The 144,179-nt window shown below is 40.1% G+C and overlaps 1 long non-coding RNA gene and 3 pseudogenes across 2 annotated transcripts; 2 read left to right on the forward strand and 2 right to left on the reverse strand.

The window, feature by feature from the left end:
- Nucleotides 1-9,095: 9,095 nt before the first annotated feature.
- On the reverse strand, nucleotides 9,096-48,756 carry LOC134481233 (N-alpha-acetyltransferase 11-like; annotated as a pseudogene).
- Nucleotides 33,211-54,863, forward strand: LOC134481239 (uncharacterized). Of its 2 annotated transcripts, XR_010056646.1 has the most exons (5): nucleotides 33,211-33,357; nucleotides 43,839-44,079; nucleotides 46,966-47,112; nucleotides 50,806-50,887; nucleotides 54,810-54,863. It is a non-coding gene; the product is annotated as an uncharacterized LOC134481239 (long non-coding RNA). The 2 variants fall into 2 exon arrangements; XR_010056647.1 differs by lacking the exon at nucleotides 54,810-54,863 and having other exon boundaries at nucleotides 46,876-47,112; nucleotides 50,806-52,100.
- Nucleotides 48,867-49,058, reverse strand: LOC134481236 (thioredoxin-like protein 4A; annotated as a pseudogene).
- A 30-nt stretch (nucleotides 54,864-54,893) lies between the features above and the next one.
- On the forward strand, nucleotides 54,894-96,921 carry LOC134481220 (ralA-binding protein 1-like; annotated as a pseudogene).
- Nucleotides 96,922-144,179: the final 47,258 nt, after the last annotated feature.

Genomic DNA, 144,179 nt, shown 5'->3' on the forward strand with positions numbered 1-144,179 from the left:
TTTTGCTTTCCAAAGTTATGGCTGTGCTCTTGTGTTACAAGGGAAACTTAAAAATTGTGGTTAATGATTACCAGTGTTACACTGACTACAGTTTACAGTTTGGTCACAAAGAGACGCGGGATTCTAACTCACACACATTTGCAATTAAGGAAAAATCAAACAGGTGGAGATTGTTACGAAGGGTTGATGAGGCTATGGAACTTATAAAAGCATTACAGCCTGGTTGCTTACTCCAACTGATATTTAAAGAAATACGTATAGAATTATTATAGGTTTAAGAGATTGTTTTTATGCTGTTTTTTTGCACTCTGGGGTTGTTATGAAATATTGCGTTATTGCGTTTTCTTGGGTGTTGTTTGCCTTGACCATACATTTGTATGCCTTTTTGAAAGAAAAAATGTATTTATTTTGATGCATTTTTCTTTGACTGACTTTTGTCTGTGGTTCCCCTGCATGCAGTTCCCTCAGTGGCCAGCTGAGGGCTCTAGATACTCTGTTACATATGATGGTTAAGCACACTATAGGTCCTCTGAGTGAGCAGCAGATTTTGCATTGGGTTCTGGTGTTTATGACCTGGAGTTTGCCTCTCCCCTATGTTTATCTCTGGTGTTAACTGTCATTCATGTCTCTGACTGGATTCAGCCTCACTGGAGGAATGTAGAGCTCTGTGAGCTGGGTGACAGCTGGTCTCCTGGGAGTTAGGTAGTACTGTCTCTGTTTAGGGTGGGCCTCCTGTGTCTCTGGTTAGAGCCGGCCTCCAGGGTCCCTGGAGTACAAACCCACAGGCCTCAGAGAATTTTGAGAGAGTCTGTACTATTATTTTCTATCTTCCCTTCACATTTCCTACATCTTTAATAGAGTACAGAGTTGGTAACTATGAATTATATTTCCTAGGTTTCTCTCAAACCAAGAGTTTGCATGTGAATAACTTCTAGCCAGAAACATATGAACAGAGTCCATAGGCAAAATGTCTGCCATTTTCTTCTTTATGTTTACCCTCCCTAGTACTAGGATCAAATTCCTATATTCTTTTTTTTTTTCCTTTTTTCTATTTTTCAGAGCTGGGGACCGAACCCAGGGCCTTGCGCTTGCTAGGCAAGCGCTCTACCACTGAACTAAATCCCCAACACCAAATTCCTATATTCTTAAAGATAGTTGATTTATTCAATATCAAGAATGTATGTGTAAGTAAAAGCCATATACAGCAAACCAGTTGCTAACATTAAACTAAATGGAGAGAAACTTGAAGCAGTCCCACTAAAGTCAGGGACTAAACAAGGCTTCCCACTCTCTCCCTACTTATTCAATATAGTTCTTGAAGTTCTAGCCAAAACAGTCAGACAACAAAAGGAAATCAGGGGGATTCAGATTGGTAAAGAAGAAGTCAAAATATCACAATTTGCAGATGATATGATAGTATATTTAAGTGATCCCAAAAGTTCCACCAGAGAACTACTAAAGCTGATAAACAATTTCAGCAAAGTGGCTGGGTATAAAATTAACTCAAATAAAGCAGTAGCCTTCCTCTACACAAAAGAGAAACTAGCCAAGAAAGAAATTAGGGAAACGACACACTTCATAATAGACTATAAATGACAATATAAATAATAGACAATATAAAGTACTTCAGTGTTACTTTAACCAAGCAAGTGAAAGATCTGTACAATAAGAACTTCAAGACTCTGAAGAAAGAAATTGAAGAAGACCTCAGAAGATGGAAAGATCTCCCATGCTCATGGATTGGCAGGATTAATATAGTAAAAATGGCCATTTTACCAAAAGCGATCTACAGATTCAATGCAATCTCCATCAAAATACCAATCCAATTCTTCAGAGAGTTAGACAGAAAAATTTGCAAATTCACTTGGAAGAACAAGAAACCCAGGATAGCTAAAACTATTCTCAACAATAAAAGGAGTTCAGGGGGAATCACTATCCCTGAACTCAAGCAATATTACAGAGCAATAGTGAAAAAAACTTCATGGTATTGGTATACAGACAGACAGATAGACCAATGGAACATAATTGAAGACTCAGAAATGAACCCACACACCTATGGGCACCTGATTTTTGACAAAGGACCCAAAACCATCCAATGGAAAAAAGATAGCATTTTCAGCAAATGGTGCTGGTTCAACTGGAGGTCAACATGTAGAAGAATGCAGATCGATCCATGCTCATCACCCTGTACAAAACTTAAGTCCAAGTGGATCAAGGACCTCCACTTCAAACCAGATACACTCAAACTAATAGAAGAAAAAACGGGCAGCATCTCGAACACATGGGCACTGGAAAAAATTTCCTGAACAAAACACCAATGGCTTACACTCTAAGATCAAGAATCGACAAATGGGATCTCATAAAACTGCAAAGCTTCTGTAAGGCAAAAGACACAGTGGTTAGGACAAAACAGGAACCAACAGATTGGGAAAAGATCTTTACCAATCCTACAACAGATAGAGGACATATATCCAAAATATACAAAGAACTCAAGAAGTTAGACCACAGGGAGACAAATAACCCTATTAAAAAATGGGGTTCAGAACTAAACAAAGAATTCACAGCTGAGGAATTCCGAATTGCTGAGAAACACCTAAAGAAATGTTCAATATCTTTGTTCATAAGGGATATGCAAATCAAAACAACCCTGAGATTTCACCTCACACCAGTGAGAATGGCTAAGATCAAAAACTCAGGTGACAACAGATGCTGGTGAGGATGTGGAGAAAGAGGAACACTCCTCCATTGTTGGTGGAATTGCAGACTGGTCAAACCATTCTGGAAATCAGTCTGGAGGTTCCTCAGAAAATTAGACATTGAACTACCTGAGGATCCAACTATACCTCTCTTGGGCATATACCCACAAGATGCCCCAAGATATAAAAAAGACACGTGCTCAACTATGTTCATAGTAGCTTTATTTATAATAGCCAAGAGCTTGAAGGGGCTCGAGACCCCTTATGAACAACAATGCCAAGCAACTAGAGCTTACAGGGATTAAGCCACTACCTAAAGACTATACATGGACCGACCCTGAACTCTGACCTCATAGGTAGCAATGAATATCCTAGTAAGATCAAAAGTGGAAGGGGAAGCCCTTGGTCCTGCTAAGACTGAACCCCCAATGAACGTGATTGTTGTGGGGAGGGTGCCAAAGGGGGGAGGGTGGGGAGGGGAACACCTACAAAGAAGAGGACAGGGAGGGATTAGGGGGATGTTTGCCTGGAAACCGGGAAAGGGAATAACATTCGTAATGTAAATACGAAATACTCAAGTTAATAATAATAATAATAAAAAGATTGTATGTTCAATGTGTCAATATCTGGTGTTGGGGATTGTCTCATTTTGTCCCCCCAAAGCCTCACTTCTAGACCTGAGTGCCCCTGAGGGCTTCAACTGATAATAAAGAGTTGCCATAGCCAATGGCTGAGCAGAAAGACAGAAAGACAGGTCAAGGGATTGGGAGAGAGGAGAGGATGAACAGAGTCACCATGATCCAGAGTTAGAAGGATCAGATAAAAGAGCTACATGAGAGAAAGCAGCCTATGATGTAGGTAGAAGGGAATAGGACCCTATTGGGGGAGTGGGGTGTTTCCCATAAGGTAACAGGGCAGCAAAGATAAAACATACATTTCAAGGTGTGAAACCTGGGATGCTGGGTGGAAGGGAGATGTATGGTAGCTGTCAGGAGAATTAGAAATGTGTCTTTCATTCTCGGAACCAGAGAACTCTTGAGCAGGTGCCATGACTGTACTAAGGAGTCAAAGTTGTTTAATTAATTCACTGCTACAGTCTGGTACATTTAGGTCCCAAGTGAGGGTCGCATTACCCTGGACACGGGTTACACAGCCCAGTTAACCAATAAACAGTTTATTCAGTTTCAATTTCTTTTAAATGCAAAGCATGATAAAAGTTTTCCACCATTTCTAGTTTTCACCAGCTGCTATTTCTCTAGCAATAGCACATCTTGGATCAAAGTGACCCAAACCTCCTTGCAGACTGAGAAATCTGTCAGCAGCCCAACTCTTAGACGTGTTAGAGGTGCTGCTGTCTAATTAAGCTATAAACAGAGTTACTTTCTCACGAGAAAATGACCATGAAGTCCATGTCCTCAGTTTCGCAGCTTATTTGGCAGACAGATCACCAGGATCCTCTGCTTGAGGAAGTTGCCTCCTGTGTATCTCAGTGTGCTGAGAGTGACCGAACCATCCGAGGGTGCCCTGCAGCAGGAAAGCTAGGAGAAGTCGCCTCATGACATTTCTCTAAATTAACGAAAAATAGTGTCAACCCTAATCCCTAGAGAATGGCCAAGCAGACAGAGGGACCTGTGGTCCTGAATAGCCCTCTGCGGATTGGCTGCCTACTTTTGAACTATCACAGGCAAGGGAAAACTCTCAATATTTGCACCAGATCCAGTCTTTTCCAATAGTTTGGCCTGTGCCCTAATTAATTTAAAAACACTTAATAATTTTAGTATTAATAATTTATTCCACATTTCAGCTACATAATTCAGTCTGTGCCTAAAATGGGAAAAATGAAAGGAAGTAAATTCTTAGTAATCTCAGATGTAAGAGTCAGGGACTTTAGAGAATTAGCCAGCCTTTGTTGGATAACTTAACCTTCAAGAAGTTCCTCTTAAACCTTGAGTGTAACCAAGCAAGACTGAGCCAGAAAACAACATTCTGGTTCACTTTTATACTAGACTCAAGGACAATCATATACATACACACATCAATCACATACACATAATACATACACACATCAATCACAGACATTTTTTGTCCTCTCCTGCTTACATGGAAAGCCATGGAGCCAGAAACTCAGATGATAAACTTCAGTCCAAACACAAGAAGCCAATTAAAATAACAACAACAATAACGAAACCTGGTTTGATGGCACACACTTTTGCTGGGGGACAGAGACTCCATATCCTCCCTAGCCAGCCAGACGGGCTGACCTGTCCTATTCCTAATCAAATGAAAATTCCCATTTTAAAAAACTGGTGGATGGCACCTGAATAATAAACCCCAAGGTTGTTCTCTGGCCTGCACACATGCAAGCTCACATATGCAGAGCCACAGGACCAAACTAGCCTGTAAAAGGTTTTTCATGAGCCAGGAAGATAGCTCAATGGGTAAAGGTTCTTGTGTGGCCAAGCCTGACATAATCAGTTCACTACCTGGGACCTGACTCTTACCAGATGGCCCTGACCTCCATGCTTTGAGGTTTGGTCTGTTGATATGTATTGTAATGCTAACTGCATGCCTCCACGGCCTGATTGTCCCAGAGACAAGAGAGTCCACATATAGACCCAAGTGATACTATGTAAACTTGTGTCCCCAAATTATTTCTGATAGATGAATAAGGATTCCAACAGTCAACAGCTGCGCACAGGCAGGGTTTAGCATCCCAGGACTTCAGGCATCCAAGAAGAACCATGAGTAATAAAGAAGGTGAAGGGGGGAGGAAGCCGCCATGGATCAGGTGGGTTGGCTAATTGGAGTTAAGAGCAGTTCAGATGAAACACAGCAAATTATATAGTGGAATTATTAGCATTGAAACAGACATAACAGCCAGAGGATCAATGGCTTCCCAGCTCCTGTGCTGATTAAGGCTTAATGTAAATATGAAGCTTGTGGGTGTCTTTTATCTGGGAACTAAGTGTTCAGAGGCAGGGGAGAAAACCTGGGTTGGGATTAAATAATTTCTACCACATCTACACTCACAATTCCTACCCCTCTACACACACACACACACACACACACACACACACACACACACACACACACACACAAAAGTAACTGTAATTTTAAAAAAGGGGGATAAGGAACTTGTCATCAACCATGGGGTTCCAAGTTCTATTACTAACACCCATGTGGTAGGAGGATGACCTCCTCACTCATTGTCCTCTGACTTCCATATATGCACACTAACACATATAGGCATATGCACACAGAATACGATAATGTACCAACTAATGGATTAATAAATTAATTAAAGGTTTTTCAAATCATCTGTTCTTGGCCCCCGCTCACTTCTGTCTTTGGTTTACACAGCTCTCTTCCCCAAATCTGCCTCTCCTTCTCGCATGCCTTTCATGCTTGCATGTGTGTTTCTCCTCTCTTAGTGTCCATGTTTAAATCTATATTCACTTGTTTATAAACTACAGATCTGGTGGCTAGACACATGGTTTTCTGGTTAAAAGAACTTGCTGTGTGATCATAAGGCTTGGAGTTCAAATCCCATCATCCTGCAAACACTGGCCACTACATCTGCCAGGAATCAGACAACATCCTCTTGGGCAGAAATAATGAAATACTGCCAGTAATTTGGAGGATCACACACTTACAAATATATGGCAAAAATGCAAAATTTCTCCTTTTAAAATGTAGCTCACAAAAGTGTTAGGACCTGGGCTATGAATCAAAGGAAAGTAAAAACCGTGGTTCCTTTCATACCATGTGAGCCAACCAAGTATTGTCATCTCTTCAAACTTGTTCATTTGTTTGTACCCCAAATTTAAATAGTGCTTTGGAATATTAAATGGGAAACCCCTTAGCAAAGAGTCCTGGAGCATAGTCCATACTATGGAATTCACCAATTATTATTAAGTTTTGGAACAAATGTTAAAAAACAAGTAGGGTTTCATGTTCATTTTTAAATGTCAGGCACAAGGCTTACAATCCTATGACATAAGGGTGAGACAAAAAGGAATTACAAAACATTATTTGTCAAGGAGAAATGCTAAGTAAAAATACGCTCCAACTTGAGAACCAAAATACAACATGAAGGAAAACTCCTTGTACAAAATGATAGAAAACATCACACTAAAGATAATAAGACACCTCTCTTTCCTGAACACTACAAGAAACAGAATTCCCTGAGATCTTCTAGGGTTTTCCTGTCTGGATAAGGGAAGCCCCAGTAAGTTCTATCGTCACCACAATCTATTTCCAGTAGAACATCAAAGCAAAACCTAGGAAACGCATCTGTAGCTTTCCTATTCTCAGCAATTCATTTTTATTTCATTCTAGACTTATGGATAAACTACTTAGAAAGGCAATAAAATTTTGGTAGGCGTCAAAATTTCCCTCAAAAAATAAATAAAAATGAATTCTATTTTATCTTTTGACAACAATGAAAAGTGTTAGAGAACAAGAAACAGTAACACACCTTTAATCCCAATACTCTGGAGACAGAGGTAGGTAGGCACATCATTTGTCTTTGAACCAGGCTGATCTATAGGCTACTCAGAAAAAGTTTGTGCATCACTGAAAAATACAGCCTCCAACAAAAGAAGAGAGAGAGAGAGAGAGAGAGAGAGAGAGAGAGAGAGAGAGAGAGAGAGAGGGAGGGAGGAAGGGGGGAAGAACTGATTTTATTAAAAAGATTGAATTATCTGTTTATGTTTCTTTGCTTGGGGACTGGAGTGCAGAGGGTTTTCTAGCAAAATAAAGCAAGCAGAATTTACTTATGAAGCCTGCAGGCTCATTTCCCACGGGAGTACTATCCACCCCACTGCTAAACTCGGCAGAGCATTGACAGAGTGGGTATGAAACTCCTCTAGTTTTCTTTCAAGCTGTAAACTGCAGGCCAGTCGCATCCTCAACGCTGCCTCCCAAAGTGGCATCTCCATCTTATACCATCTCATCCCATGTGGTTGGGGGAATGAGAAGGATATGCAGGCTCTGATGCTGTTTCCACTGTGTTTACTTTCCAAATGCTTTTACATCCTTTCTGTTTTCATGTTCCCCTTATAACAAAATCCTCTGTGGCACTATTTCTATGTAATTATCTCTAGCTTGTCACTACATGAGTACATGGTGTCCAGACTCTGCTGACTTTAATAGATACTAGAGAAAATTCGAGTTCCACACCCCAGACCCCTTTGCCTTTTTCTTGCTAGTTTCCACCCCAAGTCAGTAGTGCATCGTGAGAGGATTCTCAGAGAGGTGTGTGCACAGTCTAGTTTCTGATGAACAAGCTCTGTCTACATCAATTCCTCAATGACAACCCCTCAAACCCTAGGATATGCATCCTAGTAATGTGAGGCAGCCAGTATGAAGCCCCTGACATTTGCTTAGGGCAAACATTTAAGCAGGGCATACCCTGATCTCAGGTGCACGGAAGTTTGTCTGCATGACAGGTGGCTTTGGGTCTTCGTTGAGTAATCCCTACTTAAAGGTGGACTTGTCACAAGAAAGATACCAGAGCTGAGTCTTACATTCTTAGAACTTCATATCTTATCAATTACACTTCTGGGCTGCGTGCTTTCAGTCGCCACGTATTCAAGACACCAGTTTTGTCTGTTTATTTGTCTGTTTGTTTTTAGTATTGGACAGAGAGAGGTAGCAGTTCTACTGTGTTCTGTGTTTCAGACATATGACTGGATGGTTGCCTTTCTGTCTCTACTTCTGCAGTTAGACCATCAGGCTGGCTTAGTAAATTGGAATCCTCATTTTGTAGTTTAAAAGTGATTTTTTTCCCACTTCTAATTGTAGCATCAGCATCTCAGTACAAGTTTAGTTTATACATAGTCTAAGATTTCTTAACAGAAAACATATTGATACCCTCAGCTTTAGAACTGAGACATAAAGCTTTGCTAATTTTCAGTTCCTGTTCTTGAGGCCATTTTATTTGGGGAACATCATGTGATTAGTAATTGGACATCAACTTGGTCAGGCATAGGATGCCCAGGAGCTGACTAAATATTATGTCTTACCATATATGGAAGAGTGTTCTAAAGAGCTTAGCATCCACACTGGTGGACTAAAGGACATAACTGCTCCTCTGTGTGTGTGTGTGTGTGTGTGTGTGTGTGTGTGTGTGTGTGTGTTTGTGTGTATGTGTGTATATGTGTGTGTATGTATGTGTGTATGTGTGTATGTATGTGTGACATCTGGCCAGTTGCTGGCTGAATAGAAAGAGGAATATAGGTGAAGGTTGATTCCTAGCTTGATTTGGGGGACTGATCTGTCAGTGACATTTTTAATTCTCAGGCTGTCAGACTGACTAGATCTCAACTGTGAGCTCTACTGTTTTGAGATTTCTTTCAAACATAAAACTGGCTTTACAAGTAGACACACATAGAGAGCCCCATGTAAGTCAAGGGCTGGAATACAGACTGAGAAAACTGTTCCTAGGCAGTTTTGTAGCTTCAGTGTGAAATACACTATTGAAAAAAAATTGTGCATCATATGACTGTGTATACAGAACACACATACAGAGAGAGACATATACAATTGGTTCTGTTTCTTTCATTTCTTTGAAGAACTCTGACTAATACTTATTACTTGAAATCTAAAATTCATAGTTTTCTTTATGAATCTGTAAGTCAGAGGCTTTGGAAGGCAAGTTACTTGCTGTAGGTCATTCTTCAAAGGAAGGCAAAGATAAACATGAAGGAAAGGAGAATGTCATGGAGGACGTTAATGTTATGGAGGGCTTGCATAGTTCCAGTGGCAAGACTCATGTCTTTCAAAACACTCAGTCTTTACTTCCTGATTTCTACACATGTCTAAATGTTTTCAAAAGGAGTTCTAAGAACTCTATCTGTTCCTGGTAGTAAACTAGACAAGGCTCACACCATTCACTGTAGCAAACAGAAGTCACTGAAACCTGGAGACTAGATTTAAAGGGTGTGCACTGTCATTCACACAGTCCACAGAGTCCTGTGAAGTTTCTATGTTGCTGGCTATTGGATGTTTGCTATCCTGCAGCACCATCAGTCACTATCCTTGGTTCTTATTTTGAGCTAGAACCTCGTTGAGGACCTGCTAGAACGGCAGTCTGAGTAGATCTCTGGTCATAGAGGATGAGAGAAAGATGAGAACCATGAAGGTAACCTAGAACTCACGAAGGACTGAAGCCTTTGAGGATACACTGGATGTGCACATGTCTTAACGTCTCCAGCCTTAGTAGCACCAGTATCCTGCAGAGTAGTTCAATGATCTGAAAATGTACATGACTTGAGAGTTGAAGAACCATTGGTGGAGACCGAGGAGTTCCAAGTGCAGATGATGTCCTATGCAGCAGGATGAGCCAGCAGGTCAGGGGGAGTGTGGGATGCCACCAGCATGCCCAGAGACTTGCATTTTGTTTTTAGAGTGGGGACACAATGATGATGCTTCTCTGCTGCCTTTCAGATGACAGGCAACATGACACTTGCTCAATCGCAAGCGAGTGCTTGTCACAAGGATTCTGGATGGTGTTTTCTTCTCCTCTGGAAGATACAAAGAAACTCTACCATTCAGCTCCTCCAAGGCTTCAGGCATCTGCATGGAAGGCACAGCAAGAGGAGAGATAGTGTCAGTGCATCCATCCACTGCTCCACCACAGTCTGCTTTCTCATTAGGAAAACAAAAGGCCTCCCAGGAATTCTGAGACCTACAAAGAAGGAGGTAGAAACAGCTTTCAATGACTCAAAAGCGTTTTTTAAAAAAATCTATTGAGTGAGTTCTCATTTGAAGTTCATAGAACACTCACTTCCTAGTTTGAAAATTGGTATTTGAGGAGCAAATTAAACATCCAAATTTGGTAAAATCTTCCTAAAAATGTATCTTAAGGAAACCAAATAGGTCCAAATGATGACTGTTTTACTGTATAGAAGACTGTTAATTAAGAATATGGAAAGCAATACAGAATCAGAGGAGCCCACATTCTGTAATTCCTATTAAATTTAGCAATTTAGTTACTATGTTGAATTTTAATTAAAATGTTGCTGTTGGGACCTAAGAAAGTCACGTTGGACCAAAAGTAACCCTGCGGAGATTGCTTTCTTGTTGCTGATGGGGAACGAGGGGCTAAGGGTTAAGTGAAAGCTCAGACTGGACCAACAAGCTCATCAGGTAAAGGAACTTGCTACCAAGCTTCTCGACTTGAGTGTGCTCTCTGGAATCAGGTCCAAAGGACAGAACTCCTCCCAAAAGTTATCCACTGATGCCACACAGTGCACAGTGGAATTCATGTGCACAAGTGCACACACACACACACACACACACACACACACACACAGAGGGGGGCGTGAATAAACATAATATATTTTGCAAAGGCTCAAATGTCACAGCCTAAGAATGAATCTTAGCATCCAGTCAGTGTTGCAGAACAGAAGGCAGAAGCAGGCCAAGTCTACAGCAAGCTAGAAAGTTTCTAAGAATGTGGGTCCTGAGGCAAAACAAGGTTTGGAACCAGGGTGTGTACAAACAGATGGACCATAAAAGGATTTTTTGAGAACTTAATGCAGACATTTGCACTTGCACCAGAATTATTGTTAATGTTGGCATTCATTCTACACTCCACTGAGCCAAGCTCCCTGGGCAAGCCATCCCCAAATAGGACTTGGAAGTGCCATTTCCATATCTAGCTACTAGGATAATGAGTCCCACCTCTAAATCCCCTGCCTGTGAGTTCAGGGCACTCCAGGGGTATCTGAAAAGATCTTCCCAGTACAGGCCCAATACCTCTGAGACCGTCTCATGCTCTTCCTACCCCAGCTTTAGTCTCCTTGATGGTGACCTGGGCCCTTGAAAACAAAAGAAGTAAAAAGTTCTTAAGAAGCCGTGGCTTTTTGGTAAGCTTCTGGTTCTTAGTGGCTTTGATGAAAAGCTGGATTATAGGAAAAAGATTTTGCACATTAATTTGGGATCATAGAATTCACATCCAACAAACTGGCGAGACCAGGCTCAGAGCTGGAGAGGGGAGACTCAGATGGAGCTTGAGAACTGTCCAAAGCTACATCCCATTTCCCTTTGCAACTGCAAGAGCGGGAGAGACCCATTTCTGAGTTGTGCTGATCTGTGCTATAGTAGGCTTGGTAATGAGAAAGCACAGTGCCTCCCTTTGTAGCCTCAAACTCCAGGCTCTCCTGTCTCAGTTCCCCAAGCATCAGGAGGGCAGGTGTGCACTGCCACAGCGCTAGCAGGAACAGGAAGATTTCTGTGTTCTGTCATCTTCTTCATGGGATGAGGCTGAGCCTGGAGTCTCCCTGTCAGTAGCATCTTCCAAGGCTGTTCCTCTGCAGCTCTGCCACCTTTCTTTTTTTAATATCAACCAAGTTTATTTTGCCTTTTAAGTAGTGTTCATATAGCACTACAGGTAGGTAAACAATGTGAATTAGTATACATCATCTCAAAAGCCAGAGTTTTGTTATCGTTGTTGTCATTTTTTAATGAGTTGTGAAAAAGATGCAGCCTATTCTAACAGGATAAATATTTTTAACCATTTCACTTTGAGTTGATGAAGGCTCACAAATGAACGACACTCCTCATTGAAGAAAACAGAAAACTGTTCTCGACAAGGGACAGCTCACACACACAAGCAAAAAAAAAAAACTGTGTAAAAATAACTAACTGTTCCCATATTAAACCTTGACCACTGGGGAGATGCCTGGAGAGGTTCACTGACAGATTATTCAAGCACTTAGGCACCCTCTAGAGGAACAACTTGAAAACCTTCAAAACTTCTCTTGGAGAGGTTCACTGTCAGAATATTCAAGAACTTGGGCACCCTCTAGAGGAACAACTTGAAAACCTTCAAAACTTCATTTGGAAATAAGAAAAATCTGATTTTACCTAAGCTATCAAATTTTAAGCTCAGAGGTACCACTTGGACATTTTTATGTGGAAACCTCTTCAGAAGGTGTCTTGCTCTAAAGCACCCATGAAATGGGTGCAGCCACTGTCTTTGCTACTGTTCCAGTCCTTTTTGTACAGCAACACAGGGACAATCATCTCCAGTTTCTGAACTGCAGTAAACTGTAAGCACTGCTACAGTGTGGGACAGCTAGCTTTCCTCCTGTTCTTAGGGATAGCATTCTTAACATTTGAAGGCCTGTAGCATCGCTCATCTTTGACCCTTCTTCCTCCCTCCTTCCTGTCTTTCTATTTGTCTGTGCTAGACAAGGTTCTGCCATTGGACTGTCACCGCATATCTGAGTTTCTTTTCATAGGATTAAATCACCAAATCATGTAAAGTGACATCCTCTGAGATGACATCTTGTTTCCATGTCACTTCCTTATGGCTGTTCTTTTGAGAAAGGCTCTCAATGCACAGCCCAGACTTAACCCAACCTCGAGATCCTCTTGCCTGTGATTCCCAGTCCACATCGCTTTCATCTGAAATGCGATTAATAGCTCAAGTTTCAACTTTTGTCCCCAGTACTGGGAGCTTTCTCTCTTGAAGATGCTCTGATAATTTAGTGGGCCAGCGTTGATTTGAATCAGTTTGACTTTGGGTTGATAAAAATTTTCACGGAGTTCATGGACTTCATTTCTACTGTTTGAGAGTCTCTAAGAACCTGGTTCCTATTTTGTTCTTCAGGGCCCAAGAATCCAGAGATTAGAAATATACCAAAGGTGAAGATTCTATTAAGAAACCTTGTCCCACAAACTCAGGCCTTAAATAGAAGGCTAAAGATGACTTAGACGTAAAGGCAATGTATTTTTACACTCTGTTCATGGGGAGAATAAAAATCAGTAAGATAGATGGAAAGAGGACAGTAAAGAAAACAGAGACCTGCCCATGAGACCTTACAGGTATCTGTTGGTTTGGTTTCTCTGTGAGCTTGTGGCCACAACATCATCTCACCTGGATGTTCTACTAACATCATGCCTGGTTGAGTTTACAGTTGTTTAATATCAGACATAATACCAGGGTCGTAGTCAATGTTGAATTGTTATGAAGAGACACCATGACCATGACAACACTTACAGAGGAAAATTTTTAATTGGGACTGGCTTAACATTTTCAGGGTTCTAGTCCATTATTGTCATGGGGGGTGGGAACACAGGAAGCCATGGTACTAGAGAGACAGTTGAGACTTCTACATTTCAATCAGCAAGTAGCAGGAAAGGAGCAAAGACATTGGGCCTAGCTTGACCATTGTTAGATTCTCTTTTTGATCACCAAGAAACAAATAGATTTAGGTCTGTGGAGATTTCCAGGCAAATGTGGTGTTTAAGCCCTGTAATTCTAACAACCTGGAGACAGAGAATAAGTCATGGTGAAGACCAACTTCAGCCCAGAGTGAGGCCCTGTCTCAAAAAAAAAAAACAACAAAAAACAAAAAAAACAAAACAAAACAACAACAACAACAACAAAAAAAAAACAAGAGCCTAAAGAAATGTACCAATCCTTGATTACAAAGCCTTCTGGATACCCTGAGACACTACTGGGGTCAGGCTAGTTGGACAATAAATCTTAACAGTGAACAGCACTGATCAATCAATTGGCCTTGACTGTATATAAAGAGAAAGTGGGTGGAGTATAAGTATTCATTGCTCTCTGCATTCTCAGAGAGGATAAAATATAGACAGCTGCTCAACCTGCCATGGTGGACTGTGGCCTCCAATTGTTGACCAATGTACACCCCTTCATTAAGTTGATTCTTGGGCATGTGATTTAGTAATGGGGAAGGAACTCATGTGGTAGGACATCTACAATCCGTGTGAACAGGCAGGAATTTTAAAAATAGGGAAAAGGTCCAGAGGAAGCTTCATAAACAAGAAAATCTCCAAATTGCAGGCTTTAAGTATACTGTATGTAGAACACCAATATTAACATGTAAAACATATCCAGATTTCAAGGAGAGACATTCTAGTCATGGTGGCACATGTTTGTAATCCTGGCACTGGGAAGATGAAGCAGGAGGATCTCTGTGAGTTTGGGTCAGCCAGGACTACATAGTCAGTTCAAAGCCCCCTCATAGTTTGTCTAAAATGAATTTTTTTCAGTGAGATAACAAGTCCAGAATAGATTAAGAGCAAAGCCCATAGAAGTGTTACTGAGGACGCAGACTGAGAGGGGGCACCCAAAATCCTGGGATGTGGTGTAAGTTGGAAAACATTTTTATGCCAATAAAACTAGGTGTGCACAAACCCTGTGATCATGAAGGCATTTGCCTGTGTACACTGCATTAGAGGATCTGCCTTCTCAGATCCAAATCCTCCATTTCAAGATGCAAGAAGCAGAGCCACACTGAAAGCTGGGTGAGTCTGCAGGGTGAGTCCGAAGCCATAAGTTCTGTGGACCCCCCTCATTCTGGCAAATCTTGAGGGAACCAGTTACTAATGGTCCAGATTTGGCTCCTCAACATTTCCGTCAATTGTTAGTGAGAGCAATGTATGTTGTCTCTGGGGCCTGAAAAACATTTGACTGTCATTCTTGGAGTTAATCTACTGTGCATGACTAAAGGAATCTGAACCCAGGAACTACTAGCTGGTAGCTTGGTGACATTAAACATGTACCCTTTCCCTGGAGATGCCCCGGAGTGACCTTAGATTGGTCCCATTTCTAGCTGATAGAATTGGAGGTAGCACTTAGATTGGCTGTGAGCTCCCTGCTTCTGATCTTTTGGATTATCAGAGTTTCCTACAGAAAAAGACAACATAAGAAAAGTACAATTTATTGAGGTTGGAAGCCCACTGTGTTTGGCATCATTACCATGACATCATTCTGTGAACAGCATATGAAACTGGGCTCTAGCATTCATGTGGTAATTTGTGCCAAAACAAGGTTGCTGAGTGATCATGACAAAAGAGATGAAGTAATAGAAAATATTTGGTAACTTAAGAACATACGATTTTAAAGTTTTAAGCTTGGAAAGTTGTTATAATCATACAAATATTATTTTAAAATGTTTTATGTGTTCAAACATGTATGGCTTAATTAAACGATTAATGAAACATATAAATCTAAAGAAAATGAGAAAACTATCATTATGAGAACTGTGTCTGTTTTATCTTTAATGGGTGATGACCTATATTCTATAGCCCCGTTTAGCAGGGTGTGGTGAGACTGGGTGCTGAGGACCGCAATATATAGGTTTTCACCATTGGTTCCAAGCTCTGTGTCAGGATCCTCTTTGTCCAAATAAGGTTTCCAGTCTGGAACTTTTGGTCAAGCTCAGACATGAGCAAGGGCTCAGCATTGTGAATAGTCTTTTGGGTCTGTTGCAGGGTCTTTAAGAATGTGCCAGGGGAATGGCTAGTAACTTTTACCTAGTGAACATCTCAATATGGGTGGCATCTGACCCTTAGGGCTAAAAATAGGAGGTTAGTCCAATTTTCATAGCTTTCATCGACACATTTATTTTATCCTTCCTGATTTTTGCAGCCTCTATGCACAATGTAATTTTAGATGAACATTTAGGGCTTTTGCCAGATTTAGGGGAAAGTTTGATCATGAAGGTGAGTGCATTGTCAAATCTCAGAGGTAGAGGCAAACCATATACAGAATTTTTTGTCTTCTGATAACAGCAGAGAGTATGGGTCTCTTGTTCAACAAGAACTGCCATCCATTTGCGTCCTGTTTCTTTTGGTCACTTGGTTTCCTCCTGTGTTCTTTCTGTCAAGGTGAGGAGTCCCCACTCTCTAAAGAGGGCCTATGGACACTGGCATTGGCAAATGCATGTCAACTGTTTGCAGTATTCATGTCTTTGCCCTTCTCCCAGCAAAATGAATGGGATAAAGCCAGAAGGTCAGCCCTTTTTGTTGAAGTCCATTGGCTGAGGGACTGGGCCGATACCATCCTGGATAGGTGACCACTGCAACCTAGTATACCTGATTTCATGTTGAACAAAGCTGCTCCATATAAAACCTCTTCATTTCTGTAGGAAGTGCAGAGTGCAGCTTCAGTGGAGCCCAGAGTGGAAGCCAGAGGCTTCCAGCCAGCCCCAGAGCAGAGCAGGATGCAGCAGCCACAACTGCAGAGGTAGCAGCAATCAGGCCTGGGTTCCTGCTTAAGACAGGAGATGAAGCTGATCACATCCACCTTCTACCCCAGCTACGGTTGTTTCTGTATTGTCAGACCCTGCCGGCAGGATCTGAGCTTTGAGCTCCTGTTGATCAGAACTGGAGGAGCCAGAGCCTGGGCAGTTCCTGGAGTACATCTCCCCTTATGTGGGTTGTTGTGGGGTCTCTCCACGTCCATGGCTATGTCCCTCCTCTGTTCGGTGGAGTCTGATGACCTGAACTTGGCTGCTGTCCTGGAGTGGCTACTTTGGGTTATCATCTGGTAGTGGGCTGGGTGGGCTGACGGCTATTGTTTTATTAAGTCAGATATGGGTCTGGCCCAGAAGACATGCCTCATAATGGGTTATTTCAATGTTATGCATCCACTTACTGCAGTTCCCCTCAGGAGGTTCATTACAATGATGGAGATGTAAGTTAATAACAGTTCCTGGCACAAAGTCAATATATTTATTAGTATGGTTGTAGCAGCAACTGATCACAAAAAAGCAGGCCAAACAAGATCAAGTCTTTTGGATAGATAGGCCACTAGTCTCCTCCAGGGTCATAGTGCCTGAGACATCCATCATAGCCATCCTACTCCACACAACTCCTCCTGGGCCTGTGTCCACCACCCACAATGCTGCTCAGGAGCCCCTACTGCTAGCATTACCTTAGCATCAGTAGCACCGACTTGCAGCCACAGTTGCTGCCAGAAGAGGGGTGCAGCATGGATGGGCCAGCATGACCTATGAGCCTATGGGAAGTTGTGTATCATCCCAGGGGCAGCAGTAGCTGTTTTCCCAGGAGGGCTCACTTCCCTTCTCTTTTAGATCTTTGACTCCAATCAATAGAAGTGACAGAAATATACGGAGAGATAAATACATAGAGAAAATTATCAGGGTCCCAACCATACATTCATGCACCTGAAGAGACCATATGGACCCCAGTCATAGATCCTCACCATCTGCATCTCATTGGCATCCTAAACAGAAGGTGCCTTAACCAAACTTAACTCTAGAGGTGACAAACCAGGCAACTTTCAATTTTGATCCATTTTTGGGCTGGAGGTGTCAGATTCTTTTAAAGCATTGGCCATCAAAGAGATTTCATGAGGAACATCTCAGGTTGTACAACTCTCAGAGTTCTTGACCATTACATTCTTTCCATCTCCAGGAAACTCCAAGACCACCAGTGTTTCAAGGTCTGGACCCGAGATGGAGCTATGTTACTGGGAGTGGATTTTGAGGTTGCAAAGGCCCCCACCATTCCCAGTTAGAATTTGTTTTCTTCTACTTCCTCATCAACATCAGAGTTCTCAGCTGTTCATGCCTCATGTTCTTGCTCTAAAACTCTGAAATTGCAAGTCCCCAATTAAATATGTTGTTCTATATGTCGCCTGGGTCACCTGTTTAGTCCTTCTTAGTTCTAGCATTCTGTTAATAGAAATAACAACAAAAATCAATGTTTCTGGTTTTGTAGATTCTTTGCCAGGGCATGGTAAGATCTAGCTACCTTCATTGTGATGATTTTCAAGACTATACTGATTTCTAAATCTTGCTTTTCTCAAAGATTGGAATGGTCCCCTTGTCAATAACAGATGGGGCCTGCTGATTCTTTTTACTAAGTCAGGTAATAGTGAAGGGCAGGAAAAGGAAGCTCCAAACACCCAACTGCAATTTGCTGTGAACTTAGCTTTGCTGCACATGGAGAAAGCCATCCATTCCAGGCAGTCCAATGAGAGGAAGTGATTGGCTTCATCCAGAGAATAGGTTGAGTAGAGTTAAATTTTGCATTTCTGATAATTTCCAGGTAGTGAAGCTACTGGTGCTTGTCCAGGTCACAGTTTCAGAAGTGTTGGTCTAGCATGCCTGACAGGTAAGTGAGGAGGTTGTTCAGGTTTTGATATTTATGGAATTTCTACTTTCCAGGACTTCTAGGAATTCATGGCAAGTAGGCTTCAGTCTAAATGAATAACTTGTCTTCATAGTTTGCATGGTTGGTAATGTTTGTTGATCATCACCTTGACAACACCTGGAATCTCCCTGGAGACACACCTCTAGGGACCCAAGTGGAAGATCATTTGATTATTAGCTCTACTATATAAGGCATTGCTAGATTTAGGTTAGCCTCTGGACATGCCTGTGCAGAACACTTTTGATTAGACTAATTGAAATGGGGAGACCCACCCTCTATGGTTGACTGGGATAGTGGACTGGATATGGTCGATGAAGTGATTTGAATACCAGCATCTCCCTCTGCTCTCTGCTTGCAGTCAGTACAACAGCTCTCAAGCTCCTGCTGTCTTGACTTTCCACTATGGTGCATCTTGCAACTATAAAACAAAGTAAACTTCTCTCCCTTAACTGTTGCTTTTGTACACATATTTAGTCAGAGCAACAGAGAAGTGACAAAGCCAATCAACTTTCACTTAAGCTCCTGAAAATCCACAGGAATCTCAGCCAGGAGTCATATCCTATTCTCCAGGAAAACTGGAAATTTAGGAGGAAGAGACACTCTTTCACAGAGCTTCTCCATTCACAAGCATTTTATGGGAACACAGACACTCAAGAGACAGAAAGTGGTCAACTGCAATGGAACTGAAAGGACACAGACCCCAATCACATGGTGGATCCCATGAGTCAGACAGTAGATCCCACTAGCTCTGCTTCCTAAGCCACCGTGTACTTATCTCCTTTTTCCCTGCTACCTGACTCCAGCTCCATCTTGCCTGCATCTTTCTGCCATGTGTCATGGTATTACCACTTTGATTTCCCATGATTCTGTGCTTTTCCCTTTGTATTCTGATGGCCATGGTGCCTGTTCAAAAAACACCATGCTGTGATGGATTTACTCCTGGTGATACCCTATAGCCACAAAGTTGAACTCAATCATTAACCTTAGTGGTTTGAATTCTGCTGTGCCTAACACAAGTTTTTGTTCACATTTAGAGGACAGAAGCTTTGACTCCTTTTTATCTTTGAGGGGAGTCTTTCGACTAGGCTTCTCTGCCCCTGCACATAGAGTCTCTATGTCCCCTTTCAAGTACATAAATCATAAAATAACCCTCCCTCTGATTCGGTTGGTTTCATAGCATGAAAAACCAGGGCCAGGCTCTTTACAGATTCATTGCTTCCTTACCTTGTCCAGTACAAAGACTGCAGCACTGTATCAGGTGTGACACATACTCTCATGCTCCCTGATGCCCCTGCTCTCCCCGGTCAGAGTCCACATCCCTGGGTGAGCCCCCAACTCCATCTTATCCCTAGCCTGAGCCTGAGTCCTAGCCTGAGACCGAGCCCATGTCCTAGCCCGAGCCTGAGACCAAGCCCATGCCTTAGCCCGAGCCTGAGACCGAGCCCATGTCCTAGTCTGAGCCTGAGCCTGAGACCCAGCCCAAGACCTAGCCCGAGACCTGGCCCTAGAACTAACCCTTGTCTGAGCACCAGCCCGAGCTCCGGACCTGGTCAGAGTCAGAGACTAAGCCCTATCCTGAGCCAGAGCACAAACCCTAGTCCTATCCCTGGCCCAAGACCTTGCCCAAGCCTGAGCCTGAGCCTGAGCCTGAGCCTGAGTCTGAGCCAGAGCCAGAGCCCGAGTCGGAGCCCGAACCCGTTCCCTAGCCGTAGGGTCAACTAAAATACAATTTTATTAGTCTGGTCTCTTAGTCTGCAGCACATCTATCTAGGCTCTTATGACTCTTAGAGTCTCTAGGGAGAAGTAGTGTGTAATTCTTATAGGAGGACTGCATTTATATGTTACTAGTCCTTTTCCCCTTGCAGCTTTTATTACATTTTATTTGTTCTCCATGCTTACTGGCTTAGGTAATATATGCCCAGGGGGATTCTTTTTCAACTCCAGGCCATTTCATACTCTGTTTGCTCCTTTCACTTTGATAAGTCTCTTATTTAAGTTAAGGACATTTTCTTCTGTATTTTTGTTGACAATGTTTTTTTCTTTGTTTTGTTTTGTGGGTTTTTTGCTTTTGACCCGAGTTTCTTTTCGTCCTTCTTATATACTTTATTGTCTTTATCATTTTATTATTATATTTGTTATTTTGTCCAAAACCCCTATCTATTTCTTCGATATTTTCTCACAGGATTGACTTTCTTTCTTTCTTTTTCCTTCCTTCGTTCCTTCCTTTCTTCCTTCTTTCTTTTTATTTTCTTTTTTTCAGAGCGGGGGACTAAACCCAGGGCCTTGCATTTGCTAGGCAAAGGCTCTACCACTGAGCAAAATCCCCAACCCCCTCTCCCCTCTTTCTCTCTTTCTTTCTTTCTTTCTTTCTTTCTTTCTTTCTCTCTCTCTCTCTCTCTCTCTCTCTCTCTGTCTCTTTCTTTCTTTCTTTCCATTTCCTTTCTTCTTATTCCCCCTCCACTCTTTTCCTCCTTTTGGATTTAACATATTCCTCTATCTATACATCCATTCCTCCTATCATCTCTTCAATGCCTGAGATTCTCTATTCCATCTGTTGTAGTCTCTTATTAAAATCTGCCTCTGAGAGACTATTTGAGTTCCTACCTTTTACTCATCCACATCTCCCTGTTTAGGTTTTCTTTATTCGTTTCCTTCCACAGTTAGGGTTTTCACAGATTTCTTTATTTTTCTCTTTAAAGACCTCTATCATATGTGCAAATGCTGTTTTACACTCTTTTTTATTCTCGGTCTTCCGTCATGTTGACATATTCAGGGCCTTCTGTGATAGTGTTGATGGTCTCTAATAGACATTTGAATGCCCTGGCTGTGACTGGTTGTGTTTTTATACTAGTCTGTAGGTATCTGGGATTGGGAAGATTGTAATTCTAGGTGCTGGAGTCTGGTTTTGTGTGATAGAAAGTATTTGATCTCAACCATGAATTTCTACCCATCCTTTGTTCATTTTGTTTCTGGATAAAAGATGCATACAAGCTTTATATTTATGATAATCCTTAATTAGCACATGAACTGGGCAGATAGCTATCCTGTACACAATTATGCATATTTCTCAGCCAATAATTCCATTACATAATTTGCCTTGGTTTTGTCTGGACTGCTTTTAACCCCAATTAGCCAAATCACGTGGCCATTATCTTTCCTCATGGTGGCTCCTCCTCTGCTCTGTTTACCTTTTTCTATCTACCCCTGTCATGGTCTCCTCCCATCCCCAAGCTGGGAACACCAGGGATCACCGATCTCAATTCTGCACAGCTTTTGAGTGTAGGCATTTTTATTTACAGTTCAGAAATAACTTGGTGGCAAGGTCACTTAAGAGTATGGATTAGTGTTTTCTTTCTTTTATTTTATTGTTGTTTTTCATTTGGCTTTGTCTGTCTGTTTGTTTGTTTGTTTGGTTTTTGAGGCAGTGTTTCTCTATTAGTATTTTCAAAAGCCAATTGTTTGATTAAGATATCTGGGGTCGGAGAAAGGACCACCCATTTCCTTAAATCTTGTGTATGGTAATCAAGAAATTCTACTAAAACTTCTGAAGGGCCCTATTACCCTTCAGCCCCAGGGCTTATTTAGGTACCTCTGGATATTCTCTAATTTACTTTATTGATCAGAATGGTCTTAAACTCAGAGATCTGCCTGCCTCTGTTTCCCGAATGGTGGAGTTAGAGGCATGTGCCAGCATGCCAGGCTAGTGCCCTGAATAATTGCAAAAACTGAGTAGTCTCTCCTTTCTAAGAAAGATTTTGATATGCATGCTGTGCAGACATTTTCAGGGAGTCATGAAATCAGTATGATCTTGCTGACTCATGCCTGCTGAGGCCTGCCTGGCTCTGCAAGGTAGTGCCAAAGCTGCTGATTCATGTTTACTGTCCAGAGTCTACCGAACTGGATCGCTGATGTATCTGTGAAGGGTTTGTGAGTAGATCAAGCTGCTGCTGCTGACCTGTGAACTGAACTGCCGATTTTCCATCTGAAAAAACAGATGGGAGTTGCTCTAAAGAACCATTTCTAAACAAGTCCACTCCCCCATATCCTTTCTTTCCCACTACCTCTGGTAAAAATGGCTGACAGGAAAGTTAAAATACTTAAGAACCATCATTAAAAATAGGTTTTAAAAAGTTGCAGTTATACTCCTGCTTTTTAGTTCCTGAGAAACATCCCTGGCTCTTCTGCAACTTGGTGTGTAGACCAGGGTGGCTTAAAACTTACAGAGATATGTCTGTCTTTGCCTCCTGAGTGTTGGGATTAAAGGCATGTACCACCACCCCATCCAGTCAACAGCTCTTGAAATGCTTCACTCACACATGTCATGGTGCTGTTTCTACCACATGAGTCACTAAGAGAAAACGACACTCTTACCTTCCCACATAACATGTATGTTTTTCTGTGATTGGGTTACCTCACTCAGGATGATATTTTCCAATTCCATCCATTTGCCTATGAATTTCATAAAGTCATTGTTTTTGATAGCTGAGTAGTATTCCATTGTGTAGATGTACCACATTTCCTGTATCCACTCCTCTGTTGAAGGGCATCTGGGTTCTTTCCAGCTTCTGGCTATTATAAACAAGTCTGTTAGGAACATAGTGGAGCACGTGTTTTTGTTATATGTTGGGGCATCTTTTGGGTTTATGCCCAAGAGAGGTATAGCTGGGTCCTCAGGTAGTTCAATGTCCAATTATCTGAGGAATCTCCAGACTGATTTCCAGAATGGTTGTACCAGTCTGCAAACCCACCAACAATGGAGGAGTGTTCCTCTTTCTCCACATCCTCGCCAGCATCTGTTGTCCCCTGAGTTTTTGATCTTAGCCATTCTCACTGGAGTGAGGTGAAATCTCAGGGTTGTTTTGATTTGCATTTCCCTTATGACTAAAGATGTTGAACATTTCTTTAGGTGTTTCTCAGCCATTCAGCATTCATCAGCTGTGAATTCTTTGTTTACCTCTGAACCCCATTTTTTAATAGGGTTATTTGTCTCCCTGTGGTCTAACTTCTTGAGTTCTTTGTATATTTTGGATATAAGCCGTCTATCAGTTGTAGTGTTGGTAAACATCTTTTTCCAATCTGTTGCTTATCGCTTTGTCCTAACAACAGTGTCCTTTGCCTTACAGAAATTTTGCAGTTTTCTGAGATCCCATCTTTCCATTCTTGATCTTAGAGCATAAGCCATTGGTGTTTTGTTCAGGAAATTTTCTCCAGTGCCCACGTGTTTGAGATGCTTACCCTCTTTTTCTTCTATTAGTTTGAGTGTATCTTGTTTGATGTGGAGGTCCTTGATCCACTTGGACTTAAGCTTTGTACAGGGTGATAAGCATGGATCGATCTGCATTCTTCTACATGTTGACCTCCAGTTGAACCAACACTATTTGCTGAAAATGCTATCTTTATTCCATTGGATGGTTTTGGCTCCTTTGTCAAAAATCAAGTGACCATGGCTGTGTGGGCTCATTTCTGGGTCTTCAGTTCTATTCCACTGGTCTATGTGTCTGTCTCTGTACCAATACCATGCAGTTTTTATCACTATTGCTCTGGAATACTGCTTGAGTTCAGCGATAGTGATTCCCCCAGAAGTTGCTTTATTGTTGTGGATATTTTTAGCTCTCCTGGGTTTTTTGTTATTCCAGATAAATTTTCAAAATTTTCTGTCTAACTCTCTGAAGAATTGGATTATTATTTTGATGGGAATTGCATTGAATCTGTAGATTGCTTTTGGTAAAATGGCCATTTTTACTATATTAATCCTGTCAATCCATGAGTATGGGGGATCTTTCCATCTTCTGAGGTCCTCTTCAATTTCTTTCTTCAGAGGCTTGAAGCTCTTATCATATAGATCTTTCACTTGCTTTTTAAAGTGACACGGAGGTATTTTATATTATTTGGGACTATTATGAAGGGTGTCATTTCCCTAATTTCTTCCTCGGGTTGTTTCTCTTTTGTGTAGAGGAAGGCTACTGATTTATTTGAGTTAATTTTATACCCAGCCACTTTGCTGAAGGTGTTTATCAGGTTTAGTAGTTCTCTGGTGAAACTTTTGGGATCACTTAAATATACTATCATATTAATTGGCTATCCTCCCAAGTTTGGCACCACATTGCCCTGGTACATCTTTCAGGGAGGACAAATTGTGGTTCAAAGGATTTTTGGCTACGTTGGTGCTCTCGTGTTAGTTTTGGTACCCTGCAGAATACCTGTAGGAAACAGTCTAGAATGTAGGAATTTAGAATGAAAGAAAATATGCACGACTTGTCCTTTATGAACTTTGTAGATGCTGTCCTTGGCAGTGAGGTCATGCTGTCAGTTTGGGGAGGGCACCCCTTTGTTTTATCATGATCATGGGTTGTTTGCAGATCCCTGTGGCCAAGTTTAGCCACTTTAAGCCTTCTTTGTCTATAAGAGATGGCCAAGTCAGAGTTCCTACTCTACGAATAGAATCACCTTCAATGAAGTTTCCTCTGAATGAGATTTCCACAGCACAACTGTATATGCATCCAATTCCATTTATCTTAATCCTAACTCTCACTTCATCTCTCCCCATGAACCTGACCCCACCTATTCCCATCCCTACACTCCCTTAATTCACACACACACACAAAAAAAACTGTCCTTTTTCCCCTGCCCAAGGAGATCCATGATTCCTATAGCCTATTTCTTTATCTAACCTTTCTAGGTCTATGAATTGTAACTTATTATTTACTTAGCAGTTAATATGCATGTATGGTTGAATATATACTATATTGTTCTTCTAGGTCTAGATTACCTTCCTCAAGATATTTTTTTCTGGTTACATACATTTTTCTGCAAAATTCAAAATGCCATTGTTTATATCAGTTGAGTCATACTCCATTATACAAATCTACCACACTTTATTAATTTTTGGTTGAAGAATATCCACATGGTTTCAAGTTTATGGATATTATGAGTAAAGCCATGATGAATATAATTTAACAGGTGTCCTTGTGGTAGAATGGAGCATCCTATGGGTATATTCCCAAGAATAGTATGCTTGGGTCTTTTAGAAGATTGATTCCTATCTTTCTGAGAAACTGTTATATTCATTTCTATTGGAGCTGTAGAAGTTTGCACTCCAACCAACAAAAGTTTCCCCTTGAACCACATTCTCAATAGCATGAACTGTCACATTCACTATTACTCTTAGTCATTCTGATAGTTATAAAATAGTATTTCATGGTAGTTTTCACTTCATTTCTTTGTTGGCTAAGGAGGTTGAACGTTTCTCTATGTGTTTCTCAGCTACTCAGGACTGCTTTGTTGTGAAGTCTCTTTAGATGTGCACCCCATTTTGTAATTGGAATATTTTGCTGACATCTAGTTTCTTAAGTTCTTTATATATAATGGATATTAGCCCTCTGTCAGATGGGGAGTTTGTGAGAATCTTTTCCAATTCTGTAAACTTCCATTTCCTCCTACTGACAGTGTTCTTTGCCTTATGGAAGATTTTTAGTTTCTTGAGGCAACTTTTTTTTTCAATTATTGATCATATTGCTGGTCTTATTAGTATTCTCTTCAGGAAATTCTCTCCTGTGCTAATGCATTCAAAATTATTTCCCACTTTTTCTTCTATAAAGTTCAGTATGTCGGGTTTTACATTGAGCTCTTTCATCAACTGGGACTTGAGTTTTGCACAGGGTGATAGATACAGTTCTATTTCTTTTTCTACATGTAAAAATCCAGTTAGAACATAAATATTGTTGAAGATGCTTTCTTTTTCCACTGTGTATTTCTAGCTTCTTCATCAAAAATAATGTGTTCATAAGTATGTAGATTTATGTCTGAGTCTTATTCTGCATTTCACTGATCAAACTGTATGCTTTAATGCCCATACCTGTGTCTTTTTAAAATTTATATTTATTTGTACACTCCAGATTTTATTCCTCTTCTGGTCCACCCTCTGACTGTACCACATCCCATACCTCCTCCCTGCCCTCCCTGCCTCCAGGAAGATGTCCCCACCCCACCCATTCCACCAGATCTCTAAAGTTCCTGGGTCCTCCAGTCTCCTGAGGGTTAGGTGCATCTTCTCTGATTTAACCCAGACCTGGGATTTCTTGCTGTAGATGTGTTGGGGGTCTCATATCAGCTGGTGTATGCTGCCTACTTGGTCATCCAGTGTGGAAGAGATCTCAGGGATCCAGCTTAATTGGGACTGCTGGTCTTCCTACAGGGTCACCTTCTTCCTCAACTTCTAGCTTTTCCTTAATTCAACCAGCGGGGTCAGAAGCTTCTGTTCATTGGTTGGGGACACATATCTGCGTCTGACTCTTATTATTACAGCTCTGTTATAGATCTTGAAATCAGGGATTGTAATAGGGTTGGATTTTCTTTTATTGTACTGAATCATTTTAGCTATCCTGGACATAATGCTTTTCCATATGAAATTACATATTGTTCTCGTAAGGTCTGTAAAGGACTATGTGGCAATTTTTATGGAGATTTCATTAAATCTGTAGATTCTTTTAAGTAGGATGGCTATTTTTGCTATATTAATCTTACTGGTAGTATAAGCCTAGGGTATCTTTCCATATTCTAATATTTTCTTCAGTTTCTTTCTTCAAAGATTTGAAGTTTCATTATTTTATATTATTTGTCTTAGTTAGGGTTCTATTGCTGTGAAGAGATACAGGGTCCATAACAACTCTTTTAATGGGAAACATTTATTTAGGGCTGGCTTACAGTTCAGAAGTTTAATCCATTATCATCGAGGCTAAAAACTTGGTAGTGAGCTGGCTGGAGAGATAGCTTAGAATTCTATATCCAGATCCCAAGGCAGCAAAACATAAAAGTGACATTTGGCATGGCTTGTGCTTCTTAAACTTCAAAGCTCCTCACCCCTCTCTGCCAGAATAAAACACTTCTTGCAAAAGAGAGAGCCACACTTGCTCTAGCAAAACCAGACTTCCTCATATTGACACTCCAGAGTAGCCTACAAGGACCATTTTCATTCACACTCACAAATTTTATTCTGTGGGCCCCATAGTCCAACTTCAAGGGTCTGCACTGTTCGAAAGTTCCAGGTCTCTTCTGAGACTCATGCAATCTCCTTACTGTAATCCTCTGTAAAATCAACATGAAAATGCAGATCACTTACTTTCAACACACAGTGACACAAAATATACATTACCATTCCAAAAGGGAGAAAAGGGGACATAATATGGAAATATAGATGAAAGTAAGACTAAAACCCAGCTAGACAAACTCTAAATTCTGAATCTCCTATTTAATTTCAAAGCATTCTTTGGATCTCCACCTCTTTTCAAATATATTGACTACAAAACTCATCTTTCTTTTGAGCTGTGTTTATTCCCCGTTAGCAGCATGCTTTGGCCAGTATACAAGACTACTTTGACATTATCAACATCTTAGAGTCTCCAAGGCAATCTAGGCTTCATCCTCGAAGCTTAATACAATGACCTCTATGGATCTTTGTTCAGGGTTACCTCTGCCATAACCTAGGGGTTATTTACTTGTTTAAGTCACAGAGGGAGATTCCATAACCCTACTCTTGCATATTTATCTCTAAAGTTATAAGCACATACACAATGTTGTCAAGATGTGTTGGTTTCCAGTATTGGGACATGGATTATTGTTCAAGTACAGTTTGACCAGCCTTTTGCTTTTGATGGTTTCATTCAATATTTAATCTTGGCTATACTTGAGTTGGCTCTGTATGTAGACCAGGCTGGCTTTAAAATCACTCTGCTACCGCCTCCCCTCAAGGGCTGGTATAAAATGCATGTAGCAATACAGCTATTTTATTTTATTTTATGTTTTCAGAGCTGGGTACTGAACCCAGGGCCTTGTGCTTGCTAGGCAAGTGCTCTACCGCTGAGCTAAATCCCCAACCCCAATACAGCTATTTTCATGTTTTTAAAAATTCTTTTTCAAAAGTTGGAAGATGAATTGGGTGGGGTTATCACTCCCTTTCCATGAATATTTTCTATTTTTCTCCTCCTTCTACTCTTCTTCCTCTTCTTCCTCTGCCAATTCTTCCTCCTCCTCCTCCTCATTATTATTTTTATTATTATTGCTTTTGTTGATTTTGGCTTGTTTTATATACAGTCCAGTCATTATCCTCCTCCCAGTCCACTCTCCAATGGTTCCTCATCCAATTCTTCCGACTCTGTCTCCAAAAGAATGCTTACATACCCCTGTTCACCAGGGCTTTTCTAAGGAACCTCCAGACTGATTTCCAGAGTGGATGTACCATTTTACAATCCCACAAACAACGAAAGAGTATTCTACTATCTCTACATCCTCGCCAGCATCTGCCTTTAACTGAAATTTTTATCTTAGCCATTCTAACTGGTGTTAGGTGGAATCTCAGGATTGTTTTGATTTGCATTTCCCTGATAACTCAGGATGTTGACCACTTCTTTAGGTAATTCTTTGCTATTCAATATTCCTCAGCTGAGAATTCTTTGTTTAGATCTGTATCCCATTTTTAATAAGGTTATTTGATTTTCTGGAGTCTAACTTCTTGAGTTATTTGTATGTATTGGACATTAGTCTTCTATCAGATGTAGGATTGGTAAATATCTTCTCCCAATCTGTTGGTGGACATTTTGTCTTAAGGACAGTGTCCATTGCCTTACAGAAGCTTTGCAATTTTACGAGGTCCCATTTGTCGACTCTTGCTCTTAGAACAGTCTTAAGAAATTATCTTGAAATTAGTCTGTCATTTCCTTAGAAAATTAGATACAGTTTTATCTGAGGACCCAGCTATACAACTCCTTGGCATATACCCAAAAGATGCTCCAACACATAACAAGGAAACATGCTCCACTATGTTCATATCAGTCTTCTTTATAATATCCAGAAGCTGGGAAAAATCCTACATGTCATTCAACAGAGGAATGGATACAGAAACTGTGGTATATTTGGACAATGGATAATTACTCAGCTATTAAAAACAATGACTTCATGAAAGTTTTAGGAAAATGAATGGAAGTAAAAAATATCATCCTGAATGAGGTAACCCAATCAGAAAAGAACACACACGATATGTACTCACTGAGAAGTGGATATTAATGTTAAAACTTGGCATACCCAAGATACAATTTACAGACCACATGAAGCTCAAGAAGAAAGACAAAAGTGTGGATGTTTCAGTTCTTCTTAGAAGGGGGAAAAATAATCACAGAAGAAAATACGGACACAAAGTGTGGAGCAGAGACTGTAGGGAAGGCCATCCAGAGCCTGCCACACATGGTGATCCATCCTACATGCAGTCATCAAACCTAATCACTATTGGCAATGCCAAGAGTTGCATGCTGACAGAAGCTGTCTCCAGATAGGCTCTGTCAGAGCCTGAGAAATTCAGAGGCAAGTCCTTGCAGCCAAACACTGGACTGAGAATGGGGTCCATTGGAGGAGTTAGAGAAAGTACTGAGGTATGTGAGGGGATTTGCAACCTCATAAGAAGAATAGGATCAACCTACTAGACACCCCAAAACTCCCAGGGACTAAACCACCAACCAAAGAATACACATGGGGTGACCCATGTCTCCAGTCGCATATGTAACAGAGGACAGCCTTGTTGGGCAGTAATAGGAGGAGAGGTCCTTGCTCCAATGAAGGCTTGATGCTTCATTATAGTAGAATGCCAGTTTGGGGAGGTTGGAGGGAGTGGGTAGGTAGGTTGCGGGAGCACCCTCATGGAGGCAGGGGTGTGGGGATGGAATAGGTTTTTTTTGGGGGGAGGAGAAACCAGGAAAGGGGATTATATTTGAAATGTAGATAAAGAGAGTGTCCAAGAAAAAAAAAAGAAATGGTCATTCTACCAAAAGTATTTATTAGATCCAGTGTGATCAACATCAAAATTCCAGTACAGTTGACAGATCTTGAATGGATTAATCTCAACTTCAAATGGAAGTAAACACACACACACACACACACACACACACACACAGAGAGAGAGAGAGAGACAGAGACAGAGACAGAGAGACAGAGAGAGACAGAGAGAGACAGAGAGAGACAGAGAACTGGATATCTAAAACACTGTGATATACTAAAAGTTTGCTATTGTCACAAAACAGACACAGTGATAAAAAGAATTGGCCTGATAAGCCAGACACAAATTTACATACCTATGGTAGATTTCATCAAATGTCTGCATGCAGGAGAATTAAAATAGGTTTATACTTATCACCCTGTACAAAACTCAACTACAAATGCAACAAAACTACAATAAGCCAGATATACTCAATATGTTAGGAGAGTATGTAATGAATAACCTTGAACTCACTGACAGAAGAGAAAGCTTTCTGAACAAGACCCTATTAGTGAAAGTGCTAACACCAAAATTTAATAAAAATGGGACCTCCTTAAACCAAGAAGCTATACATGACAAAAGACACTGTCATTAGGCAAATCAAGAACCTACAGAATGGGAAAAGATATTTAACCAACAATTCATTCTATAGAGGACAAATGTACAAAGTACATAAAAATAAAAAAATGGTTTTTAATAAAAATATGCAAACTTTTTCACCCTCTATGAAAATCAGTATGGAGGTTTCTCAGAAAGTTGGAAATCAATTTATCTCAAGATCTAGCTATACCACTCTTCACCATAAACCCAAAGCATATTTCATCATATCAGAGAAAGACTTTCTCTACTATATTTAATGCTGCTCTATTCCTAATAACCAGAAAGTGGAAGCGAGCTAGATGCCTCTCTAAAGAAGAATGGATGAATAAAATTTGATAGTTTACATATTCCAATATTACACAGTTGTTAAAGAAAATGGCATCATGTAATTTGCAGGCAAAGGATGGAACTGGAAAATTAACATCCCAAGTGAGGTATCCTCGACCCAGAAAGACAAGTATGTCCTATATCACCTACACATGGATATTAGCTGTTAAGCAAATGATAACCAAGCTTCACTGAATGTATAGAATAGAAACAATTAGACTTTTAAAACATGGAGATAATTTCTATATGGGAAAATATGATTTATCTTTTGCAAGGCAGAGATTTTCCTACTTACTGAAAAATTAGGTTAAATCTGGACTTTAAATAATGTTGTTTTGAAAGGGATTGATCTCTAATACGTAATCCGAAGCTTGATAGAAAAGAAAATATAGAATTAAACATAGGTTCTTACATTTAGCCAGAAGCAGCATATCATGGAAGACATATTCCATTGAACTTCTCATACAAAATCAGATTAATATAAGCTGACTATATCATCACTTAACTGTTTTTTCTCTTGATATAATCATCATCAACACCATACTCCAGAATGTCCTTCTACAGGCCTGATGTGCCGGTTATGGCAGGATTACTGAATTTATGAAACTTTATAGTATTTTATTAAGTGGAGCTTCAGTTAATTACAAAAGTACAAAATTATAATTCATTTAAATTACTTTTAAAATGTGTTACCATATTCTATGACTAAGGGAGTGCTAATATTTTATAAATTATTTTAATTTTTATATAAAAGTATGGCACACATGGAGCTCTCTATGAAGTCCAAAAGAGGATGCAGGGTGAGTTGAAGATAGGGTTATAAGATGTGTGAGCCACGAAAAGTCAACAATAGGAACCAAATCTAAGTCCTTTGGACAGGCAGGAAATGGCTAGACAAGATGTTAATCTTTGGACACAAACTAGGAAAATCAAGTTTCCTGAGAATTTCTAAAGTGAATGCTGGTCTTGTATTTCTTCTCTTTTTTTTTTTTTTACTGTGTTTTGTTTTAAAAAAACTTGACTGACTAAGACCAAACAAATTGTGTATAAGTTCAAATACTTTGAGTTATTTAGTAATTATTATTTAGTAATAATTTAATTAATTTATTTGGTAAATAATTTTAATTTACCAATTAATTAGATTAATCTAGGCTTTCCTCTATAAAATTTACTATATATTGATAGCTGTGTGTCCTCCTCTGTATCCTTCAAACTGTCTGACTTCACAGAAGTGTGTGAAGGTTTCTGATTTTATGTCAGGAAAGCACATTATAATTTAAAGTTCCTTGTGATTTTGTATCTATTCAGTTCTAAGGTTCTCAGTGTTAAAGAAGTCTCAATGCTACCTTTTTCATAAGGAACCTTATGTTGAAAAAATAAGAATTGACAATTTTTGAAGATTCATATGCATTTCACAATATTTTAAATCAATATCTTCTTATACACGCCTGTCTAACCATCTATCTCCTGTCCGTCTGTCCATCCATCTGTCCACCCATCAATCCCTCTCTATCTCTCTATCTCTCTATCTCTCTATCTCTCTATCTCTCTATCTCTCTATCTCTCTATCTCTCTATCTATCTATCTATCTATCTATCTATCTATCTATCTATCTGTCTATCTGTCTATCTATCTATCCATGTATGTGTCTTCTATCTCATCTATATCATATAGGTATATCTACATCTATATGTATATTTATAGGTGTGAAAATGTTATTCATTATAACACTTGTGGTTCCACCTGTGTACAAAAAATATGTTTTAAAGCCACAGGGAGAGTAAATGAAATGCACGTGTCACTTTGCCAGATGACATGTGCCTTAGAATATTGACATCACAGTGGTCCTTCAGCCTGACAACTACAGAATCCTGAGACTTCAGTAGTTTTCTAGCCACTGTAGTCACCAGTTTGGTGTCTAGAGGCAGGAAGGCAAATGAAAATTTCACATTGTTTGATAAGTTCTTCATTGCAGGCTCTACTAAAAAGGTATATATTTATATAATTTGATTCTCATGATAGACTTATGATATCATGAAGTGTTCTGTCTTGATTATTTAAGATCATATGAAATAACAACTTAGCAGTGGTTTCTTGATAGGGTAATCATTATAGCAATATTCAGTACCAATCTTCTACAGAAACACAGTTATCACATCGAGAGGGGTATATTTTGTACTACACAGGAGAATAATTTTTGTAAAGTTTTAAAAACTGTATAAGTTAGAAGTGAGGATTATTTTATGGTCAATCCAATTACTTTACCTCCCATGACTGTAGATTTTTATTTTAAGAAACTGGTAAATCTAACCCACAATTTAAGAATTCTCTGGTTTTTAAGAAATTGTTATTGTTTCCAACACACATTGTGCCCTTTGGAATCTAATACTCAGAATTTAACACTGACTCAGATGAGACATGCACAACTTTCATGACATGGTCATTAACTTAAAATTTTGTTCATGAAGCTGAGGTACTACTATTTTTTTAAACATATCTTTACAATATTGCTTGATGTGTGTGATGGCAACTATTGTCTGTTCTCCTTTTGATTCATGTGAGTCTTAAGGTCTTAAGTCCTTTCTAAGTGAAAGCTATGACATTTCTGTACATATTCTTTGAAAGATGTTATATATATATATATATATATATATATATATATATATATATATATATATATATATAGTGGGATGAATTATAGTCACTTGAGTAAGTAAATATTTTAAATATCCAAACTGAAAGAGCAGGGCACAATAAAGAAACCACGAAAACAGGAGCCACTCCCTTATTACTTTTTCTTTTATTTGTTATATATTTATTTATTTATTTATTTATTTATTTATTTATTTATTTTTTTTTTGGAGCTGGGGATCGAACCCAGGGCCTTGTCCTTCCTAGGCAAGCGCTCTACCACTGAGCTAAATCCCCAACCCTTATTTATTTATTTTTATTAACTTGAGTATTTCTTATTTACATTTCTTTTTTTTTTTTTTGTTCAGCTCTGAACACCATTTTTTTTTTATTTTTTTTTATTATCTTGAGTATTTCTTATATACATTTCAAGTGTTATTCCCTTTCCCGGTTTCCGGACAAACATCACCCTCCCCCCTCCCCTTCCTTGTGGGTGTTCCCCTCCCAAACCTCCCCCCATTGCCACCCTCCCCGCATAGTCTAGTTCACTGGGGGTTCAGTCTTAGCAGGACCCAGGGCTTCCCCTTCCACTGGTGCTCTTACTAGGATATTCATTGCTACCTATGGGGACAGAGTCCAGGGTAAGTCCATGTATAGTCTTTAGGTAGTGGCTTAGTCCCTGGAAGCTCTGGTTGCTTGACATTGTTGTACTTTTGGGGTCTCGAGCACCTTCAAGCTCTTCCAGTTCTTTCTCTGATTCCTTCAACGGGGGACCTATTCTCAGTTCAGTGGTTTGCTGCTGGCATTCGCCTCTGTATTTGCTGTATTCTGGCTGTGTCTCTCAGGAGCGATCTACATCCGGCTCCTGTCGGTCTGCACTTCTTTGCTTCATCCATCTTGTCTAATTGGGTGGCTGTATATGTATGGGCCACCTGTGGGGCAGGCTCTGAATGGGTGTTCCTTCAGTCTCTGTTTTAATCTTTGCCTCTCCCTTCCCTGCCAAGGGTATTCTTTTTCCTCATTTAAAGAAGGAGTGAAGCATTCACATTTTGATCATCCGTCTTGAGTTTCCTTTGTTCTAGGGATCTAGGGTAATTCAAGCATTTGGGCTAATAGCCACTTATCAATGAGTGCATACCATGTATGTCTTTCTGTGAGTGGGTTAGCTCACTCAGGATGATATTTTCCAGTTCCAACCATTTGCCTACGAATTTCATAAACTCGTTGTTTTTGATAGCTGAGTAATATTCCATTGTGTAGATGTACCACATTTTCTGTATCCATTCCTCTGTTGAAGGGCATCTGGGTTCTTTCCAGTTTCTGGCTATTATAAATAAGGCTGCGATGAACATAGTGGAGCACGTGTCTCTTTTATATGTTGAGGCATCTTTTGGGTATATGCCCAAGAGAGGTATGGCTGGATCCTCAGGCAGTTCAATGTCCAATTTTCTGAGGAACCTCCAGACTGATTTCCAGAATGGTTTTACCAGTCTGCAATCCCACCAACAATGGAGGAGTGTTCCTCTTTCTCCACATCCTCGCCAGCATCTGCTGTCACCTGAGTTTTTGATCTTAGCCATTCTCACTGGTGTGAGGTGAAATCTCAGGGTTGTTTTGATTTGCATTTCCCTTATGACTAAAGATGTTGAACATTTCTTTAGGTGTTTCTCAGCCATTCGGCATTCCTCAGCTGTGAATTCTTTGTTCAGCTCTGAACCCCATTTTTTAATAGGGTTATTTGTTTCCCTGCGGTCTAACTTCTTGAGTTCTTTGTATATTTTGGATATAAGGCCTCTATCTGTTATAGGATTGGTAAAGATCTTTTCCCAATCTGTTGGTTGTCGTTTTGTCCTAACCACAGTGTCCTTTGCCTTACAGAAGCTTTGCAGTTTTATGAGATCCCATTTGTCGATTCTTGATCTTAGAGCATAAGCCATTGGTGTTTTGTTCAGGAAATTTTTTCCAGTGCCCATGTGTTCGAGATGCTTCCCTAGTTTTTCTTCTATTAGTTTGAGTGTGTCTGGTTTGATGTGGAGGTCCTTGATCCACTTGGACTTAAGCTTTGTACAGGGTGATAAGCATGGATCGATCTGCATTCTTCTACATGTTGCCCTCCAGTTGAACCAGAACCATTTGCTGAAAATGCTATCTTTTTTCCATTGGATGGTTTTGGCTCCTTTGTCAAAAATCAAGTGCCCATAGGTGTGTGGGTTCATTTCTGGGTCTTCAATTCTATTCCATTGGTCTATCTGTCTGTCTCTGTACCAATACCATGCAGTTTTTATCACTATTGCTCTGTAATACTGCTTGAGTTCAGGGATAGTGATTCCCCCTGAAGTCCTCTTATTGTTGAGGATAGCTTTAGCTATCCTGGGTTTTTTGTTATTCCAGATGAATTTGCAAATTGTTCTGTCTAACTCTTTGAAGAATTGGATTGGTATTTTGATGGGGATTGCATTGAATCTGTAGATTGCTTTTGGTAAAATGGCCATTTTTACTATATTAATCCTGCCAATCCATGAGCATGGGAGATCTTTCCATCTTCTGAGGTCTTCTTCAATTTCTTTCCTCAGTGTCTTGAAGTTCTTATTGTACAGATCTTTTACTTGCTTGGTTAAAGTCACACCGAGGTACTTTATATTATTTGGGTCTATTATGAAGGGTGTCGTTTCCCTAATTTCTTTCTCGGCTTGTTTCTCTTTTGTATAGAGGAAGGCAACTGATTTATTTGAGTTAATTTTATACCCAGCCACTTTGCTGAAGTTGTTTATCAGCTTTAGTAGTTCTCTGGTGGAACTTTTGGGATCACTTAAATATATTATCATGTCGTCTGCAAATAGTGATATTTTGACCTCTTCTTTTCCGATCTGTATCCCCTTGATCTCCTTTTGTTGTCTGATTGCTCTGGCTAGAACTTCAAGAACTATATTGAATAAGTAGGGAGAGAGTGGGCAGCCTTGTCTAGTCCCTGATTTTAGTGGGATTGCTTCAATTTCTCTCCATTTAGTTTAATGTTAGCAACAGGTTTGCTGTATATGGCTTTTACTATGTTTAGGTATGGGCCTTGAATACCTATTCTTTCCAGGACTTTTATCATGAAGTGGTGTTGAATTTTGTCAAATGCTTTCTCAGCATCTAATGAAATGATCATGTGGTTCTGTTCTTTCAGTTTGTTTATATGATGGATCACGTTGATGGTTTTCCTTATATTAAACCATCCCTGCATGCCTGGGATGAAGCCTACTTGATCATGGTGGATGATTGTTTTGATGTGCTCTTGAATTCGGTTTGCCAGAATTTTATTGAGTATTTTTGCGTCGATATTCATAAGGGAAATTGGTCTGAAGTTCTCTTTCTTTGTTGGGTCTTTGTGTGGTTTAGGTATAAGAGTAATTGTGGCTTCATAGAAGGAATTCGGTAGGGCTCCATCTGTTTCAATTTTGTGGAATAGTTTGGATAATATTGGTATAAGGTCTTCTATGAAGGTTTGATAGAATTCTGCACTAAACCCATCTGGACCTGGGCTCTTTTTGGTTGGGACACCTTTAATGACTGCTTCTATTTCCTTAGGAGTTATGGGGTTGTTTAACTGGTTTATCTGTTCCTGATTTAACTTCGATACCTGGTATCTGTCTAGGAAATTGTCCATTTCCTGAAGATTTTCAAGTTTTGTTGAATATAGGTTTTTATAGTAAGATCTGATGATTTTTTGAATTTCCTCTGAATCTGTAGTTATGTCTCCCTTTTCATTTCTGATTTTGTTAATTTGGATGCACTCTCTGTGTCCTCTCGTTAGTCTGGCTAAGGGTTTATCTATCTTGTTGATTTTCTCAAAGAACCAACTTTTGGTTCTGTTGATTCTTTCTATGGTCCTTTTTGTTTCTACTTGGTTGATTTCAGCTTTGAGTTTGATTATTTCCTGCCTTCTACTCCTCCTGGGTGTATTTGCTTCTTTTTGTTCTAGAGCTTTTAGGTGTGCTGTTAAGCTGCTGACATATGCTCTTTCCTGTTTCTTTCTGCAGGCATTCAGCGCTATGAGTTTTCCTCTTAGCACAGCTTTCATTGTGTCCCATAAGTTTGGGTATGTTGTACCTTCATTTTCATTAAATTCTAAAAAGTTTTTAATTTCTTTCTTTATTTCTTCCTTGACCAGGTTATCATTGAGTAGAGCATTGTTCAATTTCCACGTATATGTGGGCATTCTTCCCTTATTGTTATTGAAGACCAGTTTTAGGCCGTGGTGGTCCGATAGCACGCATGGGATTATTTCTATCTTTCTGTACCTGTTGAAGCCCGTTTTTTGACCAATTATATGGTCAATTTTGGAGAAAGTACCATGAGGAGCTGAGAAGAAGGTATATCCTTTTGCTTTAGGATAGAATGTTCTATAAATATCCGTTAAGTCCATTTGGCTCATGACTTCTCTTAGTCTGTCTACATCTCTGTTTAATTTCTGTTTCCATGATCTGTCCATTGATGAGAGTGGGGTGTTGAAATCTCCCACTATTATTTTGTGAGGTGCAATGTGTGTTTTGAGCTTTAGTAAGGTTTCTTTTACATATGTAGGTGCCCTTGTATTTGGGGCATAGATATTTAGGATTGAGAGTTCATCTTGGTGGATTTTTCCTTTGATGAATATGAAGTGTCCTTCCTTATCTTTTTTGATGACTTTTAGTTGAAAATTGATTTTATTTGATATTAGAATGGCTACTCCAGCTTGCTTCTTCTGACCATTTGCTTGGAAAATTGTTTTCCAGCCTTTCACTCTGAGGTAATGTCTGTCTTTGTCTCTGAGGTGTGTTTCCTGTAGGCAGCAGAATGCAGGGTCCTCGTTGCGTATCCAGTTTGTTAATCTATGTCTTTTTATTGGGGAGTTGAGGCCATTGATATTGAGAGATATTAAGGAATAGTGATTATTGCTTCCCGTTATATTCATATTTGGAAGTGAGGTTATGTTTGTGTGCTTTCATTCTCTTTGTTTTGTTGCCAAGATGATTAGTTTCTTGCTTCTAGGGTATAGCTTGCCTCCTTATGTTGGGCTTTACCCTTTATTATCCTTTATAGTGCTGGACTTGTAGAAAGATATTGTGTAAATTTGGTTTTGTCATGGAATATCTTGGTTTCTCCATCTATGTTAATTGAGAGTTTTGCAGGATACAGTAACCTGGGCTGGCATTTGTGTTCTCTTAGGGTCTGTATGACATCTGTCCAGGATCTTCTGGCCTTCATAGTTTCTGGCGAAAAGTCTGGTGTGATTCTGATAGGTCTGCCTTTATATGTTACTTGACCTTTTTCCCTTACTGCTTTTAATATTCTTTCTTTATTTTGTGCGTTTGGTGTTTTGACAATTATGTGACGGGAGGTGTTTCTTTTCTGGTCCAATCTATTTGGAGTTCTGTAGGCTTCTTGTATGCCTATGGGTATCTCTTTTTTTAGGTTAGGGAAGTTTTCTTCTATGATTTTGTTGAAGATATTTACTGGTCCTTTGAGCTGGGAGTCTTCACTCTCTTCTATACCTATTATCCTTAGGTTTGATCTTCTCATTGAGTCCTGGATTTCCTGTATGTTTTGGACCAGTAGCTTTTTCCGCTTTACATTATCTTTGACAGTTGAGTCAATGATTTCTATGGAATCTTCTGCTCCCGAGATTCTCTCTTCCATCTCTTGAATTCTGTTGGTGAAGCTTGTATCTACAGCTCCTTGTCTTTTCTTTTGATTTTCTATGTCCAGGGTTGTTTCCATGTGTTCTTTCTTGATTGCTTCTATTTCCATTTTTAATTCCTTCAACTGTTTGATTGTGTTTTCCTGGAATTCTTTCAGGGATTTTTGCGATTCCTCTCTGTAGGCTTCTACTTGTTCTCTAAGGGAGTTCTTTATGTCTTTCTTGAAGTCCTCCAGCATCATGATCAAATATGATTTTGAAACTAGGTCTTGCTTTTCTGGTGTGTTTGGATATTCCGTGTTTGCTTTGGTGGGAGAATTGGGCTCCGATGATGCCATGTAGTCTTGGTTTCTGTTGCTTGGGTTCCTGCGCTTGCCTCTCGCCATCAGATTATCTCTAGTGTTACTTTGTTCTGCTATTTCTGACAGTGGCTAGACTGTCCTATAACCTGTGTGTCAGGAGTGCTGTAGACCTGTTTTCCTGTTTTCTTTCAGCCAGTTATGGGGACAGAGTGTTCTGCTTTCGGGCGTGTAGTTTTTCCTCTCTACAGGTCTTCAGCTGTTCCTGTGGGCCTGTGTCTTGAGTTCACCAGGCAGGTTTCTTGCAGGGGAAAAGTTGGTCCTACCTGTGGTTCCAAGGCTCAAGTTTGCTCGTGGGGTACTGCCCAAGTCCTCTCCGCTGTGGCAGCAACCGGGAAAATCTGCGCCGCTCTTTCCGGGAGCCTCCGTGCACCAGGGTTCCAGATGGCGTTCGGTGTTTTCCTCTGGCGCCTGGATGTGCACAGAGTGCAGTCTCTTCTGGTTTCCCAGGCGTGTCCGCCTCTCTGAAGGTTCAGCTCTCCCTCCCACGGGATTTGGGTGCAGAGAACTGTTTATCCGGTCTGTTTCCTTCAGGTTCCGGCAGTGTCTCAGGCGCAGGGGTCCTGCCGCTCCCGGGCCCTCCCCTACGGGAACCCAGAGGCCTTATACAGTTGCCTCTTGGGCCAGGGATGTGGGCAGGGGTGGGCAGTGTTGGTGGTCTCCTCCGCTCTGCAGCCTCAGGAGTGCCCCCCTGATCAGGCGGTGAGGTCTCTCTCCCACGGGGTTTGGGAGCAGAGAGCTGCTGCGGTCCGGGATCCGCCGGTGTGGGCTCTTATTTACATTTCGAGTGTTATTACCTTTCCCGGTTTCCGGGCAAACATCCCCCTAATCCCTCCCCCTCCCCTTCTTTATGGGTGTTCCCCTCCCGATCCTCCCTCCATTGCCGCCCTCCCCCCAACAATCTAGTTCACTGGGGGTTAAGTCTTAGCAGGACCCAGGGCTTCCCCTTCCTCTGGTGCTCTTACTAGGATATTCATTGCTACCTATGAGGTCAGAGTCCAGGGTCAGTCCATGTACAGTCTTTAGGTAGTGGCTTAGTCCCTGGAAGCTCTGGTTGCTTGGCATTGTTGTACATATGGGGTCTCGAGCCCCTTCAAGCTCTTCCAGTTCTTTCTCTGATTCCTTCAACGGGGGTCCTATTCTCAGTTCAGTGGTTTGCTGCTGCCATTCGCCTCTGTATTTGCTGTATTCTGGTTGTTTCTCTCAGGAGCGATCTACATCCAGCTCCTGTCGGCCTGCACTCCTTTGCTTCATCCATCTTGTCTAATTGGATTGCTGTGTATGTGTGGGCCACATGTGGGGCAGGCTCTGAATGGGTGTTCCTTCTGTGTATGTTATAATCTTTGCCTCTATATTCCCTGCCATGGGTATTCTTGCTCCCCTTTTAAAGAAGGAGTGAAGCATTCCCATTTTGATCATCCATCTTGGGTTTCATTTGTTCTAGGCATCTAGGGTAATTCAAGCATTTGGGCTAGTAGCCATTTATCAATGAGTGCATACCATGTGTGTTTTTCTGTGATTAGGTTACCTCACTCAGGATGATATTTTCCAGTTCCCTTCATTTGCCTATGAATTTCATAAAGTCATTGTTTTTGATAGCTGAGTAATATTCCATTGTGTAGATGTACCACATTTTCTGTATCCATTCCTCTGCTGAAGGGCATCTGGGTTCTTTCCAGCTTCTGGCTATTATAAATAAGGCTGCTATGAACATAGTGGAGCACGTGGCTTTTTTATATGTTGGGGCATCTTTTGGGTATATGCCCAAGAGAGGTATAGCTGGATCCTCAGGCAGTTCAATGTCCAATTTTCTGAGGAACCTCCAGACTGATTTCCAGATTGGTTGTACCAGTCTGCAATCCACCAACAATGGAGGAGTGTTCCTCTTTCTCCACATCCTCGCCAGCATTTGCTGTCACCTCTGTTTTTGATCTTAGCCATTCTCACTGGAGTGAGGTGAAATCTCAGGGTTGTTTTGATTTGCATTTCCCTTATGACTAAAGATGTTGAACATTTCTTTAGGTGTTTCTCAGCCATTCGGCATTCCTCAGCTGTGAATTCTTTGTTTAGCTCTGAACCCCATTTTTAAAAGGGTTATTTGTCTCCCTGTGGTCTAACTTCTTGAGTTCTTTGTATATTTTGGATATAAGCCCTCTATCTGTTATAGGATTCATAAAGATCTCTTCCCAATCTGTTGGTTGCCGTTTTGTCCTAACCACAGTGTCCTTTGCCTTACACAAGCTTTGCAGTTTTATGAGATCCCATTTGTCGATTCTTGATCTTAGAGCATAAGCCATTGGTGTTTTGTTCAGGAAATTTTTTTCCATTTCCCATGTGTTCCAGACGCTTCCCTAGTTTTTCTTCTATTAGTTTGAGTGTGTCTGGTTTGATGAGGAGGTCCCTGATCCACTTGGATTTAAGCTTTGTACAGGGTGATAAGCATGGATCGATCTGCATTCTTCTACATGATGACCTCCAGTTGAACCAGCACCATTTGCTGAAAATGCTATCTTTTTTCCATTTGATGATTTTGGCTCCTTTGTCAAAAATCAAGTGCCCATAGGTGTGTGGGTTCATTTCTGGGTCTTCAATTCTGTTCCATTGGTTTATGTGTCTGTCTCTGTACCAATACCATGCAGTTTTTATCACTATTGCTCTGTAATACTGCTTGAGTTCAGGGATAGTGATTCCCCCTGAAGTCCTTTTATTGTTGAGGATAGTTTTAGCTATCCTGTTTTTTTTTAAAATAGAGAATAATTTTATTATGGATAAGAAAGAAAAATGTTCAGAGGCACATGGAAAATTTCAGAATATAGAAAACAGAAACAGGCTTGACCAAGTCTGGGAAAAGACAAGGAAGACTATCAGAAGAGAGAATGGAGATAGCTTGGTCACGGAAAAGGACTCACAAAGAGAAGAAGGGGGTTCTAGCACATGTTAGGAGTTAGTATAATGAAGAAGGGGATGAGGATGTTGGAAAAGGTCTGTAACCTAGATGTGGGTTTTTAAATTTATACCAAGTATGATTACCCCCTTCAAGAATAAAGAAGGTCAGAATGGAAATTGATATCCTTATATGAACAAGTCAATGGAGAGCCTTATGTCCCTTTTGCCACAGTAAGGGGAAATGTCTACCTTTGCTAGACAAGACCAATTTCACAATTTTTTTTAATGAATTCTTGTATTTTTTCATTTTTCCTTTTGTTGTTCTTGTTGTTGTTTTGTTTGTAACTATCAGGAATCTTTCTTTCTTGTATCTTGAGCTGGACCAAGCCTGACAATTCTGAGACTCTCCCAGAGACCTAACTGGTTTAAATCAAGTAACCTGATTATTTTCAGCACATCTACAATGTTAGCTCACAAAGGTTTAGTTATAGCATTTTCTCAGAGTATCATATCTGATATGTGACATAATGTATATGTACATTAGGATTTATCAAAGTTTCAAAAAAATCAGTTATAAAGTAGCAATGCAATAATTTTATTGGAGGGTATTACTACAAGTTTAGTAACTGCATTCAAGTGCTGTAGCATTTAGAGTTTGAGAACCATTGCTCTATATCCTACCAACTACACTTCTTCAAACTATTCCCATGATACTTCTGAAAAGGGTCCCACTTCTGAAAAGATCCTACTTCTTCAATACATTCCCAGTAGTTCCCTTCATCCATGACATAGTTTCTGTTACATTTTAAAGCTGTCTATAGCTCAACAGAATCATGCTTGGAAAACTGAGTCTGCATTTTAACACCGTTCACCCTTTGAAATCCAGTATGAACATTGTTTTTTAACTTATCCACTGAACACTTGTTCTCTAGGTGGAGCTCTGCATCAGGAGAATTGGTTTTTTTTGAATATGGACACGACTAAGGAGGAAGATGTAGGACAAGAAAATCGAACCGTGGTTTACCAAGGTGCTGTGGTTATCCAAAGAGGGTGGAAAAGAAAGAAACGTTATCTGACCTTGTTCGATGACATTTTGGTGGTATCCAGTAAACTATAAGTATACGCATCATGCTTTCCTTACTATAAGAGGCTACTCAGTGGAAAGCCCTTAAGGTACAAAACTGTTTATAAATTCCTTTATTTTTGAGATTATAATTACTTTACATTCTCCTTCTTTTTCCTCGTCCATGTCCTTCCACATCCTTCCATATACCCCTCCTTGTTCTCTTTTAAAATCATGGCTTTCTGGTTTTATTTTTTGTTACTCATTCTTACACATTATTTTATATGTAAGCTAACATAAGATACACATATATAATAGATATGCATGGATACATATATATGTACAGCTTCTAAGTACTTAAATATAACCTACTCAGTCAGTATAATATTGCTTGTATTTGTTTTTTCAGGAATGTGTATTTGGTATTAGATAGGCAATCTAATTGACAATCCTAGGGGAGATTTCTCTTACTCTCAAGTTTCCTTAGTGGCATATACTTCTTTGAGTAGGGTTGACGCTTACTGGACTACTCCTATATATTTCTCAATTTGTTTTGACACATTCTTTGGGCACATTTAAAAAATTAATTAAAGTACTACTCTGCTGTTTGAGTCTGGTGAAAGATTAGTGACATGCTACCAAGGAGACAGTTATGCAGGCATGTGCCCACATTTCTAGCATTTTTTAAAAACTAACTTAGGAGTATTACAACTGGTAATGAGAGCCCTGTGAACTATATAGTGACACATTTCTCTAAATAAAATATTAAACTCCTGATAAGCAGGAGCCTTCTTGCTTGGTGTTTACAAATAGATTACAGAAGCAAGATTTTTGGTCGTAAGGGGCTACACATGTAAGCCTCCTGACCTCATAGCTTCCAGATTAGCATGAAGAGACAGGAAGCAGCTTCTATCTCTCCACTATCAAGGGAAACTGCTGGCACTAAGTCTTGCTTGGTGATTCTGCAGACACTACAGAAAACTGTTGTGATTGAATGAAACGGTTTACTTGGTTATATTAGAATTTATGGCCATAGAGATGTTTTCTGGGAGCACATCATATATAATCTCCACTACTTATGATCACAGCCTTCTAGAATATGTGATGCTGGTATTGATACTATCAAGTAAATATCTTAAGTGGTGTTCTCATAAGTACATAAATTTATCAGACAAACATCAGTAAAATAGTCTATTCCGTTTTGGGGGTGGCAGGGGTTAAATTTTCTGATCATCAGTGAATTATTTTCCAGAAGATCCATTTCACAGATTGTGAGAAAAATAAAATATTCAGGTGAGAGTTCTTCTATACATTATAAATATACCAACTGGGTACGTTTTTCTGGCAACCCTGATCAGTCATGTAAGCTCCTTCACAGAAAATGGTAATTATTGTCTGAGGCAGGCTGAATATAAAAGAATGGACTGGGTGTCTGTCAATCTGTCCATCTTTCTTGTTTTTTTTTTTTTTGGTACAGAGCTCCCTTTCTTTCCACAGTGGGAAATCTTCACATTTTATTTTAAAAGATAGTAATCAACTCATCAGAAATGTAAAAAGAAATAAACTGATCATTTGCCATATAAGTGTAGTTGATGGAAGGAAGTAAACTTAACTTTGTGTTGAGAATAAAGGAAACAGAAATGGTTGGTTTCTTAAAGGCAGTACATATGGTCCCTTCTGTCATGTTGCAATTGTAATTAAAACTATTTTTAGATTCTCATCCACATTATGGAAAGAAGTTTATCAAGTTTATAAGAAGTGATTATTGTTATTTCCATTTTCAAGGAAGATTATCTCTTATCAGACATTGGAATTAGAGGTTTCAGGTTCAAACATTTCTTGGGAATTTTGAGAGATATGTGTGTGTGTTTGTGTGTGTGTGTGTGTGTATGTTTAAATGGTGAATATAAAATGTAAATATAAACATCTCATTATTGAGACGTGTGTATGTATATCTTGAAGTACATGTTGCATGATGGCTTGTATTTTAACTATAGTATGTTACATTAGATTATCTGAGGAATCTTTCTTTGTAGTTCAATTAGTCTTCCCATGTTTTGAATATTAAAGGTTTATATAAAGGATTTTTGAACCACGATTTATTCTTGTGATATTCTGTCCCCTGAATTTGAGAGGGAGTCATTATCCTCAGTTATCTAGCCACATATTAGTTCACGAGTATCTGAAGGAAAGTTCAATACCTAAGTTTACACAGCAAATGCACCATCCATCACTAAAAAAATACAAAAAAAATCATGAGTGTGGGGAGATCTGTCAGGAGATAGAATGGAAGGAGGAAGTGACAAAAATAATCATCAAATGCATTGTATTTTAATGTAGAATTCTCGAAGAGCAAATTACTCAGAAAAAGAATGACAAAAGGAGAAAATTTATGCTTCAAAGATTATTGTTTCTTAAAAACACTTCTAATAATACCAGAATGCTTGATAGGAAGACATTATTCTAATTATTTGGCTAAATTAAAGGAAAAAAGGATCGCCTTTTTGGTTACTTGTGTGATATATAATTTGCGGGTTTTCTACAGGAGCTACTGGAATGAGGTTATTGAATATTTTAGTACAGGGAGGTAGACAACAGAAAATTTTACTAAGTCAAACAATATTTTTGTTTATATTCTGGAAAGATTTTTCCATGTAATGAATTAAAATAAAAAATCTTGAAATAATTTCCTTTGTGTATTATGGGAAAAAAACAAAGCAAAATAGTTACTCCTTAACTAAATCCAGGTAAGAAATATTGATACAGGTGGCTTTCTGTAAGTGCCGCTGTGCTTAGTTTTAGCAATGGATGTGTCTTTTTTTGCTCTGGGGCAGGAAGAACTTGGTTTTACCACAACACCAACTACAATGCAAATTAAACTAACAGATATTTGATTATCTTTATAGAAATAAGAAATTTAAGATAAAACATGTCATTTTACCACAACACAAACTACAATGCAAATTAAACTAACAGATATTTGATTCTCTTTATAGAAATAAGAAATTTAAGATAAAACATGTCATTCCATTGGCTTACCTGTGGATTGGTGATGAAGTGGATGCATTCAGGTCAGACAACATTGTTGCTTCCAAGTCCATTTACCTATACTGGCCGATGGGACATATTGTTGCCACCTTTTGGTAAGACCTAGAGTTCAGACCTGTGATCACAAGATGATAACTTCAGAAATTGTGGGTCAAATTAATAGAGTGTAATTCACTTCCCAGTGAATGAGTATATTCATTCTAATATTCTCCAATTAGAAAACAATAATCAGGCTCTGGCTATTGGTGATCATTGAAGAGTGTGTATCTATCTAGTAACTCCTTTCACCAAATACTTTCATTACCCAACATGTTTGCAAAAATAGAGTCAATTTTAGTCTGATTGTATACAGGATGCCAACTCAACTTTCCCCCTTATACGATGATCCTAGATTTTCTATACTTTTCATTATATCCATTTCCACATGTAGGTAGGTGCTTTATGGTTTTTTGTTTTGTTTTTGTTTTTTGTTTTGTTGTTTGTTTGGGTTTTTCTGTTCTCCTTATATCTTTATTTGTTCAGGTTAGAGATTGCAGTTTAATTTCTGCTTGTCATTTCCTTAAGATCTACAAATTCTGCTCCCATATTTGTCCAGAATCTATCACCGTCTCCCACCAGGAAAGAGAGCATTCTTCTTCAAAAGAAGGGAGGGCAAGGACAGGCAGTTCCCCAGAAAGCAAGAGCTGGTAACTCCCCACAAGGGAGAGGGCATGAGGACTAGCTTGACGGTTCTACTCCAAGTAAAACCCAGATAAACAATGGCAAAGGCAGGATGCTGGGGTATTCTCAAGTTGTCCCCACTTCCTCTTTAGCATTCTAGGGTTTGGAAACCTGCAGGATATACAGAACCAGTACAGCACTGAACAGAATCTGATGGCAGCATGAAGAAGCCAAGAAAGGCGCTGCATGGCAGTCCTCAGGCCTCCTTGACTCCGACACAACAGGTTCTGTGTCCAGGTGTGCCTCCATGATCACACAGGTTATGCAGAAGGTTGCTAAGCATCGAAAGGAGAGTCATTTAGGTCACTGGACTGCAGAACAAGGTTCCCAAGAACAATATGACTAAAATACAAGGACCTGTAGTGCTCAAGCAGGTCCTAAGGGGCGGACCCCAAGGTCTGCAAGCTGTCTTGGACATCAGTGCTATCTTTGCCATCACTGCCACTGTCATCTCCAACCAGGTTCTCCTGCTGATAGGCCTCTTCGGAACCAGGAAGTGTGCTACCCTGATTCTCCTTGGAACCGAAAACCACATACCTGCCTTTCTCCAGCACCAGCTGCCATCCGTGAGAGATCTCGCTTCAGAGCATACGCATCTTCGCCATCTGCATAGTACTTGGGCTCCACCTCACTAACCTGCAAGTTCAGGGTGTTGGAACAGAGGTGCAAGGCTGCTCGGTTGCTCTTCCTGGCATGCAGGGAGACATACTTTGCACTGAAATTCTCTATCATGGCCTGGGAGGCCTGGTCCATTAGCTTCTTGGCCAGGCCTAAGCTTAGGTGGCAGCGCTTCACAGCCAGTGGGGTGATGTGTCCATGAGGGACGTTATCAGGATCCTCTTCCATTTTGGCCAGAACATAACCCACAATCTTCCCAACCTCATCCTCAGCAATGTAGGAGAGCTGGGCCACGAGAGGCCATGATAATAGTATTTCATGTGATTGTTCTCGGGCAGGCAGAGGAGGTTGCACTGTTGTATGTTTATCAGGTCATAAGGCCGAGCCCAGCAGATGCTCATATTGGCGGCAGAAAAGCCTATCAGACTCGGGAAAATCAGAGAGGATGCCACAGAGCACAAGCGACACCAGCACCATTTGCTTTAAGACACCTGGGTTATCCAAACGGAACTCATACAAGATGAGGAAGATTTCTCACTATCTTCCATTTCGTTTCGGCGATGCTGTACAGAACTTTGTATATCTTCATGCAAGTGGGGTCCTAGTCGTGTCCGAAGTAAATGACGACCACGCAGTCCTCGTCTGAAAGGATTGGCTGGTCTAACTGCCAGCCATTGTGTAGATGCAGAAGCATGTACAACATCTTGAACGCGCTTGCGAAGCATGACCTCGCGAGCTATCTCTAACCTCGTGTGAGCCCACAGGGCCGGACCAACGGACCCTCCACCCAGCATCAGCGTGCTTTATGTTTTGATCTGTGATGTTCAAGACTCCACAAGATCCATGGGGCAGGACAGAGGTGCATTTTCCTAGAAGAATGTGGACAGGACAAGATCTTATTTATCCTAGACATTCTTCTTCCCAAAATGATCTGATTTTTATCTGTGTCTTAAAAGTACAAAGATCTATCTCTTCCCAATAATATTGTGTAGCATAATTAAATTTGAAAAATACTTTATATACTCGCACATTTTCTTAAAAATTAGTATTTAGTTGAATGATGAAAAGTTACTCATGCAATACCCAATTATTTGAATGTCTCTGTAGCAGAATATCACTGATTTTTATAATCAATTAAAAAGGACCGGTGTCATTACACCATCAGAGTCAGGTATAATTTTCAGAGTTCAGGAAAATTTCAAATTTGCATTCTAATCGTTCATAAGAAGATGTGCTCATGGCATATAGATATTATATTGAGTTTAGTTGATGGAATCACAGGGATTGTGTGGCATGTGCCTTCTTCTCTAATCAAACATACACCAAAATTCAAATTTTTTTCCACATGAAAAGTTCATGCATACCCCAAATTTGAGCTCTTTTCATTCTTCTATCCAAATTCTTAGTGTCATCACACAGTTGACTCAAATAACACAAACACAAGTTTTATGAGCATTCTAGGCTCTGTGACTTTGCTCTTTACAAGGAAAAGCATTTGTCATAGACTCTGACAAAAGAGAAAATCACCTTTTGTTCTCTTAATGTTTTCTATTCCTCTGGTCAAATCTCAAAAGATTGTTATTTAATGCTTATGGTTTCTCTCTTATCAAATATGAGAAATATTATATTTAGGGATGGTAAAGTGTCACATGACAGCATGGCAGTACAAAAATTAGGTCATTTAGAGGTAGAATCATGTAGAGGCTGCCAAATATACCTATACCATAATTGATGGCCACAGACGTAAGATATTTTTATGCATAATAACCTTAAAAATCTTACCATTTATCATGACTCTAATAGTTTTCAATTTCACAGTTCCATGGAACAGACCATTTGGTGGTATTCCTTTCTACAAAGGTATTTTACTTTTGTTAATATTTTAATTCCTTGGTGATATAGGAATGGTAGTATGTGCTTCAATATATATATACATATATACATATATATATATGTATATATATATTTGATATTCTGTCTCGAAATCAGTTGTTAATTAGATGGTCAATGGAAAATTCTTTGCATTCTCCTGTCCATTCCTTATTTTATTTAATTTGGTGGAAGTTCTGCATTTATTATTTCCTCTTTGTATTAGAGTAAACAGTACTCTCAAGTCTTATTTTAAGTTCCACTAAGTAGATGTCACTCTATCATACACTCCAACCATCTGCTGCTTCCTCCTTTGAGGTCAAGCAAATTTCTATCCTTCTGTCTGTTTCAGGCACATCATTTTGAGGACTGGCTATACTACTTAGGTCAATGTGTTATTACCTGACTATATCTGTTTCTGAAACATTTTTGAGTATTCACCAGTCAAATAATGAATATTGCTGAACTTATTTTCTTATATTGAAAGCTAAGATGATCCTGAAAAAATATTAACAGCGATTAGCTTGAAATAAGTTCCTAATTAATCTTGCTGTATTGTATATTTTTGTTGCATTTCACAGATCCATTCGTGAAGCCAAGAAACACAACAAAATGGAACTTCCCATGCAGATATTCACTGAGGACATTGCAGGCTGTGACACTGTATGTGAATACAAAACCAAAATAATATTCCATGTTCATGACTAGGAGAGAGACAGTTAGTAAAGTAATGGAAGATGGAGACATAAGAAGAGCATGGATGGGGAGAGCGGGACAGAGGGAGAGAGGGACAGAGGGACAGAGAGACCGAGGGAGAGAATTTAGACAGTATTGTGTGGAACTAATTAAATTATTTTACATTAAATTATATTACATTATATCTGTAGTCAATGCAGACATAGGACTCTCATATGTGATGTGTAGAGAGCAACATGAAACAAGACTGATTCACGTACTAGAGATCCAAAAAGAGGAAATATTTTTGTTATATCACTGAAAATTGAGCCAAATATTTCCAACAGCATATATTTCCAAGTGAAGTATTATTAGTAGAATTAAACTGCCCCTTCCTGAGTCCTTATTGCTTATATATAGATTTGTGTGTTGTTTCCACTATTCTTATTCATTTTAAAATATTTATGTCTAATAAACAATTTTTATTATATAATATTATCATAAAGCATTACATTTTCTCTCCATACCTAAGTTTTCAATGATATATTAGCTCTTTATCTCCATTCTGTGCTCTTTCTCTAAGTCTCTTACTATGCATCCTTATACCTTCCTCTGAGTACCAGCTACAAAGTTATGGCTTTCATCCTCATGTTTATTTGAATAATCTAGTCATGAGGGTATCTTTGTATGTGTCTTCTGTTCAGAAATTACCTTTATAAATTTAAAAGTGGTATGTGTGTGTGTGTGTGTGTGTTTGTGTGTGTGTGTGTGTATGTGTGCATGTTCATCTTTGTGTATGGTGTTTAGGATAAAACTCACAACCTCACAATACTGTACAGTAGTTCTATCATTGAGGTAAACATAAATATCTATTGAATAATTGTCTATTTTTCTCAGGCTTATATTATTGTCCACTTTCCAGTATTGGGTTTAGTGCAGATCAAAAATGTAACTACTATGTAACATGTAGAGCATTGAAGACATTTCCTGCTGTAAAGCAGAATAGACTGTGACTCAGGGATCACCACCTCTCTGCCTTTCATAAATACTAATGGGTACAAAATGGACCTAGAGTCAGTGTTCTAACATGTCACTGTGGACACTGCACTAGACTTACAAAGGGGAATATAATGAAGATATTTTAGATCACCAAGCAATTTCTTACTCATACCAGGTCCACATTACACAAAACAGTAACTAAAAATAGTACAAAATAGATTTTATACTATTATATATCTATATAATTGATATGTAAAAAATATATAAATTTTTATTAGTTTTCTTTGATTTTTTTGCTTATACTTTAGCCTTTTATCATTTGAAAATTCTTTGAATCATCAATGTATTTCATTACAATTAAGATAAACCTGTAAAGTTTTTCTATGGATATATTAGGAAAATGTTTTAATCCTATTTTTATATTAGGATTTTTCCGCCTAAATTTTTTTCCTTTACTCTTAAGATTGAATGTAGATCTCTCAGACACTGCTTATATTTTAAAATAGATAGATGCAGATGATTTTAGAATTATCTTTATTTGATAATTTCATGTAAGTATAGAAATGCCAAATCACCTGAACAATCACAAGATATCCCCAAACCTTTCCCTGTATTCATGTTCTTTCCTTTTCTTGACTTTAATAATTAACAATGTATAAAATATTGACTTTTGGTCTTAGCATTGTATAGAAAACAACTGCACTGTCCTCATGAGTCAATGCTTATGCCATGGCTGGGGGACAGCATTTTACTACATGCCTCCATGATTTTAGTAATCTGTTTTAAAATTCATACCTTGGTAGTAATAGTATCACCTCACTGTTGCACATTTAGTCTATTAATATGTAATTTCAATATTTACAGTTATTATTTCTATCTGAAGATATAGGCAAATATATTTACATTAAAAGGTTTTTGTCTTTGAACAATTAAAACATTTTATTCCTCATAGAAGGAGCATGTGAACTATTCTAAGGTTGATCTTCTCTCTTAAGAATTGTTTACATTTCTGTGGTTCATCTTGAGTCAAGAAATATTTTAGCATATATAATAAAACTACTAGTTCTATTTTAGTTTTCATGCATTAAAAATGTTATTTGTAGAAATATTTTATTTAAAAAGTCTCTTTGTCTTGAAATCTGTATTACAAACAAAATCACCATCAGAAAGAGATGTACACATCTCTGCAGATATTAATTAGACATTAATATGTTTCTATTGCTCTGAAAACAAAATATTTTAAAATAATGTGAATTAAAGTCCCATGTGAATTATTACTCTATCTCATGTGCGGAATTCTTTATAATAAAACTTTGTTGTCTTAAAATTATGCCAATGTTTTCAGACATTCATCAAAATATCATAAGCTTTACTTTTCTTTAAATGTTCTATGCTTACCGTGTGTGTGTGTGTGTGTGTGTGTGTGTGTTCCTATGAGTATGTGGTTTATGAATATATGTACATATTTCAATGTGCCATATTGGTGTAAGAAGGAAACTTGCAGGTGATTATTTCCTTCTGGGACGTATGGTTTCTGATCCCTGATCTATATTTTCACCCATAGGTGATTAATTTTACATTCTGAACAAAACCTTAAATTTGTTCCTTTCTTGTTACATTCCAACCACAAGATCACAGCTGGTTTTTTTCATATTCTAAGATGCTTTTGCATAATTGTTAGCCTCTGCATAAAAAGATACAAAGTCAGTTAGTGTAAGTTGTCCTTTTTATAAAATTCTACTAAGCTGACATGTAACATTGGGGTCTTGGATAAATCATCAGAAGCACTCAAACATATGCACAAACACACACACACACATACACACACATAGGCACACACACATGCAAACGCACCACAGACACAGACACACTCACTCATATTACTTTCAAAGTAATAGATTATGCATAGCAGTTGATTAATAAAAAGTAAAAATTAAAAAATAATGAATGAACTCTTTGTAAAAGAGATGGCTTGTGAAGTGGTTTTCTTAGGTTTGGGTTCAAGGTTGTTATGGATAGGGAGAGAGCACATGTGCTGTGTTTCTTGTTTCTCATTTAAGGGACTGTTTCTTAGATACTTACAATCCTCATCAAAGATAACTGATAATATAGATACTAACTTCATGAAAATATACTTATCTGCTCACTGTCTGGTTATTTATTAGATTTCTAGTACATCAGTGGTTTCTTGTCCGATTACTATGCTTTGATTTCATGCTATATTCTTGCTGCTGTCTTCCTAGGTCTCTGGAGCAGATTCTAAATGTGAGAGGCAGTAGAGAGCTAATACTACAAGTACCTTGTTTTTTCCTGGGAGTGTTAAGAAATGGCGTCTTGTTTCTAAAATATTCATTTTGGATCCCTAGATCTATCACCATAAAAGAATTCAACACTCTAGATCTGTATGCCATCTAAGTATTTACAAACCCTGATATGATAAGAGTGCTCACTAATTTTAATTTTTATAAAAATAATTGTGCTGCTTCCCAACCTCATTTTCCTAGAACTGTGCATATGAAGCACATGGGAGTAAGGCTGTAATGATGGAAGTCCAGATGGAGAGGAAGCAAACGTCTCTGCTCTCTTTTTAAGTGTCCTCCCTGACTACGTTCTGCCATAATGAAAGAGAAATCAGGATGCTGAGCTCTAGCACCCATGGCTTCTCAGTCACCCTTTATCATACACAACCTGTTACAGTTATGTTTGATTTTTCAGTACCCAAGAACTAAATTCTAAGATAAATATGTTAGACTTAGTGACTTCCAGACTTAGCCTATGGGAAGAAAATGAGTTATACATTAGAGGAGTTGTTATAGATTATAAATTGTAAATAATGAGTAGATCATATTAATTTTGTATTCATCAGCTTTCAGGTTATTTTATAGCATTTTTCTCTCTGTGCATTCTATAGCCTCTGTATGTAACAGCAAAAAACTTTGATGTGGTGAATGACATAATCAGCAAGTTACTACCAATGATAAGAAAGCATGTAAGTTACTTTCAATCTATTTTGAGTTAAAATTAAATTTTGCTTTTGAGATTCACATATGTGGAAATGTGTAAATACAGATGAAATTTGATCATGATACATTTACAAATCATATTTTACAAATGCCTCCTTTTTAATCAGAAGTTATTGAAGACATAGTAATAGTCCTTTGAGTGACATTTTTTCTTGAATTCATGTCTAGTTTTATATGAAATGAAAGTCAGAGCCCAATGGTTTGAGCTGTATGTGTAGTTTCACTATATAATACATATCCACTGTAATAAATTGTGATTAATTTGTCATATGCTCACACCTAATTTAAAGGGTGCCAATGTTAGAGGGAATATTTTCTTTCTTTCTTTCTTTTTTTAATTAGACTATACTGCCTATTTGGTATGTAATTCTGTAGTCTTCCCCATTTCTTCTTGTATTTATTTCTCTTGTGTGAATGTGTAAGTGTACATGTTCCAGTGTATTTATTTTTAACTTTTAATAAATCTTTAATAAATGAGTCTACATTTCTATGTCTTTTCTGCATACATATCTGTGTATATATTGTCTTTCTATTTTTAAATATGCATGTGTATGTCTTTGTAACTGTGTGTGTGTTTCTCTATGTTTATGCATCCCTGTCTATTGCTTTCTGTGAGTTTGTACAATGATAATCCACATGTCAGTCTGTCTCTCTGACTTTATGCCCCTCTACCTCTGTCTGCCTCTCTCTCTCACTCTCTTTCTGTTTCATTATCACCCTCTCCATGTATGTTGGGGTGTAAATGGGTATTTGGTGGTGTGTCTGCTTGAGTGCTTCTTGTCTGCTAGTTTAACACTTAAAAACTCTATGGGACAATATCATTGGTTTTAAATAGGAGTCTACAAGAAAATAAAATCAATAATAATTCCAGTTAGAGCCATTCCTGGAGGGTGCTCAATATTTCAACAGAATGTTCTATTTAGATGATTATTTCAAATGGATCCAAAACACTGTGTGCAGTAATTATGTTCTAGAACTTCTTTTTAGCATGAGGCCTATTTTCCCGGATAGACACATGTCCTTTATCTCCACAGACTGGACATCTCTCAATGAAAGCCAAAGGCTGTTTTCACTTCTAGGTACCCTCAAAGAGTCTCTGTTTTTGAATCTTGTGTTCACTGTTGTCAAAGTTATCATATCTTTTGAATGTTAACTTTGCTAAACTCATCATAGCCACCATGAGTATATGCCTCTGTGGACACTAGGTTCTGTGCTCATGTTAAGTCGAAATTCAAAATACCACACACAGTCTGCACAGATGTAAGAAATTTCATAATACTATTTGTCTCGGTTAGTGGTAATGGCTGAATGCAACTTCTTATTTTATTGTGCATCAGTAGATCAAGGTTCCCTCCAAGAGGAAAGGCAAGTACCCAAAGATTTTCTCCTGAAATCAGTCCTGTTTTCTCAAATCTGTGGTCAGAAGAAGTATCATTAGTACTGGTTTAAATAATTTCCCTGCTAAAGAGCTAGAAATTGTAAGTAAAGGAAATTGCTAGACTCTTCAAGACTCTGATGTCAGTTTATTTGTGGTGGTTGGTTCTTTTTGCCTCCCAGAACATTGAAGATTACCAACTGTGGTTCTGTCCTGGCCCTGGGAAAGCTCCAAGAGTACTCCAAGGTAATAACAGGAAAATCTAAGGAGGGAATAGCTGAGTTTGGTGAATCCTCACTATTTTCATTATTTAGTATTAAACTTGAATAAACACTAAAGCAAAATGACTTAAGTATAATTTCATTCATTTAAATCATAATTAATTACTAATATAACATTCAGAAACAATTTAATACCTCATAAGCAACAGCCTTAGAATGATAGGAATTTTTCTGTGCTTTCTGTTTCAGAAACAGAATTTTCCTGATAAGGCAAACAAAACAAAACTCTAGACATATTGTTTTTGGAGAAAACAACTTAAGAAAGTCATTTGGTGATCATTACAGAAACTCTTCCTAGCTATCTATCTCAAGGGTTTCCATCACTCACATAGTAGCTCACAACCGTCTATAACTCCGGTTTCAGGGGATCTAATTCCCACATCTGACCTGCACAGACACCAAGTTTAACATGGTGATCAGGTATATATGTGAGCGAAAGACTTACACAGAGAAACAAGTTTAAATCTAAAATGTAAAATCTTCACTTTTTTATTTATTCCAAATTATGTAGATTGTTTTGTAATGAATAGTAGAAATATAGCCCTTTCTCCAAATCCATGTAAAATATTCAGTTCACATCTCCTATGACCAATAATTTTGCAACTGAATATGAAATCATATTCTGATTTCTGGAGACAACCTGACTTAATTACAGCTATTCTGTTGTTGCCTTCTTTTATTTCTCACCGGATTATTACCAAATAAATAATACTAATAAAATTAACAGAAAAGTTTGAATAAGAACTAAAAATTTGAGATCACAAAGTATCTGGCAAAGCTGATCTTTTAAAAGCTACTGAAAATTTGAAGCTCTAACCCATAAAGTTGACCTTCATACCAGTGACATAACTCTCTGCAGATTTAAGGGCACACTCTCCCACTAATGCCAGATAAGAAAACATTCTCATACATATGTGCCTGTGGCCTCTGAACAGCCCATGTATGCTCTTTAGTTGGTGGCTCAGTCTCTGATAGCTCCAAGGGGTCCAGGTTGATATTGCTGGTTTTTTCTATGATGTTTCCAATCCTTCCAGTTCTTTCAATTCTCCCAACTTTTCCACAGGGCTTGTTGACCTCAGTCTAATGGTTAGATGTAATATGTATATCTGTTTTAGTCAGCTGCTTGCAGGACCTCTCAGAGGACAGCCATGCTAGGCTACTGGCTGCAAGCACAACATTGCATCAGTAATAATAGTTGGGATTGGTACCTAATAATGGGAAGGATCCCAAGTTGAGCCTGTCACTGACTGGTCACTGGTTCAGACTCTAATTCCATTTTTGTCCTGCATTTCTTTTAGACAGGAGCAATTTGAGGTTGAAAGTTTTGTAGGTGTGTTAGTGTCCCTATCCATCCACAGGTGTCCTGTCTGATTTAAAAAGGTGGTCTCTTCAAATTTTACATCTGTGTGATTTTGCGTTTGGGGAAAATTTCCTACCTTGACTCTTGGGAGCACCCCTATCCAATGTCTCTGGGATATTCTAGAGGTTCCCACCAACCCCGAGTGCTGTATATTTCCATTTGTTCTCTTGGGTCCCTTGTCCTCTCTCATGTCTCTCCCATACCGGATCCTGACCTGTTCTCTTCTCATTCCACTCTCACACATATCTCTCCTTCCCTCTGCCTCCCATAGTTATTTATTTCCCTTTGCTAAGTGGGATTGAAGCATCCTTACTTAGGCTTTCCTTATGGTTTAAATTTTAGTGTCATGGATATTCTATATATTTTGTGTAGTGTCACTGATTAATGAATATATACCATTCATGTCCTTTGGAGTCTGGGTTAGCTCACTCAGAATATTTTCTAGATCCATGCAATTGCCTGCAAATTTAACGATGTCCTTTATTTTTAGTAGCTGAATAGTATTCCATTGTATAAATAAACCATATTTTCTGAATCCATTCTTTGGTTGAAGAACATCAGGGTTGCTTATTACAAATAAGGCTATTAACATAGTGGAGCTTGCATCTTTGTGGTACTGTAGAGCATCTTTTGGCTATATGCTGAGGACCTGTATATCAGCATCTTCAGGTACAACTATTTCCTGTTTGCTGAGGAACAGCCAGAGTGGTTTCCAGAGTGGTGGTAGTTTGCCACCCCACCAGCAATGGAGGAGCATTCTCGTTTCTCTACAATCTCACCAGCAAATTCTGTAGTTCTGTTTCTATTTTGAGAATAGTTTAAGGAGTTTTGGTATTAGCTCTTATTTGAAAGTCTGGTAGAAATATGGACTGAATTATGCATCGTGCCCTAGTCTTTTTGTTACTGTTATTGTTGTTGGTTGTTTTTAATGAATTCTTCTACTTCCTTAGGGGTTATGGGACTGTTTAGTTTATCTGATCTTGATTTAACTTTGGTATGTGGTATCTGTGTAGAAAATCATCCATTTCATATAGATTTTCAAGCTTTGTCAAGCATAGTCTTTTGTAGTAAAACCTGATGATTTTTTTTAATTTCTTCAATTTCCATTATGTCTCCCTTTTCATTTCTGATTTTGTTAATTTGCATACTATTTCTGAGACTTTTAGTTAGTTTAGGTTTATGCATCTTGTTGATTTTCTCAAAGAACAGGATCTTGGTTTTATGGATTCTGTTTCTAATTGATTTCAGACTTAATATTATTTCCTGTTGTCTGCTTCTCTTTAGTGTGTGTTCTAATTTTTTATCTAGATTTTCATTGTGCTTTTAAGTTGCTAGTATAGGATATGACAATTATCTTTGTGAAGACAATTAGTGCTCATATTTTATTTTATGTATGCAGTGTGAAATATTTAAATTTCTTAATATGAAGCTAGAGGAGTGAAGTAGGATTCTTTTTTTTTCTTTTCTTTTCTTTTCTTTTCTTTTCTTTTTTTTTTTTTTTTTTTTTTTTTTGGAGCTGGGGACTGAACCCAGGGCCTTCTACTTGCTAGGCAAGCACTCTAACACCGAGCTAAATCCCCAACCCCGGTGAAGTAGGATTCTTATGATGTAAAAATATTATTGGTATTAATTCTCCAACAGGCCTGTCTTAAAAGGGTTAGAGAAGAATACAGCAAAAGTCCCCCTACACAGTGCATTCTTAGGTCCATATTCTCTAAACAAAGTGATACACTGAAAATTTTCTCCTCATTATTTTTAGAGTTCTCAGCTTAATTTATTATAGTATTCCTGTAAGGGTTCTAATGTTCTAGTATGTACAGTCTATATTATCCTGAAGAAGGAGAAGGGGGAGGAGAAGGAGGGGGAGGGGGAGGACAAGGAGAAGAAATACAGCAAAACATTCTAAATTGTATCAGAAGGGTTGCCTATACTCAGTTACAGTATTTACAATTCATGTTTTTTTTTCTCTCCGCATGACATTAGAATGATAAATATTCAAAAGAACTTCAGTTTACGGGACTTAAGAAATTTTACAGCTTTCCTTCCCTACCTGGGGTAATCATGAAATATCTAAACGCTCATGTACATGGGAAATTCATCTTGAAGCCCAGAAACTCAGCAAGAAGCCAGCAGCAAAAAAGTGAGTCTGTCATCTTCCTTCAGGTAGCTTGTCTTAGTTCCCATTTTAATTTGTCATAAAATATCGCAGCATACTATCATTTTCTTGCTTAGGAAAGGGACACTGTAATAAAAAACACACTAAAGCAGTATGTTTCAGGTCCATATTAAGAGAACTCTAAATTCCGATGTAAAGACTAATCTTGGTTATAGGGAGAACATTTCATTTTTCCCAGGCAGATATTTGCCATAAACTGGTATGTCAAAACACTGTGTACACACATTTTTGTCCCATAAGAATAAGCAGGTCTAAGACATGGATCGTGATATGTTCCCATTAAGTGGTTTCGTGATTAGAGCACAAAATTACTCATGAACTATATTTTGACAATCTATTGCAATGTAATCTACATAGAAAAACAAGATGTATGGTATTGATGATAATCTGTTGCAGGCTTGACTAGAAATCACCTTAGGCTTGTAGCCCAGTCTCTAATCTCATTTCAAATCATATAACTAATAACTTTTAGACCTATATCTAGATTCAAAATGGCCCTAACATTGATAGACTGGGGCTTTTTAAATATTTTTTCAAATGATGGAATACTATAATTATTTCTCCTTATTCTCCTTTCTTGAAAACCTCCCACTTATACCCCTGATTTCTTTTAAACTTTGCTTTTTTATTTTTATTAATTTTATTTACATTTGAAATGTTGTCCCATTCCTGGTCCCCCTACCAAGAATACCCCACCACATCCCTCTTCCCCTTTGCCTCTAAGAGGGTGCACCCCCACCAACCTACGTACTCCTACCTTACCCCTCTAGCATCCCGCTTCTTTGGGGCATCAAGCCTCCACAGGAACAAGAACATCCCTTCCCACTGAGGCTAGACAAGACAGCCATCTCTTACATATGTAGCAGGGACTGCAGACTGGCAATGTATGCTCTTGGGTTGTTGGCTAAGACCCTGGGAGCTCTGAGGGGTCAAGTTAATTAATATTTTTGTTCTTCCTATGGGGTTGCTATCCCTCTCTCCTCCTTCATTTCTTCCCCTAACTTTTTCATTGGGGTCCCAGGACTCAGTCACGTGGTTGGCAGAGAGTATCTGCATCTTTCTCTGTCAGAAGCTGGTAGACCCTCTCAGAGGACAACCCTGTCAGGTTCCTGTCTGCAAGCATATCATTTCATCATCAACACTGTCATGGTTTGGTGTCTATGGATGGGATAGATCAGATATTGAGGCAATCTCTGGATGGTCTCTCCTTCAGTCTCTGCTCCAGTTTTTGTCCATGCATTTTCCTTAGACAGAAACAATTCGGAGTCAAAAATTTTGATATGTGTTTTGGTATACATATATATAAACACACACACACACACATGCACACACACACACACACACACACACACACACACTCAGACATCTTTGTCCATCTATCTAATATTACTTGTGATTTCAGCCCTCATAATTTTGCATTAGACAGCCAGGCAGACACTATGTTTTTCAGTGAAGAAGACTATTTTATATTGTGTTATATGACTCATTTGTTTACTTTTAATTTATTTGTTTAAGTAACATATTTAAAATTGTATTATAGTCCAATATTCTAAAAGAAAACTCAGAAGCAAAAACTTTATTTCAGCTCTGAACTAACACTATAGTGTATAGTCATGTATATTTTCTCATGAGGGGGACATGCTGCTGCTGAAATACACTTAACAATGGTTCTTCAAAATGCTGAATAAGAAAAGTAAGGATGAAAAGAGCTTCACTATGACATTTGAAAAAATAGAAATTTTTTAAATGAGAATAAAATTAAGGGTGGCTATGAAAATGGATATAATTATTGAAGCAACAGCCTATACATAGTTCAGGGAGCTTGTTCAAATCAATGTATCTAGTATTTCATGATACAGTATTGAGTTAGACAGCATCATCTTGTGAGAATTCCCACTACAGAACACAAGACCATGTCTTAGAGACATCACTAAGATTAATAACATTGTAGGGCATATGAGAAGAAGGTTACATAAGCACAGCAGGATGATTAACCCATTATAATAGGGACATTTTGCAATTGAAATTTGGTTTTGTAAAAGATCTTTATAAATTACACTATCCCGTGTAATGATCTCAACTCCTGCTCAGATATGAAGGAAAAAACTTTTAAGAAACAAAGAACTTCTATAACATAGCAGTTGGACAGTGGCTCTGTGCCCCACCATGACCAAGTATGCACCACCCCACCAGTTAAAAAGGGAAGAAAACTGTTTGGAAGAGAACTCAGTTCCATTTGTCAGGATGGCATCCTGCCCGCTCCAATTCTGGTATGTCTCAAATGGTGTTTCTCTGGCTATCCTAAGACAAAATCCTGCTTCTTAAATACCTGACCCCTTCACTTCTATCACCATGTGGAGTAAAAATTGTGTCTCAAATCATTGGCTTTCCAGTAGGAAAATGAGAGAGGGCTATTCAGAAACCATCTATTGGAAAAGTTGGATTTAATCCCTTAACTATTTTGGAAAATCTAATATGAAGAAATGTTGCCTGATCTTTAAGGGATAATATTAGGGTGGGATGTGTACAACAAAAGATTGAGGCACAAAACCAGCTTGAGGTCCTCAGTGTCCATGCCAGCACGTGCACTGCACCCGTGCACACCATTGGTCTGGTTCTCAAGGAGCAAATAGTAGTCTGTGGTGTGTGAAGCCTGACAGGTATTTCTCTATCTTCTTCTCATGACATGCTGTACCTACTAAAAAAGAAAGGGCCCACAACCACGGGTGTCTTTTTAGAACCTCCGAGTATAACTTTGTGCCAAACAGTAAAGGACAAATTGGATTCGGAAGAGGAGGTGGATATAAACAAGCAATCAGTTAATGTAGTGGCGTGGATCTTTAAGGTAGGGAATGTCCTTCCATCATCCACCTCAGGATTCCTCTCAGTCTATGGGAGTAGTTGTCTTCATTTTGCATTCCCTTGAGTGACAGTAGATATGTATGAGAGAAATCGTATATGCTCAAAGTCTCCTCTGTTAGTGTTAATAACATGGATGATGTTCAGAAGTTGTTTAAGCAATGTGATTGTTGAACTATCAAAAGTGAAACCTCTCCTCATTTCTAGGAGACCAAATCTCAAAGCAAATGTCCCTATCCTCTGGTTTACAATTTTTCTGACCGTCTCAACCTATGCTCAGAGCGAACAGTTCAGGAGTTATTATGTATATATATATAAACTGGGGCTCAGAGTCTTTGTACCTTGACTAGCTGTGGTTTTCAGTAATAGTCTCCATCCATTTCAAAGAGAACCTTTTTTGATGGGTAAGGGTATATTATCTGTGAACATTAAGTTAAATATTTATAATAGAGTTAGGAGTTACACTTGTTTAGTGAAATAGGGGCAGGGCATTATCTAAGAACCATGACTACGTGTGCCTCTACGCTTCCAGTACCAGACATGGCTTTCTGCTCCTGAGAAATCCGATAATAACTTCCTATGGTTGTCTTTATTGTGGGTATCATAATTGTATGTTTCTATCATTTAAAAACAGTATTTGAACTGGAGTATTAATCGCTTATATGTGCTAGTTTGCTCAGCTGTCCACTAGAGGCATGCTGAGCTAAGGAAAGATTTTTCTATAGTCCAAGTAAATCTGAAAATGTACTCTTTGGTCTCTAGCTTAAATAGATGAAACTTACTGGGCCCACATATCATGGAACGTTCTAACTAGGGGAAATTTGGGGAACTGTGAAGAAAGTTCGAACTAAACTGAAATTTACAGGCGAATGTACTTTGAATAATTTCCATGTTTAATTTTTTCCACAAAAATATTTTTCCTCTCTTCATAAGGACTTCCTCCAAAACCTCAAGGGAAGTCTAATGGCTTCAAAACTGTATGATGAGTGGATTGCTGTACCCGAAAAGGTCAATGATGAAGAGAAATTAGCTGCAGTGCAGAGGTAATTGTTGGAAACTGTGAACAACCTCAACAAAATAGAAGTAACATTTGCTTACACACATTAGAGATTATATATCACAGAAACATTTACCAAGAACACTGACAGACAGCAAAAGCTTTCAATTGTTCACAGACATGGAAGACAGTTTCAAAAGAGTGTGAGTTACAGTGGGAATCACAGTAGCCCAGGCTTATAATCTTACTTTCATATTCCAATTAGATTTGTCTCTTTTCTGAATTGGGTAAATATTTCAAGCAATAATTTGAGTACAAACTCTTTCATTTTATTTACAGTGCATCCTGCATACGATATGATTACTCTGTTCCCTTCCTTCATATTTACAAATTGAGTATACTTGTTTTAAAATAACTGTCTCTGTGTTCAGTCTTTTAGATAAAATGCCACCTGAAAATGCGGCTCTTCTGAGGCAACTTTTTTGTATATTATATGAAATTAAAAGTAACTGTTCTGTTAATGAAATGTCTTCTTACCACCTATCTTTTGGGTTATCCCCATGTCTCTTATTTGTGCCCAGCTCCTGCAATAATGGAGTGACAAATGATATTGGCAAAAGGATAATTAGGTAAGAACTTTATGCCTAGCATTGATAAGCCTTTTCAATGAGACAGGAAAACAGGATTACCCTGAGAATCTTGGTTATTTTGTTGTTGTTGTTATTGTTGTTGTTGATTGTTTTGGTTTTTGTTTTGTTTCATTTTGTAAAGTAAGTACAGCTTTGAAAGGTGTTCTTCTGGAGGGAAGGAATCATTGGTGAATTTTAAGTAAAATATAAATGGGTATTTGAGCTCAGAGACTCAGTCTTTTGTCTTTGTCATTGAGAATATCCTAACACTAACCCAGTGAGAACAAATGCTGTGAAATGATACAAAATCCTAGGTACTGGATTCAGCAGTCAAGACTTAATTCTGACATATTCCGTGTAGAATGTGTGAAATTCTACTTGTTTTCAAGGTGGTTTCCCCAACCAAAAAAGGCAATGCAATTTGGATTTTTTTATATCAGATATGATCCTTAAGAATTCCTGATTAATGTGAGTAAATTACCATTGGCCTCAGGATGCTGGTTTTGATTGGTTTAGAGAAATTATTGTGTATAATTTTCTATGTTAGCCATCTTTCAAGTACTATAATAAGCTACCTAACTTTATGCAGTATAGTGATCAAATGGTTATTTTGACTCTAAGTATTTGAGTTTCTGATCCATTATTAATTGACCAACTGTCCTTGGACCTGTAGGGAACATACTGTAAAACAACTCAACTGAGAAACAATAATATTCCTCATATTGTGTAGAAGAATCAAAGATCAGGAGAAGACAGGGTTCCAAATTACCTGCCATTGAAGATACATAATTATCCCATTTCCTCCCAGTAGATCTTATTTCAAAGACCTCCCAATATAATGAATCATAAAATCAAGATGTTACCATTGCGTCTGCACTGAGTCATCACTGTATTAAGATTAAATAATTAACTAAAGATATGTGAAGAAATGGTACCTACAGTGATATATTGATGCAGCTGTTACCATTGCACTGCACTGAGACACATGAATTTCACTTCTCAGATGGGTTTGCCTGTCTCTTACTTTTTACACAGCCCATGGGAACTTTCAATGGGATGGTACCCACATTCAGAGGCCATCTTCCCTCCTTAGCTTTGCCTTTCTATAAGCAGCCTTATAATCATGCTCACACATATATGTGTAAAATGTAACCAAAGCTATTTCAGTGTACAGTATGTATCACATACTGGCCATCACAATGTAAAAACTGGAAATCATTCTCTTATGTAACATTGCACTGTGATGATCACACTTGAACATCTGATCTCACAATCTTTTAAATTTCTGACAAAAGCCTGCCCCTATTTCTAACAGCTAAATTTTTCTCAGAATTTTGGACGGCATATTTTTAGCGTCCAAGACTAAGAAGTAAAATGTGATTTTGCAACCATGCAAAATGACAGAGACCCTCTGTGTTTGCCCTGTTTTTTCATAGATTTCTCTAGTATAATTTATGATCGAAAATTCTCCAAAAGTTTTTGGAGAAAACTTGGCTGCAGTGTAGCATGGAACATCACTATGTCATCCTCCTGGAGGAAAGTCCTCATGTTCCCAGAATAATGCAACAAATATTGGAAACATTAAGGAAACTGAACATGGACTCAGCAGCTGCCCCATTGGGAGGACATGCACTCCTGGCTATAATACACTGCCGAAAAGTCCAGCTGCTCCTCTTTCCTATGAGGGCCTTATAGGATGTTCTACTCCCAGAACTTAAGTTAAATCATTGAGCACTGAAAATATGATTTATAACAAACAGCCATGAAGGATTTACCATGTGAGGGAAAATTTCACCTGTGCATTATAGATATTATCCTATTGTTAGAATTTGCATCCAAATTTTAGTACCTCTTTCCACTGGTCCTGAGTTTATGCTAGAGGTTAAACACAGAAATGAGGTTAAGAAATTAAGAATATGTAAAGAAATGATACTTACAGTGATATATAGATTTTTAACATTTTTCCATCCTTATTAACTTGAATATTTCTTATTTACATTTCTTTTTTAATTTATTAACTTGAGTGTTTCTTATTTACATTTCAGAAGTTATTCCCTTTCCCAGTTTCCAGACCAACATCTCCCAACCCCTCCCACTCCCCTTCTATATGGGTGTTCCCCTCCACATACTCCCCCACATTACCGCGCTCCCCCCAACAATCACGTTCACTGGGGGTTCAGTCTTGGCAGGACCCAGGGCTTCCCCTTCCACTGGTGCTCTTACTAGGCTATTCATTGCTACCTATGAGGTCAGAGTCCAAGGTCAGTCCATGTATAGTCTTTGGGAAGTGGCTTAGTCCCTGGAAGCTCTGGTTGGTTAGCATTGTTGTTCATATGGGGTCTCGAGCCCCTTCAAGCTCTTCCAGTCCTTTCTCTGATTCCTTCAACGGGGGTCCCGTTCTCAGTTCAGTGGTTTGCTGCTGGCATTCGCCTCTGTATTTGCTGTATTCTGGCTGTGTCTCTCAGGAGAGATCTACATCTGGTTCCTGTTGGCCTGCACTTCTTTGCTTCATCCATTTTGTCTAATTGGGTGGCTGTATATGTATGGGCCACATGTGGGGCCGGCTCTGTGTATATGAGTCCACTGTAGCTGTCCTCAGACGCACCAGAAGTGGGCATTAGATCCCATTACAGATGGTTGTGAGCCACCATGTGGATGCTGGGAATTGAACTCAGGACCTGTGGAAGAGCAGTCAGTGCTCTTAACCACTGAGCCATCTCTCCAGCCCCGTGGAGCAGTCTCTGAATGGGTGTTCATTCTGCCTCTGTTTTAATCGTTGCCTCCCTATTCCTTCCCAAGAGTATTCTTGTTCCCCTTTAAAAAAGGAGTGAACCATTCGCATTTTGGTCATCTGTCTTGAGTTTCATGTGCGGTGTATCTAGGGTAATTCAAGCATTTGGGCTAATAGCCACTTATCAATGAGTTCATACCATGTGTGCTTTTCTGTGATTGGGTTACCTCACTCAAGATGATATTTTCCAGTTCCCTTCATTTGCCTATGAATTTCATAAAGTCATTGTTTTTGATAGCTGAGTAATATTCCATTGTGTAGATGCACCATATTTTCTGGATCCATTCCTCTGTTGAAGGGCATCTGGGTTTTTTCCAGCTTCTGGCTACTATAAATAAGGCTGGTATGAACATAGTGGAGCACGTGTCTTTGTTGTATGTTGGAGCATCTTTTTGATATATGCCTAAGAGATGTATAGCTGGGTCCTTAGGTAGTTCAATGTCCAATTTTCTGAGGAACCTCGAGACTGATTTCCAGACTGGTTGTACCAGTCTGTAATCCCACCAACAATGGAGGAGTGTTCCTCTTTCTCCACATCCTCGCCAGCATTTGCTGTCACCATAGTTTTTGTTCTTAGCCATTCTGACTAGTGTGAGGTGGAATCTCATAAATTTATATAAGAAAATAGCAACTCAATAGCAAATTGGATTTTTCTCTATGTAACAGCTCTGGCTGTCATGATCAGTGAACCAAACTGAATTCAAATTTACAGAGATCCTCTTGGCTCTGCTTTCTGAGATCTAGAAATAAAGGCATGTGCCACCATCCTAGTTTCTTATGAAAATCTGAAAATATAGCATAATAAACCCATATGGTTGACATAGACACTACGATCTCAGATTTGAGCTCACAGATCAGTGGAGAAAGCCAAAGAATATAACAGAAGTGCAGTTAGACAAATTGTGTTGTGAAGTACAGATACTGCTGGTAATTTACTGTTGTCCATGGCAGTCAGAAAGTCACACAAGGGGATGAAAAGATTGGTACTATATGACTGTTTGATTCTAATTCCTATAAGCATAGCTTTCAAGGCAAACACAATAACTTACTCTTTATACATGAAGAATGGACCATATAGAACTATATATCAAGTGCCTTATGAAGCAAGTTCATTATAAATGTTATAATATTAATTAGTTATTTTCTGCGTGTTTGTGATATTGCATAAGGCATGCAGGTGATAAAAGGAAAAGGGTACGCTAGGGCTAAATGAAGACTAAATGAGTTCAGTTACAGCAATGATTTCCCTTCTTTCTTAGATTCACAAAAATACAAAGGCAATGTATATACTAACCCAAGAGTAACATCTATTAATCCACCACAAGCAAAACAGAAATGTTTGTTTAGCAAATCTCTTTCGGGTCTTTTAGAAGACAAAAAGTTGCCTACTCCAAAACTTGTGAGTATCATTTTGGGTTTCTACAGCACCTTCGTTTAATTAAACAGATTAATGTTTAGATAACCTATACATGAAGGTAAGATCCTTGTAAAATAGGAATAATTTGCACTGAAGTATGAGTCATGTAATTGAAAGAAATCAAAAATACAAAATAAAAAGAAATAGTATTCCCACGTTTTACAGTGATTGCATCAAAGATCCTAACCCACCAGCTTCTTGGAGGAAATGGGTCTAGGGAAGTACACTGTTGATAACCCTACTGTAAAGTCTTCCAGCTTCTTTATGACTCCATATATTCTGGAGTCGATCCCTTAATAGCATGGCCTCTGAGATTACTCAATCTTTTATAATTAATATCTGTAGACTTTTACTTTACTTTATCAATGAATTAGATGTATACATTATTTTTTTTTGCTATATACTAACATCTTTTATTATAGTGGACTAGATTTGAATGCTGCCTAATATGGCTTAATCTATTTTAAACTACTTACTAAACTTCTTTGGAAATATATATTTACTGTCCACCTCTATTTTAGCACTATAGCTGAGCTAGGAATTTATTCTTTGTGGGAACCAATTTATCTTGTCAGACACATGAGCATTACTGCCCATTTCTTAGGTATTTTAGAGCAGAATTTTCTGGTAACCACGTTTTTAATCATGTAATCAATTGAAAATGGAGAAAATATGGAATAAATCTGTGTATGGTAGTCATTTTTACAGAATAAAATTATGGAAGAATAATTGACAAATACTTGGGTTCTTAAATGTGACTGCATCTTTAGACATAGTTAAAAATAAGAAGTCACAGAAAGGGTTGGGGATTTAGCTCAGTGGTAGAGGACTTGCCTAGCAAGTGCAAGGCCCTGGGTTCGGGTCCCAGCTCCGGAAAAAAGAAAAAAAAAAGAAGTCAGAGAAAATGAAATTAAAGTCTTAGAAGTAGGGAAATAATATTTATAAAAATAAAAAACTTAGGATACATAATAGAGGCCAGGACAGACAGGAAGTAAAATACTGACTTGATCTCTAGAAGGGAAATATCCCAATATTTACTTAGAATGCCATACTTGAGAAAGATATTCATAGAAGGAAACAGAAAGTAATAAAGGACCATTGACCAAAATGCTTTGGGGAACAGGAGTCCAAACAAAACTGTGATGTTACAAATTGGGGAAAAATGGATTAGGGAAGAAAATGTATTTGGAAGCTAAAACAGAAAAAAGTTCAATGACTTCTTTATTCCTCTCAGTTATTGCTGTGCACCCAAAACTGTCCTTGCTCAGGATCACAATAAAAGACATATTTGTGCTTCAGATATGGATCTCTATTAATACAAGCTTATCCTTATCCCACACAGGGTATGTTATCCATAATTGCAGAGAAAGGACAAGAATCAGATTACATATTAGAAATTCTACCTAAAGAATCACACTGGTCCCTGAGGTGTAGGCTTGACAGTGAACAACACATTGACTGGAGTGAAGAATACATGCTTATAACAGCATCTGTCTTAAAGGTAAGGAAGGTTTTTACATCACCAACATTAACATCCCTGTAGAGATGCATATGTCATTTCTGTCCTTGAGATTACATGACAATGTCTGCTTCCTGGAGCTATGGACACAGGACGTCTTGATAAGAGGCATAACATTTAAAAGTCTGACAACCTCAAAGATTCATCACAAAGACACAGGTGAAGAGCTTCTGTTGGAAGCTAACATCCTCATATATCAGATGGACTTTAGTTTGGCGTTCCAAAAGTTCCTACTGATTTCACCTCTGACCATACCATGTGAAGTAATAGTGGGACAAGTTACAATAGTGGTAAAAGTGTGTTTCACAAAACACATGTTTCAGTAACACTTACCGAAAAATGTCCTTCAGAAATAACAGCTCAAAATGGCTAGTCCACCACTGATCAGGAATTGGTGTAAACAGGCAAAGGCTGGGCGGGGTGGGAATGGGGTTCCTGCATCCGGCCAGGGGGACAGCACAGGAGGCAGCGGCTTCAGCAGAGCAGATTGTCACTCTGCTGCAGGCACTGATGGAATGGATAGGTAACAGAAGACCACTTCTCTTCCTCCTCAGGGCTTCAGCATGAACGAGTCCTTCCTGCACCCCAACAGCAGCCCTAGTGAACACCGCCGGGCTGAGCAAGGCAGCGGGTTGACCCGGACTCCCAGCTCCGAGGAGAATAGCCCTTCAAAATTTCCTGGATTGTACTGGACCGGTGAGCCTTTGCCTCCCCATGACATCCTCCATGAGCCTCCTGATATCGTGTCAGATGATGAGAAAGACCATGGAAAGAAAAAAGGAAAATTTAAGGAAAAGGAGAAAAGGACTGAATGCTGAGCTGCCTTCTAGGAAGACAGCTCTGGAGATGAAGCTGAAAGTCCTTCCAAGATGAAGAGGTCCATGGGAATCCATGTGTTCAAAAAGCCCAGCTTCACTAAAAAGAAGGAAAAGGATTTTAAAATCAAAGAAAAGTTCAAAGAAGAAAAGCATAAAGAGGAAAAGCATAAAGAAAAATGTAAAGACTTGACAGAAGCCAATGTTGTTAAACAGTGGAAGGAGAAGAAGAAAAAGAAGAAGCCAACTCAGGAGTCAACGGACGTCCCAAGTCTCAGACCCATTTTCGGCGTTCCCTTGGCTGACGCAGTAGAGAGGACCATGATGTACGACGGCATCCGGCTGCCAGCTGTCTTCCGAGAGTGCGTGGACTACATGGAGCAGCACGGCATGAAGTGTGAAGGCATCTACCGAGTGTCAGGAGTCAAATCAAAGGTAGATGAGCAGCCTGTGACCGAGAGGAGTCTCCAAACTTGGAAGAATATGACCCTAACACTGTAGCCAGCTTGCTGAAGCAGTATTTGCGAGACCTTCCCGAGAATTTGCTTACCAGAGAGCTTATGCCCCGATTTGAAGAGGCTTCTCAGAGGATCACAGAGACGGAGAAAGTGCAGGAGTTCCCTAACTGCCGGAGTATAACCATCTTCTGCTTTCCTGGGTCATTGTGCACATGGACCACATCATTGCGAAGGAGATAGAAACCAAGATGAACATCCAGAACATCTCTCTAGTGCTGAGCCCAACTGTCCAGATCAGCAATCGGGTCCTGTATGTGCTTTTCACACACGTGCAAGAGCTCTTTGGCACCGTGGTCCTGAAACAAGTAACAAGACCTCTGCGTTGGTCCAACATGGCCACAATGCCAACACTGCCAGAGACCCAAGCAGGCATCAAGGAAGAGATCAGAGACAGGAGTTCCTTTTGAACTGTTTACATCGAGATCTGCAGCACGGGATATAGGACTTATCTAAAGAAGAAAGATTATGGGAAGTACAGAGAATTCTGACTGCCCTCAAGAGAAAGCTGAGGGAAGCTGAAAGACAAGAGTGTGAGACCAAGATTTCCCAGGACATAGCCAGCCTTTCGAACGAGGATGTTGCCAAAGAAGAAATGGACGAAAATGAGGTCATAAATATCCTCCCTGCCCAGGAGAATGAGATCCTGACTGAGCAGGAGGAGCTCCTGGCCATGGAGCAGTTTCTGCGTAATCAGATCGCCTCGGAGAAAGAAAAGGTCCACCGCCTCCGAGCTGAGATTGCAGAGATCTAGTCACCAGCATGGCTGCAGCGAGACAGAGGAGCACTCTTCTGACAGCGAGAGCGAAAGCAAGGATGAGGAGGAGCTACAGATCATTCTGGAAGACTTACAGAGGCAGAATGAAGAGTTAGAAATAAAGAACAATCAATCACTTAAACCAAGCAGTCGGTGAAGAACGCGAGGCCATCGTTGAGCTCCGAGTGCAGCTCCAGTTGCTCCAGATGCAGCGAGCCAAGTCTGAGCAACAGCTCCAGGAGGAGGAGCCCGAGAGGCAAGGGGACACAGGCCCACTGCCCTGTGAAGGTGTCCCTGAGGTGATAGCAGCCAAGGAGCAGGTGAAACCCTCGCCTAGCAAAGACCCGAAGGAGACACATCTGAACTGCCCCGGCCCTGTGCATCATAGTGTAAGCGAGAGTCCACTGCCTGTCCTGCCCGGCAGCGTTCTGTAAAGGCTCTCAGAGACGCTCACTCTTGCACACGTCTGACTCCGTGTCAGGCTCAGGTCCTGGGAGGGTAAGCGGTGGACACTCGGGGGTGGGGGGCTTGCAGGGAACACAGGCATTTCCAGATAGTGTCAGCTTATTTGAAAATTAATTGTTTTTTATAAAAATAACTATTTTCACCCTTGAGTGGCTTCTTTTTAAACCAAAAAACTTTTTGCTTTTGTTGTTGTTGTTGTTGTTGTTGTTGTTGTTGTTGTTGTTGTTGTTGTTGTTGTTTAAATCACAGTAGAATCATGATCTCTTTCTTATCAAAGGGTGGGAACCAAACCAGGTCATTTCTGCGCCTGCCTTGTGGACGCTCGTGGTGTCACCAGCCCTGCAGGGTCCCTGGCCACTCTTGCTTGTTCCTTCCACACCTTTTGGTGCAGATTGTTCAGTGGGGAGCTGCCTCATATTCTCTGACTGGACAAAAAGGCTCTCGCTGGGGTTCCCTGTACCTGCCCTGTGTGTACCACTTTGCTTTTCCAGCTCCGGGTCTGTCAGTGTGAGTCAGGATGACCCAGTTTGGTTGCAGACAGAGGTTATCATGCTGCCTGCCACCAGCCTGGGCGCGCAGGCCACCCACTCACTGCCAGGGAGCAGCAAGGGCCTCTTCTCAGAGGTGACCCTGAGGTTGCACAGGACACTTCTCACACCAGAGTCCTTTTCCACACTGACCTTCCAGGAAAGTCACCTTCCACAGTGACTTCAGTTGCTAGCTTGGGCTGGGATACCCACACCTCTGCCAGGATACCCACACCTCTGCCAGGATAAGCCATGTAGATGCTCTCATGCACAACTTTCACCTGTCCATGTCATCTCAAGGGGCTGCTTAAGGACTGTGACAGAACTGAGCGGAAGGAAGGAAAGAATAACTGTAATTGATCCCACCTGGTGTTTGCCTCTAACCCAGACAACTGCTCCCAGCGGTCTGGGAGGCCTGACTCTTGGGCAACCGGATTTCACTGTCAGATGAGTGGCCCCCAGGGAGGTCCCCTGTGGCTCTGAAGACAGATCCCACACTCTAAAGTGAGCAACAAACCCACAGGAGGGCTCCAGTCTATGCCTAGTTAGTATTTATTTCAGCACCTGTTTTGTGCGATTTTTCATTAGCCTCTACCTATTGCACTGTGGTGACTTGTTGGCCATTATTTGATTTTTGTATATAAAAAAAGCTTTGTTATAGAAATCAGCATACTATTTTTTTAAGTCTGGAGAGAAGATGTTATGGAGACTGGAAACGTGGTCAGGTGTCAAATGAAAATGTATAAATGCCTTGCTGCACCTGTCAGATGTACGACACTCATTCTATATTTGCTGGCAATATCGAAGAATTCTTTTTGTTTGTGTAAACTAATTTCTATCAAGGTATCATGGGTTTTTAAAATTTCATTACAAATGTCTCAGTGTTGGTTAACTAATTTTTGCCAGGACCATTATTGATTAAGGAAATAAATTCAACAGCCATTTGAGAAAAAAAAAAAAAAAGAATTGGTGTTCGATATTGGATATTGCCCTCCCTACATGGAATTGTTTTCATTCCCAATCAAAAAACTAAACAGCAATTCACTTTATCTGAATATTCACACTGGTCCCTGAGTGATAAGATAGACACCGAATGATATATTAATTGGAATGAAGAATGGGTGCTTGTTGTACGATCTCTGTTTCCTGGAACCATGGACTCATGATCTCTTGATAAGATGCCTGGCAGGTAAAAGTCTGATAAAGATTAGAATGTCACAAGATTCATCCCAAAGACACAGGTGAACAGCTTCTGTTGGAAGGTAAAATAATCATATAACAGATCGGCTTTAGTTTGGCGTTACATATATTCCCACTGATTCACCTCGGGCTGTATATTGTAAAGTAATAGCGGGACAAGTAGTAACAGTGATAAAAGTTTGTTTTACAAAATTCATGTCTTAAATAATACTTACCAAAAATTATCCCTCACAAATAACAGTTCAAAATGGCTAGTCCACCACTGACCCACAATAGGCTGTCAATGTTTGATATTGCCCTCTGCCCAGTAGATAAACAAAATTGTTTTCCTTGTCAATCAAAAAACAATCCAGCACTTTCACTTTTGCCGGATATTGACATTCTAATTCCATGTCAAGTAGTCAAGAATTAACCTAAGCTACATTTAACCTGTCTACCACTCTTAATTTGTCAGGGAGCTGCAGTGACTCTAGAGCATATATCCTTGTTTTATTTCTGTTTGGGCCTTGATCTGAATTCACCTCTCAGAAGACTATGGACCTATGGCCCAGACATCAAGAGAAAACATAATGTTCTGCGATTAACTATGTTTAGTAACATTGGGCAAAGATACCCAAAGATTCCTCCTTGGCTCTTGAGCTTGCCAAGTGTGTCTGATTCAAATTGCCAGAAACTTAGGACCACATCATGGGGAGAAAGTTAAGATCAGTGACTGAAGGTAGCCATGTGCATTCAAAGCAATTTACAGGTACAAGAGCACCTGGGATTCTTCCAATTTTATGACTTGCTACTGAGAGATAGAGTTTTAAATTAGCCCAAAACTCAGCAACAGGACCTGTCTCTGGAAGACAGATTGTTAAAAATGCAAGAGAACTACTTTGCTTATCACTCGGTGTGAGTTAACTGTTCTTTGTTCTGCCCCTGTGATGTTTATTTAAGCCCCTACTTGTGCTTTCTAGCCATTGTGTCCTACAGAGAGCACCCCAGGAAACCAGCGGCCCAAGCCTAACCAGAGGTGTTTCAAATACAGATGCTCCTTCAATTCTGACAAACTTTTAAAAATAATGAGGACCTGAAGACCAGACCCTTCTCCTGATTTAGTAGCTCTGTTCCAGGAACCAGGGGGCCATAAAACCTTTCGGCGTCCCCTTATCTCCTGGAGGCATAAAACAATCCTATAACTTGCCTGCATTCCCCTTTGACATCCCCCCCATCCCCTGGGGCTCACAGCCTCTGCCTTTAAATACTCTTTCTCCCAGCCTCTTGGGTTGACACCTCTGTCCCCTGCATGGGATACGTGTTGGCCCGGAGATCTCTGTAATAGGTCTCCGTAATAAACCTCGCCTTTGCTTATTACATCCAAAATGGTGTCTCTGTGTCTAGGGTCCGAGATTTCCCAAGACTTGAGTAAGGGTCTCTCTGCGTGGGATCTTTCACTACCCTTAGTACAACACGAAAGTTATTTGCGGTATTTTACGAACAAAGACAGTTTCTGTTCTTTAAACAAACTGATGCTTACAACTTAATTTATATTGTTGAATATTTACCAATTTTAAGAAAAAGATATGAAACTGAGATGTTCTCACTTGGAAAACATATAAGAAACTTCATCACTATTCCAGGTGGTCTGTAAGTACAGGTCTACATGTATATTACAGGTTTACTCTGTGTGTACTCTACACATTCACCAAATTATACAATTAGGATCAGGTAATTTCTGGTGCTGCCATTTTTTGACAGTTGCCTGTTTCCAAGAAGAAGACTATGGTCTTTGTTTCTTTGTTTTGTTCATTTATTTTATTAGTTACTATCATCATTATTATAATCATTATTATTATTACTTTACATGTATTTATTTGTTACTTTTATGTCTCCTATGCTGACAACCCACCCCCATTCTCTCCTCACAAAGTCTTTTTCCTTCTCTGAGCCAGTTACGGGCCCCTGGTTTATCCTACTACCTTAGCACCTCAACTCTGTTCAGGGTTAGACCATCTTCTCCCCTAAGGCCAGTTGAGGAGGGGTTTCAAGTCAAGAGCTTGCAGATAGCCCTACTCCACATTATGGGGGACACACATGGAGAGTAAGCTTTACGTTTGCTATAAATGTGCAGTAGGTCATGGTACAGCTTCTGTAGGCTTTTTAGACGGTAATTCAGCCTTTGGTAGCTCCTAGTGGTCCTGAATAGTTGATTCTGTAGCTCTTCCTATGGAGTTCCTATCTCCTTTAGGGTGTGGAATCCTTCCCCCATTTCTTCCTTACAAGTCCCTGATTGATCCATAAAATCCAATGATTGGCTATGGCTCCTCATATCCTATTCCAGTCAGCTGCTGGATGGAGCCTCTCAGAGGGCACTTATGATAGGCTCCTGTCTGGATATTCCATGTAGGAGCTGGTTTCTTTTAGGCAGAGAGAGCTTTGGGCTGGGAAGTGGAGTGGAGATCTATGATTGCAAGGAGTGGTGTAGTCTAGAAGCCAGGAGAGGCAATTTGAACAGACGGTAGGTTTACTTCATTGCTATAGCAACTAGGACTCTGCTTCATTGATTCTAGTCTTAGGAAAGAAAAAAAATAAGATGCTGCATATATAGGTTCCACTTTTGAGCCAAGATTCTGGAGCCAGGGCAGTTGGGGAATCCTTTAGGGAAGTGCACTCTCAACCAATGATTCTCAGCCTCCCTAATCCTGTAACACTAATATATTGTCTCATGGCTTTGTGACTCTCAACCATTACTTCATTTTGCTTCTCTTCATAATTCACATTTTGCTCCTGATGTGATTATAAAGAAAAATGGATGGACTATCTGATATAGAAAATATATGTGACCCCGTAATGATTATGACCCACAAGTTGAGAATCACTGGTCTAAACTGCTAATTTTAAACAAAAATGTTTTTCAAGTACTTTCTACAATGTACATTGACCATTATTATTTTTGTTTTATTTTCAATAAAAAAAGGATTGTATTATTACTATTGATGGAAGCTTACTAACCTTGGATTTTTATGAAAATTGGCCTAGCATCCCAGATGAAGGAACTCTGGCTGGAAAAATTAATGCCATTCAAAGGTAATGATACAGTAAACACTTGGAGAACTGCACCAATATAGAAGCAATGCTTTTGTAATGTATATAGGCTTGTGTTTACAGGATTGTAAGCTAGAATGATGTTCTATGCCAAGAGGTTTCCTTAGGTCAGACATGTATTGTCACTTTTTAAACGTTTCCATTTCTCAAGCTAGCATTTTGAACCAGGTCTGTAATCTTACCTGGGAGCCTTTTCCTTTATAAATGTCATGATTTAGAAGACAGTCTATGTAACACCACGTGTTCAGGTCAGTTTAGAGTATTGGTTTAGTTCCTGTGTGAGACAAATTAAAAGAAGTAAGTGTGTATAATACCTGTGGGTTACTTGCATCCTAGAATTGTTACCATGGCATTGTGAATATTTCACATGGTCAATATATGTCATTGATTAGAACAGGAACCTCTTACTTAATTCTTCTTTCTCAACTATAACTACCTAGAGAAGTCTAGATCAGGTATAGCTTTGACTTTTTTGAATCATTTTTCTGTGTGATACATAGAATGATTTCATACTTAACCAGAGCTTTGAGCTCCCATTGCAACCCAGGAGCCCTGCATCTCTGTCTTGCTGTAGCAAAGCTTTTATAATTGCATTTTGTAGGGTCATTAGTCTGATTTCTGCTCCTTATGTTCTAGAGTGTCACAAGAGTGTTACATGGATTCATACTACATTAGATATTACATGTGTCTCCACTCCATGATGGATGGAAAGATGGTTTGCTGCTTAATAACACTGGATGATTTCATACACAGAACACACATGGTCTTCAAAGATCTTCATTCATTCTAATACCAGGGCATTGAGTAGAGTCATGAGTGTGATTTTGCTCCTTATGTTCTAGATTGTTATAAGGGTGTGTCATTGATTCATAATACATTAGATATTAAATGTGTCCCCATGGTGGCAAGAAAGATGGTTTGCTGTTTGATAACACTGGATGTTTTCACACACAGAGCACACATGGTTGGCAACAATATTCATTCATTCTGTTACCAGGGATCCTGACATGTTCCTCTGGCTTCTGTAGGTAGCACTCACACATCTAGTACACTGAAATTCCTAAATAATTTGAAAAAATGTTTTTTCCATGATTCTGTACAGAAAAGTGATTTGCAGAAAATATTTTATGTAATACTCTAGCTATATATTCTTACTTCTTTTGAATTATGATTATACTATGAGTTGGTCTACAAAACATTTACGCTATTTGTTCTTTGTAGTTAGATTTCTAACTTACATTATTTTCAAGATGGTCTAAACTAAAATTCTCCTTTTTATTTGTTTAGCCTTTTGCAACAGATCCAAGAACCAAACTTTATACTACTAAAACATCTCATATGTGTATTAGTAATAATAAAAGATTCTTCCATGAATAATTTAAACAGTTACAGGTTATCTGTGGGCATAGCTCCACATGTAATGTGGGGTCAGATTTCGAGAAATTCATTATTTGGGAGTGATGTCTTAAGAAAGTAAGGGAATCTGAAATTTGCCTTTGGGAACAAAAGTCTAATTATTATTCAGTAATTGGGAATACTTTACAAAGACGATTTCTCTAACAAGAAACCTTAGGATTGCATTCCTATGGAGTAGAGTAGAATATGTATTGATCTATTTCAGGAAGATTTTGGAAGGGAGATTTTTAATGTAGTTTAAAGTAAGTTAATCATTTCTTTCTACTGTTCTTTCATTGTTTCTTCTTAGATATTGATGTTTTAGCCAACAATAATCTGTACATATAATGGTAATCCAAGAGGACTAGAGTGAAATTTTAGAAGATCCGGATTACCTAGGTTTTGTTTGTTTTTTCCATTGTAGCCCTATTTTTGGAGTATAGTATAGTTGTGTTTCACAGTGGTGAGACCATGATATTAATAAAAATATTCACATCATGTGAATTCCTGGTCCTATTAAAGCACATTGCATATATAGATATAGATAGATATAGATATATGTATGTGTGTATACATATATATGTGTGTGTGAGTCTGTGTATGAGTGTGAGTTTGTGTGTGTACATATACGTGTAAGTGTACTTGTACATGTGCATGTATTTGTATATGTATATGTATATACATATGTAATGATGAATAATTGGTGTATATTATTTTGTATGCTTTCCATTATTTTAGCACTAACCTATTTCAGGTACAGTTTTATGATCCTCAGGTATACTGTAGCTGCTAATTTTATTATAAACACATATACATCAATATTCTTCACTAATTTATTTACTTTATATCCTTATTGCAGTCCCTTCCTCCAAGTCCTATCTTTGCAACCTGTTTTTCCCTCCATTCTTCTTTACCTCAGTAGTGTAGACCTTCCATTGACACTAACCCACTCTCATACATCAATTCACAACAGGAATAAGTGAATCACCTTCCACTGAAGCCATACAAAGCAGCCCAGATAAAAGAAAGCAATCCAGTTGTAGACTACAGAGTCAAAGCCAGTCTGCATACGAACTGGTAGGGGACCTACCTGAAGATCAAGCTGCATATCTGCTACATATATATAGGGGCCCTAGATCCTGCTGCTGGAACATATGATGGGGGAGATCCTGCAGATTCAAAGCTGAAGTATCACAATGACTAAAGGCTACAGCAAGCTACTAGGATATAGAAGGAGAGGCATCTCCAGGAGGTTCCAGTATTGAGAGTATAGTAAAATACAGAGAGCTTAAACCAGACTTATTTCATTATACATTTGCAAGAAAATCTGTTTGGACAAGAGGGTATAATGTGTGACCACTTATGGCACAACACATCTCACACACTGTATTTTTTATTTTTTTTAATTTTAGTTTGATTTTTTTTAATTAAATTTAAATTTTTATTTAATTTTAATTTTTGAAATTTAGTGAGGGGGGATTGTTTCCAAGGGATATATGGAAGGATTGAAAAATGAAATGAGAGTTACTTGGTAACATGATTAGAAATTTCAGAGAATTAATAAAGGACACATATTTTGAAAAGGATAGAAGATAAAGAAAATGTAAATATGACAGAAAGCAAGGTAAATGTTAAATAGTAGCTCCCAGGTATTAGGTTCACAGGAAAGAAGATATCATGGTGTTACTCACAATGGAGGATGTAGCCCAAGGGAAAGCTTGAATAAGATTCTTGCTCAGGACTATACTTGGCTTGAACTAGAAACGTAGCTTTTTTAGTTAATTTCTAATTACCAAGGTACAGGAAACCTAAAATCCAAGACTATATCAAACTGCATGTTTAGTCCAAATGAAACAATAAAATGTATTTTTCAATCTCAATACCTATTAAAGATTCTTCCTTTATGGACAGTTCTTTTCAAATATATTCTTTTGTATGGTCAGGTATGAAAACAAAGAAACAAAACTATTCTGTACAATCTGCATATAAAATAAGACTATCCTGTGCAGGACTGCTCAAAAATAAACTTAGGTGCATGCTGAGAAGAAACATATGTGATGAATAGAGTTTGCTTAACCTAAGTCATCATCTCAGAAGAAAAGTAACTTACCAGTGTTGTTCAATTTAGGAAGTGTCATAATTTTCTACAATTGCTGTGACAAAACACTGATGAAAAGGAACTAATGGAAGACAGGTTACACTCCACAATATACTTGCAGTTACCAGTTAAATACTGAGAAATGTCAGAGCCAAAAATAAAACAGGGAGGCAAGAACTGAAGCAGAAGCCTAGTAGGAGCACTGCCTCCTGCCTTGTATCTCATATCTTTCTTTTTCTGACTAAGAACTCAAGCGTGGCACCATCCTGGAAATCTGGGCCCTACAAATTCCAAGGTTAATCAGGACAATATCCCTTAGGCTTCACTATACAATAGGTCCATCTGATCGAGGCATTTTCTCAATTAAGACACCCTCTTCTCACCAACTTCTCTCAGTCACATTTCTATTGCCTTAATAAAACATCAGGATTTAAAAGACCAACCAAAGAGTGCACATGGGGGAACCATGGCTCCAGCTGAATATGTAGCAGAGGATTGTCTTATTTGGCATCACTAGGAGGGGAGCTGCTTAGTCCTGAGGGGCTTGATGATCTAGGGTAGGAGAATGCTAGGTTGTTGAGGCAGGAGTGTGTGGTCAAGTGAGAGAAAACTGCAATACAGGCAGGGGAGGAGATATAGGATTTGTGGAAGGGATCTGTGAAGGGGGATAACGTTTGAAATGTAAATGAATGAAATAAACAATAAAAAATAAAACAACATGACCAGGGAAACTTATTGAAGTAGGTGGTTATTTGGGACCTACAAATGTTGAGCGAGTATAGCACTTTGGTGTCATGACAGAGGTGCACGACTGCAGAAAAGAAGAAAAAACAAACAGGAAGCTGAGACCTGATGGTTCTTATCTTGGGAAGCAAAAATGTAGCAGAGAAAGTACATTGAAAATGGGCACCTACCTTTTGTAACTATAAATTCTAAGCAATGGCACTCTTCACCAGGCAGATCAAGGCACCAGAAAATTGTCAGCGAGAGGGTATTGCGATGCCTGAAACTAGAGAGGCATCCCATTCAAAACATCACAATAAACAGCTAGACCCACCCACACACTAAAAATTAACACACAACAGTCATTAATTTGGTACACTCACAGTTTTTTGCAGCATATCAGTTCTGAAATGTTTCTTTGGTTAAGTAGTTCTTCTGCTCTTTGCAATATGCATGAAATTTTAACAAGTTGTGTAAAGATGCAAAAGACTTAGAGTCTCCATTTCAGATACTTCATTTCATGGGATCTTATCTGTAATTATTCTCCTAGTATTTCTTTTCATTTTTAAATTAATTTTGTAAACTATGTGAAATGACAATCTTGTTTTTGCCTTGTGGTGTTACAGAAGTCTCTTATACAAATCATGATTGACAACTATGATCAAATATTTGGAAATGATGATACATTTAGTAAACACATTGACAAAAGGTCTGAAGACTTAAACACATACAAAGAATCACTAAATTATTCTGGAAAATCTCCTATCATGACAAAAGCCATAGCTGGACACAACTGGAAAACCAATGATATTGATGAAAAATTTAATATTTCATATGCTGCACTGCAGGAAGAAGGTCCTACAGGTAAGACAAGATTTATTTATTCATCAAATGAATGGAATAATTTGATCAAATCATTTCATGATGTCATAAATTTGTGTATATCAGAGAAGCTTTGGGACACAAAATGATTATTAGAGTATGGGAAAAGTTTTTAAACATCATATATACATATATATGTATATATGTATGTATATATATGTATGTATATATATATATACACTCATATACTGAAATACATCTGGATACATTCAGGTATATGACACATTCTTTATTTAGAGAATCCACCAATATTGTCTGCTATATTTTCCCCCTTTCTTCCCATGGTCCTTAAGTTAGAGAATTTCTTGCATATGAAATTATTTTTTTTGGTAAGATCATTTAGAAACAATGATTTGATTTAAAAATTGATTAAACATTCTGCAATATTAAGCCCTGCACCACTGTCAACATGCTTTGGTTTCGTAGCACAAAAATACTAATGTTTGTTTAATTTACTATGAGAAACAATATTTGTCAAAATCTTATCATTGATAAAAAAATTTGCACAGGATCCACTACAAAACCAATGAGAGGTATGATAAAGAGGTTAAACTCACCTGATTATCAGTTGGTAGCACACAAATTCAAATACATTTTTAACTGAAGTAATTCTTTCTATAGAGTTAAGAAAATATACCCAAATATTACCCTTATTTTAAATGATGTGAATCTATCATCTGAGAATATTTGTCTGATAATCACATTTTATATCTCATTTAGCAGGACAAAACAGAGCAACTACCACATATAAGTGGTAGTGGATGATTTAAGAAGGTCTAAGGTCATTGTATTTTAATGTTCCCTTCTACCTCCGGTTTAGTCATATTAGAAGAATTATTCCAAGATCCTGTGTTAGTTTTATAATTCACCGTATTAGTTACAAATAATTTTCACTCACTGTACTTATTTTATGCTGCATATTTCATATTGTTTGCTATTATAACAAATGTTATTAAATTGGGTTATTGCTTACACTCCAATGTGCCTTGTTCATGGTCCTACACAGTCTTTGGAAAAATTTTCAGTCTCTGCCTCTACAGCCCAGTTATAGTAATAGTTTTCCCACCTCAGTTACCAATGTGTGGCCAGAAGCTAATGACACTGAATAATCCCTCAGAATTCTGCATAGAATCACGTGCCATAGAAAGTTATAAATATAATTCCATTAACAATCAAAATTAATCATCACACATGATGAACTTAGAGTTGGATCATGGTTTTAAAATATACAAAATGACCTGAAAAGATAATCCAGTGTCTAAAACAATTGAGATTTAGACTTTGTAACATGAATTTGGATCATCAAAACATACATTAAAAAACAAACAAAACTAGGTATTGTAGCACAATCATCTCTAAATGAGAAGTTTCTACCTGAATAGAGATGGCAGTCACAGACAGTAACAGAAGTTTATTGGACAGATATTTCTGACATATTGTTCAGTAATGATCAAAAGAGACCCCCCCCCGAAAAAAAGAGACAGAGAGAAAGACCAATACTGGAGGCTTCTCATATGTTAATAAGCTCAAACCTCTAATTAAGCTCAAAATATTTATCACGAGTGATATGATCTGCACGTGTTTTACACACACACACACACACACACACACACACGCACGCATGCATTACATACACTGAGAAATGCACAGAAGCATAAAGCATATTTGTTCTATCACTCTTCATCACCTGAGGCCTCAACATGAAATATTCTTTATTCATGGTTTGTTTATCTCAAAAGTGTCTGTAATACAAATTTGAGAAACAGAAATTTTAGAGAAAACCTCCAGTAAAGAAATTGATAATTTCCATATTTACTGTTCTTGGTCTTTCCTGAACTCCCATTACTATAAGTTTACAATGTTTTCATTTATTAATAGTATTATTTTAAACTTTTATCAAAAATTGAATTATAGCATTGTAGCCTGACTTTTCTCCCTTAAGTCCATCACAGTCACTGCACTTTCATACTCATTTCAATATTGTTTTTTACATGTTTTTATATATATTTATCTTTACAAATATGAATATTACTTGAGTTCGTTTTGTTCTGTTTGTGAATATGGTTTCCATGATATACAGTGTTATTAGACAATCCATATGCAGGTCATTTCTGGAAAAATTAATATTCTGTTAGTCATAATTAGCTGCCTATAACTTTTGACAAGTGAAATTTTGACCATTGCCTTAGCACTGCATTGACGTTGCTATTATTGTGATTTTGCACCTAATTTTATGAGAGGCAATTTCAGAACAGACTTTCAAGTATGCTGGGTCTTACAGTGTTTGTAAGCCCTCTTCTACAATGGTCCCTGAGCTACAGAGCAGTTAGCTCTAATGTACATGTATTCACTGGTGCTGGATTTTTCATAATGCAATTATCTCTTCATGTGTCCAAGTTTTTGTTTTCTGTAATGGTCTCCATTTTCTATACAAAGAGGCTTCTTTGATGTAGGATGATGGCCCCACTTGTTGGTACATAAAAGACAAATATTTAAAAGCTGGAAGGAACGTCACTAATTTAAATTAAATTAATGTCATCAATTTTAAAGTTTATGACCAAACTAGCTACATAAATCAGACTAGATATCTAGCTCCAGCCATGATTCCAATCCTGGTGAGAGAAATTCTACCAATTGTTAAAGTATTTCCTGTGGCTTTCCCCCAAAATATGGATTTGTCAGGTAGCACTTGGATTTCTCTCAAGGTTGGCTTGAGTGCCAGCTGCCCAATAAATCTTACAAGGAATCTCAGCAATCTACTTGGATATGTCTTAGAAGCCTGTAGGTTTAGTCAAAGTTCTAAGGTAGATAAAACAGTAGGCAAGTTGACACATTAGGGAAGCAATTGATCGTTGTACCCACCTGTAATACCTATAAAGTACGATGATAACCAGTATGGCAAGATAGCAGAATAGGTTCAATAAGTGACACTAATAGCTCAGTTCAAAACAACTGTTCTTTGATTAGACTTAAATGTGTTTTCTTTACCATAGAATTGAACATGGTTCTGGGTCTTTCATTTGGTTTCTCAGAAAAAAATGTTATTCTTAAGTATGCTTTTAAAGTTCAACATTTGGTATCTTGTTATTTCTCTTTAGGATCATCTGTGCAGGTCCTTTGACTTGTCCAAGTCACACATTTTCACTCCTCTCTGACAAGATAAATTCATTTTCCTAGAGTAATATGGTATAAATATATAAATATACAACTCCTTCTTTTTGGTTACTTTAGTTTTCTTCTTTCCACATCTACAATTAGCCTTAATTGACAATAGTCTAAAACATCAAAAGTTTAAATTTCTAGCAATAAGAATGCTTACCATATTGAGTTAATTGAAGAATATTTAACAGTGAGTGCCTTACGTCTGCAAGGATGATAATGATTCTATCACCTAGAATTTCCTTATAGTGTGTGCTGCCCCTCATCAAGTTATTTATGAAATATTATGGCACCAATGGCTTCCTTTGCTGATCTTTGGTCACACTCAATTTACTCTTGTTTCATACAGCATGTGTAAACAATTAAGATAATATTAAAACTGCATGTGACAAAGGGGACATATTAGAAATGAAGAATTCAAAGTATGTCTTTTTGAAAATCATATAATAGTAAACATAAGTGAGCCTAAATATAACATAAGAATAATCAGATATCTTGTAAATTCTTTCAAAAGTAGCAACATACAAAATTAACACACAAAGTGAGTACTCCTTCTTTGTAAAATCACAAACTTACTGAAAAGTAAATCAATGAAAACCTGTCTTTAACAGTAACTTTTAAAAGTATTAAGTTTCTTGGGAAAATTCTAACCAAGAAATAAAAGGCTTTTATGATTAAAAAAAACAAAAAAAAATGAAAAAAATTAACCCAAAACAAAACAAAATGTCTTATAAATTGAACAGGTATCAGATAATGGAAAGATTCCCACATGTTCATGAATCGGTGAGATTTAAACAATAAAAATTCTAGACCATCCTATAGTAACATTTTGATTCTATCCTTTGAAAGCTTGATAAAATTTATAACACTCTTGATGTTATAAGGAGAAACAATATTGTAGAAGTGATTGTTTAAACTTCTTTCCTCCCAGTCTTCTGCCATGTTCCCTTGACCTCACCCATAAAGCCTCACCAACATCACTGCCTAAACATTAACTTAACAAGGCAACACCAAGGAACATGGAAAACTAAATGGGATCTGGTACAAAATGGTAGAAAACATAACACTAAATGGTGAAAGCATTGGGCAGGTCTGTGTGCATGACTGTGGGGCAATCCTGACGTCAAACGCACACTGGGGTTTGGCCTCCGCTGCTGGTGATATTATACGCACCCCCCCACACACACTTCTTGATTATGTGCGGTCCCAGCCCTGCCTGAGTGATGGCTACAGGTGTCACCATTCCCCTCCACACACCCAGAGACTCTGCCCATGGGAACTGTCCATCAAGTGTATCACAGCCCCCACTGTCAGTCATTGAAGTTTAGTGCCAGCCATGGCTCCCCTGTCAATCACTCGCTGCCCAGGCCAGCCGCAGTCATCATAGTTACTGTGCCTAGTGAACTCATTACTCCCACCTCAAGCCTTGCCCTCATCACAGCCCTGTTTCTCCCCTCATTAGTTTGTCATGAATACTCATGAGGCTCATTTGCATGGTCCCATTCATGTGAGCTATTGTCAACTGTAGCTATGCCTCACCATTGTCAGTCATTAAAGGGTGACCCTGTCAGATGTCAAAAAACAAACAAACAAACAAACAAACAAACACAGTGATTGGTTGTCGAGAAGAGGTTGTTTTCCTATATAGTTTATTAGTTGTCAATTGGGGTTAAGGGAATGGAGATATATATTTAAATACATTATCTTTGAAAATTAGTATTTTTCTACCTGAGACAACATAGCAATTAAGTCAAAGTGAATCCCAACTTTTAAAAGATGAACAGCTACTCATCATAAAAAGAAGTAAAGATTCACATAGTGAAACACAAAGTTGTACATAGTGACACAAACAAGAAAACAGAGTAATTCAGGAAAAATGGCCAATAACTGGGCCAATTAGTAAGCTGAGTGCACTCAGGTAAACTGAATTTCTGGATGGAGAGCTTCAGGTAAGTTTCCGAGTGTCCGAACTGCAGCACTGGAAGGGCACAAAGGGTATTGTAGCAGGATTTCCCAGGGCAAAGCTCAGTCGGTGTGAGAAAGCAGACTCATAGAATGGTAATTCTAGGTTACAACTTGCCCAAGAAAAACAGCAAAGTCCTAGACCTGCATCAACTGTACAGTTTGGTAAACAATTAAGGAACTTCCTACAGGATGGTCGGCTTTCCAAACCAGACACACAGAAGAATGTGCTTCCAGACAGCTACAACGTCTGCTCTCAGTCTGCCCAGACTGACTGCTATTTTAACAGCACACACAGGTGTGAATGGAGCATCTGTAGCATCACAGGGGACAGGTGACCTGCATAGGAAACAGGACAGATAAGTAAGAAGGAAAAGGGAGTTTGTTAAACATTGTCTCCAGAAACTAACTCCAGGATGATTAAGAGCAAGATGGAGGGAGAAGCGGGTACATGGGGGATGAGCAGAGCGAGGAAGCTGGAGAACCTTCGAGTGGGCCATGGGTGCCCCTGCCATGATCTGCAAAAGGTGGAAGAGTGGATGCACCAATCAGCTCAGCTTAGCACCATTCCCCACCCTTCAGCCTACCTGTGACCTGGCAAACTGGATGAATATTACAAACTATTACAGTAGTCATTGTTGTCAAAATACTCAAACATGAAGCCAAACAACTCCTCTCCTGAAGTTCAACACTTTCGTTCCCCCACCTTACACATTTGAAAAGAGTTTGCAAACACAAGAAACAATCAGTACTCTTTTTAAAACTGACTTTGCAAACCTGTGCTTTTCCCCCAGAGAGAGAGATATTCAAATAAAAAACGTCCCCCCTCTCCCTCTTTCTCACTCTCCTTTATGAATTCAACTTCAGCATTCCATTCCTACCCCTAGAAAGTTGCATGTTTCTCTGGACACACATCTGAAAAGCTTTATTTCAGGAGCTACAGACAGAGCTCCTCGCTAGCCGCATCCCCAGCAGGCCCTGTCCTGAAATGCAACAGTGGGGGGAAAAGAAGGAACTGAAGTTTGGGGGAATGTTTTATTTTTTTTAAATCTATTTGCACACCAGTTATTTTCACTAAGATAAATGACAAAACATTATTTGTGAGGCGGAAAAATACACACGTTACAACGCAGTTCCCAAAATCATTGTAACCCAATAGTTAGTCATAGAAGGCATTCTGTTCACCACTCACTATACCACATCTTTTGTGCCAATGGACAAATACATTGATTTCCTGTCCTCAACCATTTAAACTTTTAAGTGGAGTATATAAATATTGAAGCAGATTTCAGTTTGTCTTCCCCACCCACCGCTGATTTTGGTTTTTGCTTGGAATCATTTCTGTATTCAATTTTTTAATTCTTTCATAACCCTATTCCATGTTTCTTTAAGAAACTAAATTCATATGGCTTGAATGAAACGCCTTGCTCCTGTAGAAGTCACATACAAGAACATGAGATTTCTTATTCTGCACAATACAACCAATGTGACCTTAAACAACTGTATAGAGGAAGTTAACAGTTATGGCGTTACCCTAATAGGAAGAGTATGTGAAGCAACCTACAACACTGCTCTTGTGGAGAAAGAAGGCGTTCTGGAGAAGTTCTGTCCTAAAAATGTGGCTCCCCTTTAAGGATTCCAACAGTCATAGAAACAATGGTTGTAATCAATAAATCTGGGGTGCCTGGTGCCATTGCCAAGGAAGTGGAACTTCAAATGGGAGCTGATTTGTCATATGTATTTACCCAATGTGTCGGCTCACTGAGTAAGTCTACTGAAGCTTCACGAGAGTATTGAGTTTTACCAGGCCATAAGCTCGACAGAATTCCAACCTCTATATTTGGGCTATGATCAACATGTTTGGATACTTAGCAAAAGATTTTTGCTGGACAGTATTTAAAATGTGCTCATTATTTGTAGCAATTGAGTAATCTCATTAAATGTACTCCTGTGCCAGAATATTATTAGTCTGTAAGGAATTTAGAAGGATTAGGTGCCAAAATACCCAGCACAATACTTGTATATTTTTTAGTATCATACAGAACGAATTCTCCAAGAACTAAGAACTCTGTAGACCTTCCGTGGTGTATTCCTTCAGTCATCTCAAACACCATGGGCTTCTCTTGCTCTCTGACTGCTCACTCTATGTTTACATCTCCCACATTACAACAGAACCCATCAGGTTTGCGTTGCAATCATTCTATTTTTTAAACTAAATATTGCAGTGATTATTTAATGTCTCTGTCTTATGTTGTGCTGTTTGGGAAACCCCCGTTTGAAAATCAACTTTTTACAGAGGCACAAATTTTCAATAACGTCTCCAGACGATATGCCTTATAGCTAATTTAATGTTTGCACTCAGAGGTGCAAACTAACAAGAAGGGCCTGAGAAAGAGAGGAGAGGAGGGTATTAAATATTTTTTAGTCATATGTTGCCTTTGTCTTGTGCAGAACATGTAGAGTTGAAGCAACACCAGTATAAAATCCATCTGAGTATTCAGAGGGCCTTGAGACTTGATGCTCACACATGTCCTGCCTAAGTGGTTTCCACCAGGATTGTGTCTCTGGCAAGTATGACATGTTTTAGAAGCATCCTCAACAAACCCTGCTAAAATCCCCCTGCCTGTTAATCTCATACTATTGCCAATTGATTTCTGCTATTATACATAATATTAACAAAAGCATTTTCACTAAATTCCATATCCAACATTTAGGCATCACCTATTAATTATTTGTAAATGTGCCAAATATTTGTCTCCAATAAACATTTCCATTAGCTTCTTATTTTATTCCAGATCAAGAGTTAAGAATGAGTTAAGAATGCCTTCTTTGAATTATTTTTTCTGTATTGTTGTAGGGACACTTACTTGTCTTGGTTAATATGACTCTTTTTGACCTGTGTCACCTCTTCGGAAGTCTGTCCAAAGTGAGCGATGGGGTGAACAATGGCGGGGAAGCAATGGGAAAGCACATGGCCTCACACCTATACCTGAACCCCTCACACTGTGGCCCCTCCCTCCTTTTTCCCTCCCAGGCTGCTGCAGAGCTGCCAGCACTCAAGTGTATTTTCCCTATGTTCAATTTTGTCCTTTAACGCCAAACTCTGGTAAAATTAAGGAAATTTTCATTATGAAGTTTTGGATCCACTTTACATTTAAACCTATCAGTTTTTCTAGGGTGTTTTTACAGTAGCTAAGCAGGTCCTGAGTAACTTCCAAAAGAATGGTACATTGTATTCTTTTAGAAAAGGCCTTGCCCTTTCCCAGGCCACAGGAGCAGCCTTCCTGCCAAGAATAAACAAGTTCTAACTCTGCAGACTCCTACAGCATTAGGTAGGAATCTATTACTGAACTGCACTTTCAGCTTCGCTAAAAAAATTTGAAAGAATAGGAAATAGTGTAGAGTGAATGGAGGGGAAAGACGTGTGCCCTCAGAAGCCAGGATCCCTAGCAAGCTTCCTCAGGCAAGGGTGGGGAAGATGGAGCAGGCTGCAGTCTATGGGCACTAGCTAATCATTCATGTGCATAGCCAGTCAGCAGTTCCTTACACTTAAGCACAGACCCCTCCACACACAAGATGAAAGAAATTCATCTTCACAAGGAATAAGCACTAGTTTCCACTATGTGCAGAAGAGCAGCTACAATTGAAGTGGGACAACCCAGCGATGACACAGGCTGAGGGTAAATCTGAGGAGAGAGAGAGAGAGACCTTAAGAGTTTAGTCCAAAAGCTTGGATTACCAAGAATTGAATCCACAGAACACATGAAGCTCGAGAAGAAGAACGACTAAAGTGTGGATGCTTCAGTCCTTCTTAGAAGGAGGAACAAAAATACTCACCGGAGGAAATACAGAGGCAAAGTTTAGAGCAAAGACTGAAGGAAAGACCATCCAGAGACTGCCCCACCTGGGGATTCAGCCCATATACACCTACCAAAGCCAGACAATATTGCTGATGCCAAGAAGGGCAAGCTGATAGGAACCTGATATAGCTGTCTCCTGAAAGGTTCTTCCACAGCATGACAAATAACAGAGGCTGGCAACGTGAACAGAGAATGGGGTCCCCATTGGCGGATTTAGAGAAAGGATTCAAGGAGCTCAAGGGGTTTGCAGCCCCATAAGAAAGACAATACCAACCAACCAGATCTCCCAGGGACTAAACCACCATCCCAAAAGTATACATGGACAGACCCATGGCTTCAGCTGCATATGTAGGAGAGGATCTCCTTTTTGAGCACCAATGGGAGGAGAAGCCCTTGGTCCTGCCAAGGATGGGCCCCTGCAGTGCAGGGGAATATCAGGGCAGGGAGGGAGAAAGTGGTGAGTGGATGGTTGGGAGACACCCTCAAAGAAGCAGGGGGAGGGGAGATGGGATAGGGGGTGTATGTGAAGAGTTAAATTTCAAAAAGAGCCACCCCCTCCCCTTCCTTCACTCCCTGAGGATGGGTCATTAACCTGCTGAATGAGATGAGTCACCCTACCCACATTGCTGAGCGGCTAGATAGCACGTACTCTTTGCTGATGTAATCCCACGCCAAAAGTAACTGTGAGTTCTTTGAATTAGCCAATCCTGTGTAACCGCTCGAAATTCCCTGGCTTCCCCTATATAAACCCCTGCCTGAAGGGGCTCATGGTCGGCTCCTCTATCTCCTGCGTGAAATGCTTGTCGGCCCAAGACCTCGGTGTCGGCCCGAGATCTCGTTAATAAAGCTGCCTCTTGTTATTACATCAAGATCGGCTTCTCAAGTTTCCTGGGGCATGCCGCCATGCCGAGACTGGCGCGAGAGTCTCCCCAAATTTTGGGGTTCTTTCACATGGAGGGGAAACCAGGAAAGAAGATAGCATTTGAAATGTAAAGTTAAAAAAAAAAAAAGAAATTTAAGAAAAAAAAGAGCTACCTGGCTAGGTCACTTGGACATTGGCAACCCCACTGACAAGCTGAAAAGGGGAAGGGCACAAAGACTGGGTAGGACAGGTCCTTGCAGGCCTCTGCATGTGCACCAGGCTTCCCTTCCTACCCTTACTGTATGAGGTAGGAAAGTTCCCTGGTTGTTCTCTTTTAGTTTCCCGTTACTTTTGGATTGAGGCCAAAGATCCTGGACCCTGTTATCAGCACCCAAGGAAAGATGCCACAGGGTGATCTTTCAGGACTTGAGATAGCTGTTCTCAAGCACCTGTCCACTTGGTTTCGCAGTCATTATCATGTGAGTCAGGGGACGAGCTAAGGCTCTAGGGTGGTGGTAACCTCCAAGAGCCACTCTAATCCTAGAATAGAGAACTCTCTAAATTAGCTCCAATCGCCATCCTTGGTTTCCCTGGATTCAGAGAGCATTCAGACCAAAAGCCCAAGAAGAAGGAAGACCAAAATGTGGATGTGTCATTTCTTCTTAGAAGGGAGAACAAATACTTATGGGAGGAAATACAGGGACAAAGAATAGAGCATAGAGTGAAGAAACAGTCATCCAGAGACTGGCCCACCTCGGGATCTTTCCCATAAACAGCAACCAAACCAGTCACTATTGCTGATGCCAAGAAGTGCTTGCTGACAGGAGCCAGATAAAGGGTGTCTCCTGAGAGGCTCTGCCAGAGGCCTACTATACAGATTAGGATGGTTGTAGGTAACCATTGGACTGAACAAGGGGACCCCAATGGAGAGGATAGAGAAAAGACTGGAAGAGCAGAAAAGGTTTGCAACAACAATATAAACCAATCGAACCCCACTAGACCTCCCAGCCACTAAACCCCCAACCAATGAGTACACAAGGAGGGACCCATGACTCTAGTCACATATGTGGCAGAGGATGGCACTGTCCAGCATCAATAGGAGGAAAAGCCTTTGGACCTGTGAAGAACTTAGATTATTAGCAATGACCTCCGCCCTATCAAAATATTGGGAATAAAAGTTGTTAGTGAAGCTAGGCTGAGATGTTTTCTACTATTGGCTATGATGTAGAAAATCTTAGGAAATAATTTGAAGTTCAGAAAGGCACACTCGTATGGGTTAAGCTAGGATCTTTATGATCAGAAAATAAGTACAATGGCACTAATGGCTGACATGACTCTCACTCAGGCTGGACTGGTGATAACTAATTTCTTACACCCATTTTCCCCTCAGCTTCCTGATAAGACTTACTATGAATTTCTGATAAGTCAATATGCATTCTGAGGACATAAGAAATATATGACTGATTTTTATATAAAAGTTTAGTGTGATCCTTTTAAGATTCTTACAAGATTACTTTTAAGAAAAATAAGAAAATAATTACTCATTTCTTTCTAATTGCTAATTGCTGCCTGCCAGTAAGAGAAACTGGCTGAGAAAACTATCTTGCTTGCTTACACTTTGTTAATCTATGATAAGTTGCTTTGTTATGAATGTTCATGGGTTTGTAGTACTAATTTTTGTTCTTTACCTGTACTTGTAATGTTATTTCTTATAAGGTATTGAAAAGCACACCATTCACTAACCATTCACTACAATAAAACTAAAACACAAACACATTGTAATTTAATACTGCATGAAAGATTTTGCTGGGATATATATTGAATGAAATGAAGAATACATTGTGGGGATTGGAGCATCCACCAACTATGTGTCTCTGTTGAGGCTTGTGTGTGGTGGGCTGCAGCATTATTTCTTCTAACATAAACTATGGGGTATGTGTGAATATGTGTAAGGGTTGTGTATGTGATGGTTAGAGCATTGTTCTTTTATCTATCAATTGTGTGTGCTTGTATGCATGCATGTATGCATGCATGTATGTATGCATGTATGTATGTATGTATATATGTATATGTGCAGAGTTTGCATGAATGAGGGTTGGAGCTTCCACCCTCATTCACCACATATGTGTATGTGTAAAGTTTGTGTCTACAGTAGTCTGGAACATTGTTCCTTTCACCCATCAACAATGTGTATGTATGTAGGTATATGTGTAAAGCTTGTTGCCTTTCTGGGTGTGTGTTGCTTTCTCAGGCCACCTATTGCGTGTACTTATGCATCCAGGTATGAAATATTTGAAGCCTGCTTGCTGGAGGTCTGTGTTAACTAATCTATGTGTGAATGTACATATATCTGTCTATAGGTCTCTATGCATATACGTCTGTGTGTTTGTATGCATATATTTGTATATATGAAATTACTGGACATTGTCTTTTGTTTCATCCATGCAGTGCATGTGTTCATGCCTCTGTGTGTTCGTGTGTGTATTTGTGTTTGTATGTGTGTATTTGTTTGTGTGTGGAAAGAGAGAGAGAGAGACAGAGAGACAGAGAGAGAGAGAGAATGTTCTCTCATTCCTTCTCTTTCTTGCTGGCCCCAAGGAGTTAGAAAAAGTTCATAGATTTTCCAGTACGCTCAGGGAGTTCCAGCCCCAGTAATTTAAGCGTTGTTCCCTCATAAAAAGGTCTGCCGAGTAACCTCTCTGATTTCTGGTTTCCTTTGGCAGCAGCATCTTTAGGTATCTGGATCCAACCATCAGGAGCTCTGAGCACTGACCCTCAATGGCTGCCTGCCTCAGTTTGCACACCAGATGGATGCCAATGCTGGTCTCTGTCAGGAAAGTACACAGATTTCCTAATGGTGCTTTCAACATTAGTTCCTATTAGAGTAGGTAACTGAAGAGGTATCAGAGATAACTCTTATGTTTCTTTAACATGTTTCATGTCCCTCATATTTTTCTAAATTTAGAAATATCTTGACCATTGTACCATGTAAAGTATTGACTATTGTTCATGTGCATGTTTTAACTTTTGCGATTTATTTATTGACTTTTAAAGCTTCTAATTTCAACACTAACTTCCAAATGGCAACAGAAGAAAAGTAAAACAACATTAGGGGCAGAAGAATAATTTGGATCATGTGCATTGGTATAGAGGTACTGAACAGAACCACTCCAGTGGGATGGTAAGAGTGTCATTATCTCTTAGTGATTCATGTGGTAGAAACAGCACCATGACATGTGTGAGTGAAGCTTTTCAAGAGCTGTTGACTGGATGGGGTGGTGGTACATGCCTTTAATCCCAGCACTCAGGAGGCAAAGACAGACATATCTCTGTAAGTTTCAAGCGACCCTGATCTACACACCAAGTTGCAAAAAAGCCAGGGATGTTTCTCAGGAACTAAAAAGCAGGAGTATAACTGAAACATTTTAAAACCTATTTTTAACGATGGTTCTTAAGTATTTTAACTTTCCTGTCAGCCACTTTTACCAGAGGTAGTGGGAAAGAAAGGATATGGGGGAGTGGACTTGTTTAGAAATGGTTCTTTAGAGCAACTCCCATCTGTTTTTTTCAGATGGAAAATCGGCAGTTCAGTTCACAGGTCAGCAGCAGCAGCTTGATCTACTCACAAACCCTTCACAGATACATCAGCAATCCAGTTCGGTAGACTCTGGATAGTGAACATGAATCAGCAGCTTTGGCACTACCTTGCAGAGCCAGGCAGGCCTCAGCAGGCATGAGTCAGCAAGATCATACTGATTTCATGACTCCCTGAAAATGTCTGCACAGCATGCATATCATAATCTTTCTTAGCAAGGAGAGACTACTCAGTTTTTGCAATTATTCAGGGCACTAGCCTGGCATGCTGACACATGCCTCTAATTCCACCATTCGGGAGACAGAGGCAGGCAGATCTCTGAGTTTAAGACCATCCTGATCAATAAAGTAAATTAGAGAATATCCAGAGGTACCTATATAAGCCCTGGGGCTAAAGGGTAACAGGGACCATCAGAAGTTTTAGTAGAACTTCTTGATTACCATACACAAGATTTAAGGAAACGGGTGGTCCTTTCTCTGACCCTAGATATCTCAATCAAACAATTGGCTTTTGAAAATACTAATAGAGAAACACTGTCTCGGGCTGGAGAGATGGCTCAGCCATTAAAGGCTAGGCTCACAACCAAAAATATAAGAGAAACACAGTCTCAAAAACCAACCAACCAAACAAACAAACAGACAGACAAAGCCAAAAAAAAAAAAAAAACAACAACAATAAAACAAAAGAAAGAAAACACTAATCCATATTCTTAAGTGACCTTGCCCCCAAGTTATTTCTGAATTGTAAATAAAAATGCCTACACTCAAAAGCTGTGCAGAATTGAGATCGGTGTTCCCTGGTGTTCCCAGCTTGGGGATGGTAGGAGACCATGACAGGGGTAGATAGAAAAAGGTAAACAGAGCAGAGGAGAAGCCACCATGAGGTAAGAATCTTTAGATAATGGCCATGTGAATTGGCTAATTAGGGTTAAAAGCAGTCCAGACAAAACCATGGCAGATTATGTAATGGAATTATTGACTGAGAAATATGCATAATAGTGTACAGGATAGCTATCTGCCCAGTTCATGTGCTAATTAAGGATTTTCATAAATATAAAGCTTGTATGCATCTTTTATCCAGAAACTAAATGGACAAAGAACAGGTAGAAATTCATGGTTGAGATCAAATACTTTCTATCACACAAAACCAGACTCCAGCACCTAGTATTACAATCTTCCCAATCCCAGATACCTAGAGACTAGTATAAAAACACAACCAGTCACAGCCAGGGCATTCAAATGTCTATTAGAGACCATCAACACTATCACAGAAGGCCCTGAATATGTCAACATGACGGAAGACCGAGAATAAAAAAGAGTGTAAAACAGCATTTGCACATATGATAGAGGTCTTTAAAGAGAAAAATAAAGAAATCTGTGAAAACCCTAACTGTGGAAGGAAACGAATAAAGAAAACCTAAACAGGGAGATGTGGATGAGTAAAAGGTAGGAACTCAAATAGTCTCTCAGAGGCAGATTTTAATAACAGACTACAACAGATGGAATAGAGAATCTCAGGCATTGAAGAGATGATAGGAGGAATGGATGTATAGATAGAGGAATATGTTAAATCCAAAAGGAGGAAAAGAGTGGAGGGGGAATAAGAAGAAAGGAAATGGAAAGAAAGAAAAAAGAAAGAAAGAAAGAATGAAAGAAAGAAAGGAAGGAAGAAAGAGGGGGTTGGGGATTTAGCTCAGTGGTAGAGCGTTTGCCTAGCAAATGCAAGGCCCTGGGTTTAGTCCCCCGCTCTGAAAAAAAGAAATAAAAAAGAAAGAAGGAAGAAAGGAAGGAAGGAAGGAAGGAAGGAAGGAAGGAAAAAGAAAGAAATAAAGTCAATCCTGTGAGAAAATATCGAAGAAATAGATAGGGGTTTTGGACAAAATAACAAATATAATAATAAAATGATAAAGACAATAAAGTATATAAGAAGGAGGAAAAGAAACTCGGGTCAAAAGCAAAAAACCCAAAAAACAAAACAAAGAAAAAAACATTGTCAACAAAAATACAGAAGAAAATGTCCTTAACTTAAATAAGAGACTTATCAAAGTAAAAGGAGCAAACAGAATATGAAATGGCCTGGAGTTGAAAAAGAATACCCCTGGGCATATATTACCTAAGCCAGTAAGCATGGAGAACAAATAAAGTGTAATAAAAGCTGCAAGGGGAAAAGGACTAGTAACATATAAATGCAGTCCTCCTATAAGAATTACACACTACTTCTCCCTAGAGACTCTAAGAGCCGTAAGAGCCTAGATAGATGTGCTGCAGACTAAGAGACCAGACTAATAAAATAGTATTTTAGTTGACCCTACGGCTAGGGCACGGGCTCGGGCTCAGACTCGGGCTCTGGCTCAGGCTCAGGCTCAGGCTCAGGCTCAGGCTCAGGCTCAGGCTCAGGCTCAGGCTCAGGCTCAGGCTTCGGCAAGGTCTTGGGCCAGGGATAGGGCTAGGGTTTGTGCTCTGGCTCAGGATAGGGCTTAGTCTCTGACTCTGACCAGGTCCGGAGCTCGGGCTCGTGCTCAGACAAGGGTTAGTTCTAGGGCCAGGTCTCGGGCTAGGACATGGGCTGGGTCTCAGGCTAGGACTCAGGCTCAGGCTAGGGATAGGATGGAGTTGGAGGCTCACCCAGGGATGTGGACTCTGACCGGGGAGGGCAGGGGCACCAGGGAGCATGAGAGTATGTGTCACACCTGATACAGTGCTGCAGTCTTTGTACTGGACAAGGTAAGGAGGTAGTGAATCTGTAAAGAGCCTGGCCCTGGTTTTTCATGCTATGAAACCAACCGAATCAGAGGGAGGGTTATTTTATGATTTATGTACTTGAAAGGGGACATAGAGACTCTATGTGCAGAGGCAGAGAAGCCTAGTCGAAAGACTCCCCTCAAAGATAAAAAGGAGTCAAAGCTTCTGTCCTCTAAATGTGAACAAAAACTTGTGTTAGGCACAGCAGAATTCAAACCACTAAGGTTAATGATTGAGTTCAACTTTGTGGCTATAGGGTATTACCAGGAGTAAATCCATCACAGCATGGTGTTTTTTGAACAGGCACCATGGCCATCAGAATACAAAGGGAAAAGCACAGAATCATGGGAAATCAAAGTGGTAATACCATGACACATGGCAGAAAGATGCAGGCAAGATGGAGCTGGAGTCAGGTAGCAGGGAAAAAGGAGATAAGTACACGGTGGCTTAGGAAGCAGAGCTAGTGGGATCTACTGTCTGATTCATGGGATCCACCATGTGATTGGGGTCTGTGTCCTTTCAGTTCCATTGCAGTTGACCACTTTCTGTCTCTTGAGTGTCTGTGTTCCCATAAAATGCTTGTGAATGGAGAAGCACTGTGAAAGAGTGTCTCTTCCTCCTAAATTTCCAGTTTTCCTGGAGAATAGGATATGACTCCTGGCTGAGATTCCTGTGGATTTTCAGGAGCTTAAGTGAAAGTTGATTGGCTTTGTCCCTTCTCTGTTGCCCTGACTAAATATGTGTACAAAAGCAACAGTTAAGGGAGAGAAGGTTACTTTGTTTTATAGTTGCAAGATGCACCAGAGTGGAAAGTCAAGAGAGCAGGAGCTTGAGAGCTGTTGTACTGACTGTAAGCAGAGAGCAGAGGGAGATGCTGGTATTCAAATCACTTCATCGACCATATCCAGTCCACTATCCCAGTCAACCATAGAGGGTGGGTCTCCCCATTTCAATTAGTCTAATCAAAAGTGTTCTGCACAGGCATGTCCAGAGGCTAACCTAAATCTAGCAATGCCTTATATAGTAGAGCTAATAATCAAATGATCTTCCACTTGGGTCCCTAGAGGTGTGTCTCCAGGGAGATTCCAGGTGCTGTCAAGGAGATGATCAACAAACATTACCCACCATGGAAACTATGAAGACAAGTTATTCATTTAGACTGAAGCCTACTTGCCATGTATTCCTAGAAGTCCTGGAAAGTAGAAATTCCATAAATATCAAAACCTGAACAACCTCCTCACTTACCAGTCAGGCATGCTAGACCAACACTTCTGAAACTGTGACCTGGACAAGCAACAGTAGCTTCACTACCTGGAAATTATCAGAAATGCAAAATTTAACTCTACTCAACCTATTCTCTGGATGAAGCCAATCACTTCCTCTCATTGGACTGCCTGGAATGGATGGCTTTTTCCATGTGCAGCAAAGCTAAGTTCACAGCAAATTGCAGTTGGGTGTTTGGAGCTTCCTTTTCCTGCCCTTCACTATTACCTGACTTAGTAAAAAGAATCAGCAGGCCCCATCTCTTATTGACAAGGGGACCATTCCAATCTTTGAGAAAAGAAAGATTTAGAAATCAGTATAGTCTTGAAAATCATCACAATGAAGGTAGCTAGATCTTACCATGCCCTGGCAAAGAATCTACAAAATCAGAAAGCTTGATTTTTGTTGTTATTTCTATTAACAGAATGCTAGAACTAAGAAGGACTAAACAGGTGACCCAGGCGACATATAGAACAACATATTTAATTGGGGACTTTCAATTTCAGAGTTTTAGAGCAAGATCATGAGGCATGAACAGCTGAGAGCTCTGATGTTGATAAGGAAGTAGAAGAAAACAAATGCTAACTGGGAATAGTGGGGGCCTTTGCAACCTCAAAATCCACTCCCAGTAACATAGCTCCATCTCGGGTCCAGACCTTGAAACACTGGTGGTCTTGGAGTTTCCTGGAGATGGAAAGAATGTAATGCTCAAGAACTCTGAGAGTTGTATAACCTGAGATGATCTTCATGAAATCTCTTTGATGGCCAATGCTTTAAAATAATCTGACACCTCCACCCCAAAAATGGATCAAAATTGAAAGTTGCCTGGTTTGTCACTTCTAGAGTTAAGTTTGGTTAAGGCACCTTCTGTTTAGGATGCCAATGAGATGCAGGTGGTGAGGATCTATGACTGGGGTCCATATGGTCTCTTCAGGTGCATGAATGTATGGTTGGGACCCGGATAATTTTCTCTATGTATTTATCTCTCTGTATATTTCTGTCACTTGTATTGATTGGAGTCAAAGATCTAAAAGAGAAGGGAAGTGAGCACTCCTGGGACAACAGCTACTGCTGCCCCTGGGATGATACACAACTTCCCATAGGCTCATAGGTCATGCTGGCCCATCCATGCTGCACCCCTCTTCTGGCAGCAACTGTGGCTGCAAGTCGGTGCTACTGATGCTAAGGTGATGCTAGCAGTAGGGGCTCCTGAGCAGTATTGTGGGTGGTGGACACAGGCCCAGAAGGAGTTTCATGGAGTAGGATGGCTATGATGGATGTCTCAGGCACTGTGACCCTGGAGGAGGCTAGTGGCCTATCTATCCAAAAGACTTGATCTTTTTTGGCCTGCTTTTTTGCGATCAGTTGCTGCTACAACCATACTAATAAATATATTGACTTTGTGCCAGGAACTGTTATTAACTTACATCTCCATCATTGTAATGGACCTCCTGAGGGGAAATGCAGTAAGTGGATGCATAACATTGAACTAACCCATTATGAGTCATGTCTTCCTGGCCAGACCCATATCTGACTTAATAAAACAATAGCCGTCAGCCCACCCAGCCCACTACCAGATGATAACCCAAAGGAGCCACTCCAGGACAGCAGCCAAGTTCAGGTCATCAGACTCCACCGAACAGAGGAGAGACATAGCCGTGGATGTGGAGAGACCCCACAACAACCCACATAGGGGAGATGTACTCCAGGAACTCCCCAGGCTCTGTCTCCTCCAGTTCTGATCAACAGGATCTCAAAGCTCAGATCCTGCCGGCAGGGTCTGACAATACAGAAACAACCATAGCTGTGGTAGAAGGTGGATGTGATCAGCTTCATCTCCTGTCTTAAGCAGGAACCCAGGCCTGATTGCTGCTACCTCTGCAGTTGTGGCTGCTGCATCCTGCTCTGCTCTGGGGCTGGCTGGAAGCCTCTGGCTTCCACTCTGGGCTCCACTGCAGCTGCACTCTGCACTTCCTACAGAAATGAAGAGGTTTTATATGGAGCAGCTTTGTTCAACATGAAATCAGGTATACTAGGTTGCAGTGGTCACCTATCCAGGATGGTATTGGCCCAGTCCCTCAGCCAATGGACTTCAGCACAAAGGGCTGACCTTCTGGCTTTATCCCATTCATTTTGCTGGGAGAAGGGCAAAGACATGCATACTGCAAACAGTTGACATGCATTTGCCAATGCCAGGGTCCATAGGCCCTCTTTAGAGAGTGGGGACTCCTCACCTTGACAGAAAGAACACAGGAGGAAACCAAGTGACCAAAAGAAACAGGAGGCAAATGGATGGCAGTTCTTGTTGAACAAGAGACCCATACTCTCTGCTGTTATCAGAAGACAAAACATTCTGTATATGGTCTGCCTCTACCTCTGAGATTTGACAATGCCCTCACCTTCATGATCAAACTTTCCCCTAAATCTGGCAAAAGCCCTAAATGTTCATCTAAAATACATTATGCATAGAGGCTGCAAAAACCAGGAAGGATAAAATAAATGTGTCGATGAAAGCTATGAAAATTGGACTAACCTCCTATTTTTAGCCCTAAGAGTCAGATGCCACCCATATTGAGATGTTCACTAGGTAAAAGTTACTAGCCATTCCCCTGTCACATTCTTAAAGACCCTGCAACAGACACAAAGGACTATTCACAAGGCTGAGCCCTTGCTCATGTCTGAGCTTGACCAAAAGTTCCAGACTTGTAACCTTATGTGGACAAAGAGGATCCTGACACAGAGCTTGGAACCAATGGTGAAAACCTATATATTGCGGTCCTCAGCACCCAGTGTCACGACACCCTGCTAAACGGGGCTACAGAATATAGGTCATCACCAGAGTCTCTAACCCACTAAAGATAAAACAGACACAGTTCTTATAATGATAGTTTTCTCATTTTCTTTAGATTTATATGTTTCATTAATCATTTAATTAAGCCATACATGTTTGAACACATAAAACATTTTAAAATAATATTTGTATGATTATAACAACTCTCCAAGCTTAAAACTTTAAAATCGTATGTTCTTAAGTTACCAAATATTTTCTATTACTTCATCTCTTTTGTCATGATCACTCAGCAACCTTGTTTTGGCACAAATTACCACATGAATGCTAGAGCCCAGTTTCATATGCTGTTCACAGAATGATTTCATGGTAATGATGCCAACCACAGTGGGCTTCCAACCTCAATAAATTGCACTTTTCTTATGTTGTCTTTTTCTGTAGGAAACTCTGATAATCCAAAAGATCAGAAGCAGGGAGCTCATACCCAATCTAAGTGCTACCTCCAATTCTATCAGCTAGAAATGGGACCAATCTAAGGTCACTCCGGGGCATCTCCAGGGAAAGGGTACATGTTTAATGTCACCAAGCTACCAGCTAGTAGTTCCTGGGTTCAGATTCCTTTAGTCATGCACAGTAGATTAACTCCAAGAATGACAGTCAAATGTTTTTCAGGCCCCAGAGACAACATACCCTGCTCTCACTAACAATTGATGGAAATGTTGAAGAGCCAAATCTGGACCATTAGTAACTGGTTCCCTCAAGAATTGCCAGAATGAGGGGGGTCCACAGCACTTATGGCTTTGGACTCACCCTGCAGACTCACCCAGCTTTCAGTGTGGCTCTGCTTCTTGCATCTTGAAATGGAGGATTTGGATCTGAGAAGGCAGATCCTCTAATGCAGTGTACACAGGCAAGTGCCTTTACGATCACAGGGTTTGTGCACACCTAGTTTTATTGGCATAAAAATGTTTTCCAACTTACACCACATCCCAGGATTTTGGGTGCCCCCTCTCAGTCTGCGTCCTCAGTAACACTTCTATAGTTGGACTTTTCTGTTAATCTATTCTGGACTTGTTATCTCACTGAAAAAAATTCATTTTAGACAAACTATGAGGGGGCTTTGAACTGACTATGTAGTCCTGGCTGACCCAAACTCACAGAGATCCTCCTGCTTCATCTTCCCAGTGCCAGGATTACAAACATGTGCCACCATGACTAGAATGTCTCTCCTTGAAATCTGGATATGTTTTACATGTTAATATTGGTGTTCTACATACAGTATACTTAAAGCCTGCAATTTGGAGATTTTCTTGTTTATGAAGCTTCCTCTGGACCCTTTCCCTATTTTTAAAACACCTGCCTGTTCACACGGATTTGTAGATGTCCTACCACATGAGTTCCTTCCCCATTACTAAATCACATGCCCAAGAATCAACTTAATGAAGGGGTGTACGTTGGTCAACAATTGTAGGCCACAGTCCACCATGGCAGGTTGAGCAGCTGTCTATATTTTATCCTCTCTGAGAACGCAGAGAGAAATGAATACTTATACTCCACCCACTTTCTCTTTATATACAGTCAAGGCCAATTGATTGATCAGTGCTGTTCACTGTTAAGATTTATTGTCCAACTAGCCTGACCCCAGTAGTCTCTCAGGGTATCCAGAAGGCTTTGTAATCAAGGTGTGGTACATTTTTTCAGGCTCTTGTTTTTTTTTTGTTGTTGTTGTTGTTTTTTTTTTTTTTTTTTTTTTTGAGACAGGGCCTCACTCTGGGCTGAAGTTGGTCTTCACCATGACTTATTCTCTGTCTCCAGGTTGTTAGAATTACAGGGCCAAACCCCCACATTTGCCTGGAAATCTCCACAGACCTAAATCTATTTGTTTCTTGGTGATCAAAAAGAGAATCTAACAATGGTCAAGCTAGGCCCAATGTCTTTGCTCCTTTCCTGCTACTTGCTGATTGAAATGTAGAAGTCTCAACTATCTCTCTAGTACCATGGCTTCCTGTGTTCCCACCCCCCATGACAATAATAGACTAGAACCATGAAAATGTTAAGCCAGTCCCAATTAAAAATTTTCCTCTGTAAGTGTTGTCATGGTCATGGTGTCTCTTCATAACAATACAACATTGACTACGACACTAGTACTATGTCTGATATTAAACAACTGTAAACTCAACCAGGCATGATGTTAGTAGAACATCCAGGTGAGATGATGTTGTGGCTACAAGCTCACAGAGAACCCCAACCAACAGATACCTTTAAGGTCTCATGGGCAGGTCTCTGTTTTCTTTACTGTCCTCTTTCCATCTATCTTACTGATTTTTATTCTCCCCATGAACAGAGTGTAAAAATACATTGCCTTTACTTCTAAGTCATCCTTAGCCTTCTATTTAAGGCCTGAGTTTATGGGACAAGATTTCTTACTAGAATCTTCACCTTTGGTATATTTCTAATCTCTGGACTCTTGGGCCCTGAAGAACAAAATAGGAACCAGGTTCTTAGAGACTCTCAAAGAGAAGAAATGAAGTCCATGAACTCCGTGAAAATTTTTATCAACCCAAAGTCAAACTGATTCAAATCAACGCTGGCCCACTAAATTATCAGAGCATCTTCAAGAGAGAAAGCTCCCAGTACTGGGGACAAAAGTTGAAACTTGAGCTATTAATCTCATTTCAGATGAAAGCGATGTGGACTGGGAGTCACAGGCAGGAGGATCTCGAGGTTGTGTTAAATCTGGGCTGTGCATTGAGAGCCTTTCTCAAAAGAACAGCCGTAAGGAAGTGACATGGAAACAAGATGTCATCTCAGGGGATGTCACTTTACATGATTTGGTGATTTAATCCTATGAAAAGAAACTCAGATATGGAGTGACAGTCCAATGGCAGAACCTTGTCTAGCACAGACAAATAGAAAGACAGGAAGGAGGGTGGAAGAAGGGTCAAAGATGAGCGATGCTACAGGCATTCAAATGTTAAGAATGCTATCCCTAAGAACAGGAGGAAAGCTAGCTGTCCCACACTGTAGCAGTGCTTACAGTTTACTGCAGTTCAGAAACTGGAGATGATTGTCCCTGTGTTGCTGTACAGAAAGGACTGGAACAGTAGCAAAGACAGTGGCTGCACCCATTTCATGGGTGCTTTAGAGCAAGACACCTTCTGAAGAGGTTTCCACATAAAAATGTCCAAGTGGTACCTCTGAGCTTAAAATTTGATAGCTTAGATAAAATCAGATTTTTCTTATTTCCAAATGAAGTTTTGAAGGTTTTCAAGTTGTTCCTCTAGAGGGTGCCCAAGTTCTTGAATATTCTGACAGTGAACCTCTCCAAGAGAAGTTTTGAAGGTTTTCAAGTTGTTCCTCTAGAGGGTGCCTAAGTGCTTGAATAATCTGTCAGTGAACCTCTCCAGGCATCTCCCCAGTGGTCAAGGTTTAATATGGGAACAGTTAGTTATTTTTACACAGTTTTTTTTTTTTTTTTGCTTGTGTGTGTGTGAGCTGTCCCTTGTCGAGAACAGTTTTCTGTTTTCCTCAATGAGGAGTGTCATTCATTTGTGAGCCTTCATCAACTCAAAGTGAAATGGTTAAAAATATTTATCCTGTTAGAATAGGCTGCATCTTTTTCACAACTCATTAAAAAATGACAACAACGATAACAAAACTCTGGCTTTTGAAATGATGTATACTAATTCACATTGTTTACCTACCTGTAGTGCTATATGAACACTACTTAAAAGGCAAAATAAACTTGGTTGATATTAAAAAAAGAAAGGTGGCAGAGCTGCAGAGGAACAGCCTTGGAAGATGCTACTGACAGGGAGACTCCAGGCTCAGCCTCAGCCCATGAAGAAGATGACAGAACACAGAAATCTTCCTGTTCCTGCTAGCGCTGTGGCAGTGCACACCTGCCCTCCTGATGCTTGGGGAACTGAGACAGGAGAGCCTGGAGTTTAAGGCTACAAAGGGAGGCACTGTGCTTTCTCATTACCAAGTCTACTATAGCACAGATCAGCACAACTCAGAAATGGGTCTCTCCCGCTCTTGCAGTTGCAAAAGGAAATGGGATGTAGCTTTGGACAGTTCTCAAGTTCCATCCGAGTCTCCCCTCTCCAGCTCTGAGCCCAGTCTCGCCAGTTTGTTGGATGTGAATTCTATGATCCCAAATTAATGTGCAAAACCTTTTTCTTATAATCCAGCTTTTCATCAAAGCCACTAAGAACCAGAAGCTTACCAAAAAGCCACGGCTTCTTAAGAACTTTTTACTTCTTTTGTTTTCAAGGGCCCAGGTCACCATCAAGGAGACTAAAGCTGGGGTAGGAAGAGCATGAGACGGTCTCAGAGGTATTGGGCCTGTACTGGGAAGATCTTTTCAGATACCCCTGGAGTGCTCTGAACTCACAGGCAGGGGATTTAGAGGTGGGACTCATTATCCTAGTAGCTAGATGTGGAAATGGCACTTCCAAGTCCTATTTGGGGATGGCTTGCCCAGGGAGCTTGGCTCAGTGGAGTGTAGAATGGATGCCAACATTAACAATAATTCTGGTGCAAGTGCAAATGTCTGCATCAAGTTCTCAAAAAATCCTATTATGGTCCATCTGTTTGGACACACCCTGGTTCCAAACCTTGTTTTGCCTCAGGACCCACATTCTTAGAAACTTTCTAGCTTGCTGTAGACTTGGCCTGCTTCTGCCTTCTGTTCTGCAACACTGACTGGATGCTAAGATTCATTCTTAGGCACTGTGACATTTGAGCCTTTGCAAAATATATTATGTTTATTCATGTCCCCCCTCTCTCTCTCTCTCTCTGTGTGTGTGTGTGTGTGTGTGTGTGTGTGTGTGTGTGTGCACTTGTGCACATGAATTCCACTGTGCACTGTGTGGCATCAGTGGATAACTTTTGGGAGGAGTTCTGTCCTTTGGACCTGATTCCAGAGAGCACACTCAAGTCGAGAAGCTTGGTAGCAAGTTCCTTTACCTGATGAGCTTGTTGGTCCAGTCTGAGCTTTCACTTAACCCTTAGCCCCTCGTTCCCCATCAGCAACAAGAAAGCAATCTCTGCAGGGTTACTTTTGGTCCAACGTGACTTTCTTAGGTCCCAACAGCAACATTTTAATTAAAATTCAACATAGTAACTAAATTGCTAAATTTAATAGGAATTACAGAATGTGGGCTCCTCTGATTCTGTATTGCTTTCCATATTCTTAATTAACAGTCTTCTATACAGTAAAACAGTCATCATTTGGACCTATTTGGTTTCCTTAAAATACATTTTTAGGAAGATTTTACCAAATTTGGATGTTTAATTTGCTCCTCAAATACCAATTTTCAAACTAGGAAGTGAGTGTTCTATGAACTTCAAATGAGAACTCACTCAATAGATTTTTTTAAAAAACGCTTTTGAGTCATTGAAAGCTGTTTCTACCTCCTTCTTTGTAGGTCTCAGAATTCCTGGGAGGCCTTTTGTTTTCCTAATGAGAAAGCAGACTGTTGTGGAGCAGTGGATGGATGCACTGACACTATCTCTCCTCTTGCTGTGCCTTCCATGCAGATGCCTGAAGCCTTGGAGGAGCTGAATGGTAGAGTTTCTTTGTATCTTCCAGAGGAGAAGAAAACACCATCCAGAATCCTTGTGACAAGCACTCGCTTGCGATTGAGCAAGTGTCATGTTACCTGTCATCTGAAAGGCAGCAGAGAAGCATCATCATTGTGTCCCCACTCTAAAAACAAAATGCAAGTCTCTGGGCATGCTGGTGGCATCCCACACTCCCCCTGACCTGCTGGCTCATCCTGCTGCATAGGACATCATCTGCACTTGGAACTCCTCGGTCTCCACCAATGGTTCTTCAAGTCTCAAGTCATGTACATTTTCAGATCATTGAACTACTCTGCAGGATACTGGTGCTACTAAGGCTGGAGACGTTAAGACATGTGCACATCCAGTGTATCCTCAAAGGCTTCAGTCCTTCGTGAGTTCTAGGTTACCTTCATGTTTCTCATCTTTCTCTCATCCTCTATGACCAGAGATCTACTCAGACTGCCGTTCTAGCAGGTCCTCAATCAGGTTCAGGCTCAAAACAAAACCAAGGATAGTGACTGATGGTGCTGCAGGATAGCAAACATACAATAGCCAGCAACATAGAAACTTCACAGGACTCTGTGGACTGTGTGAATGACAGTGCACACCCTTTAAATCTAGTCTCCAGGTTTCAGTGACTTCTGTTTGCTACAGTGAATGGTGTGAGCCTTGTCTAGTTTACTACCAGGCACAGATGGAGTTCTTAGAACTCCCTTTGAAAACATTTAGATATGTGTAGAAATCAGGAAGTAAAGACTGAGTGTTTTGAAAGACATGAGTCCTGCCAATGGAACTATGCAAGCCCAGTGTTAACGTCCTCCATGACGTTCTCCTTTCCTTCATGTTTATCTTTGCCTTCCTTTGAAGAATGACCTACAGCAAGTAACTTGCCTTCCAAAGCCTCTGACTTACAGATTCATAAAGAAAACTATGAATTTTAGATTTCAAGTACTAAGTATTAGTCAGAGTTCTTCAAAGAAATGAAAGAAACAGAACCAATTGTATATGTCTCTCTCTGTATGTGTGTTCTGTATACACAGTCATATGATGCACAATGTTTTTTTCAATAGTGTATTTCACACTCAAGGTACAAAACTGCCTAGGAACAGTTTTCTCAGTCTGTATTCCAGCCCTTGCTTACATGTGGCTATTTATGTGTGTCTACTTGTAAAGCCAGTGTTATGTTTGAAAGAAATCTAAAAACAGTAGAGCTCACAGTTAAGATCTAGTCAGCCTGACAGCCTGAGAATTAAAAATGTCACTGACAGATCAATCCCCCAAACCAAGCTAGGTATCAACCTTCACCTATATTCCTCTTTCTATTCAGCCAGCAACTGGCCTGATGTCACACATACATACACACATACACACATACACACACACACACACACACACACACACACACACACACACAGAGGAGCAGTTATGTCCTTTAGTCCACCAGTGTGGATGCTAAGCTCTTTAGAACACTCTTCCAGATATGGTAAGACATAATATTTAGTCAGCTCCTGGGCATCCTATGCCTGACCAAGTTGCCGTGCAATTACTAATCACATGATGTTCTCCAAATACAATGGCCTCAAGAACAGGAACTGAAAATTAGCAAAGCTTTATGTCTCAGTTCTAAAGCTGAGGGTATCAACATGTTTTCTGTTAAGAAATCCTAGACTATGTATAAACTAAACATGTAACGAGATGCTGATGCTACAATTAGAAGTGGGAAAAAATCACTTTTGAACTACAAAATGAGGATTCCAATTTACTAAGTCAGCCTGATGGTCTAACTGCAGAAGTAGAGACAGAAAGGCAACCATCGAATCATATGTCTGAAACACAGAACACAGTAGAACTGCTACCTCTCTCTGTCCAATACTAGAAAAAAACAAACAAATAAACAGACAAAACTGGTGTCTTGAATACGTGGCGACTGAAAGCACGCAGCCCAGAAGTGTAATTGATAAGATATGAAGTTCTAAGAATGTAAGACTCAGCTCTGGTATCTTTCTTGTAACAAGTCCACCTTTAAGTAGGGATTACTCACGAAGACACAAAGCCACCTGTCATGCAGACAAACTTCCCTGCACCTGAGATCAGGGTATGCCCTGCTTAAATGTTTGCCCTAAGCAAATGTCAGGGGCTTCATACTGGCTGCCTCACATTACTAGGATGCATATCCTAGGGTTTGAGGGGTTGTCATTGAGGAATTGATGTAGACAGAGGTTGTTCATCAGAAACTAGACTGTGCACACACCTCTCTGAGAATCCTCTCACGATGCACTACTGAGTTGGGGTGGAAACTAGCAAGATAAAGGCAAAGGGGTCTGGGGTGTGGATCTCGAATTTTCTCTAGTATCTATTAAAGCCAGCAGAGTCTGGACACCATGTACTCATGTAGTGACAAGCTAGAGATAATTACATAGAAATAGTGCCACAGAGGCTTTTGTTATAAGGGGAACATGAAAACAGAAAGGATATAAAAGCATTTGGAAAGTAAACACAGTGGAAACAGCATCAGAGCCTGCATATCCTTCTCATTCCCCCAACCACATGGGATGAGATGGTATAAGATGGAGATGCCACTTTGGGAGGCAGCGTTGAGGATGCTACTGGCCTGCAGTTTACAGCTTGAAAGAAAACTGGAGGAGTTTCATACCCACTCCATCGATGCTCTGCAGAGTTTAGCAGTGGGGTGGATAGTACTCCCGTGGGAAATAAGCCTGCAGGCTTCATAAGTAAATTCTGCTTGCTTTATTTTGCTAGAAAACCCTCTGCACTCCAGTCCCCAAGCAAAGAAACATAAACAGATAATTCAATCTTTTTAATAAAATCAGTTCTTCCCCCCTCCCTCCCTCTCTCTCTCTCTCTCCTATTGTTGGAGGCTGGATTTTTCAGTGATGCACAAACTTTTCCTGAGTAGCCTATAGATCAGCCTGGTTTCAAAGTCAAGTGATCTGCCTACCTACCTATGTCTCCAGAGTGTTGGGATTAAAGGTGTGTTACTGTTTCTTGTTCTCTAACACTTTTCATTGTTGTCCAAAGATAAAATAGAATTCATTTTTATTTATTTTTTGAGGGAAATTTTGCTGCCTACCAAAATTTGATTGCCTTTCTAAGTAGTTTATCCATAAGTCTAGAATGAAATAAAAATGAATTGCTGGAAATAGGAAAGCTACAGATGCGTTTCCTAGGTTTTGCTTTGATGTTCTACTGGAAATAGATTGTGGTGACGAGAGAACTTACTGGGGCTTCCCTTATCCAGACAGGAAAACCTAGAAGATCTCAGGGAATTCTGTTTCTTGTAGTGTTCAGGAAGGAGAGGTGTCTTATTATCTTTAGTGTGATGTTTTCTACCATTTTTACAAGGAGTTTTCCAACATGTTGTATTTTGGTTCTCAAGTTGGAGCGTATTTTTACTTAGCATTTCTCCTTGGCAAATAATGTTTTGTAATTCCTTTTAGTCTCACCGTTATGTCATAGGATTGTAAGCCTTGTGCCTGACACTTAAACATGAACATGAAACCCTACTTGTTTTTTAACATTTGTTCCAAAACTTAATAATAATTGGTGAATTCCATAGTATGGACTATGCTCCAGGACTCTTTGCTAAGGGGTTTCCCATTTAATATTCCAAAGCACTATTTAAATTTGGGGTACAAACAAATGAACAAGTTTGTAGAGATGACAATACTTGGTTGGCTCACATGGTATGAAAGGAACCACGGTTTTTACTTTCCTTTGATTCATAGCCCAGGTCCTAACACTTTTGTGAGCTACATTTTAAAAGGAGAAATTTTGCATTTTTGCCATATATTTGTAAGTGTGTGATCCTCCAAATTACTGGCAGTATTTCATTATTTCTGCCCCAGAGGATGTTGTCTGATTCCTGGCAGATGTAGTGGCCGGTGTTTGCAGGATGATGGGATTTGAACTCCAAGCCTTATGATCACACAGCAAGTTCTTTTAACCAGGAAACCATGTGTCTAGCCACCAGATCTGTAATTTATAAACAAGTGAATATAGATTTAAACATGGACACTAAGAGAGGAGAAACACACATGCAAGCATGAAAGGCATGCGAGAAGGAGAGGCAGATTTGGGGAAGAGAGCTGTGTAAACCAAAGACAGAAGTGAGCGGGGACCAAGAATAGATGATTTGAAAAACCTTTAATTAATTTATTAATCCATTAATTGGTACATTATCATATTCTGTGTGCATATGCCTATGTGTGTTAGTGTGCATATATGGAAGTCAGAGGACAATGAGTGAGGAGGTCATCCTCCTACCACATGGGTGTTAGTAATAGAACTTGGAACCCCATGGTTGATGACAAGTTACTTATCCCCCTTTTTTAAAATTACAGTTACTTTTGTGTGTGTGTGTGTGTGTGTAGAGGAGTAGGAATTGTGAGTGTAGATGTGGTAGAAATTATTTAATCACAACCCAGGTTTTCTCCCCTGCCTCTGAACACTTAGTTCCCAGATAAAAGATACCCACAAGCTTCATATTTACATTAAGCCTTAATCAGCACAGGAGCTGGGAAGCCATGGATCCTCTGGCTGTTATGTCTGTTTCAATGCTAATAATTCCACTATATTTTGCTGTGTTTCATCTGAGCTGCTCTTAACTCCAATTAGCCAATCCACCTGACCCATGGCGGCTTCCTCCTCCCTTCACCTTCTTTATTACTCATGGTTCTTCTTGGATGCCTGAAGTCCTTGGATGCTAAACCCTGCCTGTGCCCAGCTGTTGACTGTTGGAATCTTTATTCATCTATCAGAAATAATTTGGGGACACAAGTTTACATAGTATCACTTGGGTCTACATGTGGACTCTCTTGTCTCTGGGACAATCAGGCCGTGGAGGCCTGCAGTTAGCATTACAATACACATCAACAGACCAAACCTCAAAGGATGGAGGTCAGGGCCATCTGGTAGGAGTCAGGTTTCTGTGTAGGTCCCAGGTAGTGAACTGATTATGTCAGGCTTGGCCACACAAGAACCTTTACCCATTGAGCTATCTTCCTGGCTCATGAAAAACCTTTTACAGGCTAGTTTGGTCCTGTGGCTCTGCATATGTGAGCTTGCATGTGTGCAGGCCAGAGGACAACCTTGGGGTTTATTCTTCAGGTGCCATCCACCAGTTTTTATAAAATGGGAGTTTTCATTTGATTAGGAATAGGACAGGTCAGCCCGTCTGGCTGGCTAGGGAGGATATGGAGTCTCTGTCCCCCCAGCAAAAGTGTGTGCCATCAAACCAGTTTCTTTATTGTTGTTGTTATTTTAATTGGCTTCTTGTGTTTGGACTGAAGTTTATCATCTGAGTTTCTGGCTCCATGGCTTTCCATGTAAGCAGGAGAAGACAAAAGAAAATGTCTGTGATTGATGTGTGTATTGTATATGACTGTCCTTGAGTCTAGTATAAAAGTGAACCAGAATGTTGCTTTCTGGCTCAGTCTTGCTTGGTTACACTCAAGGTTTAAGAGGAAATTCTTGAAGGTTTAGTTATACAACAAAGGCTTGCTAATTCTCTAAAGTCCCTGACTCTTACATCTGAGATTACTAAGAATTTACTTCCTTTCATTTTTCCCATTTTAGGCACAGACTGAATTATGTAGCTGAAATGTGGAATAAATTATTAATACTAAAATTATTAAGTGTTTTTAAGTTAATTAGGGCACAGGCCAAACTATTGGAAAAGACTGGACCTGGTGCAAATATTGAGAGTTTTCCCTTGCCTGTGATAGTCCAAAAGTAGGCAGCCAATCCGCAGAGGGCAGCATTTCTCTGGCTATTCAGGGCCACAGGTCCCTCTGTCTGCTTGGCCATTCTCTAGGGATTAGGGTTGACACTATTTTTCGTTAATTTAGAGAAATGTCATGAGGAGACTTCTCCTAGCTTCCCTGCTGCAGGGCACCCTCGGATGGTTCGGTCACTCTCAGCACACTGAGATATAGAGGAGGCAACTTCCTCAAGCAGAGGATCCTGGTGATCTGTCTCCCAAATAAGCTGCGAAACTGAGGACATGGACTTCACGGTCATTTTCTCGTGAGAAAGTAACTCTGTTTATAGCTTAATTAGACAGCAGCACCTCTAACACATCTAAGAGTTGGGCTGCTGACAGATTTCTCAGTCTGCAAGGAGGTTTGGGTCACTTTGATCCAAGATGTGCTATTGCTAGAGAAATAGCAGCTGGTGAGAACTAGAAATGGTGGAAAACTTTTATCATGCTTTGCATTTAAAAGAAGTTGAAACTGAATAAACTGTTTATTGGCTAACTGGGCTGTGTAACCCGTGTCCAGGGTAATGCGACCCTCACTTGGGACCTAAATGTACCAGACTGTAGCAGTGAATTAATCAATCAACTTTGGCTCCTTAGTACAGTCATGGCACCTGCTCAAGAGTTCTCTGGTGCCGAGAATGAAAGACACATTTCTAATTCTCCTGACAGCTACCATACATCTCCCTTCCACCCAGCATCCCAGGTTTCACACCTTTAAATGTATGTTTTATCTTTGCTGCCCTGTTACCTTCTGGGAAACACCCCACTCCCCCAATAGGGTCCTATTCCCTTCTACCTACATCATAGGCTGCTTTCTCTCATGTAGCTCTTTTATCTGATCCTTCTAACTCTGGATCATGGTGACTCTGTTCATCCTCTCCTCTCTCCCATTCCCTTGACCTGTCTTTCTGTATTTCTGCTCAGCCATTGGCTATGGCAACTCTTTATTATCAGTTGAAGCCCACAGGGGCACTCAGGTGTAGAAGTGAGGCTTTGGGGGGACAAAATGAGACAATCCCCAACACCAGATGTTGACACATTGAACATACATCCTTTTTTTATTATTATTAACTTGAGTATTTTGTATTTACATTACGAATGTTATTCCCTTTCCTGGTTTCCGGGCAAACATCCCCCTAATCCCTCCCTGACCCCTTCTTTATGGGTGTTCCCCTCCCCACCCTCCCCCCTTTGGCACCCTCCCCCCAACAATCACATTCATTGGGGGTTCAGTCTTAGCAGGACCAAGGGCTTCCCCTTCCACTTTTGATCTTACTAGGATATTCATTGCTACCTATGAGGTCAGAGTCCAGGGTCGGTCCATGTATAATCTTTAGGTAGTGGCTTAGTCCCTGTAAGCTCTAGTTGCTTGGCATTGTTGATCATAAGGGGTCTCGAGCCCCTTCAAGCTCTTGGCTATTATAAATAAGGCTGCTATGAACATAGTTGAGCACGTGTCTTTTTTATATGTTGGGGCATCTTGTGGGTATATGCCCAAGAGAGGTATAGCTGGATCCTCAGGTAGTTTAATGTCCAATTTTCTGAGGAACCTCCAGACTGATTTCCAGAATGATTTGACCAGTCTGCAATTCCACCAACAATGGAGGAGTGTTCCTCTTTCTCCACATCCTCACCAGCATTTGTTGTCACCTGAGTTTTTGATCTTAGCCATTCTCACTGGTGTGAGGTGAAATCTCAGGGTTGTTTTGATTTGCATTTCCCTTATGAATAAAGATGTTGAACATTTCTTTAGGTGTTTCTCAGCAATTCGGAATTGCTCAGCTGTGAATTCTTTGTTTAGTTCTGAACCCCATTTTTTAATAGGGTTATTTGTCTCCCTGTGGTCTAACTTCTTGAGTTCTTTGTATATTTTGGATATATGTCCTCTATCTGTTGTAGGATTGATAAAGATCTCTTCCCAATCTGTTGGTTGCCGTTTTGTCCTAACCACTGTGTCTTTTGCCTTACAAAAGCTTTGCAGTTTTATGAGATCCCATTTGTCGATTCTTGATCTTAGAGCATAAGCCATTGGTGTTTTGTTCAGGAAATTTTTTCCAGTGCCCATGTGTTCGAAAAGCTGCCCTAGTTTTTGTTCTATTAGTTTGAGTGTATCTGGTTTGATGTGGAGGTCCTTGATCCACATGGACTTAAGTTTTGTACAGGGTGATAAGCTTGGATCGATCTGCATTCTTCTACATGTTGCCCTCCAGTTGAACCAGCACCATTTGCTGAAAATGCTATCTTTTTTCCATTGAATGGTTTTGGCTCCTTTGTCAAAAATCAGGTGCCCATAGGTGTGTGGGTTCATTTCTGGGTCTTCAATTATGTTCCATTGGTCTATCTGTCTGTCTCTATACCAATACCATGCAGTTTTTTTCACTATTGCTCTGTAATATTGCTTGAGTTCAAGGATAGTGATTCCCCCTGAATTCCTTTTATTGTTGAGAATAGTTTTAGCTATCCTGGGTTTGTTGTTATTCCAGATGAATTTGCAAATTGTTCTGTCTAACTCTTTGAAGAATTGGATTGGTATTTTGATGGGGATTGCATTGAATCTGTAGATCGCTTTTGGTAAAATGGCCATTTTTACTATATTAATCCTGCCAATCCATGAGTATGGGAGATCTTTCCATCTTCTGAGGTCTTCTTCAATTTCTTTCTTCAGTGTTTTGAAGTTCTTATTGTACAGATCTTTTACTTACTTGGTTAATGTCACACTGAAGTACTTTATATTGTCTATTATTTATATTGTCATTTATAGTCTATTATGAAGTGTGTCGTTTCCCTAATTTCTTTCTTGGCTAGTTTCTCTTTTGTGTAGAGGAAGGCTACTGATTTATTTGAGTTAATTTTATACCCAGCCACTTTGCTGAAATTGTAGTTCTCTGGTGGAACTTTTGGGATCACTTAAATATACTATCATATCATCTGCAAATCGTGATATTTTGACTTCTTCTTTACCAATTTGAATCCCCTTGATTTCCTTTTGTTGTCTGATTGCTCTGTCTAGAACTTCAAATACTATATTGAATAAGTAGGGAGAGAGTGGGAAGCCTTGTTTAGTCCCTGATTTTAGCGGGATTGCTTCAAGTTTCTCTCCATTTAGTTTAATGTTAGCAACTGGTTTGCTGTATATGGCTTTACTTACACTTACATTCTTCATATTGCATGAAGCAACTATCATTAAGAATATAGGAATTTGGGGTTGGGGATTTAGCTCAGTGGTAGAGCGCTTGCCTAGCAAGCGCAAGGCCCTGGGTTCAGTCCCCAGCTCTGAAAAATAGACAAAAGGAAAAAAAAAGAATATAGCAATTTGATCCTAGTACTAGGGAGGGTAAACATAAAGAAGAAAATGGCAGACATTTTGCCTATGGACTCTGTTCATATGTTTCTGGCTAGAAGTTAGTCACATGCAAACTCTTGGTGTGAGAGAAACCTAGGAAATATAATTCATAGTTACCAACTCTGTACTCTATTAAAGATGTAGGAAATGTGAAGGGCAGACAGAAAATAATAGTACAGATTCTCTCAAAATTCTCTGAGGCCTGTGGGTTTGTACTCCAGGGACCCTGGAGGCCTGCTCTAACCAGAGACACAGGAGGCCCACCCTAAACAGAGACAGTACTACCTGACTCCCAGGAGACCAGCTGTCACCCAGCTCACAGAACTCTACATTCCTCCAGTGAGGCTGGATCCAGTCAGAGACATGAATGACAGTAAACACTAGAGACAAACATAGGGGAGAGGCAAACTCCAGGTCATAAACACCAGAACCCAATGCAAAATCTGCTGCTCAGTCAGAGGACCTATAGTGTGCTTAACCATCATATGTAACAGGGTATCTAGAGCCCTCCGCTGGCCACTGAGGGAACTGCATGCAGAGAGACCACAGACAAAAGTCAGCCAAAGAACAATTCATCAAAATAAATAAAAATGAATACATTTTTCTTTCAAAAAGGCATACAAATGTATGGTCAAGGCAAACAACACCCAAGAAAACGCAATAACGCAATATTTCATAACAACCCCAGAGTGCAAAGAAACAGCATATAAACAATCTCTTAAACCTATAATAATTCTATACGTATTTCTTGAAATAGCAGTTGGAGTAAGCAATCAGGCTGTAATGCTCTTACAAGTTCCATAGCCTCATCAACCCTTCGTAACAATCTCCACCTGTTTGATTTTTCCTTACTTGCAAATGTGTGTGAGTTAGAATACGGCATCTCTCTGTGATCGAACTGTAAACTGTAGTCAGTGTAACACTGGCAATCATTAACCACAATCTTTAAGTTTCCCTTGTAACACAAGAGCACAGCCATAACTTTGGAAAGCAAAACTCACCCTCCAACAAACAATCTATTCTCTAAAATTCAGTCTCTCTAAAACTCCAAATCCATTCCTCGTGCTATAAAGTATGACTGCCAAGTCTTGCATATGAATGAACAATGGTGCAGGCTCTAATACCTCACCAAAGAGACATTGCCCTAAATTCTTTTATAAGTATGGTTTCCATGATAAGAGTTATATTAAAATATTATCCCAATCTAGACCTGTTTCCCTTGGTTGGCTCATACCACGTGTTGTCTAGAATGACTCCAGTTTTAAGCCAACTTTCTGTTTCCAATGTTACAAATTTTTAACCATACCCAGTAACTTAAAAGCCAGTCACCTATAGCCAAGACATGTAGAGCACATTATACATTGAAAACCAAACAGAAAAAAAATGAAGTGACAATACATATCTTTAGTATTTAGATTAAACACCATTTTTACTTTTTCTAGCTGTCATTTTCTTTTAAGAAGCACCTTGTTACGTGTTGAATCCAATAATCACAGTCAAAGATTTCTCTAAGAGAAACAGCTAACAGCTCCATTACCATAGAAGCTTTGAAGGTGCTGGCACCTTTAAGATCAGCTTGTGTAAACATTTAGCCAGCCCCCTGGCGAGCTTCCCCAGTGGACAGACCTAGGCTCCTAGCTACATTCCTCCATTGATGCCAGATCCAGTCAGAGACATGCATGACTGTTGACACCAGAGATAACCAGTTATCTATGATGCAGGTCTTCAAAGGTCAATTAAAACTGCTTTTTATTTATTTGTTCCTTTCTTGAAAGGACTTAAAACTAAATCAATGGAGGAATCAACCAGCATTTAAAGTTTTAACCATTTTTTTCTTTTAAACATGAAACACAAAACATTCAAGCAACTAGAAGCAAAACCCAGCCATAAACTGACATACATGGACAGCTTGGAACACCAAGGAGAGACAATAGACATAGAGGGAAGGAGCTAGATGGTGTCCCACCAAAAGGTCCCAGATATCCTACTTAAAGGACCAAGAGCCAGACATAAGCACTTTTCCAAAAGGAGAAAGCAAGGAGGCAAGAGGTTTCCCACCTCCTTCTGTCCCCAGGAGAGCTCCAAAAAAGCTTAAGCTCATTTTCCTTCTTTCACCAAAGCATCTGTGGAGAGTCCAGAGGACTGTTTTTCTCAAATTCATTTTCTCTCTTGTCTAGTGTGTAAACTGTCTCTACTCAGTGTCCAAAGACTAAAAGCATCTATGAGCACAAGGGTGGGAGCCAGGGTTCTTATATGAGAGATGAGCAAAAGGTGGTTCAAGGTCACTGCAAATCTTCTCCACATCTATCCCAAACACGAGCTGGAGCACAGACAAACGCAAACATGTGAGAGTACATCTGACATTTTCACACTTAACAAGTTCTTAAAGGTCAGAGAGACGCAAAACCCGGGAATGTGGACAGAGGACGTCAGACACTTTGATAAGGGTCACAGGACAGAGGTCATTGTGACAGAAGGTTTCATCGGATTATGGTTATACGCTATCACCACATGACAAAAGTGTAGGACTAACACACACAGACACACACACCCACACACATGCACACACATGCACAGACACACACATGCACAGACAACACATGCACACATATGTACACACACATGCACACACACAGATGCAAACACACATGCACACACATGCATACACAGACACACATACATGCACACACATTCACACACACATGCATACACACTCTCATGCACAAACACATAGACACACAGACACACAAACATGCACACACACATATACACACAGATGTGCACACACAAGTGTGCGCACATACACACACACACACACACACACACACACAAGTGCTACTCAGGTATAATTCTCTTACCCATCTGTACTGTATGACAAATCAGAACCTGAATTACACTGAGCTATGTGGCTCTAGCATCACAATGGCTCAGAAGTCACAACCTTCATCCCCCTTTGGCTTCTGAGCTCCACTTATTTTTCCTCCGTATTGTTTTGAAAGACCCCCGGAGTGGGGAGACCCTCACTCAAGTCTCGGGATGACGCAACCCCCCAAGGACTCACACAAGACCGTCCTTGTTGTAATCACATGAGGTTTATCGATAGCAACCAGTGCACTGGGGTCGAGACTCGTATCCCACGCAGGGGCAGTGGAGTTCGACCCCGAGAGGCTGGGAGAAGAGGTATTTAAAGGGAGAAACCACAACTCGAGGGGCAGGGATGGTGTCATTGGAAAGTGTGTAGAATAACAGTGAAAAATCACAAGGAAGAACTCTCTGTCCCCCAAGATTGTTTCCTAGGAGAAGCTGTCTCCTACTTCTCAGATTGTTTAACTTCATGGTCCGCTAGTTCCTAGGAGAAGTTGTTTCCTGCTTCTCAAGATTGTTCTCTAAGATTTATGGTCAGCTAGTTTCTGGGAGAAAGCTGTTGAGCTGGCCAATGTAATTATCCATTCTATAGCCCTAGGAGAGGCTTCTTGGAACATACAATTCTGGGGCCTAACCTGCTTTTTTTTTTTTTTTTTTTCTGCTCTAAACTTTGTGTCTAGGGGGGCAACTTTAAAACATTTACCTTTCATTCCCTACTTCTTCTAGTGGCTAGTTCTAATCTTAGAACTAAATTTTTGTAACTTTATACTATTTTTTAACCTTGTAAAACATGATATTGTTGACGTAACATCAAAATCTGAACAGTACTCCTCTTTTTTTAATAAAGGTAACTAGCTTATTTAATACACAGGGACCTATAGTCTAAAACAGAAGCAAAATTAAGAAGGGTCCCATAAGGGAAGATATCAGAGTAGTCATCTAAGGAGATCTACTAAACCAGCTCTCGAACCATCTCTGATGTGTAAGTCTAGGGAGCTTTTTGAAGATCTGAGTGTCTCTCTAGGTCCCAGCTCTCAGCCCCAACGGCTAGTATGTGGCTAGTGAAGGCTGAGACTTGACAGCTGTCAGGGAGGTCAGCAGCACCAGGTACGGTCCATTCCCCTGAGGCCCGAGTGTCTGGGCTCCGTGTCATTGTATGTAGCTGCAGTCTCTGACCTGGAACTGATGAGATGTCTCCGGGGGGGGGGGGTCCCCAGGGCATAGGCTGCTGCCAGCTGTGAGCAGATTTCTTTCTGTATCAGCTGTAGGTCTTTTAGCCTGGTATACAAATCATTATTACTATGACATGTTGGCTCAGTAACATCATCTAATACAGTCAGAGGAGCTGAGGCCCCATATAAGATCTCAAAGGGGGTGAAGCTGAATCTAGAAGGGAGATTTCTTGCTCTGAAGAGAGCAAGAGGGAAGGAATATCACCCAGTCTGCACCAGTCTCCATGGTTAATTTGGTCAGGGTCTCTTTTAGAGCTTTATCTATTTATTCTATCTGTCTTGAACTTTGAGGTCTGTAGATATAATGTAATTTTTAATCGAACTCTAAATACTTGGCCACACCCTGGCTTAGCTTGGCAACGAATGTAGGGCCATTGTCTGACCAGATTACCTTGGGCATTCCAAATCAGGGGAAGATTTCTTCCAGTATCTTCTGGATGACTATCGAGGCCATCTCTTGTTTGGTTAGGAAAGCTTTTATCTATTCCTGAAAAGGTATCTACAAACACTAGGAGATAAGCAATTTGGGCCTTTTCTTCTGTTGTACATTCTAAGTGAGGCCATCCCTTAGTCTAATTCCACTTCACAGTGGCTGTCTCTTGTAGGCCTGTAACCAGGATAGGCTCCTGCATAGCCATTCCCCGAGCCACTTTATCTGTTTTGTTACTGTCCCATGTCACTGAATCTCTTCTTTCCTGATGTCCTGGGCAACGAATAATACTCACAGTTTTTGGCTTCATCAGGGCATCCAAGACATTGTAAGGCATCTGTGGCGCTGATGTGGTGGGGGGTAGAGGTTTGTCCATCCCAGATGACGTTTGTGTTGTCCTTCATTGTAGCATGTACTTATCTCTGACCTTTATGAAGAGAACTGTTTCCATCGGTAGACAAGGTAGCCTCGGCTTTCAGCAGGGATCAATCAGCCAGTCGCAGAGGTCTTTTCCCCCCCATTGGCTTCTGCCAGTACTTGATACTCATGCTATGGTGGCTCCGGGTCAGGATTGGGCAGCAAAGTGACCAGATTGCCCCGAACCGGTGGAGAATCTATTCCATGGCAGCTGACCAGTGGTCCCATCTTTTGGGACTTTTTATTCAGAGGCAAAACATCAGCCACTCTATCACCCTGGATTGGGTGACAGTTGTTAGTGCCTGGCTGGCAGGAGTGATGGGTTCTAGGCAGAACAGCACTAAGCCACACATCTCCCAGCATCAGGTACTGGTGCACTGAGACAGTCTTAAGCTCCACATACACAGTCTGCAGATATGCATACACATGGCCTCACCCAGCCATTTTAGCCCACACAAGCCATCTTGGTGAGCAAATTTTTCATGAGTAAGGGATAGGGGCAGTCAGGGATGACCATGAGCTAGTGGGTTACGCGGCCCACACCAAGGTCCACTGTTCTTCGGGTAGTACATAAGTATTGTTTGTTGTCAGTAGCCCCCTGTACCAAAGGTCTTTGGATACTGGCCCACTGGGGCATAGGAGCACAGAGCGTTGGGTCTCTGTATCCATAAAACAACTGGGCGGACTTCTCTTCTATCTCTGCGCATAGCCAGCACTCTAGGACCAAGAGGCTCTCCAGTGGCCCCTCTTATTCTTTCTGGGGCAGTCTCTGACCCAGTATCATTTTTCTTTGTATTAGGCACACTGATCTTTAGCCAGGAATTCTCTTCTGTTGTCAAGTACTGTCTTCTTAGGTTCCCTAACTACTGTGGCCAGTATATGTTCCTCTCTTGTCTTTTATCTCTCTTTAGCTCTCTAACTTCTTAAACCTTTAAATTTCTGTAACTTTCTCTTCATATATTTTCCTTATCATAGACAGATTGGTGGGGCATTTTTTAGCCCCTCGGAGACCCACCCTTGGAGCCTGGGGGCAGACCCGGAGCACTCCCTACCTTCAGGCATATTGAATCCAACAGGCAGAAGTTAGGGTCTTACATCCGTGTCTGGAACATTTATTTTCTGGCCTCTAGTAGGATTCTGTATTTCCTGTGAAAGACCCCAGCCTAATAGCAGTAACGGAAAGACCCCAGCCTAGCAGTAGTAATGCCATTTTACAAGGCTATATTTAGGAAGACTGGTTCAGGGAAAGGTCAGAACACTGAGTACACAGCAGCTGCCATGCAGGATATGTGTGGAGAGCCTAGCGACAGGATGATTGTGGTTGAGCGCCTGACAATTAGAAAGAAATGTAGAAAGCCCCGGGAGAGGTCCCACACCCTGGTGGGAGGCCGAGTCAACCATTATGTTCCAAGAAGACACTATAGAGATCTTGCCCCTGGGCTGACCCCTGTAACCATGCATCTGCTTCTGTATGCTTGCTTCTGCTTCCCAGAACCCTATAAAAAGCCCATCCTTGGTTCTGCTAGGCGCGTCAGTCTTCCGAATTGACTGAGACGCCCACAGATATCTGTGTATCTTGATCAATAAAAATCCTCTTGCTGATTGCAGCCTGTGGACTCGGACTGGTCATTGGGCTCGAAGATCTCCCTCCTGAGGGAAGATTCTCTCTGAGTGTCTTTCACCTGTAACAGCTATTAACAAGCATCTCAAGTGGGATGGTGAGAAAACAAGAAGAGAGTCCAGAAAATAGAGGTCCACCAAAAAGGACAAAAGCATTCAGTCACACAGAAAGACAACCAAAAGATTAACAGACAAAAAAAAACAGAAGTGTGCACAAAAACAAAAGACAAGTGGCCGCTGCAAGATTACCACAAAACCGAACTGATTCAGATAGGAGCTTCTGTGAGCTCACCAAAAACAGATGAAGGGGAGCGGATTCCACATCACTCCTCTTTCCCAACCAGAATCTCAACTCACAAGTTGTGTGTTCAATTTAGTGGTAACACAAAACAAAGACCTAAGACACACAGACAAAAACCACTCTGGAAATACAGATGGCCAGTAGGGCAGGTCTTTTCTCCAATCCAGGAGAATCACCGAATCCTCACAAGCACCCAGATGGGAATCTGCCAGGTGTCCCTGGGGTCCCTCCTCACCTCCTGGGACATCTCCCAGGGCAGTGCAATCAGTGAGCCCCAGGCACGTCTACCGCTCACACTCGCTTCTCTCCTGAGACACGAGCCTCATTCTCAGCCCGAGATGGGAGTGACTGCAAAAGCATAACTCCAGAACTCGCGAGCAAATACAGACCCAGAGCAGCAAATACAGACCCAGAATTTAGCTGGCACAAAACTCAGACACAGACAAAGACACAGACGCTATCTCACCTCCAAGTGGGTCTTTGGAGACGAGGGTGGTTACCCATCCCGGACGAGCCCCCAAATGAAAGACCCCCGGAGTGGTGAGACCCTCACTCAAGTCTCGGGATGACGCAACCCCCCAAGAACTCACAAAAGACTGTCATTGTAATCACATGAGATTTATCGATAGCAACCAGTGCACTGGGGTCGAGACTCGTATCCCACGCAGGGGCAGTGGAGTTCGACCCCGAGAGGCTGGGAGAAGAGGTATTTAAAGGGAGAAACCACAACTCGAGGGGCAGGGATGGCGTCATTAGAAAGTGTGTAGAATAACAGTGAAAAATCACAAGGAAGAACTCTCTGTCCCCCAAGATTGTTTCCTAGGAGAAGCTGTCTCCTACTTCTCAGATTGTTTAACTTCATGGTCCGCTAGTTCCTAGGAGAAGTTGTTTCCTGCTTCTCAAGATTGTTCTCTAAGATTTATGGTCAGCTAGTTTCTGGGAGAAAGCTGTTGAGCTGGCCAATGTAATTATCCATTCTATAGCCCTAGGAGAGGCTTCTTGGAACATACAATTCTGGGGCCTAACCTGCTTTTTTTTTTTTTTTTTTATGCTCTAAACTTTGTGTCTAGAGGGGCAACTATAAAACTTTTACCTTTCAGGCTGAACCCAACCACTTTAATGGTTTGTACTCAGCCCAGGGAGTGGCACCATTAGAGGGTGTGGCACTGCTGGAGTGGGTGTGGCCCTGTTGGAGTGGTGTGGCACTGCTGGAGTGGGTGTGGTTGTGGCCTTGCTGGAGTAAGTGTGACCCTGGCTGGAGTGGGTGTGACCCTGACTGGAGTGTGTCTGGCCATGCTGGAGACGGTGTGGCCCTGCTGGAGTGGGCTTGGCCCTGTGGGTGTGGGTTGTAAATCTCTCAGTGCTCTGCTAGCAGCCTTCAGATGAGGATAGAGAACTCTCACCTCCTCTTGCACCATCCTGCCTGGACAATGCCCTGCTCCTGCCATGATGATGACGGACTGAACTTCTGACCCTGTAAGCCAGCCCCAGTCATATGTTGTCCCTGTGAGAGCTGCCTTGGTCACGCTGACTGTCCGCAGCAGTAAAACCCTAAGTAAGTCAGAAGTTGATACCAAGGCCTGGGTATTAATGATAGGCCTGATCATACTTTTGTTTGGAAGAACGTGAATTTTGGGACTTTGGATTTGGAAAGCCATGAAATGGTTTGAGTGGGGCCAAATGAGCTATCCTGGCAGGAAGACTTTGTGGCTGTGAGTGAATTTAACTGCATAGACCTGGCCCAGGAGGCATCAGGGGAGAAGAATTTCAGTGTGTGGCCTGGAGATTGTTTTTGTGGTGTTTTGGTGATGAATGTGGCTGCTTTTTGCTCTTGTCTGAAGAGTCTGCCTGAGGCTAAGGTGAAGACTCAGATTCATTGCAGTGCCAAAGGAAGTCTCAGAAAAGCCCAGCAGAGACTGTGTTCTCTGGTTAAGTCTCAGGAGGAGAAATTTGGGCAAGTGCAGTGAGATTAGTAAAGAGACAATATATAATATATTGTTCGGGTATTAAAGGGCCACCCACAAGTGAAACGGAGCCATGTCTGGACCCAGCACAGAGACCCTAGCAGATGCTGAGTGGATGCCAATGCCCACATGTACTCAAGACAGTTAAAAACTATGCCTGTGTGAAATCTTCTATACGCCCATATACAGATGTTCACAGCAGCACAGTTCTTTCATGACGGCCTTCGGTCTGGCAGTCCATCCACTGACAAATAGCAAATTAAAATGTTTGGTAATATATGGAAAAAGGCTCGGTGATATAAATTATTATAAAACGATGAGGAGAAACTGGGTCACGGGCATGAACATGAGATCACGATGTATACCGAATTTCTAAAAACACATGTATTCAAAGACATGAAAATGTGACCAGGATTAATGCCCTGTTCTGATTGTATTTGCAAAGATTACAAAACTGTGATGCTTGCCCGCTTGAGGTTACAGGGACCTTGTTGCTATAGCAACCACCTTTACTTGGGTGGACCCTATAGAATAAGAGGAATTATTTCAGTGAGGAAGTTGTGCTCAGTGGTTTGAATAAATCTTGTCCCCACGGAAACTTGAGGTAAAAAGCGTGATGCTTCCGTTCGGTGCCACAAGAGCAGGCTGTGTTACCTTGTGGGTCTGTGCCCATTTGCCCTTTTGTTTTCTGCCATGTTAGGGTACAACGTGAATCCTTCACCAGATATAGCTACCCATCTTGGTAACCCAGCTCTCAGAACATGGAGTTAAATAAACATCTTTCCTTTATTAATATTACTATTAATTATTATTTATTATTTACTATTCTTATAGACAATGGGTTAAGAAATTACGAATAAGCTCTGCTGTTAACAGAAGTGTCAGACTTTCAGCAGCTCAGAAACAAAGATGACAATGCACACTCACACACACACACACACACACACACACACACACACACATACATGTCAGCCTCCAGTCTTGTGGAGGCACTTCCTGGGAGAGGCAGGGACATGAGGCAGGAGTCTGTCCCTCTCTGATGGCCACCTAGCTTGTGGCTCCCATCGAGTGCCTGAGACATCTGGTTGCCAAGGACACAGAGAATCATGGGATGGTGGAGTGATTATGTCAACAACTGCTGGGGACCTTGTGAGTGTCCCAGGCTTCCAGCAAGAAACAGCAAGGGCTTTTAAATAGTTTTAAAATGTGCTTTTATTGTATCAAAAAATAGCAAGAGAGGTATGGTGTTTTTAAAGTCAATAAATAAAGCTACACCAGGTGGCGCCACCCTTGAACCTAGAGGTCTAAGTCAGAAAGCTCTTGACATCCAGGCAAGCTGGGGCTGTAAAACAAAACCCTGCCAAGAAAAAAAGAAAATATCAACAACATCCCTATGTTCATGCTGCACTCCCTGATCTGTTGGAGCGACTGTGGGTGTCCAATGTGTCTCCTCACCATAGAACAGTATTTCCCCACGTTAAAGCCAGAAATATTGTGGAAACGACTCCAAAGACACCTCTTTGGACCTTCTCTCATCCATACTACGAAAAGAACAAGGCCATTTGCAAAAAAAAAAAACTGGCAACAGTGTGAGTCCTGAAATGTCAAAGGAAGAGGAAGAACAGAGGGTTGGCAAGCCACTCACTTCAAGAAATGCTCGAGGACTTAGGTACACACTCGCAGTGTGTCAACAATGTTGTCTTGAGGAAAAAATACATAACGGATAACATTTTACTTGACAAATCCACGCCAGAACGACTGAAGCTATGTCGTAAAGACTCGAGTCGAGAAAGTTTGCTAATTGAGTTTGTAATGTAAGGAAATTATGTGATGCTTCCCCTTCGCTCCTCATCATGAGCTTGGTTTTCGGTGGAAAGGACGGTGTTTGTGAATGTCACCCGTGTTCCCCTTGTCACCCTTTGATCTTCTTTTCCGACACCTACAGTGATGGGTGGTGGAGGGAGTAACCGTAGCCAACAATTTATTATTCTTTACAAGATGAGCTCCAACGTGAGCCCAATTAAAGAATTTCCGGACATCTCTTCCTTGCTAAAACAAGTACATTAAATGAAGAGAAGCCCCCGGCTTGTCACTCAGGCTTTCGTTCCCCTGCACGCTTACCAGAGGTAACCACTGCCCTTCTCACCCCATCTGGAAATACCAATTGTGACCCTTTAAATGCTCTGTGTCCTCCTGACCCCTGGGCTTTTTCCTCGAGATGATACCATCTGGAAAGGTGTTTCTGGGGACAAACATGACTGTGGGGCATTTTAAGCAACAGAATACTGTTCCCATATGCAAGACACAGCGCTTGCAAGAACAAAGCAAATGCTCAACTTCAGCCTGGACTCGGAAAGAGGGGTCTTGATGGACTCAAAGCTTGAATTCTTCGGACCCTGCTACAATTTCTCCATCATAACTTGGAATAATAAACAAAGGGTTTCAAACACCAGAACATTCCAACATCTTGTCAAAAGTGGTTATTTGAAAGGTCACAACTGTGACATGTGACACCTATGGGTTCCAACAGGAACGTACTTCACCACACAAGACTCAGACATCTCACCCCATCCAAGCTTAAGGTCCCATCTGACAGATGTGTGAAGAAAGGTTTCAGTCATGAACAGCTGTGAAAACTGCAAACATGAGGCTTGGGAAGGACATGACTGTTCAAGGGGCAGCATGCAGAAGAGATTTTATGATAATCTCTCCCTGGTTGTGTTAAGGGCTATTGAAATCTAACATGCGATAAAATTTCACACACACACACATAAACACAGACCCAAAGACACACATACACACACAGGCACACATGCATATAGATACACACACAGGCAAACACACAGACACACAGACTTACACACACACACACACACATAGGCACACACATACACAGACATAGACACACACAGACACACACACATAGGCACACACACACAGACATAGACACAGACACACACACACACACACACAAACACACACACACACAAACAAAATGAGATCTAACATAATTTCCAAAATGTCAATAGGTGACTTTATTTCACAGATAACAACTTCCAATTTAGAACAACCAGCTCTATGGTTCTACAATGGAGGCTCCTTGGGCGAGGCTGGATGAAGATTCCGTAGTTTTCCTGAACCGGTGCCACTTTATTTTTTTTTTTTTTTAGTATTAAGGGCTTTTTTTTTTCAGTTGGTTGTTTTTGTTTTGTGTTTTGTTTTGTGTGTCAGACTGGATTGAAACCTCTAAACAGTCTGATCCTGTGGTTTAATTTTCCTAATTAAACCTCAGGGATGGCTACCTTGAAATTCTGTTGCAAAGTAGCAAAGCTCTCATGATCTTTAAGGTAAGAATGGACTGTATCAGCTGATAAACGGGACGTGGGCCTCAGACCCAGCAAAGAATGATGTGCGACTTTTTGTCTTTCTTTTTTTTTTAATTTTTCATTAGATAATTTTTTTTATAAATTGCTTTTTGTATTAATTTTTCTTTTTTTTAATTTCTTATTAGATATATTTCTTTACTTACATTTCAGATGTTATTCCTCTTCCTGCCTTCCTGTCCATCAGCCCCCATTCCCTCCACTTCTCGTCCCCCAACTTTTTGTCTTTTTAATTGAAAATAGTTTCTTCGCTCACACGATACACCCCAAGGAGAGTTTCCACTTCCTGGGAGCCAATAGGAGGGAAATGTGAATCTTCCTGGGAAGGGGAAATGGAATCCAAAGGAATTTTGTAAACATCTGATTTGCTAAGGGCTTCTTTAAAATGTGTGCCATGCTAAGTTTGAACCCTCACACTGCATGGAAAACTGGCTTACGAGGTGCATCTAGGTAGTGGGGACACCAGCTCAGGCTTAAAGAGCAACAGAGCAAATGGGTAGCATCTCAGGATGGCTCACAAATGAGTCCCCACCCGCAGGAATGAGAGCCCACTGCACACGGCAAGTGCACATGTCGAAGCCTGATTTGCCAGAGGCTGAGAGTGACATGTTTACCTGGCAGCCGGATGGTTAGCATTTTAAGGAGAATCCATGTGTTGCCAGACAAAGCAACATTCCTACCTTTATTCTTGTCAGGTTTGTATCCCGCGCCTCCCAAGATATCTTCGAGAACCTTGTCTGACCAACCTATAGAAAAACCACACATTTCAGTAGCCAAAAGAAAAAAAATCTCAGCAGCAAACATTTGGATTAGTCAAAGTTGTCCATGACACGTGAGTGTTTTCATGGAACTGAGAGTGTGGTTCAGTGGCACAGCAGATGTAAGGTCTCAGAACCACACCTTGTGCTAAACTAAGGATCGATGGGGAGGGGGAGGAGGAGGGGGAAGGGAAGGAGGTTGAGGGAAATGAACAAGGAAGAAAGGGGGTAGGCAAAATTTCAACCGGCCCCTCAGACAGCTCATTGCCGATGTATATGTTCTGTAGAACAGCCAATCATCTTGAGTGTTTGTGTGACCACAGAGAGAAGAAATGCAATCCTATAATTAAGTTCAGATGAGATGCCATCCCCTTGCCTCGATGGCAGCTCTCTGAGGCTCTGACTCTATAGAAGACTCTGCTTCTTAACTGATCCAAGGAGATTAATGCCTTTCTGCAAAAATAAGTCTCAACTTTCTCATGATCTGCGACACAATCACAGATGACTAATACAAGAAGCAGAATCATTATTAACCATAGTTCAGTGATTAAGTACACATCTTCCTGAATGTCCTATGCTCTGTGTGCAAAGTGTATTTAGAGCCGTCCCGCTGTATTCCAGAGGACAGGGGGGTGATTTCCTAAGCCCCTGGCATCACTGTTCCTTCTCTTACTTGGCTTTCTCTGCTTTGTGTCATGAAACCACTTTGCCAGGCAGAATGAACGTCGTACCAACTGGATGACTTGGGAAGTATTTCTTAAAACTGAATGAAATGAATCCGTCAGTCTAAGACAGCCACTGATGGTGCTTGTCGACAAGATTTCGGGTGAAGCCTTTGTAAGCTACCGTGAGTCTTTTCCAGTGGTATGGGTGGTGTTAGCAGCAAGTTAGATTTTTTTTATTCTAGCACGCAGCATTACACTGAACTTTTATAAACCATAAGAGAACAAGGTTTTCCAAAAGACTAACCTGCAATGCTAGAAAACTACAAATGGGCACAAGTCCATTGAATGGGTGTTGTAGTTCAAACGTGAAATTTTCCTATAGGCTCGTTTGCTGGGACTCTTGAGGCCTGCTTTTGGAAATACATCACTGAAAGGTGACATCTGGGTTTTACTAGCCCACTTCCTGTCTCCGTCTCTCCACTTCCTCTGTGTGGATACAACTCGAGTAGCAGAGTCATATCGGGGCGTCATCAATTCTAAAATGATAAGGTGAAAGAATCCTTCCTCTCCTCTTCGCTTCCTAGGTACTTGGTCAGGGCAACCAGAAAAGTAATGAAAGGAGAACTAAGTGAGGAAAGGTTACTAAACACTTTTTAAAATGTATTATTCATTTATATGTCTGTTTTAAATCCTTTTGAATTTAATTGTATTTAAGTGTGTGTGTGTGTGTGTGTGTGTGTGTGTGTGTGTAGGTCAGAGGACAGATTTCAAGCTGCATATCTCAATATGAGAATCCAGGTATCTCCTAGCAAGATTGACATTCTAGAAATTTCTAATAAGTATAAAGTAATGCCACTCTCTGACAAATTGTTTTTCTCTCGACACACAGACTCATACAATGTGCTATTTATGTTAATATGTATTGGTTTACTATTATCATTTTATAATAACAATACTGATTTTTAAAAAATTAAATATATAGATGATAAACAGAGATAGATATGACACACACAGACAATAGTTATTGAGATTCCCAATAATTCGGAGAATCCTAAGACCAAAATATATCAGTACTACTGTTGTGGGGTTCTCCTACAGCTAGAGGTGGCCCAGATCTGGCCCAGATCTACAGTACTCTGGACGTCTCAGAATGCCATTGCAGGTATAAGGCAAACCATACCAGGAACTATAGCACTGGCCTGTGATGTTGAGCATCTAGAACTTACCTCCTCCCTCTCCTGTACTTTTCTTTTTGGGGCCATCTAGATCGGTCCGATCATCCAAGGCATCTTCCAAGTCAAACCCATCAAGTTCTGGGGACCACAGAACAAAAGAGATAATCACTGCTGTACTGGGTAGTTTTTATGTCGGCATGAGCTAGAGCCATCTACAAGGAGGGAACTGTGTTTAGGAAAAGGCCTCCATAAGCTCAGGCTGTTAGGCATTTTCTCAGTGATCAGTCAGTGGGGAAGGACACGGTACACTCTGGATGGTACCATCTCTATGCTGGTGGTCATAAGCCAAATAAAATAAACCCTTTCTTTTCTATGTTGGTTTTGATCAGGGTGTTTAATTATCACTGTAGAATCACAAAATAGGATACCCACTGAGACAGGTAGCTGATGTGGAAAATCCTTTCTTCCTTTTTAACTCTGAGAGCTAGTTTCTAAATACTCAGCAGAAAACATTTCGGAAAAAATATATATCCGGTTCCTGTCAGCCTGCACTTCTTTGCTTCATCCATCTTATCTAGTTTGGTGGCTGCATATGTATGGGCCACATGTGGGGTAGGCTCTGAATGGCCGTTCCTTCAGACTCTGCTCTGAACTTTGCCTCCCTATCCCCTTCTAAGGGTACTTTTGTTCCCCTTTTAAAGAAGGAGTGGAGTATCCGCATTTTGGTCTTCCTTCTTGAGTTTCATGTGATCTATGGCGATGCACTCTTTTAATCACAGCTCTCCAAGGAACAGAGGCAAGAGGATCTCTGAACTTGAAAACAGCCTGGTCCACAGAGTGAGTTCCAGGACAGCCAAGAGAAAACCTGCATTAAAGAAACAAACAAACAAAAAAGCAAAAAACAAAAAGAGAAAGAAATGAAAAGAAAAAACAACTAGGATTTCCAAACTACTCACTTGCACCGTCACCGAACAAAACACAAATGGGTGTTGTAGTCAAACGTGAAATGACCCTACAGGCCAATTGTTGGGAATACGTCACTAGATGGTGACATGTAAGTTTTACTAGTCCACTTCCTGTCTCTATCTCTGTGCTTCCTGTGTGTCACTCCAACGTGAGCAGTGGGGTCATATTGGGCCCAGGTTAAAAGTAAAGGAGAACTACTATGGCATTTTGTAAGTGATGGACGGGATGCTGCCTTGTCATCACTATTACATGTCGATGCTACTGAACTCATTTCAGCAGTGTCTCAGAAAGCAAAGTATTTAAAGCAGAGGTGAGGGAAATTACTATGAATGTAAAGTAAACCTAAAGGTATAAAGCCAAGAGGATCCAAATAAAGACACACACTAGAAAACACACCAGATTGGCAACATCAGCTCCCACACTCTCTATGTCAAATGAAAGCCTATAGAAGTCCCACTGATTGTTTCTTTCCAGAAATAGTCAAATTTGATCTAAACTATTTGGGGAAGGCAGAACCTGAGATTTTCTTTTTTAAACTTAAAAAGAATAAAGTGGGATGAATCACTCTACCTAATATTTCGTAGTTAACATTTATCAAAGATGTGGCAGATAGATAGATACAGGCAACAAAACAGAATGAAGAGCTCAAAAGATCTCAGATCTGCTCAAGTGATTTTTGTTATACATATGCAAAGCAACTCAAAGGAGGAAGAAATCTTTTCAGCAAAAGGTGGTGGAATAATTAAACTTCCAAAACAAAAAGCAATGGGTTTCATTTTATATAAAACTAACTGCAAATGGATACGTTCTATTTGCTTAAATATTAAACCATTAAATTTTCAGAAGTAAGTGTTTCAGAACTGAATGCTTAGTAAAGAGTTCAGATATTCGTCAACAGAAACAAGGCCCATAAGAGGAAAAGTTGTTGGATACCCAATGAGGACCCTGCATTCTGCTGCCTACAGGAAACACACTTCAGAGACAAAGACAGACACTACCTCAGAGTGAAAGGCTAGAAAACAATTTTCCAAGCAAATGGACGGAAGAAGCAAGCTGGAGTAGTCATTTTAATATGAAATAAAATCAATTTTCAACCAAAAGTCATCAAAAGAGATAAGGAAGGACACTTCATATTCACCAAAGGAAAAATCCACCTAGATGAACTCTCAATCCTAAATATCTATGCCCCAAATACAAGGGCACCTACATACATAAAAGAAACCTTACTAAAGCTCAAAACACACATTGCACCTTACACAATAATAGTAGGAGATTTCAGCACCCCACTCTCATCAATGGACAGATCATAGAAACAGAACTTAAACAGAGACATAGACAGACTAAGAGAAGACATGAACCAAATGGACTTAACAGATATGTATAGAACATTCTATCCTAAAGCAAAAGGATATAGCTTCTTCTCAGCTCCTCATGGTACTTTCTCCAAAATTCACCATATAATTCATCAAAAAACGGGACTCAACAGATAAAGAAAGATAGAAATAATCCCATGCGTGCTATCAGACCACCACGGCCTAAAGCTGGTCTTCAAAAACAATAAGGGAAGAACGCCCAAACATACGTGGAAGTTGAACAATGCTCTAATCAATGATAAACTGGTCAAGGAAGAAATAAAGAAAGAAATTAAAGACTTCTTATAATTTAATGAAAATGAAGGTACAACATACCCAAACTTATGGGACACAATGAACGCTGTGCTAAGAGGAAAACTCATAGCTCTGAGTGCCTGCAGAAAGGAACAGGAGAGAGCATATGTCAGCAGCTTGACAGCACACCTAAAAGCTCTAGAACAAAAAGAAGCAAATACATCCAGGAGGAGTAGAAGGCAGGAAATAATCAAACTCAGAGCTGAAATCAACCAAGTAGAAACAAAAAGTACCAAAGAAAGAATCAACAGAACGAAAAGTTGGTTCTTTGAGAAAATCAACAAGATAAACCCTTAGCTAGATTAACGAGAGGACACAGAGTGTGTGTCCAAATTAACAAAATCAGAAATGAAAATGGAGACATAACTAGAGAATCAGAGGAAATTCAAAAAATCATCAGATCTTAGTATAAAAGGCTATATTCAACAAAACTTGAAAATCTGGAGGAAATGGACAATTTCCTAGACAGATACCAGGTACCGAATTTAAATCAAGAACAGATAAACCAGTTAAACAACCCCATAACTCCTAAGGAAATAGAAGCAGTCATTAAAGGTCTCCCAACCAAAAAGAGCCCAGGACCAGACGGGTTTAGTGCAGAATTCTATCAGACCTTCATAGAAGACCTCATACCAATACTATCCAAACTATTCCATAAAATTGAAACAGATGGAGCACTACCGAATTCCTTCTGTGAAGCCACAATTACTCTTATACCTAAACCACACAAAGACCCAACAAAGAAAGAGAACTTCAGATCGATTTCCCTTATGAATATCGACGCAAAAATATTCAATAAAATTCTGGCAAACCGAATCCAAGAGCACATCAAAACAATCATCCACCATGATCAAGTAGGCTTCATCCCAGGCATGCAGGGATGGTTTAATATACGGAAAACCATCAACGTCATCCATTATATAAACAAACTGAAAGAACAAAACCACATGATCATTTCATTAGATGCCCAGAAAGCATTTGACAAAATTCAACACCCCTTCATGATAAAAGTTCTGGAAAAAATAGGATTTCAAGGCCCATACCTAATCGTAGTAAAAGCCATATACAGCAAACCAGTTGCTAACATTAAACTAAATGGAGAGAAACTTGAAGCAATCCCACTAAAATCAGGGACTAGAAAAGGCTGCCTGCTCTCTCCCTACTCACTCAATATAGTTCTTAACGTTCTAGCCAGAGCAATCAGACAACAAAAGGAGATCAAGTGGATACAGATCGGAAAAGAAGATGTCATAATATGACTATTTTCAGATGATATGATAGTATATTTAAGTGATCCCAAAAGTTCCACCAGAGAACTACTAAAGCTGATAAACAACTTCAGCAAAGTGGCTGGGTATAAATTTAACTCAAATAAATCAGTAGCCCTCCTCTAGACAAAAAAGAAACCAGTGGAGAAAGAAATAAGGGAAACAACACCCTTCATAATAGACCCAAATAATATAAAGTACCTCAGTGTGACTTTAACCAAGCATGCAAAAGATCTGTACAATAAGAACTTCAAGACTCTGAAGAAAGAAATTGAAGAAGACCTCAGAAGATGGAAAGATCTCCCATGCTCATGGATTGCAGGATTAATATAGTAAAAATGGCTGATTTACCAAAAGCGATCAACAGATTCCATGCAATACCCATAAAAACACCAATCCACTTCTTCAAACAGTTATACAGAACAATCTGCAAATTCATCTGGAATAACAAAAAACCCAGGATAGCTAAAACTACCGTCAACAATAAAAGAACTTCAGGGGGAATCACTATCCCTGAACTCAAGCAGTATTACAGAGCAATAGTGTTAAAAACTGCAAGGTATTGGTACAGAGACAGACACACAGACCAATGGAACAGAATTGAAAACCCAGAAATGAACCCACACACCTATGGGCACTTGATTTCTGACAAAGGAGCCAAAATGATCCAATGGAAAAAAGATAATATTTTCAGCAAATGGTGTTGGTTCAACTGGAGGTCAACATGCAGAAGAATGCAGATCGATCCATGCTTATCACACTGTACAAAGCTTAAGTCCAAGTGGATCAAGGACCTCCACAACAAACCAGATACACTCCAACTAATAGAAGGAAAACTAGGGCAGCATCTCGAACACATGGGCACTGGAAATAATTTCCTGAACAAAACACCAATGGCTTATGCTCTAAGATCAAGAATCGACAAATGGAATCTCATAAAACTGCAAAGCTTCTGTAAGGCAAAGGACACTGTGGTTAGTACAAAATGGAAACCAAAAGATTGCGAAAAGATCTTTACAAATCCTACAACAGACAGAGGCCTTATATCCAAAATATACAAAGAATTCAAGAAGTTAGACCACAGGGAGGCAAATAACCCTATTAAAAAAATGGGGTTCAGAGCTAAACAAAGAATTCACAGCTGAGGAATGCCGAATGGCTGAGAAACACCTAAAGAAATGTTCAACATCTTTAGTCATAAGGGAAATGCAAATCAAAACATTCCTGAGATTTCACCTCACACCTGTGAGAATGGCTAAGAACAAAAACTCTGGTGACAGCAAATGCTGGTGAGGATGTGGAGAAAGAGGAACACTCCTCCATTGTTGGTGGGATTGCAGACTAGTACAACTAATCTGGAAATCAGTCTGGAGGTTCCTCAGAAAAGTGGACATTGAACTACCTGAGGATCCAGCTATACATCTCTTCGGCGTATACCCAAAAGATGCCGCAACATATAAAAAAGACATGTGCTCCACTATGTTCATAGTAGCCTTATTTATAATAGCCAGAAGGTGGAAAGAACCCAGATGCCCTTCAACAGAGGAATGGATACAGAAAATGTGGTATATCTACACAATGGAATATTACTCAGCTATCAAAAACAATGACGTTATGAAATTCATAGGCAAATGGTTGGAACTGGAAATATCATCCTGTGTGAAGTAACCCAATCACAGAAAAACACACATGGTATGCACTCATTGATAAGTGGCTATTAGCCCAAATGCTTGAATTACCCTAGATGCATAGAACACATGAAACTCAAAACGGATGATCAAAATGCAAATGCTTCACTCCTTTAAAAGGGGAACAAGAATACCCTTGGCAGGGAATAGAGAAGCAAAGATTAAAACAGAGACAGAAGGAACACCCATTCACAGCCTGCCCCACATGTGGCCCATACATATACAGCCACCCAATTAGACAAGGTGGATGAAGCAAAGAAGTGCAGGCCGATAGGTCGGATGTAGATCTCTCCTGAGAGACGCAGCCAGAGTACAGCAAAGACAGAGGCGAATGCCAGCAGCAAACCACTGAACTGAGATCAGGACCCCCGTTGAAGGAATCAGAGAAAGAACTGGAAGAGCTTGAAGGGGCTCGAGACCCCATATGAACAACAATGCCAAGCACGAAAGCTTCCAGGGACTAAGCCACTACCTAAAGACTATACATGGACTGACCATGGACTCTGACCTCATAGATAGCAATGAATATCCTAGTAAGATCAAAAGTGGAAGGGGAAGCCCTGGGTCCTGTTATGACTGAACCCCCAGTGAAAGTGATTGTTGGAGGGAGGATGGCAATGTGGGGAGGACAGGGAGGTCAACACCCAGAAAGAATGGGAGGGGGAGGGGCTAGGGGAATGTTGGCCCAGAAACTGGGAAAGGGAATAACACTCAAAATGTAAATAAGAAATACTCATGTTAATAAAAAAAATTAAAAATAAAAGAGGAAGAGTAACAACGAAGCCGGAAAGAGCAGGCATCCTGGTGCACGGCCACGAACCAGTAAGCTGTGGTGGGAGGACCTGGCATTAGAGATCCAGCTAGGACTGCTTGTCAAGATAGTAAGATTCAGTCTCAAAAGAGGGAGAAAGAGGAAGAAGTGTCACAGGCATAGGATGTGTAGAAAGGAGGGAGGACAACGAATTCTAGAGAAGAAAACCATCAGGAAGCTTTAAGGAGCTAAGGTTCTTGAGGGCTGGTGGGGTAGCTCAGAAGCAAGCATGCATTTACTTAGAGGTCCTAGGTTTTTCCTCAGAACAAACGGGGAAAAACAAGGGGGAGGAGAGGAAAGAAAGGAGATCTGGAATTGGCTTTTTGACAAAAGAAAACAAGATTCAAAACTTGTTCTAATGACTCAAAGTTATAAATGGGAGAGGAGGCATTACAAATAATACTAAATAGGTACAAAGGAAACTGCAATGGACAATGTATTGCAACAAATCAGACACGCTAGAGGAAATGGATAGAGTTCTAGAAGCACACAAACTATTAAGGTGATTATGAAACATCAAAATATAGGTTGGAGAGAGACCCCACCGCCTGATCAGGTGGGCACTCCTGAGGCTGCAGAGCGGAGGAGACCACCAACACTGCCCACCCCTGCCCACATCCCTGGCCCAAGAGGCAACTGTATAAGGCCTCTGGGTTCCCGTAGGGGAGGGCCCGGGAGCGGCAGGACCCCTGCGCCTGAGACACTGCCGGAACCTGAAGGAAACAGACCGGATAAACAGTTCTCTGCACCCAAATCCCATGGGAGGGAGAGCTGAACCTTCAGAGAGGCGGACACGCCTGGGAAACCAGAAGAGACTGCACTCTGTGCACATCCAGGCGCCAGAGGAAAACACCAAACGCCATCTGGAACCCTGGTGCACGGAGGCTCCTGGAAAGAGCGGCGCAGATCTTCCCGGTTGCTGCCACAGCGGAGAGGACTTAGGCAGTACCCCACGAGCAAACTTGAGCCTTGGAACTGCAGGTAGGACCAACTTTTCCCCTGCAAGAAACCTGCCTGGTGAACTCAGGACACACAGAGGCAAAATTCCTCTAAGGCCGGGCACTTCCTGTGTTTACCGGAAGTCCCACACCAGCGGATCCCGGCCCGCAGCAGCTCTCTGCTCCCAAAACCCATGGGAGAGCGACCTCACCGCCTGATCAGGTGGGCACTCCTGAGGCTGCAGAGCGGAGGAGACCACCAACACTGCCCACCCCTGCCCACATCCCTGGCCCAAGAGGCAACTGTATAAGGCCTCTGGGTTCCCGTAGGGGAGGGCCCGGGAGCGGCAGGACCCCTGCGCCTGAGACACTGCCGGAACCTGAAGGAAACAGAAGGGATAAACAGTTCTCTGCACCCAAATCCCGTGGGAGGGAGAGCTGAACCTTCAGAGAGGCGGACACGCCTGGGAAACCAGAAGAGACTGCACTCTGTGCACATCCAGGCGCCAGAGGAAAACACCAAACGTCATCTGAAACCCTGGTGCACGGAGGCTCCCGGAAGGAGCGGCACAGATTTTCCCGGTTGCTGCCAAGGCGGGGAGGACTTAGGCAGTACCCCATGAGCAAACTTGAGCCTTGGAACCACAGGTATGACCAATTTTTCCCCTGCAAGAAACCTGCCTGGTGAACTCAAGACACAGGCCCACAGGAACAGCTGAAGACCTGTAGAGAGGAAAAACTACACGCCCGAAAGCAGAACACTCTGTCCCCATAACTGGCTGAAAGAAAACAGGAAAACAGGTCTACAGCACTCCTGACACACAGGTTATAGGACAGTCTAGCCACTGTCAGAAATAGCAGAACAAAGTAACACTAGAGATAATCTGATGGCGAGAGGCAAGCGCAGGAACCCAAGCAACAGAAACCAAGACTACATGGCATCATCGGAGCCCAATTCTCCCACCAAAGCAAACACGGAATATCCAAACACACCAGAAAAGCAAGACCTAGTTTCAAAATCATATTTGATCATGATGCTGGAGGACTTCAAGAAAGACATAAAGAACTCCCTTAGAGAACAAGTAGAAGCCTACAGAGAGGAATCGCAAAAATCCCTGAAAGAATTCCAGGAAAACACAATCAAACAGTTGAAGGAATTAAAAATGGAAATAGAAGCAATCAAGAAAGAACACATGGAAACAACCCTGGACATAGAAAATCAAAAGAAAAGACAAGGAGCTGTAGATACAAGCTTCACCAACAGAATTCAAGAGATGGAAGAGAGAATCTCGGGAGCAGAAGATTCCATAGAAATCATTGACTCAACTGTCAAAGATAATGTAAAGCGGAAAAAGCTACTGGTCCAAAACATACAGGAAATCCAGGACTCAATGAGAAGATCAAACCTAAGGATAATAGGTATAGAAGAGAGTGAAGACTCCCAGCTCAAAGGACCAGTAAATATCTTCAACAAAATCATAGAAGAAAACTTCCCTAACCTAAAAAAAGAGATACCCATAGGCATACAAGAAGCCTACAGAACTCCAAATAGATTGGACCAGAAAAGAAACACCTCCCGTCACATAATTGTCAAAACACCAAACGCACAAAATAAAGAAAGAATATTAAAAGCAGTAAGGGAAAAAGGTCAAGTAACATATAAAGGCAGACCTATCAGAATCACACCAGACTTTTCGCCAGAAACTATGAAGGCCAGAAGATCCTGGACAGATGTCATACAGACCCTAAGAGAACACAAATGCCAGCCCAGGTTACTGTATCCTGCAAAACTCTCAATTAACATAGATGGAGAAACCAAGATATTCCATGACAAAACCAAATTTACACAATATCTTTCTACAAATCCAGCACTACAAAGGATAATAAAGGGTAAAGCCCAACATAAGGAGGCAAGCTATACCCTAGAAGCAAGAAACTAATCATCTTGGCAACAAAACAAAGAGAATGAAAGCACACAATCATAACCTCACTTCCAAATATGAATATAACGGGAAGCAATAATCACTATTCCTTAATATCTCTCAATATCAATGGCCTCAACTCCCCAATAAAAAGACATAGATTAACAAACTGGATACGCAACGAGGACCCTGCATTCTGCTGCCTACAGGAAACACACCTCAGAGACAAAGACAGACATTACCTCAGAGTGAAAGGCTGGAAAACAATTTTCCAAGCAAATGGTCAGAAGAAGCAAGCTGGAGTAGCCATTCTAATATCAAATAAAATCAATTTTCAACTAAAAGTCATCAAAAAAGATAACGAAGGACACTTCATATTCATCAAAGGAAAAATCCACCAAGATGAAGTCTCAATCCTAAATATCTATGCCCCAAATACAAGGGCACCTACATATGTAAAAGAAACCTTACTAAAGCTCAAAACACACATTGCACCTCACACAATAATAGTGGGAGATTTCAACACCCCACTCTCATCAATGGACAGATCATGGAAACAGAAATTAAACAGAGATGTAGACAGACTAAGAGAAGTCATGAGCCAAATGGACTTAACGGATATTTATAGAACATTCTATCCTAAAGCAAAAGGATATAGCTTCTTCTCAGCTCCTCATGGTACTTTCTCCAAAATTGACCATATAATTGGTCAAAAAACGGGCCTCAACAGGTACAGAAAGATAGAAATAATCCCATGCGTGCTATCAGACCACCACGGCCTAAAACTGGTCTTCAATAACATTAAGGGAAGAATGCCCACATATACGTGGAAATTGAACAATGCTCTACTCAATGATAACCTGGTCAAGGAAGAAATAAAGAAAGAAATTAAAAACTTTTTAGAATTTAATGAAAATGAAGGTACAACATACCCAAACTTATGGGACACAATGAAAGCTGTGCTAAGAGGAAAACTCATAGCGCTGAGTGCCTGCAGAAAGAAACAGGAAAGAGCATATGTCAGCAGCTTGACAGCACACCTAAAAGCTCTAGAACAAAAAGAAGCAAATACACCCAGGAGGAGTAGAAGGCAGGAAATAATCAAACTCAGAGCTGAAATCAACCAAGTAGAAACAAAAAGGACCATAGAAAGAATCAACAGAACCAAAAGTTGGTTCTTTGAGAAAATCAACAAGATAGATAAACCCTTAGCCAGACTAACGAGAGGACACAGAGAGTGCGTCCAAATTAACAAAATCAGAAATGAAAAGGGAGACATAACTACAGATTCAGAGGAAATTCAAAAAATCATCAGATCTTACTATAAAAACCTATATTCAACAAAACTTGAAAATCTTCAGGAAATGGACAATTTCCTAGACAGATACCAGGTATCGAAGTTAAATCAGGAACAGATAAACCAGTTAAACAACCCCATAACTCCTAAGGAAATAGAAGCAGTCATTAAAGGTCTCCCAACCAAAAAGAGCCCAGGTCCAGACGGGTTTAGTGCAGAATTCTATCAAACCTTCATAGAAGACCTCATACCAATATTATCCAAACTATTCCACAAAATTGAAACAGATGGATCACTACCGAATTCCTTCTACGAAGCCACAATTACTCTTCTACTTAAACCACACAAAGACCCAACAAAGAAAGAGAACTTCAGACCAATTTCCCTTATGAATATCGACGCAAAAATACTCAATAAAATTCTGGCAAACCGAATTCAAGAGCACATCAAAACAATCATCCACCATGATCAAGTAGGCTTCATCCCAGGCATGCAGGGATGGTTTAATATAAGGAAAACCATCAATGTGATCCATCATATAAACAAACTGAAAGAACAGAACCACATGATCATTTCATTAGATGCCCAGAAAGCATTTGACAAAATTCAACACCCCTTCATGATAAAAGTCCTGGAAAGAATAGGTATTCAAGGCCCATACCTAAACATAGTAAAAGCCATATACAGCAAACCAGTTGCTAACATTAAACTAAATGGAGAGAAACTTGAAGCAATCCCACTAAAATCAGGGACTAGACAAGGCTGCCCACTCTCTCCCTACTTATTCAATATAGTTCTTGAAGTTCTAGCCAGAGCAATCAGACAACAAAAGGAGGTCAAGGGAATACAGATCGGAAAAGAAGAGGTCAAAATATCACTATTTGCAGACGACATGATAGTATATTTAAGTGATCCCAAAAGTTCCACCAGAGAACTACTAAAGCTGATAAACAACTTCAGCAAAGTGGCTGGGTATAAAATTAACTCAAATAAATCAGTTGCCTTCCTCTATACAAAAGAGAAACAAGCCGAGAAAGAAATTAGGGAAACGACACCCTTCATAATAGACCCAAATAATATAAAGTACCTCGGTGTGACTT

This window comes from Rattus norvegicus, chromosome 12 (assembly GCF_036323735.1).
Source record: "Rattus norvegicus strain BN/NHsdMcwi chromosome 12, GRCr8, whole genome shotgun sequence".
Lineage (NCBI taxonomy): Eukaryota > Metazoa > Chordata > Mammalia > Rodentia > Muridae > Rattus > Rattus norvegicus.